This window comes from Melanostigma gelatinosum (assembly GCF_949748355.1).
Source record: "Melanostigma gelatinosum genome assembly, chromosome: 2".
Lineage (NCBI taxonomy): Eukaryota > Metazoa > Chordata > Actinopteri > Perciformes > Zoarcidae > Melanostigma > Melanostigma gelatinosum.
Window position 1 is genome coordinate 2,894,363 of NC_136635.1, and position 144,179 is coordinate 3,038,541.

Consider the following 144,179-nt stretch of genomic DNA (forward strand, 5'->3'; position numbering starts at 1 on the left):
CGCAGGCCGGAGTCCCGCCGCCACCCCGACGTGCATGCACCCCGACGTGCATATTGCGAGGGCCCGCCCATCGCTGCTCGCAGCTTTAATTCTTATTATTATTCTTATTTTTAGTGTTTCGTCGCAAAAAGGAGGTGCTTGGGATATTGGGAAGTCTGTGAAATTTGGCACGCAAGCCAGAATTTGCGAAAATTGCAGTCTGATTGGGGTGTCGAGCTACGGTATGAAATATTGGCTCGCTAGCGCCCCCTATTGAGTAGCCCCAACATCAGGTTTCACCCAGCTGTATGTAAGTTGGTAGGTATGTGGAACGTGATGAGACGCACCAAAAATCCTCTTGGAAGTTTTCTCTAAACCAAACAGGAAGTCGGCCATTTTTACTTTTATGACGTTTTTTGACCGTTTCAAGGCGTCATACTTTAACGAACTCCTCCCAGAGATTTGACCCGATTGACTTCAGATTCGGCGAGTCTGCTCTTGAGACCTTGGCAGTGAAAAGTTACTCAAAGATCAAAAAGTTATCGAACTATGTGGCCGTGGCGTGGCGTCAAAGAAACACCATTCGCCACGAAACAGGAAGTTGTTGTAACTCGGCCGTACATTGTCGAATCTGCTCCAAATCTCTCATATGTCATAACATCCTGACCCGGAACACATCTGTATGATAATTTAGAATGATAGTGATAGCGCCACCTAGTGGCAACCGGAAGTTGTACGCTGCGTACTTTGACATCCTGCTCCTCACAGATTAATCAGATCCCTCTCAAATGTTGTCAAACAAGCCTTAAGACCTTGATAATGCTTCATTGTGAAGATTGTAAGAAGTTACTGAAGGGCGGCGACGTGGCGGCTCGGCGAATTTCGATCCTTCGTCATGAACGAATAAACTGATGTATCTCGACTCCACATCATCAGATCCTTACCAGATTTCACATGCTTGATTAGACTCCAGGCCTGAAGACATCTGCAGGCCAATTTTGAATCATAGTCATAGCGCCACCTAATGGTAACAGGAAGTTAAAGTCTTGATACTTTGGCTTGTTTCTCTCAGTAGGTAAATCAAATCAATATAAAATTTGTTCCACACAAATACAAGAAGTTCATAATGCCAGATCATGAAGTTTTTGATGTTTCGTCGAACGCCGTTGCCGTGGCGATGCAGTCTTCGCCGTTAACAACGAAGGTCATTTTGAGAGGCTAAAAATGCTCGAAACATAAGCAAACTTGGCATACACATTTAAAGCCCAAAATGTAGTTGTATAATATGATTTTATTGGTTCAGAGTGGCAAATCGGCTCAATAGCGCCCCCTACAAAATTACAACGAAGCAGCCCTCGCAGTACGTTTCACCTAGATGTATGACATTTGGTAGGAACATGTATCACATATGGACTTAAATAAAAGTATATTGGGGCCATGCTCTGAACCTGCATGCAGTGTCTGACGGTCACGGAACTGAATGACAGCATCAACCAGAGTCCTCGCGCCGTCCGACAGTCGCGGACGTACTCGGCCGCGCAGGCCGGAGTCCCGCCGGCACCCCGACGTGCATGCACCCCGACGTGCATATTGCGAGGGCCCGCCCATCGCTGCTCGCAGCTTTAATTAGGGCCCGAGCACCGACGTAGTCGGAGCGGAGGACCTATTGAATTTCGAATGTTTATTATTCTTATTATTCTTATTTTTAGTGTTCCGTCGCAAAAAGGAGGTGCTTGGGATATTGGGAATGTTGTGAAATTTGGCACGCAAGCCAGAATTTGCGAAAATTGCAGTCTGATTGGGGTGTCCAGCTGCGGTATGAAATATTGGCTCGCTAGCGCCCCCTATTGAGTAGCCCCAACATCAGGATTCACCCAGCTGTATGAAATTTGGTCGGTATGTGGAACGTGATGAGACGCACAAAAAATCCTCTTGGCCGTTTTGTCTAAACCAAACGGGAAGTCGGCCATTTTTGCTTTTATGACGTTTTTTGACCGTTTCAAGGCGTCATACTTTAACGAACTCCTCCCAGAGATTTGACCCGATTGATTTCAGATTCGGCTAGTCTGCTCTTGAGACCTTGGCAGTGAAAAGTTACTCAAAGATCAAAAAGTTATCGAACTATGTGGCCGTGGCGTGGCGTCAAAGAAACACCATTCGCCACGAAACAGGAAGTTGTTGTAACTCGGCCGTACATTGTCGAATCTGCTCCAAATCTCTCATATGTCATAACATCCTGACCCGGAACACATCTATATGATCATTTTGAATCATAGTGATAGCGCCACCTAGTGGCAACCGGAAGTTGTACGCTGCGTACTTTGACATCCTGCTCCTCACAGATTAATCAGATCCCTCTCAAATGTTGTCAAACAAGCCTTAAGACCTTGATAATGCTTCGTTGTGAAGATTGTAAGAAGTTACTGAAGGGCGGCGACGTGGCGGCTCGGCGAATTTCGATCCTTCGCCATGAACGAATAAACTGATGTATCTCGACTCCACATCATCAGATCTTTACCAGATTTCACATGCTTGATTAGACTCCAGGCCTGAAGACATCTGAAGGCCAATTTTGAATCATAGTCATAGCGCCACCTACTGGTAACAGGAAGTTAAAGTCTTTATACTTTGGCTTGTTTCTCTTAGTAGGTAAATCAAATCAATATCAAATTTCTTCCACACAAATACAAGAAGTTCATAATGCCAGATCATGAAGCTTTTGATGTTTCGTCGAACGCCGTTGCCGTGGCGATGCAGTCTTCGCCGTTAACAACGAAGGTCATTTTGAGAGGCTAAAAATGCTCGAAACATAAGCAAACTTGGCAAGTAGATTACAAGGCCGAAATGTAGTTAGGGAATATGATTTTATTGGTTCAGAGTGGCAAATCGGCTCAATAGCGCCCCCTACAAAATTTCGACGAAGCAGCCCTCGCAGTACGTTTGACCTAGATGTATGAAATGTGGTAGGAACATGTATCGCATATGGACGTCAATAAAAGTCTCTTGGGGCTATGCTCTAAACCCAACCGGAAGTCAGCCATTTCGCATTTTTTATGAATTTCTCATGTCGTTTTTGTCATTTCCAGGCGCTGCACTTTAACGAACTCCTCCTAGGGAATTCATCAGATCAACTTCAAATTTGGTCGGTACAGTCTAAAGACCTTTGTGATGAAAAGTTACTCAAAGCTTGTTGTTTCGTGAAAAGCTGTTGCCGTGGCGACGGAATTTCGATCCTTCGCCATGAACGAATGAACTGATGTAACTCGACTCCACATCATCAGATCTTTACCAGATTTCACATGCTTGATTAGACTCCAGGCCTGAAGACATCTGCAGGCCCATTTTGAATCATAGTCATAGCGCCACCTACTGGTAACAGGAAGTTAAAGTCTTTATACTTTGGCTTGTTTCTCTTAGTAGGTAAATCAAATCAATATCAAATTTGTTCCACACAAATACAAGAAGTTCATAATGCCAGATCATGAAGCTTTTGATGTTTCGTCGAACGCCGTTGCCGTGGCGATGCAGTCTTCGCCGTTAACAACGAAGGTCATTTTGAGAGGCTAAAAATGCTCGAAACATAAGCAAACTTGGCAAGTAGATTACAAGGCCGAAATGTAGTTAGGGAATATGATTTTATTGGTTCAGAGTGGCAAATCGGCTCAATAGCGCCCCCTACAAAATTTCGACGAAGCAGCCCTCGCAGTACGTTTGACCTAGATGTATGAAATGTGGTAGGAACATGTATCACATATGGACTTCAATAAAAGTCTCTTGGGGCCATGCTCTAAACCCAACCGGAAGTCAGCCATTTTGCATTTCTTATGAATTTCTAGTGTCGTTTTTGTCATTTCCAGGCACTGCACTTTAACGAACTCCTCATTAGGGAATTAATCAGATCAACTTCAAATTTGGTCGGTACAGTCTAAAGACCTTTGTGATGAAAAGTTACTCAAAGCTTGTTGTTTCATTGAACGCCGTTGCCGTGGCGATGCAGTCTTCGCCGTTAACAACGAAGGTCATTTTGAGAGGCTACAAATGCTCGAAACATAAGCAAACTTGGCATGCAGATTACAAGCCCGAAATGTAGTTATAGAATATGATTTTATTGGTTCAGAGTGGCACATCGGCTCAATAGCGCCCCCTACAAAATTTCAACGCAGCAGCCCTCGCAGTACATTTCACCTAGATGTATGAAATTTGGTAGGAACATGTATCACATATGGACTTAAATAAAAGTATATTGGGGCCATGCTCTAAACCTGCATGCAGTGTCTGACGGTCACAGAACTGAATGACAGCATCGGCCAGAGTCCTCGCGGCCTCCGACGGTCGCGGACGTTCTCGGCCGTGCAGGCCGGAGTCCCGCCGGCACCCCGACGTGCATGCACCCCGACGTGCATATTGCGAGGGCCCGCTCATCGCTGCTCGCAGCTTTAATTCTTATTATTATTATTATTTTATGTGTTTCGTCGCAAAAAGGAGGTGCTTGGGATATTGGGAATGTTGTGAAATTTGGCACGCAAGCCAGAATTTGCGAAAATTGCAGTCTGATTGGGGTGTCCAGCTGCAGTATGAAATATTGGCTCGCTAGCGCCCCCTATTGAGTAGCCCCGACATCAGGATTCACCCAGCTGTATGAAAGTTGGTAGTTATGTGGAACGTGATGAGACGCACCAAAAATCCTCTTGGCCGTTTTCTCTAAACCAAACAGGAAGTCGGCCATTTTTGCTTTTATGACGTTTTTTGACCGTTTCAAGGCGTCATACTTTAACGAACTCCTCCCAGAGATTTGACCCGATTGACTTCAGATTCGGCGAGTCTGCTCTTGAGACCTTGACAGTGAAAAGTTACTCAAAGATCAAAAAGTTATCGAACTATGTGGCCGTGGCATGGCGTCAAAGAAACACCATTCGCCACGAAACAGGAAGTTGTTGTAACTCGGCCGTACATTGTCGAATCTGCTCAAAATCTCTCATATGTCATAACATCCTGACCCGGAACACATCTATATGATAATTTAGAATCATAGTGATAGCGCCACCTAGTGGCAACCGGAAGTTGTACGCTGCGTACTTTGACATCCTGCTCCTCACAGATTCATCAGATCCCTCTCAAATCTTGTCAAACAAGCCTTAAGACCTTGATAATGCTTCGTTGTGAAGATTGTAAGAAGTTACTGAAGGGCGGCGACGTGGCGGCTCGGCGAATTTCGATCCTTCGCCATGAACGAATAAACTGATGTATCTCGACTCCACATCATCAGATCTTTACCAGATTTCACATGCTTGATTAGACTCCAGGCCTGAAGACATCTGCAGGCCAATTTTGAATCATAGTCATAGCGCCACCTACTGGTAACAGGAAGTTAAAGTCTTTATACTTTGGCTTGTTTCTCTTAGTAGGTCAATCAAATCAATATCAAATTTGTCCAACACAAATACAAGAAGTTCAGAATGCCAGATCATGAAGCTTTTGATGTTTCATCGAACGCCGTTGCCGTGGCGATACAGTCTTCGCCGTTAACAACGAAGGTCATTTTGAGAGGCTACAAATGCTCGAAACATAAGCAAACTTGGCAAGCAGATTACAAGCCCGAAATGTAGTTATAGAATATGATTTTATTGGTTCAGAGTGGCAAATCGGCTCAATAGCGCCCCCTACAATATTTCAACGAAGCAGCCCTCGCAGTACGTTTGACCTAGATGTATGAAATGTGGTAGGAACATGTATCACATATGGACTTCAATAAAAGTCTCTTGGAGCTATGCTCTAAACCCAACCGGAAGTCAGCTACTTTGCATTTCTTCTGAATTTCTAGTGTCGTTTTTGTCATTTCCAGGCGCTGCACTTTAACGAACTCCTCCTAGGGAATTAATCAGATCAACTTCAAATTTGGTCGGTACAGTCTAAAGACCTTTGTGATGAAAAGTTACTCAAAGCTTGTTGTTTCGTGAAAAGCTGTTGCCGTGGCGACGGAATTTCGATCCTTCGCCATGAACAAAGAAACTGATGTAACTCGACTCCACATCATCAGATCTTTACCAGATTTCACGTGTTTGATTAGACTCCAGGCCTGAAGACATCTGCAGGCCAATTTTGAATAATAGTCATAGCGCCACCTACTGGTAACAGGAAGTTAAAGTCTTGATACTTTGGCTTGTTTCTCTTAGTAGGTCAATCAAATCAATATCAAATTTGTCCAACACAAATACAAGAAGTTCAGAATGCCAGATCATGAAGCTTTTGATGTTTCATCGAACGCCGTTGCCGTGGCGATACAGTCTTCGCCGTTAACAACGAAGGTCATTTTGAGAGGCTACAAATGCTCGAAACATAAGCAAACTTGGCAAGCAGATTACAAGCCCGAAATGTAGTTATAGAATATGATTTTATTGGTTCAGAGTGGCAAATCGGCTCAATAGCGCCCCCTACAATATTTCAACGAAGCAGCCCTCGCAGTACGTTTCACCTAGATGTATGAAATTTGGTAGGAACATGTATCACATATGGACTGAAATAAAAGTATATTGGGGCCATGATCTGAACCTGCATGCAGTGTCTGACGGTCACAGAACTGAATGGCAGCATCAACCAGAGTCCTCGCGCCGTCCGACGGTCGCGGACGTTCTCGGCCGCGCAGGCCGGAGTCCCGCCGGCACTCCGACGTGCATGCACCCCGACGTGCATATAGCGAGGGCCCGCTCATCGCTGCTCGCAGCTTTAATTATTATTATTATTCTTCTTCTTCCGCTTTCATGGCAAAAAGGAGGTGCTTGGCATATTGGGAATGTTGTGAAATTTGGCACGCAAGCCAGAATTTGCGAAAATTGCAGTCTGATTGGGGTGTCCAGCTGCGGTATTAAATATTGGCTCGCTAGCGCCCCCTATTGAGTAGCCCCAACATCAGGATTCACCCAGCTGTATGAAATTTGGTCGGTATGTGGAACTTGATGAGACGCACAAAAAATCCTCTTGGCCGTTTTGTCTAAACCAAACAGGAAGTCGGCCATTTTTGCTTTTATGACGTTTTTTGACCGTTTCAAGGCGTCATACTTTAACGAACTCCTCCCAGAGATTTGACCCGATTGACTTCAGATTCGGCTAGTCTGCTCTTGAGACCTTGGCAGTGAAAAGTTACTCAAAGATCAAAAAGTTATCGAACTATGTGGCCGTGGCGTGGCGTCAAAGAAACACCATTTGCCACGAAACAGGAAGTTGTTGTAACTCGGCCGTACATTGTCGAATCTGCTCAAAATCTCTCATATGTCATAACATCCTGACCCGGAACACATCTATATGATAATTTAGAATCATAGTGATAGCGCCACCTAGTGGCAACCGGAAGTTGTACGCTGCGTACTTTGACATCCTGCTCCTCACAGATTAATCAGATCCCTCTCAAATGTTGTCAAACAAGCCTTAAGACCTTGATAATGCTTCATTGTGAAGATTGTAAGAAGTTACTGAAGGACGGCGACGTGGCGGCTCGGCGAATTTCGATCCTTCGCCATGAACGAATAAACTGATGTAACTCGACTCCACATCATCAGATCTTTACCAGATTTCACGTGTTTGATTAGACTCCAGGCCTGAAGACATATGCAGGCCAATTTTGAATCATAGTCATAGCGCCACCTACTGCCATGAACGAATAAACTTATGTAACTCGACTCCACATCATCAGATCTTTACCAGATTTCACGTGTTTGATTAGACTCCAGGCCTGAAGACATATGCAGGCCAATTTTGAATAATAGTCATAGCGCCACCTACTGGTAACAGGAAGTTAAAGTCTTGATACTTTGGCTTGTTTCTCTTAGTAGGTAAATCAAATCAATATCAAATTTGTTCCACACAAATAGTTCATAATGCCAGATCATGAAGCTTTTGATGTTTCGTCGAACGCCGTTGCCGTGGCGATGCAGTCTTCGCCGTTAACAACGAAGGTCATTTTGAGATGCTAAAAATGCTCGAAACATAAGCAAACTTGGCATACACATTTAAAGCCCAAAATGTAGTTGTATAATATGATTTTATTGGTTCAGAGTGTCAAATCGGCTCAATAGCGCCCCCTACAAAATTTCAACGAAGCAGCCCTCGCAGTACGTTTCACCTAGATGTATGAAATTTGGTAGGAACATGTATCACATATGGACTTAAATAAAAGTATATTGGGGCCATGCTCTGAACCTGCATGCAGTGTCTGACGGTCACGGAACTGAATGACAGCATCAACCAGAGTCCTCGCGCCGTCCGACGGTCGCGGACGTTCTCGGCCGCGCAGGCCGGAGTCCCGCCGGCACCCCGACGTGCATGCACCCCGACGTGCATATTGCGAGGGCCCGCTCATCGCTGCTCGCAGCTTTAATTAGGGCCCGAGCACCGACGTAGTCGGAGCGGAGGACCTATTGAAACCGTAATTAGGGCCCGAGCACCGACGTAGTCGGAGCGGAGGACCTATTGAATTTCGAATGTTTATTATTAGGGCCCGAGCACCGACGTAGTCGGAGCGGAGGACCTATTGAATTTCGAATGTTTATTATTCTTCTTATTAGGGCCCGAGCACCGACGTAGTCGGAGCGGAGGACCTATTGAATTTCGAATGTTTATTATTATTATTCTTATTCTTATTTTTAGTGTTTCGTCGCAAAAAGGAGGTGCTTGGGATATTGGGAATGTTGTGAAATTTGGCACGCAAGCCAGAATTTGCGAAAATTGCAGTCTGATTGGGGTGTCCAGCTGCGGTATGAAATATTGGCTCGCTAGCGCCCCCTATTGAGTAGCCCCAACATCAGGATTCACCCAGCTGTATGAAATTTGGTCGGTATGTGGAACGTGATGAGACGCACAAAAAATCCTCTTGGCCGTTTTCTCTAAACCAAACAGGAAGTCGGCCATTTTTGCTTTTATGACGTTTTTTGACCGTTTCAAGGCGTCATACTTTAACGAACTCCTCCCAGAGATTTGACCCGATTGACTTCAGATTCGGCTAGTCTGCTCTTGAGACCTTGGCAGTGAAAAGTTACTCAAAGATCAAAAAGTTATCGAACTATGTGGCCGTGGCGTGGCGTCAAAGAAACACCATTCGCCACGAAACAGGAAGTTGTTGTAACTCAGCCGTACATTGTCGAATCTGCTCAAAGTCTCTTATATGTCATAACATCCTGACCCGGAACACATCTATATGATAATTTTGAATCAAACTGATAGCGCCACCTAGTGGCAACCGGAAGTTGTACGCTGCGTACTTTGACATCCTGCTCCTAACAGATTAATCAGATCCCTCTCAAATGTTGTCATACAAGCCTTAAGACCTTGATAATGCTTCATTGTGAAAATTGTAAGAAGTTACTGAAGGGCGGCGACGTGGCGGCTCGGCGAATTTCGATCCTTCGCCATGAACGAATAAACTGATGTATCTCGACTCCACATCATCAGATCTTTACCAGATTTCACATGCTTGATTAGACTCCAGGCCTGAAGACATCTGCAGGCCAATTTCGAATCATAGTCATAGCGCCACCTACTGGTAACAGGAAGTTAAAGTCTTTATACTTTGGCTTGTTTCTCTTAGTAGGTAAATCAAATCAATATCAAATTTGTTCCACACAAATACAAGAAGTTCATAATGCCAGATCATGAAGCTTTTGATGTTTCGTCGAACGCCGTTGCCGTGGCGATGCAGTCTTCGCCGTGAACAACGAAGGTCATTTTGAGAGGCTAAAAATGCTCGAAACATAAGCAAACTTGGCAAGTAGATTACAAGGCCGAAATGTAGTTACAGAATCTGATTTTATTGGTTCAGAGTGGCAAATCGGCTCAATAGCGCCCCCTACAAAATTTCGACGAAGCAGCCCTCGCAGTACGTTTGACCTAGATGTATGAAATGTGGTAGGAACATGTATCGCATATGGACTTCAATAAAAGTCTCTTGGGGCTATGCTCTAAACCCAACCGGAAGTCAGCCATTTAGCATTTCTTATGAATTTCTAGTGTCGTTTTTGTCATTTCCAGGCGCTGCACTTTAACGAACTCCTCCTAGGGAATTAATCAGATCAACTTCAAATTTGGTCGGTACAGTCTAAAGACCTTTGTGATGAAAAGTTACTCAAAGCTTGTTGTTTCGTGAAAAGCTGCTGCCGTGGCAACGGAATTTCGATCCTTCGCCATGAACGAATAAACTGATGTAACTCGACTCCACATCATCAGATCTTTACCAGATTTCACGTGTTTGATTAGACTCCAGGCCTGAAGACATCTGCAGGCCAATTTTGAATAATAGTCATAGCGCCACCTACTGGTAACAGGAAGTTAAAGTCTTGATACTTTGGCTTGTTTCTCTTAGTAGGTAAATCAAATCAATATCAAATTTGTTCCACACAAATACAAGAAGTTCATAATGCCAGATCATGAAGCTTTTGATTTTTCGTCGAACGCCGTTGCCGTGGCGATGCAGTCTTCGCCGTTAACAACGAAGGTCATTTTGAGAGGCTAAAAATGCTCGAAACATAAGCAAACTTGGCAAGTAGATTACAAGCCCGAAATGTAGTTATAGAATATGATTTTATTGGTTCAGAGTGGCAAATTGGCTCAATAGCGCCCCCTACAAAATTTCGACGAAGCAGCCCTCGCAGTACGTTTCACCTAGATGTATGCAATTTGGTAGGAACATGTATCACATATGGACTGAAATAAAAGTATATTGGGGCCATGCTCTGAACCTGCATGCAGTGTCTGACGGTCACAGAACTGAATAGCAGCATCAACCAGAGTCCTCGCGCCGTCCGACGGTCGCGGACGTTCTCGGCCGCGCAGGCCAGAGTCCCGCCGGCACCCCGACGTGCATATTGCGAGGGCCCGCTCATCGCTGCTCGCAGCTTTAATTATTATTATTTTTAGTGTTTCGTCGCAAAAAGGAGGTGCTTGGGATATTGGGACGTTTGTGAAATTTGGCACGCAAGCCAGAATTTGCGAAAATTGCAGTCTGATTGGGGTGTCCAGCTGCGGTATGAAATATTGGCTCGCTAGCGCCCCCTATTGAGTAGCCCCAACATCAGGTTTCACCCAGCTGTATGAAAGTTGGTAGTTATGTGGAACGTGATGAGACGCACCAAAAATCCTCTTGGACGTTTTCTCTAAACCAAACAGGAAGTCGGCCATCTTTACTTTTATGACGGTTTTTGACCGTTTCAAGGCGTCATACTTTAACGAACTCCTCCCAGAGATTTGACCCGATTGACTTCAGATTTGGCTAGTCTGCTCTTGAGACCTTGGCAGTGAAAAGTTACTCAAAGATCAAAAAGTTATCGAACTATGTGGCCGTGGCGTGGCGTCAAAGAAACACCATTCACCACGAAACAGGAAGTTGTTGTAACTCGGCCGTACATTGTCGAATCTGCTCTAAATCTCTCATATGTCATAACATCCTGACCCGGAACACATCTATATGATAATTTAGAATCATAGTGATAGCGCCACCTAGTGGCAACCGGAAGTTGTACGCTGCGTACTTTGACATCCTGCTCCTCACAGATTAATCAGATCCCTCTCAAATATTGTCAAACAAGCCTTAACATCTTGATAATGCTTCATTGTGAAGATTGTAAGAAGTTACTGAAGGGCGGCGACGTGGCGGCTCGGCGAATTTCGATCCTTCGCCATGAACGAATAAACTGATGTAACTCGACTCCACATCATCAGATCTTTACCAGATTTCACGTGTTTGATTAGACTCCAGGCCTGAAGACATCTGCAGGCCAATTTTGAATCATAGTCATAGCGCCACCTACTGGTAACAGGAAGTTAAAGTCTTGATACTTTGGCTTGTTTCTCTTAGTAGGTAAATCAAATCAATATCAAATTTGTTCCACACAAATACAAGAAGGTCATAATGCCAGATCATGAAGCTTTTGATGTTTCGTCGAACGCCGTTGCCGTGGCGATGCAGTCTTCGCCATTAACAACGAAGGTCATTTTGAGAGGCTAAAAATGCTCGAAACATAAGCAAACTTGGCAAGTAGATTACAAGGCCGAAATGTAGTTAGGGAATATGATTTTATTGGTTCTGAGTGGCAAATCGGCTCAATAGCGCCCCCTACAAAATTTCGACGAAGGAGCCCTCGCAGTACGTTTGACCTAGATGTATGAAATTTGGTGGGAACATGTATCACATATGGACTTAAATAAAAGTATATTGGGGCCATGCTCTAAACCTGCATGCAGTGTCTGACGGTCACAGAACTAAATGGCAGCATCAGCCAGAGTCCTCGCGCCGTCCGACGGTCGCGGACGTTCTCGGCCGCGCAGGCCGGAGTCCCGCCGGCACCCCGACGTGCATATTGCGAGGGCCCGCCCATCGCTGCTCGCAGCTTTAATTATTCTTATTCTTATTATTTTATGTGTTTCGTCGCAAAAAGGAGGTGCTTGGGATATTGGGAAGTCTGTGAAATTTGGCACGCAAGCCAGAATTTGCGAAAATTGCAGTCTGATTGGGGTGTCCAGCTGCGGTATGAAATATTGGCTCGCTAGCGCCCCCTATTGAGTAGCCCCGACATCAGGTTTCACCCAGCTGTATGAAAGTTGGTAGTTATGTGGAACGTGATGAGACGCACAAAAAATCCTCTTGGAAGTTTTCTCTAAACCAAACAGGAAGTCGGCCATTTTTGCTTTTATGACGTTTTTTTACCGTTTCAAGGCGTCATACTTTAACGAACTCCTCCCAGAGATTTGACCCGATTGACTTCAGATTCGGCTAGTCTGCTCTTGAGACCTTGGCAGTGAAAAGTTACTCAAAGATCAAAAAGTTATTGAACTATGTGGCCGTGGCGTGGCGTCAAAGAAACACCATTCGCCACGAAACAGGAAGTTGTTGTAACTCGGCCGTACATTGTCGAATCTGCTCCAAATCTCTCATATGTCATAACATCCTGACCCGGAACACATCTATATGATAATTTAGAATCATAGTGATAGCGCCACCTAGTGGCAACCGGAAGTTGTAGGCTGCGTACTTTGACATCCTGCTCCTCACAGATGAATCAGATCCCTCTCAAATGTTGTCAAACAAGCCTTAAGACCTTGATAATGCTTCATTGTGAAGATTGTAAGAAGTTACTGAAGGGCGGCGACGTGGCGGCTTGGCGAATTTCGATCCTTCGCCATGAACGAATAAACTGATGTATCTCGACTCCACATCATCAGATCTTTACCAGATTTCACATGCTTGATTAGACTCCAGGCCTGAAGACATCTGCAGGCCAATTTTGAATCATAGTCATAGCGCCACCTACTGGTAACAGGAAGTTAAAGTCTTTATACTTTGGCTTGTTTCTCTTAGTAGGTAAATCAACTCAATATCAAATTTGTTCCACACAAATACAAGAAGTTCATAATGCCAGATCATGAAGCTTTTGATGTTTCGTCGAACGCCGTTGCCGTGGCGATGCAGTCTTCGCCGTTAACAACGAAGGTCATTTTGAGAGGCTAAATATGCTCGAAACATAAGCAAACTTGGCAAGTAGATTACAAGGCCGAAATGTAGTTAGGGAATATGATTTTATTGGTTCAGAGTGGCAAATCGGCTCAATAGCGCCCCCTACAAAATTTCAACGAAGCAGCCCTCGCAGTACGTTTGACCTAGATGTATGAAATGTGGTAGGAACATGTATCACATATGGACTTCAATAAAAGTCTCTTGGGGCTATGCTCTAAACCCAACCGGAAGTCAATAACTTTGCATTTCTTCTGAATTTCTAGTGTCGTTTTTGTCATTTCCAGGCGCTGCACTTTAACGAACTCCTCCTAGGGAATTAATCAGATCAACTTCAAATTTGGTCAGTACAGTCTAAAGACCTTTGTGATGAAATGTTACTCAAAGCTTGTTGTTTCGTGAAAAACTGTTACCGTGGCGACGCATTCTTCGCCGTTAACAACGAAGGTCATTTTGAGAGGCTAAAAATGCTCGAAACATAAGCAAACTTGGCAAGTAGATTACAAGGCCGAAATGGAGTCATGGAATATGATTTTATTGGTTCAGAGTGGCAAATCGGCTCAATAGCGCCCCCTACAAAATTTCAACGAAGCAGCCCTCGCAGTACGTTTCACCTAGATGTATGAAATTTGGTAGGAACATGTATCGCATATGGACTGAAATAAAAGTATGTTGGGGCCATGCTCTGAACCTGCATGCAGTGTCTGACGGACACAGAACTAAATGGCAGCATCAACCAGAGTCCTCGTGCCGTCCGACGGTCGCGGACGTTCTCGGCCGCGCAGGCCGGAGTCCCGCCGGCACCCCGACGTGCATGCACCCCGACGTGCATATTGCGAGGGCCCGCTCATCGCTGCTCGCAGCTTTAATTATTATTATTATTTTATGTGTTTCGTCGCAAAAAGGAGGTGCTTGGGATATTGGGAATGTTGTGAAATTTGGCACGCAAGCCAGAATTTGCGAAAATTGCAGTCTGATTGGGGTGTCCAGCTGCAGTATGAAATATTGGCTCGCTAGCGCCCCCTATTGAGTAGCCCCAACATCAGGATTCACCCAGCTGTATGAAAGTTGGTAGTTATGTGGAACGTGATGAGACGCACCAAAAATCCTCTTGGCCGTTTTCTCTAAACCAAACAGGAAGTCGGCCATTTTTGCTTTTATGACGTTTTTTGACCGTTTCAAGGCGTCATACTTTAACGAACTCCTCCCAGAGATTTGACCCGATTGACTTCAGATTCGGCTAGTCTGCTCTTGAGACCTTGGCAGTGAAAAGTTACTCAAAGATCAAAAAGTTATCGAACTATGTGGCCGTGGCGTGGCGTCAAAGAAACACCATTCGCCACGAAACAGGAAGTTGTTGTAACTCGGCCGTACATTGTCGAATCTGCTCAAAATCTCTCATATGTCATAACATCCTGACCCGGAACACATCTATATGATAATTTAGAATCATAGTGATAGCGCCACCTAGTGGCAACCGGAAGTTGTACGCTGCGTACTTTGACATCCTGCTCCTCACAGATTAATCAGATCCCTCTCAAATGTTGTGAGAGAAGTCGTAAGACCTTGATAATGCTTCGTTGTGAAGATTGTAAGAAGTTACTGAAGGGCGGCGACGTGGCGGCTCGGCGAATTTCGATCCTTCGCCATGAACGAATAAACTGATGTATCTCGACTCCACATCATCAGATCTTTACCAGATTTCACATGCTTGATTAGACTCCAGGCCTGAAGACATCTGCAGGCCAATTTCGAATCATAGTCATAGCGCCACCTACTGGTAACAGGAAGTTAAAGTCTTTATACTTTGGCTTGTTTCTCTTAGTAGGTAAATCAAATCAATATCAAATTTGTTCCACACAAATATAAGAAGTTCATAATACCAGATCATGAAGCTTTTGATGTTTCGTCGAACGCCGTTGCCGTGGCGATGCAGTCTTCGCCGTGAACAACGAAGGTCATTTTGAGAGGCTAAAAATGCTCGAAACATAAGCAAACTTGGCAAGTAGATTACAAGGCCGAAATGTAGTTAGGGAATATGATTTTATTGGTTCAGAGTGGCAAATCGGCTCAATAGCGCCCCCTACAAAATTTCGACGAAGCAGCCCTCGCAGTACGTTTGACCTAGATGTATGAACTGTGGTAGGAACATGTATCGCATATGGACTTCAATAAAAGTCTCTTGGGGCTATGCTCTAAACCCAACCGGAAGTCAGCCATTTTGCATTTTTTATGAATTTCTCATGTCGTTTTTGTCATTTCCAGGCGCTGCACTTTAACGAACTCCTCCTAGGGAATTCATCAGATCAACTTCAAATTTGGTCGGTACAGTCTAAAGACCTTTGTGATGAAAAGTTACTCAAAGCTTGTTGTTTCGTGAAAAGCTGTTGCCGTGGCGACGCATCCTTCGCCGTTAACAACGAAGGTCATTTTGAGAGGCTAAAAATGCTCGAAACATAACCAAACTTGGCAAGTAGATTACAAGGCCGAAATGTAGTTATGGAATATGATTTTATTGGTTCAGAGTGGCAAATCGGCTCAATAGCGCCCCCTACAAAATTTCAACGAAGCAGCCCTCGCAGTACGTTTCACCTAGATGTATGAAATTTGGTAGGAACATGTATCACATATGGACTTAAATAAAAGTCTCTTGGGGCCATGCTCTGAACCTGCATGCAGTGTCTGACGGTCACGGAACTGAATGACAGCATCAACCAGAGTCCTCGCGCCGTCCGACGGTCGCTGACGTTCTCGGCCGCGCAGGCCGGAGTGCCGCCGGCACCCCGACGTGCATGCACCCCGACGTGCATATTGCGAGGGCCCGCCCATCGCTGCTCGCAGCTTTAATTATTCTTCTTCTTCTTATTTTTAGTGTTTCGGCGCAAAAAGGAGGTGCTTGGGATATTGGGAAGTCTGAGAAATTTGGCACGCAAGCCAGAATTTGCGAAAATTGCAGTCTGATTGGGGTATCCAGCTGCGGTATGAAATATTGGCTCGCTAGCGCCCCCTATTGAGTAGCCCCAACATCAGGATTCACCCAGCTGTATGAAAGTTGGTAGTTATGTGGAACGTGATGAGACGCACCAAACATCCTCTTGGAAGTTTTCTCTAAACCAAACAGGAAGTCGGCCATTTCTACTTTTATGACGTTTTTTGACCGTTTCAAGGCGTCATACTTTAACGAACTCCTCCCAGAGATTTAACCCGATTGACTTCAGATTCAGCTAGTCTGCTCTTGAGACCTTGGTAGTGAAAAGTTACTCAAAGATCAAAAAGTTATCGAACGATGTGGCCGTGGCGTGGCGTCAAAGAAACACCATTCGCCACGAAACAGGAAGTTGTTGTAACTCGGCCGTACATTGTCGAATCTGCTCAAAATTTCTCATATGTCATAACATCCTGACCCGGAACACATCTATATGATAATTGTGAATCAAACTGATAGCGCCACCTAGTGGCAACCGGAAGTTGTACGCTGCGTACTTTGACATCCTGCTCCTCACAGATTAATCAGATCCCTCTCAAATGTTGTCAAACAAGCCTTAAGACCTTGATAATGCTTCGTTGTGAAGATTGTAAGAAGTTACTGAAGGGCGGCGACGTTGCGGCTCGGCGAATTTCGATCCTTCGCCATGAACGAATAAACTGATGTAACTCGACTCCACATCATCAGATCTTTACCAGATTTCACGTGTTTGATTAGACTCCAGGCATGAAGACATCTGCAGGCCAATTTTGAATCATAGTCATAGCGCCACCTACTGGTAACAGGAAGTTAAAGTCTTTATACTTTGGCTTGTTTCTCTTAGTAGATAAATCAAATCAATATCAAATTTGTTCCACACCAATAGAAGAAGTTCATAATGCCAGATCATGAAGCTTTTGATGTTTCGTCGAACGCCGTTGCCGTGGCGATGCAGTCTTCGCCGTTAACAACGAAGGTCATTTTGAGAGGCTAAAAATGCTCGAAACATAAGCAAACTTGGCATACACATTTAAAGCCCAAAATGTAGTTGTATAATATGATTTTCTTGGTTCAGAGTGGCAAATCGGCTCAATAGCGCCCCCTACAAAATTTCGACGAAGCAGCCCTCGCAGTACGTTTGACCTAGATGTATGAAATGTGGTAGGAACATGTATCGCATATGGACTTCAATAAAAGTCTCTTGGGGCTATTCTCTAAACCCAACCGGAAGTCAGCTACTTTGCATTTCTTCTGTATTTCTAGTGTCGTTTTTGTCATTTCCAGGCGCTGCACTTTAACGTACTCCTCCTAGGGAATTAATCAGATCAACTTCAAATTTGGTCGGTACAGTCTAAAGACCTTTGTGATGAAAGTTACTCAAAGCTTGTTGTTTCGTGAAAAGCTGTTGCCGTGGCGACGCATTCTTCGCCGTTAACAACGAAGGTCATTTTGAGAGGCTAAAAATGCTCGAAACATAAGCAAACTTGGAAAGTAGATTACAAGGCCGAAATGTAGTTATGGAATATGATTTTATTGGTTCAGAGTGGCAAATCGGCTCAATAGCGCCCCCTACAAAATTTTGAAGAAGCAGCCCTCGCAGTATGTTTGACCTAGATGTATGACATTTGGTAGGAACATGTATCACATATGGACTTAAATAAAAGTCTCTTGGTGCCATGCGCTAAACCCAACCGGAAGTCAGCCATTTTGCATTTCTTATGAATTTCTAGTGTCGTTTTTGTCATTTCCAGGCGCTGCACTTTAACGAACTCCTCCTAGGGAATCAATCAGATCAACTTCAAATTTGGTCGGTACAGTCTAAAGACCTTTGTGATGAAAAGTTACTCAAAGCTTGTTATTTAGTGAAAAGCTGTTGCCGTGGCGACGGCATTTCGATCCTTCGCCATGAACGAATAAACTGATGTAACTCTACTCCACATCATCAGATCTTTACCAGATTTCACGTGTTTGATTAGACTCCAGGCCTGAAGACATATGCAGGCCAATTTTGACTCATAGTCATAGCGCCACCTACTGGTAACAGGAAGTTAAAGTCTTGATACTTTGGCTTGTTTCTCTTAGTAGGTAAATCAAATCAATATCAAATTTGTTCCACACAAATAGTTCATAATGCCAGATCATGAAGCTTTTGATGTTTCGTCGAACGCCGTTGCCGTGGCGATGCAGTCTTCGCCGTTAACAACGAAGGTCATTTTGAGAGGCTAAAAATGCTCGAAACATAAGCAAACTTGGCATACACATTTAAAGCCCAAAATGTAGTTGTATAATATGATTTTATTGGTTCAGAGTGGCAAATCGGCTCAATAGCGCACCCTACAAAATTTCAACGAAGCAGCCCTCGCAGTACGTTTCACCTAGATGTATGAAATTTGGTAGGAACATGTATCACATATGGACTTAAATAAAAGTATATTGGGGCCATGCTCTGAACCTGCATGCAGTGTCTGACGGTCACGGAACTGAATGGCAGCATCAGCCAGAGTCCTCGCGCCGTCCGACGGTCGCGGACGTTCTCGGCCGCGCAGGCCGGAGTCCCGCCGGCACCCCGACGTGCATATTGCGAGGGCCCGCTCATCGCTGCTCGCAGCTTTAATTATTCTTATTATTCTTATTTTTAGTGTTTCGTCGCAAAAAGGAGGTGCTTGGGATATTGGGAATGTTGTGAAATGTGGCACGCAAGCCAGAATTTGCGAAAATTGCAGTCTGATTGGGGTGTCCAGCTGCGGTATGAAATATTGGCTCGCTAGCGCCCCCTATTGAGTAGCCCCAACATCAGGATTCACCCAGCTGTATGAAATTTGGTAGGTATGTGGAACGTGATGAGACGCACAAAAAATCCTCTTGGCCGTTTTCTCTAAACCAAACAGGAAGTCGGCCATTTTTGCTTTTATGACGTTTTTTGACCGTTTCAAGGCGTCATACTTTAACGAACTCCTCCCAGAGATTTGACCCGATTGACTTCAGATTCGGCGAGTCTGCTCTTGAGACCTTGGCAGTGAAAAGGTACTCAAAGATCAAAAAGTTATCGAACTATGTGGCCGTGGCGTGGCGTCAAAGAAACACCATTCGCCACGAAACAGGAAGTTGTTGTAACTTGGCCGTACATTGTCGAATCTGCTCCAAATCTCTCATATGTCATAACATCCTGACCCGGAACACATCTATATGATAATTTAGAATCATAGTGATAGCGCCACCTAGTGGCAACCGGAAGTTGTAGGCTGCGTACTTTGACATCCTGCTCCTCACAGATTAATCAGATCCCTCTCAAATGTTGTCAAACAAGCCTTAAGACCTTGATAATGCTTCGTTGTGAAGATTGTAAGAAGTTACTGAAGGGCGGCGACGTGGCGGCTCGGCGAATTTCGATCCTTCGCCATGAACGAATAAACTGATGTATCTCGACTCCACATCATCAGATCTTTCCCAGATTTCACGTGTTTGATTAGACTCCAGGCCTGAAGACATCTGCAGGCCAATTTTGAATCATAGTCATAGCGCCACCTACTGGTAACAGGAAGTTAAAGTCTTTATACTTTGGCTTGTTTCTCTTAGTAGGTAAATCAAATCAATATCAAATTTGTTCCACACAAATAGAAGAAGTTCATAATGCCAGATCATGAAGCTTTTGATGTTTCGTCGAACGCCGTTGCCGTGGCGATGCAGTCTTCGCCTTTAACAACGAAGGTCATTTTGAGAGGCTAAAAATGCTCGAAACATAAGCAAACTTGGCAAGTAGATTACAAGGCCGAAATGTAGTTACGGAATATGATTTTATTGGTTCAGAGTGCCAAATCGGCTCAATAGCGCCCCCTACAAAATTTCGACGAAGCAGCCCTCGCAGTACGTTTGACCTAGATGTATGAAATTTGGTGGGAACATGTATCACATATGGACTTAAATAAAAGTATATTGGGGCCATGCTCTAAACCTGCATGCAGTGTCTGACGGTCACAGAACTAAATGGCAGCATCAGCCAGAGTCCTCGCGCCGTCCGACGGTCGCGGACGTTCTCGGCCGCGCAGGCCGGAGTCCCGCCGGCACCCCGACGTGCATATTGCGAGGGCCCGCCCATCGCTGCTCGCAGCTTTAATTATTCTTATTAGGGCCCGAGCACCGACGTAGTCGGAGCGGAGGACCTATTGAATTTCGAATGTTTATTATTATTCTTCTTATTCTAAGTGTTTCGTCGCAAAAAGGAGGTGCTTGGGATATTGGGAATGTTGTGAAATTTGGCACGCAAGCCAGAATTTGCGAAAATTGCAGTCTGATTGGGGTGTCCAGCTGCAGTATGAAATATTGGCTCGCTAGCGCCCCCTATTGAGTAGCCCCAACATCAGGATTCACCCAGCTGTATGAAAGTTGGTAGTTATGTGGAACGTGATGAGACGCACCAAAAATCCTCTTGGCCGTTTTCTCTAAACCAAACAGGAAGTCGGCCATTTTTGCTTTTATGACGTTTTTTGACCGTTTCAAGGCGTCATACTTTAACGAACTCCTCCCAGAGATTTGACCCGATTGACTTCAGATTCGGCGAGTCTGCTCTTGAGACCTTGGCAGTGAAAAGTTACTCAAAGATCAAAAAGTTATCGAACTATGTGGCCGTGGCGTGGCGTCAAAGAAACACCATTCGCCACGAAACAGGAAGTTGTTGTAACTTGGCCGTACATTGTCGAATCTGCTCCAAATCTCTCATATGTCATAACATCCTGACCCGGAACACATCTATATGATAATTTAGAATCATAGTGATAGCGCCACCTAGTGGCAACCGGAAGTTGTAGGCTGCGTACTTTGACATCCTGCTCCTCACAGATTAATCAGATCCCTCTCAAATGTTGTCAAACAAGCCTTAGGACCTTGATAATGCTTCGTTGTGAAGATTGTAAGAAGTTACTGAAGGGCGGCGACGTGGCGGCTCGGCGAATTTCGATCCTTCGCCATGAACGAATAAACTGATGTATCTCGACTCCACATCATCAGATCTTTCCCAGATTTCACGTGTTTGATTAGACTCCAGGCCTGAAGACATCTGCAGGCCAATTTTGAATCATAGTCATAGCGCCACCTACTGGTAACAGGAAGTTAAAGTCTTGATACTTTGGCTTGTTTCTCTCAGTAGGTAAATCAAATCAATATCAAATTTGTTCCACACAAATACAAGAAGTTCATAATGCCAGATCATGAAGTTTTTGATGTTTCGTCGAACGCCGTTGCCGTGGCGATGCAGTCTTCGCCGTTAACAACGAAGGTCATTTTGACAGGCTAAACATGCTCGAAACATAAGCAAACTTGGCAAGTAGATTACAAGGCCGAAATGTAGTTAGGGAATATGATTTTATTGGTTCAGAGTGGCAAATCGGCTCAATAGCGCCCCCTACAAAATTTCGACGAAGCAGCCCTCGCAGTACGTTTGACCTAGATGTATGAAATGTGGTAGGAACATGTATCGCATATGGACTTCAATAAAAGTCTCTTGGGGCAATGCTCTAAACCCAACCGGAAGTCAGCTACTTTGCATTTCTTCTGTATTTCTAGTGTTGTTTTTGTCATTTCCAGGCGCTGCACTTTAACGAACTCCTCCTAGGTAATTAATCAGATCAACTTCAAATTTGGTCGGTACAGTCTAAAGACCTTTGTGATGAAAAGTTACTCAAAGCTTGTTGTTTCGTGAAAAGCTGTTGCCGTGGCGACGCATTCTTCGCCGTTAACAACGAAGGTCATTTTGACAGGCTAAAAATGCTCGAAACATAAGCAAACTTGGCAAGTAGATTACAAGGCCGAAATGTAGTTAGGGAATATGATTTTATTGGTTCAGAGTGGCAAATCGGCTCAATAGCGCCCCCTACAAAATTTCGCCGAAGGACCCCTCGCAGTACGTTTGACCTAGATGTATGAAATTTGGTGGGAACATGTATCACGTATGGACTTAAATAAAAGTATATTGGGGCCATGCTCTAAACCTGCATGCAGTGTCTGACGGTCACAGAACTAAATGGCAGCATCAGCCAGAGTCCTCGCGCCGTCCGACGGTCGCGGACGTTCTCGGCCGCGCAGGCCGGAGTCCCGCCGGCACCCCGACGTGCATATTGCGAGGGCCCGCCCATCGCTGCTCGCAGCTTTAATTATTCTTATTATTCTTATTTTTAGTGTTTCGTCGCAAAAAGGAGGTGCTTGGGATATTGGGAATGTTGTGAAATTTGGCACGCAAGCCAGAATTTGCGAAAATTGCAGTCTGATTGGGGTGTCCAGCTGCGGTATGAAATATTGGCTCGCTAGCGCCCCCTATTGAGTAGCCCCAACATCAGGATTCACCCAGCTGTATGAAATTTGGTCGGTATGTGGAACGTGATGAGACGCACAAAAAATCCTCTTGGCCGTTTTGTCTAAACCAAACAGGAAGTCGGCCATTTTTGCTTTTATGACGTTTTTTGACCGTTTCAAGGCGTCATACTTTAACGAACTCCTCCCAGAGATTTGACCCGATTGACTTCAGATTCGGCTAGTCTGCTCTTGAGACCTTGGCAGTGAAAAGTTACTTAAAGATCAAAAAGTTATAGAACTATGTGGCCGTGGCGTGGCGTCAAAGAAACACCATTCGCCACGAAACAGGAAGTTGTTGTAACTCGGCTGTACATTGTCGAATCTGCTCAAAATCTCTCATATGTCATAACATCCTGACCCGGAACACATCTATATGATAATTTAGAATCATAGTGATAGCGCCACCTAGTGGCAACCGGAAGTTGTACGCTGCGTACTTTGACATCCTGCTCCTCACAGATTAATCAGATCCCTCTCAAATGTTGTCAAACAAGCCTTAAGACCTTGATAATGCTTCGTTGTGAAGATTGCAAGAAGTTACTGAAGGGCGGCGACGTGGCGGCTCGGCGAATTTCGATCCTTCGCCATGAACGAATAAACTGATGTATCTCGACTCCACATCATCAGATCTTTACCAGATTGCACATGCTTGATTAGACTCCAGGCCTGAAGACATCTGCAGGCCAATTTTGAATCATAGTCATAGCGCCACCTACTGGTAACAGGAAGTTAAAGTCTTTATACTTTGGCTTGTTTCTCTTAGTAGGTAAATCAAATCAATATCGAATTTCTTCCACACAAATACAAGAAGTTCATAATGCCAGATCATGAAGATTTTGATGTTTCGTCCAACGCCGTTGCCGTGGCGATGCAGTCTTCGCCGTGAACAACGAAGGTCATTTTGAGAGGCTAAAAATGCTCGAAACATAAGCAAACTTGGCATACACATTTAAAGCCCAAAATGTAGTTGTATAATATGATTTTATTGGTTCAGAGTGGCAAATCGGCTCAATAGCGCCCCCTACAAAATTTCGACGAAGCAGCCCTCGCAGTACGTTTGACCTAGATGTATGAAATGTTGTAGGAACATGTATCGCATATGGACTTCAATAAAAGTCTCTTGGGGCTATGCTCTAAACCCAACCGGAAGTCAGCCATTTTGCATTTTTTATGAATTTCTCATGTCGTTTTTGTCATTTCCAGGCGCTGCACTTTAACGAACTCCTCCTAGGGAATTCATCAGATCAACTTCAAATTTGGTCGGTACAGTCTAAAGACCTTTGTGATGAAAAGTTACTCAAAGCTTGTTGTTTCGTGAAAAGCTGTTGCCGTGGCGACGGAATTTCGATCCTTCGCCATAAATGAATAAACTGATGTAACTCGACTCCACATCATCAGATCTTTACCAGATTTCACGTGTTTGATTAGACTCCAGGCCTGAAGACATATGCAGGCCAATTTTGAATCATAGTCATAGCGCCACCTACTGGTAACAGGAAGTTAAAGTCTTGATACTTTGGCTTGTTTCTCTTAGTAGGTAAATCAAATCAATATCAAATTTGTTCCACACAAATAGTTCATAATGCCAGATCATGAAGCTTTTGATGTTTCGTCGAACGCCGTTGCCGTGGCGATGCAGTCTTCGCCGTTAACAACGAAGGTCATTTTGAGAGGCTAAAAATGCTCGAAACATAAGCAAACTTGGCATACACATTTAAAGCCCAAAATGTAGTTGTATAATATGATGTTATTGGTTCAGAGTGGCAAATCGGCTCAATAGCGCCCCCTACAAAATTTCAACGAAGCAGCCCTCGCAGTACGTTTCACCTAGATGTATGAAATTTGGTAGGAACATGTATCACATATGGACTTAAATAAAAGTATATTGGGGCCATGCTCTGAACCTGCATGCAGTGTCTGACGGTCACGGAACTGAATGACAGCATCAACCAGAGTCCTCGCGCCGTCCGACGGTCGCGGACGTTCTCGGCCGCGCAGGCCGGAGTCCCGCCGCCACCCGACGTGCATGCACCCCGACGTGCATATAGCGAGGGCCCGCCCATCGCTGCTCGCAGCTTTAATTATTATTATTCTTCTTCTTCCGCTTTCATGGCAAAAAGGAGGTGCTTGGGATATTGGGAATGTTGTGAAATTTGGCACGCAAGCCAGAATTTGCGAAAATTGCAGTCTGATTGGGGTGTCCAGCTGCAGTATGAAATATTGGCTCGCTAGCGCCCCCTATTGAGTAGCCCCAACATCAGGATTCACCCAGCTGTATGAAAGTTGGTAGTTATGTGGAACGTGATGAGACGCACCAAAAATCCTCTTGGCCGTTTTCTCTAAACCAAACAGGAAGTCGGCCATTTTTGCTTTTATGACGTTTTTTGACCGTTTCAAGGCGTCATACTTTAACGAACTCCTCCCAGAGATTTGACCCGATTGACTTCAGATTCGGCTAGTCTGCTCTTGAGACCTTGGCAGTGAAAAGTTACTCAAAGATCAAAAAGTTATCGAACTATGTGGCCGTGGCGTGGCGTCAAAGAAACACCATTCGCCACGAAACAGGAAGTTGTTGTAACTCGGCCGTACATTGTCGAATCTGCTCCAAATCTCTCATATGTCATAACATCCTGACCCGGAACACATCTATATGATAATTTAGAATCATAGTGATAGCGCCACCTAGTGGCAACCGGAAGTTGTAGGCTGCGTACTTTGACATCCTGCTCCTCACAGATTAATCAGATCCCTCTCAAATGTTGTCAAACAAGCCTTAGGACCTTGATAATGCTTCGTTGTGAAGATTGTAAGAAGTTACTGAAGGGCGGCGACGTGGCGGCTCAGCGAATTTCGATCCTTCGCCATGAACGAATAAACTGATGTAACTCGACTCCACATCATCAGATCTTTACCAGATTTCACGTGTTTGATTAGACTCCAGGCCTGAAGACATATGCAGGCCAATTTTGAATCATAGTCATAGCGCCACCTACTGGTAACAGGAAGTTAAAGTCGTGATACTTTGGCTTGTTTCTCTTAGTAGGTAAATCAAATCAATATCAAATTTCTTCCACACAAATAGTTCATAATGCCAGATCATGAAGCTTTTGATGTTTCGTCGAACGCCGTTGCCGTGGCGATGCAGTCTTCGCCGTTAACAACGAAGGTCATTTTGAGAGGCTAAAAATGCTCGAAACATAAGCAAACTTGGCATACACATTTAAAGCCCAAAATGTAGTTGTATAATATGATTTTATTGGTTCAGAGTGGCAAATCGGCTCAATAGCGCCCCCTACAAAATTTCAACGAAGCAGCCCTCGCAGTACGTTTCACCTAGATGTATGAAATTTGGTAGGAACATGTATCACATATGGACTTAAATAAAAGTATATTGGGGCCATGCTCTGAACCTGCATGCAGTGTCTGACGGTCACGGAACTGAATGACAGCATCAACCAGAGTCCTCGCGCCGTCCGACGGTCGCGGACGTTCTCGGCCGTGCAGGCCGGAGTCCCGCCGGCACCCCGACGTGCATGCACCCCGACGTGCATATTGCGAGGGCCCGCCCATCGCTGCTCGCAGCTTTAATTATTATTAGGGCCCGAGCACCGACGTAGTCGTGTTGAAGAAATTCAACATTATAACTGAACTGAACTGGATTTGAACTAAAAACAAGTTACGTAATGTGTTATTGTGAATTCGACGGAGATATCGGGAAATGGGCCTGCCTCTGGTAACTTACGGGAACTGCTTTCCTCTGGACAGATAAAGTGTGATTAATCTCTCAAAAGGACCAAAACAACACCATAAATAGAGTTGTTTTCTGTAAAAACGAAATGGAACCCTCCCAGATTAGAAGCCCAGATGTGTCCTGTTTGAATTGAACAGACAGGTTTGATTGATGAACCACAGCTGAAAAAGGCGTGTGTTAGGTTTATAAAAGAGTTGGTCAGACAGTTAGATTTGGAATCTGTCTCCATATGCCACCTCGCATGTTCGACTGTGCATTAAACGATTCCCGCTGGATTGCAAACTCCGATTCGTCCTGACTCCATCCTCATTTTACGCTTCCACATAATTGGCGCCTCAACGTGGTTCGGGTCGAGACCTTCGACATCTCCTCTACGCCAGCCAACCGACAATCACGCTTCAGGCGCCGACAGGTGAGATCTTCATATCTCACCATAGTATATTTCTGTACAGCGTGATTCTCGCTTGAGTGATAGAGAGGGAGTGTTTGGGGTCCCCTCGACAGGATCCGCGCTGTTTAGCGGGAGGAGGAGAGAGGCGGATTGGTGTGTGCTGGAAAAATGCAAAAAAGATGTTGATATGATTCAATTTGATCTCCAGCTGTAAAAAGAGAGCTCTCTCGTGTGCAGGCGTACGCAGCATTCTGTTGGCGTGACGCCTGGTTGTGGCCAAGATAAACTCAAATGCGGAGCGCTCCGTGATCTCTCAAGCTCAAGAGACTTTTTGTACGCTGATGACAAAGCGACTGGGTGCTATTGATAAAGCAATTTCTGCAAATAAGTGTAAGGAGCTCCATTGTGAGTTCCAGTGTGAGATACGCAGGTCTGGAAACATATCCTTTCTCGAGAAGGAAGAGACGAAAAGACTGGCTTAGATTTAAATAATAATCCTATAATGTGGGTCTGTCACGAGTGAGCGCTGTTTAAGGCAGGACACTGCGCTGACGAGACTCAGAAATTTTGTGCAGAAATCTAAATGAGCAGGAAAAGTAATATCTAACTAGACAATAAGATTAATAGTACGGTTTGAAAAGGTGTGCACACGACTGTAACTTATTGACATTACTGATAAAGTAATACTATAAAGGAGTGATTCATAGACGAATAAAGGGAAGAGACAATACTCCCTGTTAAACCCCCAAGAAGATAAAACAATATGAGCCTCTGGTGAAATAAAGAGGACATTTGTAAACTGTGAAACAGCCCAACAATAAGAATCTCTCCTTAACAAAGCCTTGAGTACAAGCAATACTGTTAAAAAACTCCCACATAGTCAAAGTCTGACATTAGAAAGAGAAATAAAAAATACCTGGACAAAAAACGGACTGACAGACTGTGACCGCTGACTTTTGATGTGATAAACACCTGGGTGGCTTTGCATGTATATGAAGTATTGGCTTTGTATGTTTTTTGGCATGCTCTCCCAGTGATAACGCTTTTGCAAATGTTCAATCGAGCCTCTGTGATACCCCTCATAAGAAATATACATCATTGTATAAGTGCGTATAGCAAATAAGTGAGTTGTGATTTTGGCAGTTTCTTTGTGAGTTTATTAATTTGTTCTAGTACAAAGAGAATCTTGGCAGTACACAAGCGTCTAAACATTGTAGTTAAATTTGTCACTTAAAGCGTATAAAGTTTATAGTATTAGTGTCATAGTGTTGTGTAGTTGTATAGATTAAGGCTATCCCTCTCTATTCTTCCTTTTTCTCTCTGTGTCGAAAATAGCCCTCCCTTTCTTGCTCCGTCTGCTGTGTCTTGGCAGAACGCCCAGAAATAGTTGAGTGAAAGGCTTGATCGGACGCCCAGAAATAGTTGAGTGACACAGGCTGCAAGAGGAGAAGTAACTGCATGATACAAACATTGATCAGAGTAGGTGTCTAAATAACCTAAAGTAAAGAATCTTAATATTCTACAGTATCGAACAATAATATTTCGAGTTAATAAAAGCAATCTTATTATTTGTCACAATATACATTACAAATGTAACCGGTATAAATGTATCAGTAGCATAATCATTTAAACCAGAACTAGTTTTGACTTCTTGATTTGAAATTTTGCGAGGTTGTGAGTTTAAATAAAATAAACTAAACATGAGTGTGACACCAGTAGCTCTCGTGGCGATCAAAAACTTAGAGCATGCAAAAGATGTCCAGAGACTTTCAGAGAAATGGGCAAAACGCACTAAAGGACTCGATCCATCTTGGCCTAAAGAGGGCACATTTGATGTGGGTTTGTGTGAGGATATGGAACTGAGAATCAAGGATTACAAACCAAAAGATAAAAGCAAGAAACGTTTGACGAAAAGAGAACTAGAACTAGAAACAATTAAATTGTTTAAAGTTGAAGGTCATCGCTACAGGAAAAATGTAAGAGACGGGTTCGTTGAACTGAAAGAAAGAAAAGCAAAAGCAGATCAAAAGGAACAGCTGCAGGACTTTTCGAAAACTGCAGGAATCTATCCATCAATTGCAGGAACTGTTAACATTAAAGGAGACTTCGAAGTTGAAAACAACAACAGATCTTTAATGACGCACCAAACTCCCCCACAGGATGACCCGAGCAGGTCAACCAGCCCCAGACTCGATGCGACCCCAGCATCACAAATAGGAGATAAACCCCCAAAATACTGCAGCACTGGCCGAAAACAAAGAGAAGCGAAAGGATCAGAAATACTAGATTGCTATGCAGAACGAAATGAGACCGTAGGGAGAGATAGAGGAGAGTCTTACTGGCTGGGTATGGAACAACATGTAAGAGGAAGAGAGAGAGACTCGAGAGGCGATGTAATTCGGACCGTAATTCAAGAAATGGAGGAGGACGCAGAGCACTGTCGCAAACAGGCACACGCCACGATTGGAGAACTAGAGAGAGAGATAGACAAAAGCCACAGGCTGATATGCGGGGAACAGGGGGAAGAAGAAGGAGTGGAAGGAGCGTTAAGAGGACAACCAGGGTTAAACAAAAGGGGAGGGGTAACAAAGGACAGACCTTATGATCTGAGATACAGACCTGGCATACACCCACCAGACAGGTATGGGCAATGGCCAATTTTGATAAGAGGAACTCAGGGGCATTATACACCTTGGCAAACACTCGACCTTGCAGGACTGATTTCCAGGCTGCCTGACATTCATGAGGGGGCTGGTAAGTGGATCAAGGCTTTTGAGGAGGAAACAGTCGGTAAAATGTTAGCCTTGGGAGACATTAAGGCAGTGTGGGCACAAAGTCTTGGAGTATCCACGATGGAGAATATTTTGCGCAATAGCGGAAATACTTGGATGGCCAATCCGATGGCAGATGGAACTGAGCTCAATGCATACAGAGCTGAGTTATGGATGGCCCTGAGGGGGGAATACCCTACCAAAATAGATCCCAAATCATTAAAGGGGGAACCTCTGGCAGAGACTGAGAATGCAGCTGGATATATTAACAAACAGCTGAAAAGATGGAAGCAGGAGACAGAGGAAGAGGCTGAGAGCAGCCCCGTCCTAATGACTTTGTTCAGGAATGCAGTTATTGAAGCCCTGCCAACTCCGGTGCAGAGCAGACTGGAGGATGTGGTGGGACTGACTTCAATGCCTCACAGACAATTCCGTGACCACGTGGTACACGCGATTGAAAAATACAGGAAGGATGAGGAGAAAACTAAAGAACAAGAGAGGAATTTGCAGCGAAAGTTAACACAGCTGCAACTCACTGACTTGCAAAATAAAAGTAAAATAAAGACGCAAGCTCCAATGGTAAATGACACTACTAACCATGCAATGCCAACTGCACCTGAGGCACAACCATCACCTGTGCAGCCACCCGCTGTTGTCAATGTTTATTCACAACAGCCAAATCCACAACAACGAAATGGAGCAATGAGACCTCCGTTCACTCGCCCTCGCTGGGAAGGTCAAAGAGGACCACCTTCTTTCCAGAATGGACAACGACGTCCGCCACAGAGGGAGTGCTGGGGGTGTGGAGACACAGGCCATTTCCGAGCCAACTGTCCGAGACCACAGCCAGGCACAGAGTGGAGAGAGGGGGGTCGCGGGTCTCAGTCCATGCAACGTGGAGGTAGAGGTCCTGTCAATCCATGGGCAGGTCCGAAATATGGTTACTAGGGGTGCCCAGAGAATCCTAACGGGGAGGGTCAGCATCCAATTATCACCATAGGAGCTGATAAAGAACCCATGCTACAGGTTCAATTAGAAGGCAAGCCAACACCGATGATGGTTGACACTGGAGCTACTTATACATGTGTAAGTCCAGAATATGCCACACACCTCCCCTTGTCAGGAAAATTTGTTAAAACAGTAGGATTCTCGGGAATGACACAAATGATTCCAATAACAGCTCCAGTGAGATTAACAACTGAAGGTGGTGAAACTAAAATTCCAATTTTAGTATCTGATCAAACTCCAATCAACTTGTTAGGAAGGGATGCACTGTGTAAATTACAAATAAAAGTCTGGTGTTCACCTGATGGAGTATTTGTTGATAGATCCGGATTGGATTTTCAAATGTACACACAATCTGAATGTGCAAAAGTTTATTGGCTAGGTGATGTTATGGAACCTATAACAAAGGTATTCAGCCAATGGGAAAAACTAATTCGAGCCCAAATCCCAGAAGCAAAGCAACCATTATCTGACTATCATTGCACAATGTTCTATGATGCATCATGCAGTTCGGTATTTGAGAAGAAATGGGATGAGAAAACGAAAAATGTGACTGTTGAGTTGGTAACACAGGATATTGTAGTAGGCCAACAGGGAGCAGCACTGAGCATGCAACCAAATTCATTCATTTCAGAGTGGTACGCTGTACCAGAGTCGGTTCCACATATCACCCTATTGGTGAATGAACCGTTTGAATCAAAAGACCTCGGTCCAATGATGCATGTTGCTACACAGATTGAGTGGCAAGAAACAGACAACCCACTCATTTTTTCATCACAAGATAAAAAGATGATCAAAATCCTTTGTGGAACATCAATGATGGCAAAACCGCAGGTAGTAACAATACCAACGCGAAAAATACTAAAAACAGCAACTAAAAGTGAAGAAAGCAGAAACACTTTTATGGAAGACATGTTGACGCACGTGCCAGATCAAGTGTGGTCAAAACATGACAGTGATGTAGGGTTGGTAAAGTCTGCCAATCCTGTAAAAATTGAATTAAAACCAAACGTGAAACTGCCGTATCGCCCACAATATCCTTTAAAGCCTGAAGCTGAAGAAGGTATAAGTAAGACAATTGAAGGTCTGATAAACGCAGGAGTGTTGGTTGAGACATACAGCAACTGCAACACTCCCATACTACCAGTGTCAAAAAATGACAAATCAAAATATCGACTTGTGCATGACTTGCGAGCAGTAAATGATGTGGTACAAGATTGGCCAGCAGAGGTGCCAAATCCACATACACTCCTCACGAATGTGCCACATAATGCTAAATTTTTTACAGTAATTGATTTGTGCTCAGCATTCTTCAGCATTCCATTGGCTGAAGACTCTCGACATCTGTTTGCCTTTACATACAGAGGACGAAAACTCAGTTACACACGTATTCCACAGGGCTTCAAGCATAGCCCTCACGTGTTTAATCAGATTTTGAGACAGGATCTTGAAAATATTGTTATTAATAGCACATTAATACAGTATGTTGATGATTTGTTGATCTGCTCATCTACAATCGATGATTGTCATCGAGACTCAATCAAAGTACTCCAGAGGTTAGCAGAAGGAGGACATAAAGCCTCTCAGACAAAACTACAGTACTGCCAACCGCAAGTGGAGTATCTGGGGAGAATGATCTCCCATGGAGCCATTGCAATGTCACCCTCCCAGCTAGAGGGAGTGAGTAAAGCGCCACGTCCTCGAACAGTTGGCCAGTTAATGACATTTCTAGGAATGACTGGATTTTGTTCCGAGTGGATTGAAAGCTATGCTGAAAAAACTGCTCCACTAAGGGAAATCATGAAGGAGGCAGGAACCCAGACGTTAAGAGCTCCGTTACAATGGACAGACAAGTCCTTGGTAGCATTTGAAACAATCAAACAAGAGATGCAGAGAGCTCCGGCTCTTGCAACACCTGATTATGACAAACCATTTCTGCTTTATGTATCTAATCGACAGGACATGTACGTTTCAGCAGTATTGATGCAGGAGACGTGTAGTGGTCGTCCAAAACAACCGATTGCATATTACAGTACAAAACTGGACAATGTAGCACAAGGGTGGCCTCCATGTTATCAAGGGCTGGCAGCAGTGCATTATGCATATGAGAAAGCAGCAACGGTAACGATGGGGTATCCTGTAGTCATACACACACATCACAAAATCACTGAGTTGATAAACCAAGGAAAGTTTGTGGTGACACAAGCAAGGTGTTTGCAGTACATGCCGCTCTTGACATATCCAGATGTGACAATAAAGAAATGTATAACTACAAATCCAGCAAATGTTATTCCATTTGAATTTGAAGGAGAGCCACATGAGTGTGTGGCAGAGACAATAAAGTATACCAAGTTGCGACCTGACCTAGAGTCTACTCCGTTAATAAACGCAGATGTGACGTACTTTGTGGATGGGTCCTGCTACAGGGACTACTTAGGTAATCATGCCGGATTTGCCGTGATTGAGCAAATAGGCAGTGACTTTGTGACAGTGAAAGCTGAAGGTTGTGATCAGCCATGTTCAGCACAGCTAGCTGAATTAAAAGCATTGACTGAGGCGTGCAGACTCGCTAAAGGCAGAGTCGCAAACATTTACACTGACAGCCAGTATGCACTAGGCGTCACACAACTCTTTGGAGCATTGTGGAAACAAAGAGGTTTCAGAAAAACAGACGGAAGTCCAATACAGCATGAAAAACAGATAATGGACCTGATATCAGCAATGATGGGCCCGACGAGGCTTGCGATCATTAAATGTCAGGCACACCGGAAAGGGAATGATGACATTATAACAGGAAATAATGCTGCAGATGAGGCTGCAAAAGCAGCTTCCAAGTGTAAAGTAGCTATTCTATCACCAGTGGTGTCACTAGAGCCTGTAGTCACGCCCGAAGACATTATCCAGATACAACAAAAAGCAGACCAAAGTGAACATAACATGTGGATGCAAAGGGGGGCAACAATTGATGATAAGGGGTTGTGGAGAACACATCAAGGATTGTTGGTAGCACCTGTTGCATTGTTGACCATTCTCATTTCAGAATCGCACAGTGATGATCACTGTTCGAGGGGGGAAGTCCTGAAAAGATTGAGGAGACAAGGATATTGGTCACCATTTATGCAAGCAATGGTGGATGAAGTGTTGAACCAATGTGAAATCTGTGCCCAAAATAATGTGCGCAAAAGCATAAAAACACCTGTGGGACACATCCCTGTCCCAGAAGGGCCATTTAAACACTTAGTCATAGACTATGTGGACATGATAAAATCAGCATATGGAAAGAGATATATGCTAGTGGTAATTGACCGATTCAGTCGCTGGGTGGAAGCAACTCCATCAAAGAACCTAGGAGCTGACACAGTTATTAAATTTCTGACTAAGGAAGTCATACCACGATTTGGCATACCATCAGAAATAAGCTCAGATAATGGTTCAGCATTTGTGCAGAAAGTAGCCAAGGGGATTTTACAACAGTTGAGAATCAAACAGAGATTGGGCGCCGTGTATCATCCACAAAGCCAAGGGTTAGTGGAACGGATTAACGGAACGCTAAAGGCAAAGTTGAATAAGATCTGTGCTAGTACTACGCTAAACTGGGTAGATGCATTGCCACTTGCGCTAATGAGCTATCGCATGCAAACTCACAGAAGCACGCACTTAACGCCGCATGAAATGCTAACAGGCAGACCTATGCCAGCACCTCAACTGAGGGGACCCTACAAGGGGCCCCCACTTGAGCAACTGCAAATAGAGTTAAAGGACTATATGAAGCAACTAACTGCCATACATAGATCCATCTATTTACAGGAGAAAGGAAAGGAGCCGGGGGCTGACCAGAAACCAGAGAAACCAGTGGTTCCAGGGGACCACGTGTACATTAAAGTCTTCAGACGAAAGTGGCACGAGCCAAGACGAGAAGGTCCCTACAGAGTGGTGCGAGCGACGCCAACAGCTGTCCAAGTCGAGGGAAGTACAACGTGGTATCACCTGAGTCATTGCACGAAAGTCCAAGACAAAAATAAGGACGGTGTAAAGTCAGAAGAAAATGACAAACAAGGTGAGCCTGGAACAAATGTTGAAACTAATCAGCTTTCTGATATGGATGCTGTCGGGAAGCATGGGACAGGAGGCGCTGACGATGGAGAAACCTGCGATGACGTCAAAGAGCATGCAGGACAGCGGCCAAATGATGACTCAGCCATCCTGGAAGAGAGCCAGATACCATGAATCAGTTGAGTACGATGCAACCACATATATTCCATCCCATGTTAGACCGAGACCTATGCCAGCATTGTCATTAAAGCTCAAACCAGCACATCAAGTGTTTAGACAGTTGCATGCTAAAATACGTAGAAAGAGACAACTTCACCCCATGTGGGGATGGGAAGAGGTGATAGAAGACCAAAATGTAACTGCCAAATTGATAAATAAGGAAACAAAAGGTACAACTCCATCTGCTAAAATAACCAAAACCAATCCAACAGTTATACCATTGATGAACCCTATCGACAATAATGATAACCATACAGTTACCCCCAAGCCAGTTAAGTCTGAGAGTGAGATAAAGGTAACAACCGTTATCACTACAACCTTAAGAGTTAATTTGAGCAGCGGTACAACCGCCGTTACAACTACTCCAAAACCATGGCCAATCAAAGTTCCAAGCACTCCTGTGCACGTGACAGTGCCAAGTGAGGTTAGCACAAAACCAAGCCATTCGTTAGTAACAACAACTAGAAAACAAGTAGACACGATGAACACGACAGTAATTCCTAATGTAGTGGTAACGAACTCGACTATCATTCCAACGGTAAAGAAAGCCGAAGGAGCTACAAAAATAGGTAAAAACATGAGTTATGATTATGATAATTATGACAGTCATGACCAAGAGGAGGGATGGAACAGAATGGTAGATGATGTAGAAGACTCAGGGAGAAAATTCAAGCCAATGCAGAGAAGTGTTAGAATAACAGAAGATGAAGACTGGGAGTATGCTAATCAGAATGGGTGGTATAGATGGGCATGGTACTCAGTAAAAGAGATGACCTCGATTGAATGCATAATGTGCTCAGAAGCTCCAACAACCTTGCCTGTAGTAGTCGCAGAAAAACATACTTTCAAAGAGTGCGCAAAGACACAACAGCATGAATGCAGAGACGGAAGATTCATCCCCAGAGAAGGGTTGGCGTCAATCTTCAGACTTCCTATGTGTGGTGTTCAATGTAGACTCTTGTATGGATCCCAAAAGAAGCACAACTATTTAGATCTGTATCCTGAATATCAACTACGAAATGCATGTGCAGAATTTATGATTTCCACAACGCAGAACGAGCCTCCCACTAATTATAAAGTAGATCAATTACAAGAATATGAATGTTTTGCCAGTGGTGGATTCGCGTCAGACAAAAGAAGGGTTGACTTAGGTAATACTACCGTGTACTGTAAAGTAACTTGGGTGGTGTCCTGGTTCCCACAGGCTAATATGACTTCTTTGTTCATCAGGAGACCAGTATGGTATGAGAACCCAATACCACTTGACCAAAACTGTGATAACATAACTATGACCATTCCCACTCTTCATTTGTTGAGTGAACAGACAACAGGAATAGCCGACAGCTATTGGATGTGTGGGGAAAATGTTTTACTAAATATTCTGCCGCCCAGATGGGTAGGGCTGTGCGCGTTAGTTCGAATGAGATTACCGGTAGTGGTAATATATAACGGGGCAGGGGAAACAATTAAAATGATGGAAGTGCCCGACGAGAAGCGTAGGTATAAGAGACAATCCACGCTGGACCAAAGTATCCAGTTAGACGCTATAGGACAGCCTAAAGGGATTCCAAAGGAATTTAAAGCACAAGATGAGATTAAGGCAGGATTTGAATCTATATTACCCTGGATCACTATCAACAAAAACGTTAACTGGATCAATTATATCTACTACAATCAGCAGAGGTACCTGAATTACAGTAATGAGGCCTTTAAGGGGTTGGGTGAGCAGTTACACCAGACCAGTACAATGGCATGGCAAAACAGACAAGCATTAGATTGGATTCTAGCTGAAAAAGGTGGGGTATGTCAAATGTTTGGGAAACAGTGTTGTACATTCATTCCCAATAACACTGCACCTGATGGGACATTTGCTGTTGCAATGGGGAAAATTCGGGGTTTGAGACAGGAAGTTAAGGACAACGCTGGCAAGGGGGGGTGGTCATGGGATTGGTTAGACCAAATTTTGGGACAATGGGGGTCTGTGTTGGTAAAAGCAGGAATTGGCGCACTAATAGTTTTAATTGTGGCTTTTCTATTGGCATGTTGCATCGTACCCATCCTGAGGAGACAGTGCCAGAGGAGCATGGACAAACAGATGGGTGTCATGGCAAATCTCCAACTGGCTCAGATGATGAACATGATGACGATGGAGCAAGGGACAAAGGCCCAGTTCGCTCAAATGGTGGTTGGACGACCGGACCTGTTTCCGGACCTGTTTCCCATTCCGGATTATCTGGAGGACTCAGAGGACATGGGGGAAACAGGACTTGGGGGCAACTCACCATAAGAACGAGAGCCCGAACTTTGTTGAAAGTACACACGTCCAAGAAACACCACGTCACATGTTTTATCATCTGTTCAAACTGTTTCACTATAAATTTGAATGTATTGTAATCAGATATTTCTATATTCACGTATATTCATAGTCATGATTTATATAATCAGTGCACAAGTATTATAGCATATAGGTTTATCACAGACGTTGCATCTAATGAATACTGATATATTGTTCAATAGTTAGCAGAAATTAAATGTGTGATGTATCTGTTAATACATGGTTGTAAGCAAGAACAGATTCACTTCATACCAAAAAGGTGGTCGCTTGGCGGGAAAGGACCATAAGGGAGTTTTTCCTGCATTGCAATCTGCTGGTTTTTTCGCCCTTATATGAAGGTGAATCTGAGCATTGAATGATGTTATTTGAATTATCTTACGAACTCAAATGTTCTGTATTGTATTGTTACTGTATTGGTATATAATCAATCACATATAATTTACAAAAATCACTTGTGTTGTTGCAATGAAGGCAGGGATCAAAATTTTAGGTTTCGCAAAATTGACAAAAGTTATAAAAAGTTAGGATGAGGGTTAAGAAACCCTCAGAGGAGGGATGTGTTGAAGAAATTCAACATTATAACTGAACTGAACTGGATTTGAACTAAAAACAAGTTACGTAATGTGTTATTGTGAATTCGACGGAGATATCGGGAAATGGGCCTGCCTCTGGTAACTTACGGGAACTGCTTTCCTCTGGACAGATAAAGTGTGATTAATCTCTCAAAAGGACCAAAACAACACCATAAATAGAGTTGTTTTCTGTAAAAACGAAATGGAACCCTCCCAGATTAGAAGCCCAGATGTGTCCTGTTTGAATTGAACAGACAGGTTTGATTGATGAACCACAGCTGAAAAAGGCGTGTGTTAGGTTTATAAAAGAGTTGGTCAGACAGTTAGATTTGGAATCTGTCTCCATATGCCACCTCGCATGTTCGACTGTGCATTAAACGATTCCCGCTGGATTGCAAACTCCGATTCGTCCTGACTCCATCCTCATTTTACGCTTCCACAGTCGGAGCGGAGGACCTATTGAATTTCGAATGTTTATTATTATTAGGGCCCGAGCACCGACGTAGTCGGAGCGGAGGACCTATTGAAACCGTAATGTTTATTATTAGGGCCCGAGCACCGACGTAGTCGGAGCGGAGGACCTATTGAAACTGTAATGTTTATTCTTCTTCTTATTATTAGGGCCCGAGCACCGACGTAGTCGGAGCGGAGGACCTATTGAATTTCGAATGTTTATTATTAGGGCCCGAGCACCGACGTAGTCGGAGCGGAGGACCTATTGAATGTCGAATGTTTATTATTCTTATTAGGGCCCGAGCACCGACGTAGTCGGAGCGGAGGACCTATTGAAACCGTAATGTTTATTCTTATTATTCTTATTAGGGCCCGAGCACCGACGTAGTCGGAGCGGAGGACCTATTGAATTTCGAATGTTTATTATTCTTATTCTTATTAGGGCCCGAGCACCGACGTAGTCGGAGCGGAGGACCTATTGAATTTCGAATGTTTATTATTATTATTATTATTATTATTCTTATTTTTAGTGTTTCGTCGCAAAAAGGAGGTGCTTGGGATATTGGGAATGTTGTGAAATTTGGCACGCAAGCCAGAATTTGCGAAAATTGCAGTCTGATTGGGGTGTCCAGCTGCAGTATGAAATATTGGCTCGCTAGCGCCCCCTATTGAGTAGCCCCGACATCAGGATTCACCCAGCTGTATGAAAGTTGGTAGTTATGTGGAACGTGATGAGACGCACCAAAAATCCTCTTGGCCGTTTTCTCTAAACCAAACAGGAAGTCGGCCATTTATGCTTTTATGACGTTTTTTGACCGTTTCAAGGCGTCATACTTTAACGAACTCCTCCCAGAGATTTGACCCGATTGACTTCAGATTCGGCTAGTCTGCTCTTGAGACCTTGGCAGTGAAAAGTTACTCAAAGATCAAAAAGTTATCGAACTATGTGGCCGTGGCGTGGCGTCAAAGAAACACCATTCGCCACGAAACAGGAAGTTGTTGTAACTTGGCCGTACATTGTCGAATCTGCTCCAAATCTCTCATATGTCATAAGATCCTGACCCGGAACACATCTATATGATAATTTAGAATCATAGTGATAGCGCCACCTAGTGGCAACCGGAAGTTGTACGCTGCGTACTTTGACATCCTGCTCCTAACAGATTAATCAGATCCCTCTCAAATGTTGTCATACAAGCCTTAAGACCTTGATAATGCTTCATTGTGAAAATTGTAAGAAGTTACTGAAGGGCGGCGACGTGGCGGCTCGGCGAATTTCGATCCTTCGCCATGAACGAATAAACTGATGTATCTCGACTCCACATCATCAGATCTTTACCAGATTTCACATGCTTGATTAGACTCCAGGCCTGAAGACATCTGCAGGCCAATTTCGAATCATAGTCATAGCGCCACCTACTGGTAACAGGAAGTTAAAGTCTTTATACTTTGGCTTGTTTCTCTTAGTAGGTAAATCAAATCAATATCAAATTTGTTCCACACAAATACAAGAAGTTCATAATGCCAGATCATGAAGCTTTTGATGTTTTGTCGAACGCCGTTGCCGTGGCGATGCAGTCTTCGCCGTGAACAACGAAGGTCATTTTGAGAGGCTAAAAATGCTCGAAACATAAGCAAACTTGGCAAGTAGATTCCAAGGCCGAAATGTAGTTATAGAATATGATTTTATTGGTTCAGAGTGGCAAATCGGCTCAATAGCGCCCCCTACAAAATTTCGACGAAGCAGCCCTCGCAGTACGTTTGACCTAGATGTATGAAATGTGGTAGGAACATGTATCGCATATGGACTTCAATAAAAGTCTCTTGGGGCTATGCTCTAAACCCAACCGGAAGTCAATAACTTTGCATTTCTTCTGAATTTCTAGTGTCGTTTTTGTCATTTCCAGGCGCTGCACTTTAACGAACTCCTCCTAGGGAATTAATCAGATCAACTTCAAATTTGGTCGGTACAGTCTAAAGACCTTTGTGATGCAAAGTTACTCAAAGCTTGTTGTTTCGTGAAAAGCTGTTGCCGTGGCGACGCATTCTTCGCCGTTAACAACGAAGGTCATTTTGAGAGGCTAAAAATGCTCGAAACATAAGCAAACTTGGCATACACATTTAAAGCCCAAAATGTAGTTGTATAATATGATTTTATTGGTTCAGAGTGGCAAATCGGCTCAATAGCGCCCCCTACAAAATTTCAACGAAGCAGCCCTCGCAGTACGTTTCACCTAGATGTATGAAATTTGGTAGGAACATGTATCACATATGGACTTAAATAAAAGTATATTGGGGCCATGCTCTGAACCTGCATGCAGTGTCTGACGGTCACAGAACTGAATGGCAGCATCAACCAGAGTCCTCGCGCCGTCCGACGGTCGCGGACGTTCTCGGCCGCGCAGGCCAGAGTCCCGCCGCCACCCCGACGTGCATGCACCCCGCCGTGCATATTGCGAGGGCCCGCCCATCGCTGCTCGCAGCTTTAATTATTCTTATTTTTAGTGTTTCGTCGCAAAAAGGAGGTGCTTGGGATATTGGGAAGTCTGTGAAATTTGGCACGCAAGCCAGAATTTGCGAAAATTGCAGTCTGATTGGGGTGTCCAGCTGCAGTATGAAATATTGGCTCGCTAGCGCCCCCTATTGAGTAGCCCCAACATCAGGTTTCACCCAGCTGTATGAAAGTTGGTAGGTATGTGGAACGTGATGAGACGCACCAAAAATCCTCTTGGAAGTTTTCTCTAAACCAAACAGGAAGTCGGCCATTTTTACTTTTATGACGTTTTTTGTCCGTTTCAAGGCGTCATACTTTAACGAACTCCTCCCAGAGATTTGACCCGATTGACTTCAGATTCGGCTAGTCTGCTCTTGAGACCTTGGCAGTGAAAAGTTACTCAAAGATCAAAAAGTTATCGAACGATGTGGCCGTGGCGTGGCGTCAAAGAAACACCATTCGCCACGAAACAGGAAGTTGTTGTAACTCGGCCGTACATTGTCGAATCTGTTCAAAATCTCTCATATGTCATAACATCCTGACCCGGAACACATCTATATGATAACTTAGAATCATAGTGATAGCGCCACCTAGTGGCAACCGGAAGTTGTACGCTGCATACTTTGACATCCTGCTCCTCACAGATTAATCAGATCCCTCTCAAATGTTGTCAAACAAGCCTTAAGACCTTGATAATGCTTCATTGTGAAGATTGTAAGAAGTTACTGAAGGGCGGCGACGTGGCGGCTGGGCGAATTTCGATCCTTCGCCATGAACGAATGAACTGATGTAACTCGACTCCACATCATCAGATCCTTACCAGATTTCACGTGTTTGATTAGACTCCAGGCCTGAAGACATCTGCAGGCCAATTTTGAATCATAGTCATAGCGCCACCTACTGGTAACAGGAAGTTAAAGTCTTTATACTTTGGCTTGTTTCTCTTAGTAGGTAAATCAAATCAATATCAAATTTGTTCCACACAAATACAAGAAGTTCCGAATGCCAGATCATGAAGCTTTTGATGTTTCGTCAAACACCGTTGCCGTGGCGATGCAGTCTTCGCCGTTAACAACGAAGGTCATTTTGAGAGGCTAAAAGTGCTCGAAACATAAGCAAACTTGACAAGTAGATTACAAGGCCGAAATGTAGTTACGGAATATGATTTTATTGGTTCAGAGTGGCAAATCGGCTCAATAGCGCCCCCTACAAAATTTCGACGAAGCAGCCCTCGCAGTACGTTTCACCTAGATGTATGAAATTTGGTAGGAACATGTATCACATATGGACTTCAATAAAAGTCTCTTGGGGCCATGCTCTAAACCTGCATGCAGTGTCTGACGGTCACAGAACTGAATGGCAGCATCAGCCAGAGTCCTCGCGCCGTCCGACGCTCGCGGCCGTTCTCGTCCGCGCAGGCCGGAGTCCCGCCGGCACCCCGACGTGCATATTGCGAGGGCCCGCCCATCGCTGCTCGCAGCTTTAATTATTCTTATTTTTAGTGTTTCGTCGCAAAAAGGAGGTGCTTGGGATATTGGGAATGTTGTGAAATTTGGCACGCAAGCCAGAATTTGCGAAAATTGCAGTCTGATTGGGGTGTCCAGCTGCAGTATGAAATATTGGCTCGCTAGCGCCCCCTATTGAGTAGCCCCAACATCAGGATTCACCCAGCTGTATGAAAGTTGGTAGTTATGTGGAACGTGATGAGACGCACCAAAAATCCTCTTGGCCGTTTTCTCTAAACCAAACAGGAAGTCGGCCATTTTTGCTTTTATGACGTTTTTTGACCGTTTCAAGGCGTCATACTTTAACGAACTCCTCCCAGAGATTTGACCCGATTGACTTCAGATTCGGCGAGTCTGCTCTTGAGACCTTGGCAGTGAAAAGTTACTCAAAGATCAAAAAGTTATCGAACTATGTGGCCGTGGCGTGGCGTCAAAGAAACACCATTCGCCACGAAACAGGAAGTTGTTGTAACTTGGCCGTACATTGTCGAATCTGCTCCAAATCTCTCATATGTCATAACATCCTGACCCGGAACACATCTATATGATAATTTAGAATCATAGTGATAGCGCCACCTAGTGGCAACCGGAAGTTGTAGGCTGCGTACTTTGACATCCTGCTCCTCACAGATTAATCAGATCCCTCTCAAATGTTGTCAAACAAGCCTTAGGACCTTGATAATGCTTCGTTGTGAAGATTGTAAGAAGTTACTGAAGGGCGGCGACGTGGCAGCTCGGCGAATTTCGATCCTTCGCCATGAACGAATAAACTGATGTATCTCGACTCCACATCATCAGATCTTTACCAGATTTCACATGCTTGATTAGACTCCAGGCCTGAAGACATATGCAGGCCAATTTTGAATCATAGTCATAGTGCCACCTACTGGTAACAGGAAGTTAAAGTCTTGATACTTTGGCTTGTTTCTCTGAGTAGGTAAATCAAATCAATATCAAATTTGTTCCACACAAATAGAAGAAGTTCATAATGCCAGATCATGAAGCTTTTGATGTTTCGTCGAACGCCGTTGCCGTGGCGATGCAGTCTTCGCCGTTAACAACGAAGGTCATTTTGAGAGGCTAAAAATGCTCGAAACATAAGCAAACTTGGCAAGTAGATTACAAGGCCGAAATGTAGTTACAGAATCTGATTTTATTGGTTCAGAGTGCCAAATCGGCTCAATAGCGCCCCCTACAAAATTTCGACGAAGCAGCCCTCGCAGTACGTTTGACCTAGATGTATGAAATGTGGTAGGAACATGTATCGCATATGGACTTCAATAAAAGTCTCTTGGGGCCATGCTCTAAACCTGCATGCAGTGTCTGACGGTCACAGAACTGAATGGCAGCATCAGCCAGAGTCCTCGCGCCGTCCGACGCTCGCGGACATTCTCGTCCGCGCAGGCCGGAGTCCCAACGGCACCCCGACGTGCACATTGCGAGGGCCCGCCCATCGCTGCTCGCAGCTTTAATTAGGGCCCGAGCACCGACGTAGTCGGAGCGGAGGACCTATTGAAACCGTAATGTTTATTATTATTATTATTCTTCTTCCGCTTTCATGGCAAAAAGGAGGTGCTTGGGATATTGGGAAGTCTGTGAAATTTGGCACGCAAGCCAGAATTTGCGAAAATTGCAGTCTGATTGGGGTGTCCAGCTGCGGTATGAAATATTGGCTCGCTAGCGCCCCCTATTGAGTAGCCCCAACATCAGGTTTCACCCAGCTGTATGAAATTTGGTCGGTATGTGGAACGTGATGAGACGCACAAAAAATCCTCTTGGCCGTTTTCTCTAAACCAAACAGGAAGTCGGCCATTTTTACTTTTATGACGTTTTTTGCCCGTTTCAAGGCGTCATACTTTAACGAACTCCTCCCAGAGATTTCACCCGATTGACTTCAGATTCGGCTAGTCTGCTCTTGAGACCTTGACAGTGAAAAGTTACTCAAAGATCAAAAAGTTATCGAACTATGTGGCCGTGGCGTGGCGTCAAAGAAACACCATTCGCCACGAAACAGGAAGTTGTTGTAACTCGGCCGTACATTGTCGAATCTGCTCAAAATCTCTCATATGTCATAACATCCTGACCCGGAACACATCTATATGATAATTTAGAATCATAGTGATAGCGCCACCTAGTGGCAACCGGAAGTTGTACGCTGCATACTTTGACATCCTGCTCCTCACAGATTAATCAGATCCCTCTCAAATGTTGTGAGAGAAGTCTTAAGACCTTGATAATGCTTCGTTGTGAAGATTGTAAGAAGTTACTGAAGGGCGGCGACGTGGCGGCTCGGCGAATTTCGATCCTTCGCCATGAACGAATAAACTGATGTATCTCGACTCCACATCATCAGATCTTTACCAGATTTCACATGCTTGATTAGACTCCAGGCCTGAAGACATCTGCAGGCCAATTTCGAATCATAGTCATAGCGCCACCTACTGGTAACAGGAAGTTAAAGTCTTTATACTTTGGCTTGTTTCTCTTAGTAGGTAAATCAAATCAATATCAAATTTGTTCCACACAAATATAAGAAGTTCATAATACCAGATCATGAAGCTTTTGATGTTTCGTCGAACGCTGTTGCCGTGGCGATGCAGTCTTCGCCGTGAACAACGAAGGTCATTTTGAGAGGCTAAAAATGCTCGAAACATAAGCAAACTTGGCAAGTAGATTAGAAGGCCGAAATGTAGTTATAGAATATGATTTTATTGGTTCAGAGTGGCAAATCGGCTCAATAGCGCCCCCTACAAAATTTCAACGAAGCAGCCCTCGCAGTACGTTTGACCTAGATGTATGAAATGTGGTAGGAACATGTATCGCATATGGACTTCAATAAAAGTCTCTTGGGGCTATGCTCTAAACCCAACCGGAAGTCAGCCATTTTGCATTTTTTATGAATTTCTCATGTCGTTTTTGTCATTTCCAGGCGCTGCACTTTAACGAACTCCTCCTAGGGAATTCATCAGATCAACTTCAAATTTGGTCGGTACAGTCTAAAGACCTTTGTGATGAAAAGTTACTCAAAGCTTGTTGTTTCGTGAAAAGCTGTTGCCGTGGCGACGGAATTTCGATCCTTCGCCATGAACGAATAAACTGATGTAACTCGACTCCACATCATCAGATCTTTACCAGATTTCACGTGTTTGATTAGACTCCAGGCCTGAAGACATATGCAGGCCAATTTTGAATCATAGTCATAGCGCCACCTACTGGTAACAGGAAGTTAAAGTCTTGATACTTTGGCTTGTTTCTCTTAGTAGGTAAATCAAATCAATATCAAATTTGTTCCACACAAATAGTTCATAATGCCAGATCATGAAGCTTTGATGTTTCGTCGAACGCCGTTGCCGTGGCGATGCAGTCTTCGCCGTTAACAACGAAGGTCATTTTGGGAGGCTAAAAATGCTCGAAACATAAGCAAACTTGGCATACACATTTAAAGGCCAAAATGTAGTTGTATAATATGATTTTATTGGTTCAGAGTGGCAAATCGGCTCAATAGCGCCCCCTACAAAATTTCACCGAAGCAGCCCTCGCAGTACGTTTCACCTAGATGTATGAAATTTGGTAGGAACATGTATCACATATGGACTTAAATAAAAGTATATTTGGGCCATGCTCTGAACCTGCATGCCGTGTCTGACGGTCACGGAACTGAATGGCAGCATCAACCAGAGTCCTCGCGCCGTCCGACGGTCGCGGACGTTCTCGGCCGCGCAGGCCGGAGTCCCGCCGCCACCCCGACGTGCATGCACCCCGACGTGCATATTGCGAGGGCCCGCCCATCGCTGCTCGCAGCTTTAATTCTTATTATTATTATTATTTTATGTGTTTCGTCGCAAAAAGGAGGTGCTTGGGATATTGGGAATGTTGTGAAATTTGGCACGCAAGCCAGAATTTGCGAAAATTGCAGTCTGATTGGGGTGTCCAGCTGCAGTATGAAATATTGGCTCGCTAGCGCCCCCTATTGAGTAGCCCCGACATCAGGATTCACCCAGCTGTATGAAAGTTGGTAGTTATGTGGAACGTGATGAGACGCACCAAAAATCCTCTTGGCCGTTTTCTCTAAACCAAACAGGAAGTCGGCCATTTTTGCTTTTATGACGTTTTTTGACCGTTTCAAGGCGTCATACTTTAACGAACTCCTCCCAGAGATTTGACCCGATTGACTTCAGATTCGGCGAGTCTGCTCTTGAGACCTTGACAGTGAAAAGTTACTCAAAGATCAAAAAGTTATCGAACTATGTGGCCGTGGCGTGGCGTCAAAGAAACACCATTCGCCACGAAACAGGAAGTTGTTGTAACTCGGCCGTACATTGTCGAATCTGCTCAAAATCTCTCATATGTCATAACATCCTGACCCGGAACACATCTATATGATAATTTAGAATCATAGTGATAGCGCCACCTAGTGGCAACCGGAAGTTGTACGCTGCGTACTTTGACATCCTGCTCCTCACAGATTAATCAGATCCCTCTCAAATGTTGTCAAACAAGCCTTAAGACCTTGATAATGCTTCGTTGTGAAGATTGTAAGAAGTTACTGAAGGGCGGCGACGTGGCGGCTCGGCGAATTTCGATCCTTCGCCATGAACGAATAAACTGATGTAACTCGACTCCACATCATCAGATCTTTGCCAGATTTCACGTGTTTGATTAGACTCCAGGCCTGAAGACATATCCAGGCCAATTTTGAATCATAGTCATAGCGCCACCTACTGGTAACAGGAAGTTAAAGTCTTTATACTTTGGCTTGTTTCTCTTAGTAGGTAAATCAAATCAATATCAAATTTCTTCCACACAAATACAAGAAGTTCATAATGCCAGATCATGAAGCTTTTGATGTTTCGTCGAACGCCGTTGCCGTGGCGATGCAGTCTTCGCCGTTAACAACGAAGGTCATTTTGAGAGGCTAAAAATGCTCGAAACATAAGCAAACTTGGCAAGTAGATTACAAGGCCGAAATGTAGTTACAGAATCTGATTTTATTGGTTCAGAGTGCCAAATCGGCTCAATAGCGCCCCCTACAAAATTTCGACGAAGCAGCCCTCGCAGTATGTTTGACCTAGATGTATGAACTGTGGTAGGAACATGTATCGCATATGGACTTCAATAAAAGTCTCTTGGGGCTATGCTCTAAACCCAACCGGAAGTCAGCCATTTTGCATTTTTTATGAATTTCTCATGTCGTTTTTGTCATTTCCAGGCGCTGCACTTTAACGAACTCCTCCTAGGGAATTCATCAGATCAACTTCAAATTTGGTCGGTACAGTCTAAAGACCTTTGTGATGAAAAGTTACTCAAAGCTTGTTGTTTCGTGAAAAGCTGTTGCCGTGGCGACGGAATTTCGATCCTTCGCCATGAACGAATAAACTGATGTATCTCGACTCCACATCATCAGATCTTTACCAGATTTCACATGCTTGATTAGACTCCAGGCCTGAAGACATCTGCAGGCCAATTTTGAATCATAGTCATAGCGCCACCTACTGGTAACAGGAAGTTAAAGTCTTGATACTTTGGCTTGTTTCTCTTAGTAGGTAAATCAAATCAATATCAAATTTGTTCCACACAAATACAAGAAGTTCATAATGCCAGATCATGAAGCTTTTGATGTTTCCTCGAATGCCGTTGCCGTGGCGATGCAGTCTTCGCCGTTAACAACGAAGGTCATTTTGAGAGGCTAGAAATGCTCGAAACATAAGCAAACTTGGCAAGTAGATTACAAGGCCAAAATGTAGTTAGGGAATATGATTTGATTGGTTCAGAGTGGCAAATCGGCTCAATAGCGCCCCCTGCAAAATTCCGACGAAGCAGCCCTCGCAGTACGTTTGACCTAGATGTATGAAATGTGGTAGGAACATGTATCACATATGGACGTAAATAAAAGTCTCTTGGCGCCATGCTCTAAACCCAACCGGAAGTCAGCCATTTTTTATTTTTTATGAATTTCTAGTGTCGTTTCTGTCATTTCCAGGTGCTGCACTTTAACGAACTCCTCCTTGGGAATTAAACAGATCAACTTAGAATTTGGTCAGAACAATCTAAACACCTTAGCGATTAAAAGTTACTAACAGCTTTAGGTTTCATCAAACGACGTGGATATGGTGTGATGGCCATTTTACATGGCTCGCCATCATCCATCAAGCTGTTGTAACTCGACTGTACTTTGTCAAAACTGTCCCAAACTTGACATACTTGTTGACTGTCATGGCTTTAGGACTTCTGCATGCCAATATTAACTCAGTCATAGCGCCACCTACTGATAAGCACGGACGTAAGCAGGATTCTATAATTACAGCGGCCCAAACACTGAACTTATTGAAAGGGTTTGTGGGCACACCATGAGAAAAATACTTTTCTGATCTGAATGTGCAAACTAAGATGCTTGGAGAGCAGAAATTAGATGAAAGTGGTTGTCAAGCCACTGTCAGTGGGCATTAGTATAAATGATCTGTCCAGAGCTTCTTCGTGAGAATCAGGTTGAACGTTATAATGAATGAGTCACACTACAATCTAAAGTTACAGATGAGCTTAAAATGAAAACAGTTTTAAATTAAAGTGTTCAAGTAAAAGTATATGGCACTACTGTTTTGTTAACTTTCATGTCAGTCCAAATACAATCAGCAGGACACTGCAGGGAGTTGAACCCCATCCCAGTAAACTGAGAGTACCACTTACCAGTGCCTTTTGCTTTTTTGGTCTAGACAGAAGGTCAAGCAAAACCTACATTAACAACAGCATATGAGTGGCAATATTTAATATTACAGAATTCTTGTCAATCACTTGGATTTTAAATGCTCATAAGTAATCGCATTTTTGATTAAGTGCTTAAAGAGCAAAGCACATGTTAATGTGTTATATTTTAAATGCTATGCAGCATAGATTCGGTTTTATAAATGAGCGTAATGTTTAACATGTTTAATTTAACTCAGTTATAGTCATGGTTTAAATGTTCAAGAACATACTGTATCCGTTTCAAAATGCTGTTTTAATGCAGGAAAAGAAACCAGAGATTATATATGAATGAATTTTATATATAGTGCTTTTCACAGACAATAATATCACAAAGCGCTTAACAGAGCAGACATTTAAAAGCATAAAAAAAACAATGTCAATAAAGTATATACACAGAAAAGTAAAAACTAAAAAATGAAAGAAATAAAAATGTAAAACATATTTTAAGAGCAGGTCTAGGACATGGGTTTACTTTGTACACAAACGCCAGCCTAAACAGGTGGGTTTTGAGCTGGTTTTTAAATGTAGTCACAGTATCTGCGAGGCAGATACAGACAGAATGAACATCATAACAGAGTTATAACGCATTCAATGTATATGACAGAACCATGGCAGGTCCAGGGTCCAGATATAACCACGATCCTTTGAAACCTGTGAGGCGAGAAAGCACAAAGACTCCGGGGAAGAAGCAAAGTCAGTAATGTGCGTTCATGGTATCGGTAATAGAGTGAATAATAAAAATGATATCAGCAGTGGGAGTCAACAGGGCCATGGTGGGAGGAAGGACCAGGGTCCACATAAAACTACGATCCATGGAACCTGTGAGGCGAAAAAGCACAAAGACTCCGGGGAAGAAGCAAAGTCAGTAATGTGCATGAATGAGACATGAATTCATACAGAATGCGAGAGAGAAGAGAAGCTCAGTGTATCCTAGGAAGTCCCCCAGTAGTCTAAGCCTATAGCAGATTATTTAGGGGCTGGTCCAAGGCAAACCTGAGCCAGCCCAAACTATAAGCACTATCACAAAGGAACGCCTTAAGGCTACTCTTAAATATGGTGAGTGTGTCTGCCCCCCCAGACTGAAACAGTTAGAATGTCTTCATTTTTTCTTAGTGAGCAGCTTTATGTGAAAAAGAGCATACAATTGCATCGTGATCACTGAAATATGCTGGCAGTACTATAGTTTGTGTATCATACTGTGTTGTTTTAATGTACACATGGTCAATTAATGTGCCTTTCCCAGTAGTGGGCTGAGAGACAACTTGAATGTACCCTTTATCCGTCATAAAATCATAAATGATTGAGGATTTCAAAATGTTGTCATTGAAATCTCCCATTACAGCAATTGTATCACTAAGTGGATCCAAGGACTCAAGTAGATTGTTTAAATGTGCTTTAAACAATGGCATGGGATATGATGGCGGGCGATAGATGACTGCTATCAATATGTTGTAAGTAACACAGTTGTATACCAGACATTCTAAATTGACATGTGGTAGATTAATAATGTTGTATGTCAACTTGTCTGCACTATACATGCCAACACCGCCATGATGCTGGTTTTGCAAGGCAATCAATGACGGATTGTCACTAGTATATGATGCACTTCGAGGACAGCTATCAAAATGAAAACCATCAATGGTGATTGCCTGTGTAGAGGGAGCAGCAGGTAGCCATGTTTCTGTAACAGCAATACAGTGAAGGTTCAAACGTTGTGTAAATACTTTTAAATCTGCCACATGGCGAGGCAAGCTTTGCACGTTCATCAAAAACACATTAAAAGCACGATCAGGTAATTTCTGCTGTGTCATATTGTCAGTTAAATATGGTTCCATGCGTTGAAGTGCATGTTGAATATTTTCCTTACAATAAATAGCTTTCTCCTCGAAATCTTGAATAACTAACCCTGACAGATTTCTCACACGACTCAGTGCCACATATGCTTGTCCAGCGGCAAAGATTTTCTTCAGGGAAACCACAGCTTTATCAACTGTAATACCCTGTACCTTATGCACTGTACACGCCCAAGCCAGTTTTAGTGGAAATTGTCGTCGCAATCCTCCATTACTACTGACCTTATCTTCTTCAGGTTTGATACCTGTGGAAGTCGTGGATTGTGTTGAGAATGATGCACTTTGTTTTCTGCACTGTGCGCCAACTAGTTTATCATCAAATTCAACATAGATCATTTGAGGAAAAGTGCTGTTACTTGAAGTTATTATATCAGTTATGGTGCCACATACACCGTTAACAAGACCATCCATAACATCAACATTCTTTGTAAGCATTACTCGAGCATTTTTCCCCAAAAGCAGTTTTTCAGTTAAACATGTATGATATACTTTAGCATGATGTTCTCTTTTCAACTGTCGTTTGCCGGTTTTTTTATTATTTTCATAATCCTGGGCATTTATTTCAATATAATCTGGACAGAATTTGAATAACTGTTTCACATTGTGCTCATTCACTTGCATATTTGTCGGGAAAATGTGTAAATCTTGGGAATCCTCACCTGTTTCACATTGTTTTAGGACCGTAAGGTCCCCTGGTGACATTGGGCTGTCTTTTGATCGTGTTCTTAAGCGGTTTAATAGCTGTGCAAAAGCTTGATCTTTTTGCCTCACAATTGTTTTTAACTCCACAATTTTGAAATTGTTGGACCATAAGTTATCAGATGCAAAATCAATACAAAGTGGTTTCCCTTTCACAGGCGGCAGTTGGAAGAAATCACCAACAGCTATTACACAAACTTTTCCAAATGTGGAGAAGTCTCCAGTTTGTTTGATTTGACGCAGTCGACCATGAACGTATGTGAGTAGTTTGTTGTCAACCATGGAAATCTCATCTATAATTACTATCTGCAGAGAACGATATTTTACTCGTAATGTGTTCAGTTTCTCCTCCCCTAAAGGTGTGTATGGTAACTGAATATTAGTTCCAATGCTAAATGTACTGTGAATGGTTGCTGCATGTAAATTGTATGCAGCAATCCCAGTTGGAGCAGTTAACAATACACAAACGTCATCAGGATGTTCACAGGTTGGTGACAGTAAGCGTGTTGCTTCGTATTGGATAGCCTTGATTACATGACTTTTGCCTGTTCCTGCGCCCCCTGTAATGAAAACGGTAAGCGGTGGTGGATTCTCTCCCTTGACTTTCTTTAAACACCAGTTCCTTACATCATTAAATATTGCCATTTGTAGTTCATTCAATGATCGAATCAATGCTAAACCTTCTTCTCTACTCAGTGTGTTGTTTTTTTCTAGACGTGCACCTGCTTGTTGACTCATTGATAGATCTGGAATATGTTCTGGTTCTTCTTCGGCTACCTGTTCCTGCGCTTTCATTTCTTCCTCACATTCTAAGCGCTCAAGCTCTTGTTCGGGGCACATCTGACACCAGGCATCCTCTAAGATACCTTCATTTTCAATCGTGGCTTGGACTCTATCTAACACATCAGCATCAATTTCAAAGGCACTGCTATTCCTCTCAACAATTGTTTTCACAGAAAGTTTGGAGCCATCAGTATATTTGATGTTACCAGTCATATAAAACTGTTCAAATGTTTCAAATGTTGTGGGTTTTAGCTGGGCGTCAACTCGATGTGGTACAAATAACTGAAGTCTACTCTGATAAAACTGTTCTGGAGACTTTGTTTCAGAAAAATGCGCAAAATGTATAACTGCAGCTGGTGATCGTGTTCTTTTGGTTATGTATCCTAAGTTGTTGCTCAAACCAATTTTTGTTTGAGAGTTTTCGTTTTTAGACAACGGTCTATATTCTGATGCAAATGTTGCCAAACACATGTTATTAAAGGTGTCATCTTTTGGCCGATTCTTATATCGGTCACCTATACCAGGCATCCACATATCTTCTGATGTCAGCTCTTGGTGTTGCGCCTTTTCCTTCAACACATTTAATGGCAAACTCATTTTAACCACATTATCACCTGTTGGGACAAACACAACTTTTCTGGAACATTCTTTAAGATGCAAATTCATAACTCTATAGGCTGCCTCTTGAGCACAAACATCTCTATTATACAAGTATACACGGCCTAATTTAGTCAATGCTTCTTTAGCATCAACATTCCCTTGTGTGGAGGCTTCTTTTTGCGCATTTCCCAACAATAGTCCAACTTCTCGTTCAGATTTAGAAATGTATGAAATAATATACACAAGGCATGCGTATGGATCACAAACATATTGTAAGTCCAAATTTGCATTCCAACATTTTAAGAGCGACTTATTATATTGATTGATCCATATCTCATCAACTGCCCTCTTCAGCACAACATGTGTATTTTTCCCCATACATTTGTAGGCAGCTTCAAAAGTATCCTGATTCAAACCTAGACTGTCAAACAATTTATTCACATCATCATGTTTCACTGACTCATCTGAGAGAGCAGTTTTTAATTTTGACATCAACTCTTTCGCATCAACCCTTTTGACACACTGACACTGTGTCAAGTCATTTGCATTCATTTCATCACAGTTGCATGCTGTTGAGCCATCATCTTTAGGTGAAATGCGAGATATGAACGTGCGATTAGAAGGTGGTCTTGGAAAAGCAAATCGACAAGCAGTATTCTTTTTTCGACACGTTTTGGAATGTCTTTTGGAATGCTGCTGCACAGATGTTACAATGTCTAACAAGACGTCATCATCTGATGGTAATCCACATGTGATATACTTGTCAATAAACTGAATCACCTCTTCATCTGTGTTTTTATCTATTTGAGGCGCATTCTCGATCCAGAATAAACAATGCACATGTGGTGAACCACGTTGTTGAAATTCAACACGATAAAAATAGTCTGTCATCTTTCCTATTGGATGTAATGGAGACCTAAGTACTTCCTTCAAATAGATATGCCAGCGATAATCAAACATCCGTGCTGCAGTAACAGGATTACAACGCAAGAGCTCACACTTGTCGGCCCACTGTAAATCTTCTGCAGTTTGCGTTCTACCCTGTTGTTTCAATAAACTAGAAATGAGATTTGGCCATCGCATATCTGCGGATGAAAATGAACCAAACCACGTTGGGAGACCTATTTGTCGAACACATGCCACCAAATCTTTTTGAGCTCCCTGCCAAAATGCTGGAGTACCACGAATAGGTCTAAGGAATCGATACCCTTCATCAAACTGCAATAGTTTTCTCAAAGAGTCCTGATCTTTAAACACATCATTCGATACTTTTTGTGAATTACAACCCCCTTTGCCCTTGCGTAAAGCTATGGATACACTTGATAAAACCTGATAGACTTCTGATACATACTGAGCATAAAAGATGTACTCACAACTTCGGGCAAACCTACCATCTGCATGTAATATTCTTGCGTTAAAATACTTAGCCAATGTCAATTTCGTTATCCTATCTTTATGATATGTATTATTTCCTTGTGGAAACAACACTGGGAAGCATTTTGCTTCATTTGAGGGATCTGTAAGCAATTTTACAGGATTATTGCCTTCAGCTGGAGCAATATTTAAGATATTATCCAAATATTGATCTAGCATTTCTTGACCAATATCAATTGGCATAAGACAAGTGTCGGAATGAATACCATACCGTTGTCCATCATAGAGCTCATCGTCATTACCATCTGCAGTGTCACCAGTTTCTGTATTTGAAGCACTCTCTTTAGCTTCTACATCAGCATTTTCTTCCTTGCAAAATGCATTCAGCCACTCCTCGTTAAATTTAACATCTTTATAATGAATGTTACTTTTTATCAAAAAACGCAAGGCTTGTCTTACATGCATGGTATCAACAAATTTATACTCATAATGTCCTTTATATGTTAGCTTACGTTTCAATTTGACACGTAACAGCGATCCATCATCTGAGTGAGGAAGCAAGTTAGTGGTTTGAACTACGTTGGCTGGAACACATGTTACTGGTCCATGTACACCATTTTGTCCACCTTTGGGTAATGCCAAGACTTTCATAAATGGAATCTGAAGTGCTATTAGATGTTGTTCTAAATTGTTTAGACAAGCTAATTCTGTGGGAATTGGATCTATTGTCAAATTGTTAACATTACATTGAGCTGGTACTTCACCTTTTTTAAGTTTAGAATGGCAAGTGAAGCATATCCACGGGTGTCCCATAGCGATCTCCAAAAGTTGGCAAGGTGGTGCACAGTGATCATTACATTTGTGAACAAAATCATAGCTGATGCATTTGTCTGCATTAAGCAATATTTTTTTGTTCTTTCTATAAGCATCTCTCTTACAATGCAAAACCTGACGTTCAAACAGTAATCTATGGCAAACACTACACACAAAATCTGGGCCATTTCTAACATGGGATGTAAACTGCTCCATCACAAAGTCAAAGTCCTTCGACTTCTCTTTTTTCTTTTGCCTCTTCAATGCAATACCTTTAATGACACTTTCCTTGAATTTAGGATTGTGATGGTATTTCTCTTTACTGCTCGTTTTAACCGTATCACGGTGCAAATCATCTACTTTGTATTTAGTCTTACTCAATAGTTTCTTTTTATCTTTATGCAAATCATCTACTTTGTACTTAGTCTTACTCAATAGTTTCATTTTCTCTTTATGCAAATCATCTACTTTGTATTTAGTCATACTCAATCAGTGTAGCTGTCATGTTACATCCTTGCTTCATCCTACTGTCAATAATAATGACAACATGTTTAATATTCTCGATAGTGTCAGAGGCCCCCCTGATTTCTCCTGAGACGTCTGCAGAGCCCGCTCAACTGTCACCAGCACAGAGAGATCAAAGTTAGTATTAGAAGGTTTTTCATGTCAAAAGATTAAATCAAGACGCAACCAGAATCGTACTAATTTGCTCCGTTTATTCTTGTCTGACTAGGTGAGCCATCACCCAGGCCTTTAGCTGTCCCCACCCGTCCTCCTCCACAGCTCCCTGGCTACGAGCATGAAGTCAGCCAGTGGACCTGTTCACAGCAGCAGAGGATCTGGATGAAGACAGAGCTGGAATCCACGGGTCTCTGGCCAGGCTCCTTTCCTGTGCGCAACCTTATGAAGATGGTGTCATTGTGGCGTCTCCCTCCCCAGCCAGAATGAATCGACAGCATCTCTGATCTTCCTCCTCCAAAGTACTTTCTGCGGACATTCTCGGCCACGCTGGCCGGAGTCCCGCCGGCACCCCGACGTGCGTGCACCCCGACGTGCATATTGCGAGGGCCCGCTCATCGCTGCTCGCAGCTTTAATTAGGGCCCGAGCACCGACGTAGTCGGAGCGGAGGACCTATTGAATTTCGAATGTTTATTATTATTATTATTATTATTATTCTTATTTTTAGTGTTTCGTCGCAAAAAGGAGGTGCTTGGGATATTGGGAATGTTGTGAAATTTGGCACGCAAGCCAGAATTTGCGAAAATTGCAGTCTGATTGGGGTGTCCAGCTGCAGTATGAAATATTGGCTCGCTAGCGCCCCCTATTGAGTAGCCCCGACATCAGGATTCACCCAGCTGTATGAAAGTTGGTAGTTATGTGGAACGTGATGAGACGCACCAAAAATCCTCTTGGCCGTTTTCTCTAAACCAAACAGGAAGTCGGCCATTTATGCTTTTATGACGTTTTTTGACCGTTTCAAGGCGTCATACTTTAACGAACTCCTCCCAGAGATTTGACCCGATTGACTTCAGATTCGGCTAGTCTGCTCTTGAGACCTTGGCAGTGAAAAGTTACTCAAAGATCAAAAAGTTATCGAACTATGTGGCCGTGGCGTGGCGTCAAAGAAACACCATTCGCCACGAAACAGGAAGTTGTTGTAACTTGGCCGTACATTGTCGAATCTGCTCCAAATCTCTCATATGTCATAAGATCCTGACCCGGAACACATCTATATGATAATTTAGAATCATAGTGATAGCGCCACCTAGTGGCAACCGGAAGTTGTACGCTGCGTACTTTGACATCCTGCTCCTAACAGATTAATCAGATCCCTCTCAAATGTTGTCATACAAGCCTTAAGACCTTGATAATGCTTCATTGTGAAAATTGTAAGAAGTTACTGAAGGGCGGCGACGTGGCGGCTCGGCGAATTTCGATCCTTCGCCATGAACGAATAAACTGATGTATCTCGACTCCACATCATCAGATCTTTACCAGATTTCACATGCTTGATTAGACTCCAGGCCTGAAGACATCTGCAGGCCAATTTCGAATCATAGTCATAGCGCCACCTACTGGTAACAGGAAGTTAAAGTCTTTATACTTTGGCTTGTTTCTCTTAGTAGGTAAATCAAATCAATATCAAATTTGTTCCACACAAATACAAGAAGTTCATAATGCCAGATCATGAAGCTTTTGATGTTTTGTCGAACGCCGTTGCCGTGGCGATGCAGTCTTCGCCGTGAACAACGAAGGTCATTTTGAGAGGCTAAAAATGCTCGAAACATAAGCAAACTTGGCAAGTAGATTCCAAGGCCGAAATGTAGTTATAGAATATGATTTTATTGGTTCAGAGTGGCAAATCGGCTCAATAGCGCCCCCTACAAAATTTCGACGAAGCAGCCCTCGCAGTACGTTTGACCTAGATGTATGAAATGTGGTAGGAACATGTATCGCATATGGACTTCAATAAAAGTCTCTTGGGGCTATGCTCTAAACCCAACCGGAAGTCAATAACTTTGCATTTCTTCTGAATTTCTAGTGTCGTTTTTGTCATTTCCAGGCGCTGCACTTTAACGAACTCCTCCTAGGGAATTAATCAGATCAACTTCAAATTTGGTCGGTACAGTCTAAAGACCTTTGTGATGCAAAGTTACTCAAAGCTTGTTGTTTCGTGAAAAGCTGTTGCCGTGGCGACGCATTCTTCGCCGTTAACAACGAAGGTCATTTTGAGAGGCTAAAAATGCTCGAAACATAAGCAAACTTGGCATACACATTTAAAGCCCAAAATGTAGTTGTATAATATGATTTTATTGGTTCAGAGTGGCAAATCGGCTCAATAGCGCCCCCTACAAAATTTCAACGAAGCAGCCCTCGCAGTACGTTTCACCTAGATGTATGAAATTTGGTAGGAACATGTATCACATATGGACTTAAATAAAAGTATATTGGGGCCATGCTCTGAACCTGCATGCAGTGTCTGACGGTCACAGAACTGAATGGCAGCATCAACCAGAGTCCTCGCGCCGTCCGACGGTCGCGGACGTTCTCGGCCGCGCAGGCCAGAGTCCCGCCGCCACCCCGACGTGCATGCACCCCGCCGTGCATATTGCGAGGGCCCGCCCATCGCTGCTCGCAGCTTTAATTATTATTATTATTCTTCTTCTTCCGCTTTCATGGCAAAAAGGAGGTGCTTGGGATATTGGGAATGTTGTGAAATTTGGCACGCAAGCCAGAATTTGCGAAAATTGCAGTCTGATTGGGGTGTCCAGCTGCGGTATGAAATATTGGCTCGCTAGCGCCCCCTATTGAGTAGCCCCAACATCAGGATTCACCCAGCTGTATGAAAGTTGGTAGTTATGTGGAACGTGATGAGACGCACCAAAAATCCTCTTGGAAGTTTTCTCTAAACCAAACAGGAAGTCGGCCATTTTTACTTTTATGACGTTTTTTGACCGTTTCAAGGCGTCATACTTTAACGAACTCCTCCCAGAGATTTGACCCGATTGACTTCAGATTCGGCTAGTCTGCTCTTGAGACCTTGGCAGTGAAAAGTTACTCAAAGATCAAAAAGTTATCGAACGATGTGGCCGTGGCGTGGCGTCAAAGAAACACCATTCGCCACGAAACAGGAAGTTGTTGTAACTCGGCCGTACATTGTCGAACTGCTCCAAATCTCTCATATGTCATAACATCCTGACCCGGAACACATCTATATGATAATTTTGAATCATAGTGATAGCGCCACCTAGTGGCAACCGGAAGTTGTACGCTGCGTACTTTCACATCCTGCTCCTCACAGATTAATCCGATGCAGTCAAATCTTGTCAAACAAGCCTTAAGACCTTGATAATGCTTCGTTGTGAAGATTGTAAGAAGTTACTGAAGGGCGGCGACGTGGCGGCTCGGCGAATTTCGATCCTTCGCCATGAACGAATAAACTGATGTATCTCGACTCCACATCATCAGATCTTTACCAGATTTCACATGCTTGATTAGACTCCAGGCCTGAAGACATCTGCAGGCCAATTTTGAATCATAGTCATAGCGCCACCTACTGGTAACAGGAAGTTAAAGTCTTTATACTTTGGCTTGTTTCTCTTAGTAGGTAAATCAAATCAATATCAAATTTGTTCCACACAAATACAAGAAGTTCATAATGCCAGATCATGAAGCTTTGGATGTTTCGTCGAACGCCGTTGCCGTGGCGATGCAGTCTTCGCCGTTAACAACGAAGGTCATTTTGAGAGGCTAAAAATGCTCGAAACATAAGCAAACTTGGCAAGTAGATTACAAGGCCGAAATGCAGTTAGGGAATATGATTTTATTGGTTCAGAGTGGCAAATCGGCTCAATAGCGCCCCCTACAAAATTTCAACGAAGCAGCCCTCGCAGTACGTTTCACCTAGATGTATGAAATTTGGTAGGAACATGTATCACATATGGACTTAAATAAAAGTATATTGGGGCCATGCTCTGAACCTGCATGCCGTGTCTGACGGTCACGGAACTGAATGACAGCATCAACCAGAGTCCTCGCGCCGTCCGACGGTCGCGGACGTTCTCGGCCGCGCAGGCCGGAGTCCCGCCGGCACCCCGACGTGCATGCACCCCGACGTGCATATTGCGAGGGCCCGCTCATCGCTGCTCGCAGCTTTAATTAGGGCCCGAGCACCGACGTAGTCGGAGCGGAGGACCTAATGTTTATTATTAGGGCCCGAGCACCGACGTAGTCGGAGCGGAGGACCTATTGAATTTCGAATGTTTATTATTATTCTTATTCTTATTATTTTATGTGTTTCGTCGCAAAAAGGAGGTGCTTGGGATATTGGGAAGTTTGTGAAATTTGGCAAGCAAGCCAGAATTTGCGAAAATTGCAGTCTGATTGGGGTGCCCAGCTGCGGTATGAAATATTGGCTCGCTAGCGCCCCCTATTGAGTAGCCCCAACATCAGGTTTCACCCAGCTGTATGAAAGTTGGTAGGTATGTGGAACGTGATGAGACGCACAAAAAATCCTCTTGGCCGTTTTCTCTAAACCAAACAGGAAGTCGGCCATTTTTGCTTTTATGACGTTTTTTGACCGTTTCAAGGCGTCATACTTTAACGAACTCCTCCCAGAGATTTGACCCGATTGACTTCAGATTCGGCGAGTCTGCTCTTGAGACCTTGCCAGTGAAAAGTCACTCAAAGATCAAAAAGTTATCGAACTATGTGGCCGTGGCGTGGCGTCAAAGAAACACCATTCGCCACGAAACAGGAAGTTGTTGTAACTCGGCCGTACATTGTCGAATCTGCTCAAAATCTCTCATATGTCATAACATCCTGACCCGGAACACATCTGTATGATAATTTTGAATCAAACTGATAGCGCCACCTAGTGGCAACCGGAAGTTGTACGCTTCGTACTTTGACATCCTGCTCCTCACAGATTCATCAGATCCCTCTCAAATCTTGTCAAACAAGCCTTAAGACCTTGATAATGCTTCATTGTGAAGATTGTAAGAAGTTACTGAAGGGCGGCGACGTGGCGGCTCGGCGAATTTCGATCCTTCGCCATGAACGAATAAACTGATGTAACTCGACTCCACATCATCAGATCTTTACCAGATGTCATGTGTTTGATTAGACTCCAGGCCTGAAGACATATGCATGCCAATTTTGAATCATAGTCATAGCGCCACCTACTGGTAACAGGAAGTTAAAGTCTTTATACTTTGGCTTGTTTCTCTTAGTAGGTAAATCAAATCAATATCAAATTAGTTCCACACAAATACAAGAAGTTCATAATGCCAGATCATGACGCTTTTGATGTTTCGTCAAACGCCGTTGCCGTGGCGATGCAGTCTTCGCCGTTAACAACGAAGGTCATTTTGAGAGGCTAAAAATGCTCGAAACATAAGCAAACTTGGCAAGTAGATTACAAGGCCGAAATGTAGTTACGGAATATGATTTTATTGGTTCAGAGTGGCAAATCGGCTCAATAGCGCCCCCTACGAAATTCCGACGAAGCAGCCCTCGCAGTACGTTTGACCTAGATGTATGAAATGTGGTAGGAATATGTATCACATATGGACTTCAATAAAAGTCTCTTGGGGCCATGCTCTAAACCCAACCGGAAGTCAGCCATTTTGCATTTCTTATGAATTTCTAGTGTCGTTTTTGTCATTTCCAGGCGCTGCACTTTAACGAACTCCTCCTAGGGAATTAATCAGATCAACTTCAAATTTGGTCGGTACAGTCTAAAGACCTTTGTGATGAAAACTTACTCAAAGCTTGTTGTTTCGTGAAAAGCTGTTGCCGTGGCGACGGAATTTCGATCCTTCGCCATGAACGAATAAACTGATGTAACTCGACTCCACATCATCAGATCTTTACCAGATTTCACATGTTTGATTAGACTCCAGGCCTGAAGACATATGCAGGCCAATTTTGAATCATAGTCATAGCGCCACCTACTGGTAACAGGAAGTTAAAGTCTTGATACTTTGGCTTGTTTCTCTTAGTAGGTAAATCAAATCAATATCAAATTTGTTCCACACAAATACAAGAAGTTCATAATGCCAGATCATGAAGCTTTTGATGTTTCGTCGAACGCCGTTGCCGTGGCGATGCAGTCTTCGCCGTTAACAACGAAGGTCATTTTGAGAGGCTAAAAATGCTCGAAACATAAGCAAACTTGGCATACACATTTAAAGCCCAAAATGTAGTTGTATAATATGATTTTATTGGTTCAGAGTGGCAAATCGGCTCAATAGCGCCCCCTACAAAATTACAACGAATCAGCCCTCGCAGTACGTTTCACCTAGATGTATGAAATTTGGTAGGAACATGTATCACATATGGACTTAAATAAAAGTATATTGGGGCCATGCTCTGAACCTGCATGCAGTGTCTGACGGTCACGGAACTGAATGACAGCATCAACCAGAGTCCTCGCGCCGTCCGACGGTCGCGGACGTACTCGGCCGAGCAGGCCGGAGTCCCGCCGGCACCCCGACGTGCATGCACCCCGACGTGCATATTGCGAGGGCCCGCCCATCGCTGCTCGCAGCTTTAATTCTTATTCTTATTCTTATTTTTAGTGTTTCGTCGCAAAAAGGAGGTGCTTGGGATATTGGGAAGTCTGTGAAATTTGGCACGCAAGCCAGAATTTGCGAAAATTGCAGTCTGATTGGGGTGTCCAGCTGCAGTATGAAATATTGGCTCGCTAGCGCCCCCTATTGAGTAGCCCCAACATCAGGTTTCACCCAGCTGTATGAAATTTGGTCGGTATGTGGAACGTGATGTGCCGCACCAAAAATCCTCTTGGAAGTTTTCTCTAAACCAAACAGGAAGTCGGCCATTTTTACTTTTATGACGTTTTTTGACCGTTTCAAGGCGTCATACTTTAACGAACTCCTCCCAGAGATTTGACCCGATTGACTTCAGATTCGGCTAGTCTGCTCTTGAGACCTTGGCAGTGAAAAGTTACTCAAAGATCAAAAAGTTATCGAACTATGTGGCCGTGGCGTGGCGTCAAAGAAACACCATTCGCCACGAAACAGGAAGTTGTTGTAACTCGGCCGTACATTGTCGAATCTGCTCAAAATCTCTCATATGTCATAACATCCTGACCCGGAACACATCTATATGATAATTTAGAATCATAGTGATAGCGCCACCTAGTGGCAACCGGAAGTTGTACGCTGCGTACTTTGACATCCTGCTCCTCACAGATTAATCAGATCCCTCTCAAATGTTGTCAAACAAGCCTTAAGACCTTGATAATGCTTCATTGTGAAGATTGTAAGAAGTTACTGAAGGACGGCGACGTGGCAGCTCGGCGAATTTCGATCCTTCGCCATGAACGAATAAACTGATGTAACTCGACTCCACATCATCAGATCTTTACCAGATTTCACGTGTTTGATTAGACTCCAGGCCTGAAGACATATGCAGGCCAATTTTGAATCATAGTCATAGCGCCACCTACTGGTAACAGGAAGTTAAAGTCTTGATACTTTGGCTTGTTTCTCTTAGTAGGTAAATCAAATCAATATCAAATTTGTTCCACACAAATACAAGAAGTTCATAATGCCAGATCATGAAGCTTTTGATGTTTCCTCGAACGCCGTTGCCGTGGCGATGCAGTCTTCGCCGTTAACAACGAAGGTCATTTTGAGAGGGTAGAAATGCTCGAAACATAAGCAAACTTGGCAAGTAGATTACAAGGCCGAAATGTAGTTAGGGAATATGATTTGATTGGTTCAGAGTGGCAAATCGGCTCAATAGCGCCCCCTGCAAAATTCCGACGAAGCAGCCCTCGCAGTACGTTTGACCTAGATGTATGAAATTTGGTGGGAACATGTATCACATATGGACTTAAATAAAAGTATATTGGGGCCATGCTCTAAACCTGCATGCAGTGTCTGACGGTCACAGAACTAAATGGCAGCATCAGCCAGAGTCCTCGCGCCGTCCGACGGTCGCGGATGTTCTCGGCCGCGCAGGCCGGAGTCCCGCCGGCACCCCGACGTGCATCTTGCGAGGGCCCGCCCATCGCTGCTCGCAGCTTTAATTAGGGCCCGAGCACCGACGTAGTCGGAGCGGAGGACCTATTGAATTTCGAATGTTTATTCTTATTAGGGCCCGAGCACCGACGTAGTCGGAGCGGAGGACCTATTGAATTTCGAATGTTTATTCTTCTTCTTATTATTATTATTAGGGCCCGAGCACCGACGTAGTCGGAGCGGAGGACCTATTGAATTTCGAATGTTTATTATTATTCTTATTTTTAGTGTTTCGTCGCAAAAAGGAGGTGCTTGGGATATTGGGAATGTTGTGAAATTTGGCACGCAAGCCAGAATTTGCGAAAATTGCAGTCTGATTGGGGTGTCCAGCTGCGGTATGAAATATTGGCTCGCTAGCGCCCCCTATTGAGTAGCCCCAACATCAGGTTTCACCCAGCTGTATGAAATTTGGTCGGTATGTGGAACGTGATGAGACACACAAAAAATCCTCTTGGAAGTTTTCTCTAAACCAAACAGGAAGTCGGCCATTTTTACTTTTATGACGTTTTTTGACCGTTTCAAGGCGTCATACTTTAACGAACTCCTCCCAGAGATTTGACCCGATTGACTTCAGATTCGGCTAGTCTGCTCTTGAGACCTTGGCAGTGAAAAGTTACTCAAAGATCAAAAAGTTATCGAACTATGTGGCCGTGGCGTGGCGTCAAAGAAACACCATTCGCCACGAAACAGGAAGTTGTTGTAACTCGGCCGTACATTGTCGAATCTGCTCAAAATCTCTCATATGTCATAACATCCTGACCCGGAACACATCTGTATGATAATTTTGAATCAAACTGATAGCGCCACCTAGTGGCAACCGGAAGTTGTACGCTGCGTACTTTGACATCCTGCTCCTCACAGATTAATCAGATCCCTCTCAAATGTTGTCAAACAAGCCTTAAGACCTTGATAATGCTTCATTGTGAAGATTGTAAGAAGTTACTGAAGGGCGGCGACGTGGCGGCTCGGCGAATTTCGATCCTTCGCCATGAACGAATAAACTGATGTAACTTGACTCCACATCATCAGATCTTTACCAGATTTCACATGTTTGATTAGACTCCAGGCATGAAGACATCTGCAGGCCAATTTTGAATCATAGTCATAGCGCCACCTACTGGTAACAGGAAGTTAAAGTCTTTATACTTTGGCTTGTTTCTCTTAGTAGGTAAATCAAATCAATATCAAATTTGTTCCACACAAATAGAAGAAGTTCATAATGCCAGATCATGAAGCTTTTGATGTTTCGTCGAACGCCGTTGCCGTGGCGATGCAGTCTTCGCCGTGAACAACGAAGGTCATTTTGAGAGGCTAAAAATGCTCGAAACATAAGCAAACTTGGCAGGTAGATTACAAGGCCGAAATGTAGTTATAGAATATGATTTTATTGGTTCAGAGTGGCAAATCGGCTCAATAGCGCCCCCTACAAAATTTCGACGAAGCAGCCCTCGCAGTACGTTTGACCTAGATGTATGAAATGTGGTAAGAACATGTATCGCATATGGACTTCAATAAAAGTCTCTTGGGGCTATGCTCTAAACCCAACCGGAAGTCAGCCATTTTGCATTTTTTATGAATTTCTCATGTCGTTTTTGTCATTTCCAGGCACTGCACTTTAACGAACTCCTCCTAGGGAATTCATCAGATCAACTTCAAATTTGGTCGGTACAGTCTAAAGACCTTTGTGATGAAAAGTTACTCAAAGCTTGTTGTTTCGTGAAAATCTGTTGCCGTGGCGACGCATCCTTCGCCGTTAACAACGAAGGTCATTTTGAGAGGCTAAAAATGCTCGAAACATAACCAAACTTGGCAAGTAGATTACAAGGCCGAAATGTAGTTATGGAATATGATTTTATTGGTTCAGAGTGGCAAATCGGCTCAATAGCGCCCCCTACAAAATTTCAACGAAGCAGCCCTCGCAGTACGTTTCACCTAGATGTATGAAATTTGGTAGGAACATGTATCACATATGGACTTAAATAAAAGTCTCTTGGTGCCATGCTCTGAACCTGCATGCAGTGTCTGATGGTCACGGAACTGAATGACAGCATCAACCAGAGTCCTCGCGCCGTCCGACGGTCGCTGACGTTCTCGGCCGCGCAGGCCGGAGTCCCGCCGGCACCCCGACGTGCATGCACCCCGACGTGCATATTGCGAGGGCCCGCCCATCGCTGCTCGCAGCTTTAATTAGGGCCCGAGCACCGACGTAGTCGGAGCGGAGGACCTATTGAATTTCGAATGTTTATTATTATTCTTCTTATTCTAAGTGTTTCGTCGCAAAAAGGAGGTGCTTGGGATATTGGGAATGTTGTGAAATTTGGCACGCAAGCCAGAATTTGCGAAAATTGCAGTCTGATTGGGGTGTCCAGCTGCGGTATGAAATATTGGCTCGCTAGCGCCCCCTATTGAGTAGCCCCAACATCAGGATTCACCCAGCTGTATGAAATTTGGTCGGTATGTGGAACGTGATGAGACGCACAAAAAATCCTCTTGGCCGTTTTGTCTAAACCAAACAGGAAGTCGGCCATTTTTGCTTTTATGACGTTTTTTGACCGTTTCAAGGCGTCATACTTTAACGAACTCCTCCCAGAGATTTGACCCGATTGACTTCAGATTCGGCTAGTCTGCTCTTGAGACCTTGGCAGTGAAAAGTTACTCAAAGATCAAAAAGTTATCGAACTATGTGGCCGTGGCGTGGCGTCAAAGAAACACCATTCGCCACGAAACAGGAAGTTGTTGTAACTCGGCCGTACATTGTCGAATCTACTCCAAATCTCTCATATGTCATAACATCCTGACCCGGAACACATCTGTATGATAATTTAGAATCATAGTGATAGCGCCACCTAGTGGCAACCGGAAGTTGTACGCTGCGTACTTTGACATCCTGCTCCTCACAGATTAATCAGATCCCTCTCAAATGTTGTCAAACAAGCCTTAAGACCTTGATAATGCTTCATTGTGAAGATTATAAGAAGTTACTGAAGGGCGGCGACGTGGCGGCTCGGCGAATTTCGATCCTTCGCCATGAACGAATAAACTGATGTAACTCGACTCCACATCATCAGATCTTTACCAGATTTCACGTGTTTGATTAGACTCCAGGCCTGAAGACATCTGCAGGCCAATTTTGAATCATAGTCATAGCGCCACCTACTGGTAACAGGAAGTTAAAGTCTTTATACTTTGGCTTGTTTCTCTTAGTAGGTAAATCAAATCAATATCAAATTTGTTCCACACAAATAGAAGAAGTTCATAATGCCAGATCATGAAGCTTTTGATGTTTCGTCGAACGCCGTTGCCGTGGCGATGCAGTCTTCGCCGTTAACAACGAAGGTCATTTTGAGAGGCTAAAAATGCTCGAAACATAAGCAAACTTGGCAAGTAGATTACAAGGCCGAAATGTAGTTACAGAATCTGATTTTATTGGTTCAGAGTGCCAAATCGGCTCAATAGCGCCCCCTACAAAATTTCGACGAAGCAGCCCTCGCAGTACGTTTGACCTAGATGTATGAAATGTGGTAGGAACATGTATCGCATATGGACTTCAATAAAAGTCTCTTGGGGCTATGCTCTAAACCCAACCGGAAGTCAGCCATTTTGCATTTTTTATGAATTTCTCATGTCGTTTTTGTCATTTCCAGGCGCTGCACTTTAACGAACTCCTCCTAGGGAATTCATCAGATCAACTTCAAATTTGGTCGGTACAGTCTAAAGACCTTTGTGATGAAAAGTTACTCAAAGCTTGTTGTTTCGTGAAAAGCTGTTGCCGTGGCGACGCATTCTTCGCCGTTAACAACGAAGGTCATTTTGAGAGGCTAAAAATGCTCGAAACATAACCTAACTTGGCAAGTAGATTACAAGGCCGAAATGTAGTTAAGGAATATGATTTTATTGGTTCAGAGTGGCAAATCGGCTCAATAGCGCCCCCTACAAAATTTCAACGAAGCAGCCCTCGCAGTACGTTTCACCTAGATGTATGAAATTTGGTAGGAACATGTATCACATATGGACTTCAATAAAAGTCTCTTGGGGCCATGCTCTAAACCTGCATGCAGTGTCTGACGGTCACAGAACTGAATGGCAGCATCAGCCAGAGTCCTCGCGCCGTCCGACGGTCGCAGACGTTCTCGGCCGCGCAGGCCGGAGTCCCGCCGGCACCCCGACGTGCATATTGCGAGGGCCCGCCCATCGCTGCTCGCAGCTTTAATTATTATTATTATTCTTAGTCTTTCGTCGCAAAAAGGAGGTGCTTGGGATATTGGGAATGTTGTGAAATTTGGCACGCAAGCCAGAATTTGCGAAAATTGCAGTCTGATTGGGGTGTCCCGCTACGGTATGAAATATTGGCTCGCTAGCGCCCCCTATTGAGTAGCCCCAACATCAGGTTTCACCCAGCTGTATGTAAGTTGGTAGGTATGTGGAACGTGATGAGACGCACCAAAAATCCTCTTGGAAGTTTTCTCTAAACCAAACAGGAAGTCGGCCATTTTTGCTTTTATGACGTTTTTTGACCGTTTCAAGGCGTCATACTTTAACGAACTCCTCCCAGAGATTTGACCCGATTGACTTCAGATTCGGCTAGTCTGCTCTTGAGACCTTGGCAGTAAAAAGTTACTCAAAGATCAAAAAGTTATCGAACTATGTGGCCGTGGCGTGGCGTCAAAGAAACACTATTCGCCACGAAACAGGAAGTTGTTGTAACTCGGCCGTACATTGTCGAATCTGCTCCAAATCTCTCATATGTCATAACATCCTGACCCGGAACACATCTGTATGATAATTTAGAATCATAGTGATAGCGCCACCTAGTGGCAACCGGAAGTTGTAGGCTGCGTACTTTGACATCCTGCTCCTCACAGATTAATCAGATCCCTCTCAAATGTTGTCAAACAAGCCTTAAGACCTTGATAATGCTTCGTTGTGAAGATTGTAAGAAGTTACTGAAGGGCGGCGACGTGGCGGCTCGGCGAATTTCGATCCTTCGCCATGAACGAATAAACTGATGTATCTCGACTCCACATCATCAGATCTTTCCCAGATTTCACGTGTTTGATTAGACTCCAGGCCTGAAGACATCTGCAGGCCAATTTTGAATCATAGTCATAGCGCCACCTACTGGTAACAGGAAGTTAAAGTCTTGATACTTTGGCTTGTTTCTCTCAGTAGGTAAATCAAATCAATATCAAATTTGTTCCACACAAATACAAGAAGTTCATAATGCCAGATCATGAAGTTTTTGATGTTTCGTCGAACGCCGTTGCCGTGGCGATGCAGTCTTCGCCGTTAACAACGAAGGTAATTTTGACAGGCTAAAAATGCTCGAAACATAAGCAAACTTGGCAAGTAGATTACAAGGCCGAAATGTAGTTAGGGAATATGATTTTATTGGTTCAGAGTGGCAAATCGGCTCAATAGCGCCCCCTACAAAATTTCGACGAAGCAGCTCTCGCAGTACGTTTGACCTAGATGTATGAAATGTGGTAGGAACATGTATCGCATATGGACTTCAATAAAAGTCTCTTGGGGCTATGCTCTAAACCCAACCGGAAGTCAGCCATTTTGCATTTTTTATGAATTTCTCATGTCGTTTTTGTCATTTCCAGGCGCTGCACTTTAACGAACTCCTCCTAGGGAATTCATCAGATCAACTTCAAATTTGGTCGGTACAGTCTAAAGACCTTTGTGATGAAAAGTTACTCAAAACTTGTTGTTTCGTGAAAAGCTGTTGCCGTGGCGACGGAATTTCGATCCTTCGCCATGAACGAATAAACTGATGTAACTCGACTCCACATCATCAGATCTTTACCAGATTTCACGTGTTTGATTAGACTCCAGGCCTGAAGACATATGCAGGCCAATTTTGAATCATAGTCATAGCGCCACCTACTGGTAACAGGAAGTTAAAGTCTTGATACTTTGGCTTGTTTCTCTTAGTAGGTAAATCAAATCAATATCAAATTTGTTCCACACAAATAGTTCATAATGCCAGATGATGAAGCTTTTGATGTGTCGTCGAACGCCGTTGCCGTGGCGATGCAGTCTTCGCCGTTAACAACGAAGGTCATTTTGAGAGGCTAAAAATGCTCGAAACATAAGCAAACTTGGCATACACATTTAAAGCCCAAAATGTAGTTGTATAATATGATTTTATTGGTTCAGAGTGGCAAATCGGCTCAATAGCGCCCCCTACAAAATTTCAACGAAGCAGCCCTCGCAGTACGTTTCACCTAGATGTATGAAATTTGGTAGGAACATGTATCACATATGGACTTAAATAAAAGTATATTGGGGCCATGCTCTGAACCTGCATGCAGTGTCTGACGGTCACAGAACTGAATGGCAGCATCAACCAGAGTCCTCGCGCCGTCCGACGGTCGCGGACGTTCTCGGCCGCGCAGGCCGGAGTCCCGCCGGCACTCCGACGTGCATGCACCCCGACGTGCATATAGCGAGGGCCCGCTCATCGCTGCTCGCAGCTTTAATTAGGGCCCGAGCACCGACGTAGTCGGAGCGGAGGACCTATTGAAACCGTAATGTTTATTAGGGCCCGAGCACCGACGTAGTCGGAGCGGAGGACCTATTGAATTTCGAATGTTTATTATTATTAGGGCCCGAGCACCGACGTAGTCGGAGCGGAGGACCTATTGAAACCGTAATGTTTATTATTCTTATTCTTAGTCTTTCGTCGCAAAAAGGAGGTGCTTGGGATATTGGGAATGTTGTGAAATTTGGCACGCAAGCCAGAATTTGCGAAAATTGCAGTCTGATTGGGGTGTCCAGCTGCGTTATGAAATATTGGCTCGCTAGCGCCCCCTATTGAGTAGCCCCAACATCAGGTTTCACCCAGCTGTATGAAAGTTGGTAGGTATGTGGAACGTGATGAGACGCACCAAAAATCCTCTTGGAAGTTTTCTCTAAACCAAACAGGAAGTCGGCCATTTTTGCATTTATGACGTTTTTTGACCGTTTCAAGGCGCCATACTTTAACGAACTCCTCCCAGAGATTTGACCCGATTGACTTCAGATTCGGCTAGTCTGCTCTTGAGACCTTGGCAGTGAAAAGTTACTCAAAGATCAAAAAGTTATCGAACTATGTGGCCGTGGCGTGGCGTCAAAGAAACACTATTCGCCACGAAACAGGAAGTTGTTGTAACTCGGCCGTACATTGTCGAATCTGCTCAAAATCTCTCATATGTCATAACATCCTGACCCGGAACACATCTATATGATAATTTTGAATCAAACTGATAGCGCCACCTAGTGGCAACCGGAAGTTGTACGCTGCGTACTTTGACATCCTGCTCCTCACAGATTAATCAGATCCCTCTCAAATGTTGTCAAACAAGCCTTAAGACCTTGATAATGCTTCGTTGTGAAGATTGTAAGAAGTTACTGAAGGGCGGCGACGTGGCGGCTCGGCGAATTTCGATCCTTCGCCATGAACGAATAAACTGATGTATCTCGACTCCACATCATCAGATCTTTACCAGATTTCACATGCTTGATTAGACTCCAGGCCTGAAGACATCTGCAGGCCAATTTTGAATCATAGTCATAGCGCCATCTACTGGTAACAGGAAGTTAAAGTCTTGATACTTTGGCTTGTTTCTCTCAGTAGGTAAATCAAATCAATATCAAATTTGTTCCACACAAATACAATAAGTTCATAATGCCAGATCATGAAGCTTTTGATGTTTCGTCGAACGCCGTTGCCGTGGCGATGCAGTCTTCGCCGTGAACAACGAAGGTCATTTTGAGAGGCTAAAAATGCTCGAAACATAAGCAAACTTGGCAAGTAGATTCCAAGGCCGAAATGTAGTTATAGAATATGATTTTATTGGTTCAGAGTGGCAAATCGGCTCAATAGCGCCCCCTACAAAATTTCGACGAAGCAGCCCTCGCAGTATGTTTGACCTAGATGTATGAAATGTGGTAGGAACATGTATCGCATATGGACTTCAATAAAAGTCTCTTGGGGCTATGCTCTAAACCCAACCGGAAGTTAGCCATTTTGCATTTTTTATGAATTTCTCATGTCGTTTTTGTCATTTCCAGGCGCTGCACTTTAACGAACTCCTCCTAGGGAATTCATCAGATCAACTTCAAATTTGGTCGGTACAGTCTAAAGACCTTTGTGATGAAAAGTTACTCAAAGCTTGATGTTTCGTGAAAAGCCGTTGCCGTGGCGACGCATTCATCGCCGTTAACAACGAAGGTCATTTTGAGAGGCTAAAAATGCTCGAAACATAGCCAAACTTGGCAAGTAGATTACAAGGCCGAAATGTAGTTATGGAATATGATTTTATTGGTTCAGAGTGGCAAATCGGCTCAATAGCGCCCCCTACAAAATTTCAACGAAGCAGCCCTCGCAGTACGTTTCACCTAGATGTATGAAATTTGGTGGGAACATGTATCACATATGGACTTAAATAAAAGTATATTGGGGCCATGCTCTAAACCTGCATGCAGTGTCTGACGGTCACAGAACTAAATGGCAGCATCAGCCAGAGTCCTCGCGCCGTCCGACGGTCGCGGACGTTCTCGGCCGCGCAGGCCGGAGTCCCGCCGGCACCCCGACGTGCATATTGCGAGGGCCCGCCCATCGCTGCTCGCAGCTTTAATTCTTATTATTAGGGCCCGAGCACCGACGTAGTCGGAGCGGAGGACCTATTGAAACCGTAATGTTTATTAGGGCCCGAGCACCGACGTAGTCGGAGCGGAGGACCTATTGAATTTCGAATGTTTATTAGGGCCCGAGCACCGACGTAGTCGGAGCGGAGGACCTATTGAATTTCGAATGTTTATTATTATTCTTATTCTTATTCTTCTTATTTTTAGTGTTTCGTCGCAAAAAGGAGGTGCTTGGGATATTGGGAATGTTGTGAAATTTGGCACGCAAGCCAGAATTTGCGAAAATTGCAGTCTGATTGGGGTGTCCAGCTGCAGTATGAAATATTGGCTCGCTAGCGCCCCCTATTGAGTAGCCCCGACATCAGGATTCACCCAGCTGTATGAAAGTTGGTAGTTATGTGGAACGTGATGAGACGCACCAAAAATCCTCTTGGCCGTTTTCTCTAAACCAAACAGGAAGTCGGCCATTTTTGCTTTTATGACGTTTTTTGACCGTTTCAAGGCGTCATACTTTAACGAACTCCTCCCAGAGATTTGACCCGATTGACTTCAGATTCGGCGAGTCTGCTCTTGAGACCTTGACAGTGAAAAGTTACTCAAAGATCAAAAAGTTATCGAACTATGTGGCCGTGGCGTGGCGTCAAAGAAACACCATTCGCCACGAAACAGGAAGTTGTTGTAACTTGGCCGTACATTGTCGAATCTGCTCCAAATCTCTCATATGTCATAAGATCCTGACCCGGAACACATCTATATGATAATTTAGAATCATAGTGATAGCGCCACCTAGTGGCAACCGGAAGTTGTACGCTGCGTACTTTGACATCCTGCTCCTCACAGATTAATCAGATCCCTCTCAAATGTTGTCAAACAAGCCTTAAGACCTTGATAATGCTTCATTGTGAAGATTGTAAGAAGTTACTGAAGGGCGGCGACGTGGCGGCTCGGCGAATTTCGATCCTTCGCCATGAACGAATAAACTGATGTAACTCGACTCCACATCATCAGATCTTTACCAGATTTCACGTGTTTGATTAGACTCCAGGCCTGAAGACATCTGCAGGCCAATTTTGAATCATAGTCATAGCGCCACCTACTGCTAACAGGAAGTTAAAGTCTTTATACTTTGGCTTGTTTCTCTTAGTAGGTAAATCAAATCAATATCAAATTTGTTCCACACAAATACAAGAAGTTCATAATACCAGATCATGAAGCTTTTGATGTTTCGTCGAACGCCGTTGCCGTGGCGATGCAGTCTTCGCCGTGAACAACGAAGGTCATTTTGAGAGGCTAAAAATGCTCGAAACATAAGCAAACTTGGCAAGTAGATTACAAGGCCGAAATGTAGTTATAGAATATGATTTTATTGGTTCAGAGTGGCAAATCGGCTTAATAGCGCCCCCTACAAAATTTCAACGAAGCAGCCCTCGCAGTACGTTTGACCTAGATGTATGAAATGTGGTAGGAACATGTATCGCATATGGACTTCAATAAAAGTCTCTTGGGGCTATGCTCTAAACCCAACCGGAAGTCAGCCATTTTGTATTTTTATGAATTTCTCATGTCGTTTTTGTCATTTCCAGGCGCTGCACTTTAACGAACTCCTCCTAGGGAATTCATCAGATCAACGTCAAATTTGGTCGGTGCAGTCTAAAGACCTTTGTGATGAAAAGTTACTCAAAGCTTGTTGTTTCGTGAAAAGCTGTTGCCGTGGCGACGGAATTTCGATCCTTCGCCATGAACGAATAAACTGATGTAACTCGACTCCACATCATCAGATCTTTACCAGATTTCACGTGTTTGATTAGACTCCAGGCCTGAAGACATATGCAGGCCAATTTTGAATCATAGTCATAGCGCCACCTACTGGTAACAGGAAGTTAAAGTCTTGATACTTTGGCTTGTTTCTCTTAGTAGGTAAATCAAATCAATATCAAATTTGTTCCACACAAATAGTTCATAATGCCAGATCATGAAGCTTTTGATGTTTCGTCGAACGCCGTTGCCGTGGCGATGCAGTCTTCGCCGTTAACAACGAAGGTCATTTTGAGAGGCTAAAAATGCTCGAAACATAAGCAAACTTGGCATACACATTTAAAGCCCAAAATGTAGTTGTATAATATGATTTTATTGGTTCAGAGTGGCAAATCGGCTCAATAGCGCCCCCTACAAAATTTCAACGAAGCAGCCCTCGCAGTACGTTTCACCTAGATGTATGAAATTTAGTAGGAACATGTATCACATATGGACTTAAATAAAAGTATATTGGGGCCATGCTCTGAACCTGCATGCAGTGTCTGATGGTCACGGAACTGAATGACAGCATCAACCAGAGTCCTCGCGCCGTCCGACGGTCGCGTACGTTCTCGGCCGCGCAGGCCGGAGTCCCGCCGGCACCCCGACGTGCATGCACCCCGACGTGCATATTGCGAGGGCCCGCTCATCGCTGCTCGCAGCTTTAATTCTTATTATTAGGGCCCGAGCACCGACGTAGTCGGAGCGGAGGACCTATTGAAACCGTAATGTTTATTATTATTATTATTCTTATTATTATTATTTTTAGTGTTTCGTCGCAAAAAGGAGGTGCTTGGGATATTGGGAATGTTGTGAAATTTGGCACGCAAGCCAGAATTTGCGAAAATTGCAGTCTGATTGGGGTGTCCAGCTGCAGTATGAAATATTGGCTCGCTAGCGCCCCCTATTGAGTAGCCCCGACATCAGGATTCACCCAGCTGTATGAAAGTTGGTAGTTATGTGGAACGTGATGAGACGCACCAAAAATCCTCTTGGCCGTTTTCTCTAAACCAAACAGGAAGTCGGCCATTTTTGCTTTTATGACGTTTTTTGACCGTTTCAAGGCGTCATACTTTAACGAACTCCTCCCAGAGATTTGACCCGATTGACTTCAGATTCGGCGAGTCTGCTCTTGAGACCTTGACAGTGAAAAGTTACTCAAAGATCAAAAAGTTATCGAACTATGTGGCCGTGGCGTGGCGTCAAAGAAACACCATTCGCCACGAAACAGGAAGTTGTTGTAACTCGGCCGTACATTGTCGAATCTGCTCAAAATCTCTCATATGTCATAACATCCTGACCCGGAACACATCTATATGATAATTTAGAATCATAGTGATAGCGCCACCTAGTGGCAACCGGAAGTTGTACGCTGCGTACTTTGACATCCTGCTCCTCACAGATTAATCAGATCCCTCTCAAATGTTGTCAAACAAGCCTTAAGACCTTGATAATGCTTCGTTGTGAAGATTGTAAGAAGTTACTGAAGGGCGGCGACGTGGCGGCTCGGCGAATTTCGATCCTTCGCCATGAACGAATAAACTGATGTAACTCGACTCCACATCATCAGATCTTTGCCAGATTTCACGTGTTTGATTAGACTCCAGGCCTGAAGACATATCCAGGCCAATTTTGAATCATAGTCATAGCGCCACCTACTGGTAACAGGAAGTTAAAGTCTTTATACTTTGGCTTGTTTCTCTTAGTAGGTAAATCAAATCAATATCAAATTTCTTCCACACAAATACAAGAAGTTCATAATGCCAGATCATGAAGCTTTTGATGTTTCGTCGAACGCCGTTGCCGTGGCGATGCAGTCTTCGCCGTTAACAACGAAGGTCATTTTGAGAGGCTAAAAATGCTCGAAACATAAGCAAACTTGGCAAGTAGATTACAAGGCCGAAATGTAGTTACAGAATCTGATTTTATTGGTTCAGAGTGCCAAATCGGCTCAATAGCGCCCCCTACAAAATTTCGACGAAGCAGCCCTCGCAGTATGTTTGACCTAGATGTATGAACTGTGGTAGGAACATGTATCGCATATGGACTTCAATAAAAGTCTCTTGGGGCTATGCTCTAAACCCAACCGGAAGTCAGCCATTTTGTATTTTTTATGAATTTCTCATGTCGTTTTTGTCATTTCCAGGCCCTGCACTTTAACGAACTCCTCCTAGGGAATTCATCAGATCAACTTCAAATTTGGTCGGTACAGTCTAAAGACCTTTGTGATGAAAAGTTACTCAAAGCTTGTTGTTTCGTGAAAAGCTGTTGCCGTGGCGACGGAATTTCGATCCTTCGCCATGAACGAATAAACTGATGTAACTCGACTCCACATCATCAGATCTTTACCAGATTTCACGTGTTTGATTAGACTCCAGGCCTGAAGACATATGCAGGCCAATTTTGAATCATAGTCATAGCGCCACCTACTGGTAACAGGAAGTTAAAGTCTTGATACTTTGGCTTGTTTCTCTTAGTAGGTAAATCAAATCAATATCAAATTTGTTCCACACAAATAGTTCATAATGCCAGATCATGAAGCTTTGATGTTTCGTCGAACGCCGTTGCCGTGGCGATGCAGTCTTCGCCGTTAACAACGAAGGTCATTTTGGGAGGCTAAAAATGCTCGAAACATAAGCAAACTTGGCATACACATTTAAAGGCCAAAATGTAGTTGTATAATATGATTTTATTGGTTCAGAGTGGCAAATCGACTCAATAGCGCCCCCTACAAAATTTCAACGAAGCAGCCCTCGCAGTACGTTTCACCTAGATGTATGAAATTTGGTAGGAACATGTATCACATATGGACTTAAATAAAAGTATATTGGGGCCATGCTCTGAACCTGCATGCAGTGTCTGACGGTCACGGAACTGAATGGCAGCATCAACCAGAGTCCTCGCGCCGTCCGACGGTCGCGGACGTTCTCGGCCGCGCAGGCCGGAGTCCCGCCGCCACCCCGACGTGCATGCACCCCGACGTGCATATTGCGAGGGCCCGCCCATCGCTGCTCGCAGCTTTAATTATTATTATTCTTAGTCTTTCGTCGCAAAAAGGAGGTGCTTGGGATATTGGGAATGTTGTGAAATTTGGCACGCAAGCCAGAATTTGCGAAAATTGCAGTCTGATTGGGGTGTCCAGCTGCGGTATGAAATATTGGCTCGCTAGCGCCCCCTATTGAGTAGCCCCAACATCAGGTTTCACCCAGCTGTATGAAAGTTGGTAGGTATGTGGAACGTGATGAGACGCACCAAAAATCCTCTTGGCCGTTTTCTCTAAACCAAACAGGAAGTCGGCCATTTTTGCTTTTATGACGTTTTTTGACCGTTTCAAGGCGTCATACTTTAACGAACTCCTCCCAGAGATTTGACCCGATTGACTTCAGATTCGGCTAGTCTGCTCTTGAGACCTTGGCAGTGAAAAGTTACTCAAAGATCAAAAAGTTATCGAACTATGTGGCCGTGGCGTGGCGTCAAAGAAACACCATTCGCCACGAAACAGGAAGTTGTTGTAACTCGGCCGTACATTGTCGAATCTGCTCCAAATCTCTCATATGTCATAACATCCTGACCCGGAACACATCTGTATGATAATTTAGAATCATAGTGATAGCGCCACCTAGTGGCAACCGGAAGTTGTACGCTGCGTACTTTGACATCCTGCTCCTCACAGATTAATCAGATCCCTCTCAAATGTTGTCAAACAAGCCTTAAGACCTTGATAATGCTTCATTGTGAAGATTGTAAGAAGTTACTGAAGGGCGGCGACGTGGCGGCTCGGCGAATTTCGATCCTTCGCCATGAACGAATAAACTGATGTAACTCGACTCCACATCATCAGATCTTTACCAGATTTCACGTGTTTGATTAGACTCCAGGCCTGAAGACATCTGCAGGCCAATTTTGAATCATAGTCATAGCGCCACCTACTGGTAACAGGAAGTTAAAGTCGTTATACTTTGGCTTGTTTCTCTTAGTAGGTAAATCAAATCAATATCAAATTTGTTCCACACAAATACAAGAAGTTCATAATGCCAGATCATGAAGCTTTTGATGTTTCGTCCAACGCCGTTGCCGTGGCGATGCAGTCTTCGCCGTTAACAACGAAGGTCATTTTGAGAGGCTAAAAATGCTCGAAACATAAGCAAACTTGGCAAGTAGATTACAAGGCCGAAATGTAGTTACAGAATATGATTTTATTGGTTCAGAGTGGCAAATCGGCTCAATAGCGCCCCCTACAAAATTTCGACGAAGCAGCCCTCGCAGTACGTTTGACCTAGATGTATGAAATGTGGTAGGAACATGTATCGCATATGGACTTCAATAAAAGTCTCTTGGGGCTATGCTCTAAACCCAACCGGAAGTCAGCCATTTTGTATTTTTTATGAATTTCTCATGTCGTTTTTGTCATTTCCAGGCCCTGCACTTTAACGAACTCCTCCTAGGGAATTCATCAGATCAACTTCAAATTTGGTCGGTACAGTCTAAAGACCTTTGTGATGAAAAGTTACTCAAAGCTTGTTGTTTCGTGAAAAGCTGTTGCCGTGGCGACGGAATTTCGATCCTTCGCCATGAACGAATAAACTGATGTAACTCGACTCCACATCATCAGATCTTTACCAGATTTCACGTGTTTGATTAGACTCCAGGCCTGAAGACATATGCAGGCCAATTTTGAATCATAGTCATAGCGCCACCTACTGGTAACAGGAAGTTAAAGTTTCTCTTAGTAGGTAAATCAAATCAATATCAAATTTGTTCCACACAAATAGTTCATAATGCCAGATCATGAAGCTTTGATGTTTCGTCGAACGCCGTTGCCGTGGCGATGCAGTCTTCGCCGTTAACAACGAAGGTCATTTTGGGAGGCTAAAAATGCTCGAAACATAAGCAAACTTGGCATACACATTTAAAGGCCAAAATGTAGTTGTATAATATGATTTTATTGGTTCAGAGTGGCAAATCGGCTCAATAGCGCCCCCTACAAAATTTCAACGAAGCAGCCCTCGCAGTACGTTTCACCTAGATGTATGAAATTTGGTAGGAACATGTATCACATATGGACTTAAATAAAAGTATATTGGGGCCATGCTCTGAACCTGCATGCAGTGTCTGACGGTCACGGAACTGAATGACAGCATCAACCAGAGTCCTCGCGCCGTCCGACGGTCGCGGACGTTCTCGGCCGCGCAGGCCGGAGTCCCGCCGGCACCCCGACGTGCATGCACCCCGACGTGCATATTGCGAGGGCCCGCCCATCGCTGCTCGCAGCTTTAATTAGGGCCCGAGCACCGACGTAGTCGGAGCGGAGGACCTATTGAAACCGCTATGTTTATTAGGGCCCGAGCACCGACGTAGTCGGAGCGGAGGACCTATTGAAACCGTAATGTTTATTCTTCTTATTATTATTAGGGCCCGAGCACCGACGTAGTCGGAGCGGAGGACCTATTGAATTTCGAATGTTTATTATTCTTCTTATTATTATTATTATTATTTTTAGTGTTTCGTCGCAAAAAGGAGGTGCTTGGGATATTGGGAATGTTGTGAAATTTGGCACGCAAGCCAGAATTTGCGAAAATTGCAGTCTGATTGGGGTGTCCAGCTGCGGTATGAAATATTGGCTCGCTAGCGCCCCCTATTGAGTAGCCCCAACATCAGGATTCACCCAGCTGTATGAAATTTGGTCGGTATGTGGAACGTGATGAGACGCACAAAAAATCCTCTTGGCCGTTTTCTCTAAACCAAACAGGAAGTCGGCCATTTTTGCTTTTATGACGTTTTTTGACCGTTTCAAGGCGTCATACTTTAACGAACTCCTCCCAGAGATTTGACCCGATTGACTTCAGATTCGGCTAGTCTGCTCTTGAGACCTTGGCAGTGAAAAGTTACTCAAAGATCAAAAAGTTATCGAACTATGTGGCCGTGGCGTGGCGTCAAAGAAACACCATTCGCCACGAAACAGGAAGTTGTTGTAACTCGGCCGTACATTGTCGAATCTGCTCAAAGTCTCTCATATGTCATAACATCCTGACCCGGAACACATCTATATGATAATTTTGAATCAAACTGATAGCGCCACCTAGTGGCAACCGGAAGTTGTACGCTGCGTACTTTGACATCCTGCTCCTAACAGATTAATCAGATCCCTCTCAAATGTTGTCATACAAGCCTTAAGACCTTGATAATGCTTCATTGTGAAAATTGTAAGAAGTTACTGAAGGGCAGCGACGTGGCGGCTCGGCGAATTTCGATCCTTCGCCATGAACGAATAAACTGATGTATCTCGACTCCACATCATCAGATCTTTACCAGATTTCACATGCTTGATTAGACTCCAGGCCTGAAGACATCTGCAGGCCAATTTCGAATCATAGTCATAGCGCCACCTACTGGTAACAGGAAGTTAAAGTCTTTATACTTTGGCTTGTTTCTCTTAGTAGGTAAATCAAATCAATATCAAATTTGTTCCACACAAATACAAGAAGTTCATAATGCCAGATCATGAAGCTTTTGATGTTTCGTCGAACGCCGTTGCCGTGGCGATGCAGTCTTCGCCGTTAACAAAGAAGGTCATTTTGAGAGGCTACAAATGCTCGAAACATCAGCAAACTTGGCATACACATTTAAAGCCCAAAATGTAGTTGTATAATATGATTTTATTGCTTCAGAGTGGCAAATCGGCTCAATAGCGCCCCCTACAAAATTTCAACGAAGCAGCCCTCGCAGTACGTTTGACCTAGATGTATGAAATGTGGTAGGAACATGTATCGCATATGGACTTCAATAAAAGTCTCTTGGGGCTATGCTCTAAACCCAACCGGAAGTCAGCCATTTTGCATTTTTTATGAATTTCTCATGTCGTTTTTGTCATTTCCAGGCGCTACACTTTAACGAACTCCTCCTAGGGAATTCATCAGATCAACTTCAAATTTGGTCGGTACAGTCTAAAGACCTTTGTGATGAAAAGATACTCAAAGCTTGTTGTTTCGTGAAAAGCTGTTGCCGTGGCGACGCATTCTTCGCCGTTAACAACGAAGGTAATTTTGAGAGGCTAAAAATGCTCGAAACATAAGCAAACTTGGCAAGTAGATTACAAGGCCGAAATGTAGTTAGGGAATATGATTGTATTGGTTCAGAATGGCAAATCGGCTCAATAGCGCCCCCTACAAAATTTCAACGAAGCAGCCCTCGCAGTATGTTTGACCTAGATGTATGAAATGTGGTAGGAACATGTATCACATATGGACTGAAATAAAAGTATGTTGGGGCCATGCTCTGAACCTGCATGCAGTGTCTGACGGTCACAGAACTGAATGGCAGCATCAACCAGAGTCCTCGCGACGTCCGACGGTCGCGGACGTTCTCGGCCGCGCAGGCCGGAGTCCCGCCGGCACCCCGACGTGCATGCACCCCGACGTGCATATTGCGAGGGCCCGCCCATCGCTGCTCGCAGCTTTAATTATTCTTATTTTTAGTGTTTCGTCGCAAAAAGGAGGTGCTTGGGATATTGGGAATGTTGTGAAATTTGGCACGCAAGCCAGAATTTGCGAAAATTGCAGTCTGATTGGGGTGTCCAGCTGCAGTATGAAATATTGGCTCGCTAGCGCCCCCTATTGAGTAGCCCCAACATCAGGATTCACCCAGCTGTATGAAAGTTGGTAGTTATGTGGAACGTGATGAGACGCACCAAAAATCCTCTTGGCCGTTTTCTCTAAACCAAACAGGAAGTCGGCCATTTTTGCTTTTATGACGTTTTTTGACCGTTTCAAGGCGTCATACTTTAACGAACTCCTCCCAGAGATTTGACCCGATTGACTTCCGATTCGGCGAGTCTGCTCTTGAGACCTTGGCAGTGAAAAGTTACTCAAAGATCAAAAAGTTATCGAACTATGTGGCCGTGGCGTGGCGTCAAAGAAACACCATTCGCCACGAAACAGGAAGTTGTTGTAACTTGGCCGTACATTGTCGAATCTGCTCCAAATCTCTCATATGTCATAACATCCTGACCCGGAACACATCTGTATGATAATTTTGATTCAAACTGATAGCGCCACCTAGTGGCAACCGGAAGTTGTACGCTGCGTACTTTGACATCCTGCTCCTCACAGATTCATCAGATCCCTCTCAAATCTTGTCAAACAAGCCTTAAGACCTTGATAATGCTTCATCGTGAAGATTGTAAGAAGTTACTGAAGGACGGCGACGTGGCGGCTCGGCGAATTTCGATCCTTCGCCATGAACGAATAAACTGATGTAACTCGACTCCACATCATCAGATCTTTACCACATTTCACGTGTTTGATTAGACTCCAGGCCTGAAGACATCTGCAGGCCAATTTTGAATCATAGTCATAGCGCCACCTACTGGTAACAGGAAGTTAAAGTCTTTATACTTTGGCTTGTTTCTCTTAGTAGGTAAATCAAATCCATATCAAATTAGTTCCACACAAATACAAGAAGTTCATAATGCCAGATCATGAAGCTTTTGATGTTTCGTCGAACGCCGTTGCCGTGGCGATGCAGTCGTCGCCGTTAACAACGAAGGTCATTTTGAGAGGCTAAAAATGCTCGAAACATAACCAAACTTGGCAAGTAGATTACAAGGCCGAAATGTAGTTATGGAATATGATTTTATTGGTTCAGAGTGGCAAATCGGCTCAATAGCGCCCCCTACAAAATTTCAACGAAGCAGCCCTCGCAGTACGTTTCACCTAGATGTATGAAATTTGGTAGGAACATGTATCACATATGGACTTAAATAAAAGTCTCTTGGGGCCATGCTCTGAACCTGCATGCAGTGTCTGACGGTCACGGAACTGAATGACAGCATCAACCAGAGTCCTCGCGCCGTCCGACGGTCGCTGACGTTCTCGGCCGCGCAGGCCGGAGTCCCCCCGGCACCCCGACGTGCATGCACCCCGACGTGCATATTGCGAGGGCCCGCTCATCGCTGCTCGCAGCTTTAATTATTATTATTTTATGTGTTTCGTCGCAAAAAGGAGGTGCTTGGGATATTGGGAATTTTGTGAAATTTGGCACGCAAGCCAGAATTTGCGAAAATTGCAGTCTGATTGGGGTGCCCAGCTGCGGTATGAAATATTGGCTCGCTAGCGCCCCCTATTGAGTAGCCCCAACATCAGGATTCACCCAGCTGTATGAAATTTGGTCGGTATGTGGAACGTGATGAGACGCACAAAAAATCCTCTTGGCCGTTTTCTCTAAACCAAACAGGAAGTCGGCCATTTTTGCATTTATGACGTTTTTTGACCGTTTCAAGGCGTCATACTTTAACGAACTCCTCCCAGAGATTTGACCCGATTGACTTCAGATTCGGCAAGTCTGCTCTTGAGACCTTGACAGTGAAAAGTTACTCAAAGATCAAAAAGTTATCGAACTATGTGGCCGTGGCGTGGCGTCAAAGAAACACCATTCGCCACGAAACAGGAAGTTGTTGTAACTCGGCCGTACATTGTCCAATCTGCTCCAAATCTCTCATATGTCATAACATCCTGACCCGGAACACATCTATATGATAATTTAGAATCATAGTGATAGCGCCACCTAGTGGCAACCGGAAGTTGTACGCTGCGTACTTTGACATCCTGCTCCTCACAGATTAATCAGATCCCTCTCAAATGTTGTCATACAAGCCTTAAGACCTTGATAATGCTTCGTTGTGAAGATTGTAAGAAGTTACTGAAGGGCGGCGACGTGGCGGCTCGGCGAATTTCGATCCCTCGCCATGAACGAATAAACTGATGTAACTCGACTCCACATCATCAGATCTTTACCAGATGTCACGTGTTTGATTAGACTCCAGGCCTGAAGAGATCTGCAGGCCAATTTTGAATCATAGTCATAGCGCCACCTACTGGTAACAGGAAGTTAAAGTCTTTATACTTTGGCTTGTTTCTCTTAGTAGGTTAATCAAATCAATATCAAATTTGTTCCACACAAATACAAGAAGTTCATAATGCCAGATCATGAAGCTTTTGATGTTTCGTCGAACGCCGTTGCCGTGGCGATGCAGTCTTCGCCGTTAACAACGAAGGTCATTTTGAGAGGCTAAAAATGCTCGAAACATAAGCAAACTTGGCAAGTAGATTACAAGGCCGAAATGTAGTTACAGAATCTGATTTTATTGGTTCAGAGTGCCAAATCGGCTCAATAGCGCCCCCTACAAAATTTCGACGAAGCAGCCCTCGCAGTACGTTTGACCTAGATGTATGAAATGTGGTAGGAACATGTATCGCATATGGACTTCAATAAAAGTCTCTTGGGGCTATGCTCTAAACCCAACCGGAAGTCAGCCATTTTGCATTTTTTATGAATTTCTCATGTCGTTTTTGTCATTTCCAGCCGCTGCACTTTAACGAACTCCTCCTTGGGAATTCATCAGATCAACTTCAAATTTGGTCGGTAAAGTCTAAAGACCTTTGTGATGAAAAGTTACTCAAAGCTTGTTGTTTCGTGAAAAGCTGTTGCCGTGGCGACGGAATTTCGATCCTTCGCCATAAACGAATGAACTGATGTAACTCGACTCCACATCATCAGATCTTTACCAGATTTCACGTGTTTGATTAGACTCCAGGCCTGAAGACATATGCAGGCCAATTTTGAATCATAGTCATAGCGCCACCTACTGGTAACAGGAAGTTAAAGTCTTGATACTTTGGCTTGTTTCTCTTAGTAGGTAAATCAAATCAATATCAAATTTGTTCCACACAAATAGTTCATAATGCCAGATCATGAAGCTTTTGATGTTTCGTCGAACGCCGTTGCCGTGGCGATGTAGTCTTCGCCGTTAACAACGAAGGTAATTTTGAGAGGCTAAAAATGCTCGAAACATAAGCAAACTTGGCATACACATTTAAAGCCCAAAATGTAGTTGTATAATATGATTTTATTGGTTCAGAGTGGCAAATCGGCTCAATAGCGCCCCCTACAAAATTTCAACGAAGCAGCCCTCGCAGTACGTTTCACCTAGATGTATAAAATTTGGTAGGAACATGTATCACATATGGACTTAAATAAAAGTATATTGGGGCCATGATCTGAACCTGCATGCAGTTTCTGACGGTCACAGAACTGAATGGCAGCATCAACCAGAGTCCTCGCGCCGTCCGACGGTCGCGGACGTTCTCGGCCGCGCAGGCCGGAGTCCCGCCGGCACTCCGACGTGCATGCACCCCGACGTGCATATAGCGAGGGCCCGCTCATCGCTGCTCGCAGCTTTAATTATTATTATTATTCTTATTCTTAGTCTTTCGTCGCAAAAAGGAGGTGCTTGGGATATTGGGAATGTTGTGAAATTTGGCACGCAAGCCAGAATTTGCGAAAATTGCAGTCTGATTGGGGTGTCCAGCTGCGGTATGAAATATTGGCTCGCTAGCGCCCCCTATTGAGTAGCCCCGACATCAGGTTTCACCCAGCTGTATGAAAGTTGGTAGGTATGTGGAACGTGATGAGACGCACAAAAAATCCTCTTGGCCGTTTTCTCTAAACCAAACAGGAAGTCGGCCATTTTTGCTTTTATGACGTTTTTTGACCGTTTCAAGGCGTCATACTTTAACGAACTCCTCCCAGAGATTTGACCCGATTGACTTCAGATTCGGCGAGTCTGCTCTTGAGACCTTGGCAGTGAAAAGTTACTCAAAGATCAAAAAGTTATCGAACTATGTGGCCGTGGCGTGGCGTCAAAGAAACACCATTCGCCACGAAACAGGAAGTTGTTGTAACTTGGCCGTACATTGTCGAATCTGCTCCAAATCTCTCATATGTCATAACATCCTGACCCGGAACACATCTATATGATAATTTAGAATCATAGTGATAGCGCCACCTAGTGGCAACCGGAAGTTGTAGGCTGCGTACTTTGACATCCTGCTCCTCACAGATTAATCAGATCCCTCTCAAATGTTGTCAAACAAGCCTTAAGACCTGGATAATGCTTCGTTGTGAAGATTGTAAGAAGTTACTGAAGGGCGGCGACGTGGCGGCTCGGCGAATTTCGATCCTTCGCCATGAACGAATAAACTGATGTATCTCGACTCCACATCATCAGATCTTTCCCAGATTTCACGTGTTTGATTAGACTCCAGGCCTGAAGACATCTGCAGGCCAATTTTGAAACATTGTCATAGCGCCACCTACTGGTAACAGGAAGTTAAAGTCTTTATACTTTGGCTTGTTTCTCTTAGTAGGTAAATCAAATCAATATCAAATTTGTTCCACACAAATAGAAGAAGTTCATAATGCCAGATCATGAAGCTTTTGATGTTTCGTCGAACGCCGTTGCCGTGGCGATGCAGTCTTCGCCGTTAACAACGAAGGTCATTTTGAGAGGCTAAAAATGCTCGAAACATAAGGAAACTTGGCAAGTAGATTACAAGGCCGAAATGTAGTTACAGAATATGATTTTATTGGTTCAGAGTGGCAAATAGGCTCAATAGCGCCCCCTACAAAATTTCGACGAAGCAGCCCTCGCAGTACGTTTGACCTAGATGTATGAAATGTGGTAGGAACATGTATCACATATGGACTTCAATAAAAGTCTCTTGGGGCTATGCTCTAAACCCAACCGGAAGTCAGCCATTTTGCATTTCTTATGAATTTCTAGTGTCGTTTTTGTCATTTCCAGGCACTGCACTTTAACGAACTCCTCCTAGGGGATTAATCAGATCAACTTCAAATTTGGTCGGTACAGTCTAAAGACCTTTATGATGAAAAGTTACTCAAAGCTTGTTGTTTCGTGAAAAGCTGTTGCCGTGGCGACGCATTCTTCGCCGTTAACAACGAAGGTCATTTTGAGAGGCTAAAAATGCTCGAAACATAAGCAAACTTGGCAAGTAGATTACAAGGCCGAAATGTAGTTATGGAATATGATTTTATTGGTTCAGAGTGGCAAATCGGCTCAATAGCGCCCCCTACAAAATTTCAACGAAGCAGCCCTCGCAGTGCGTTTCACCTAGATGTATGAAATTTAGCAGGAACATGTATCACATATGGACTGAAATAAAAGTATATTGGGGCCATGCTCTGAACCTGCATGCAGTGTCCGACGGTCACAGAACTGAATGGCAGCATCAACCAGAGTCCTCGCGCCGTCCGACGGTCGCGGACGTTCTCGACCGCGCAGGCCGGAGTCCCGCCGGCACCCCGACGTGCATGCACCCCGACGTGCATATTGCGAGGGCCCGCTCATCGCTGCTCGCAGCTTTAATTATTATTATTTTATGTGTTTCGTCGCAAAAAGGAGGTGCTTGGGATATTGGGAAGTTTGTGAAATTTGGCAAGCAAGCCAGAATTTGCGAAAATTGCAGTCTGATTGGGGTGCCCAGCTGCGGTATGAAATATTGGCTCGCTAGCGCCCCCTATTGAGTAGCCCCAACATCAGGTTTCACCCAGCTGTATGAAAGTTGGTAGGTATGTGGAACGTGATGAGACGCACAAAAAATCCTCTTGGCCGTTTTCTCTAAACCAAACAGGAAGTCGGCCATTTTTGCTTTTATGACGTTTTTTGACCGTTTCAAGGCGTCATACTTTAACGAACTCCTCCCAGAGATTTGACCCGATTGACTTCAGATTCGGCTAGTCTGCTCTTGAGACCTTGGCAGTGAAAAGTTACTCAAAGATCAAAAAGTTATCAAACTATGTGGCCGTGGCGTGGCGTCAAAGAAACACCATTCGCCACGAAACAGGAAGTTGTTGTAACTCGGCCGTACATTGTCGAATCTGCTCCAAATCTCTCATATGTCATAACATCCTGACCCGGAACACATCTGTATGATAATTTAGAATCATAGTGATAGCGCCACCTAGTGGCAACCGGAAGTTGTACGCTGCGTACTTTGACATCCTGCTCCTCACAGATTAATCAGATCCCTCTCAAATGTTGTCAAACAAGCCTTAAGACCTTGATAATGCTTCATTGTGAAGATTGTAAGAAGTTACTGAAGGGCGGCGACGTGGCGGCTCGGCGAATTTCGATCCTTCGCCATGAACGAATAAACTGATGTAACTCGACTCCACATCATCAGATCTTTACCAGATTTCACGTGTTTGATTAGACTCCAGGCCTGAAGACATCTGCAGGCCAATTTTGAATCATAGTCATAGCGCCACTTACTGGTAACAGGAAGTTAAAGTCGTTATACTTTGGCTTGTTTCTCTTAGTAGGTAAATCAAATCAATATCAAATTTGTTCCACACAAATACAAGAAGTTCATAATGCCAGATCATGAAGCTTTTGATGTTTCGTCGAACGCCGTTGCCGTGGCGATGCAGTCTTCGCCGTTAACAACGAAGGTCATTTTGAGAGGCTAAAAATGCTCGAAACATAAGCAAACTTGGCAAGTAGATTACAAGGCCGAAATGTAGTTACAGAATATGATTTTATTGGTTCAGAGTGGCAAATCGGCTCAATAGCGCCCCCTACAAAATTTCGACGAAGCAGCCCTCGCAGTACGTTTGACCTAGATGTATGAAATGTGGTAGGAACATGTATCGCATATGGACTTCAATAAAAGTCTCTTGGGGCTATGCTCTAAACCCAACCGGAAGTCAGCCATTTTGTATTTGTTATGAATTTCTCATGTCGTTTTTGTCATTTCCAGGCGCTGCACTTTAACGAACTCCTCCTAGGGAATTCATCAGATCAACTTCAAATTTGGTCGGTACAGTCTAAAGACCTTTGTGATGAAAAGTTACTCAAAGCTTGTTGTTTCGTGAAAAGCTGTTGCCGTGGCGACGGAATTTCGATCCTTCGCCATGAACGAATGAACTGATGTAACTCGACTCCACATCATCAGATCTTTACCAGATTTCACGTGTTTGATTAGACTCCAGGCCTGAAGACATATGCAGGCCAATTTTGAATCATAGTCATAGCGCCACCTACTGGTAACAGGAAGTTAAAGTCTTGATACTTTGGCTTGTTTCTCTTAGTAGGTAAATCAAATCAATATCAAATTTGTTCCACACAAATAGTTCATAATGCCAGATCATGAAGCTTTTGATGTTTCGTCGAACGCCGTTGCCGTGGCGATGCAGTCTTCGCCGTTAACAACGAAGGTCATTTTGAGAGGCTAAAAATGCTCGAAACATAAGCAAACTTGGCAAGTAGATTACAAGGCCGAAATGTAGTTAGGGAATATGATTTTATTGGTTCAGAGTGGCAAATCGGCTCAATAGCGCCCCCTACAAAATTTCGACGAAGGAGCCCTCGCAGTACGTTTGACCTAGATGTATGAAATTTGGTGGGAACATGTATCACATATGGACTTAAATAAAAGTATATTGGGGCCATGCTCTAAACCTGCATGCAGTGTCTGACGGTCACAGAACTAAATGGCAGCATCAGCCAGAGTCCTCGCGCCGTCCGACGGTCGCGGACGTTCTCGGCCGCGCAGGCCGGAGTCCCGCCGGCACCCCGACGTGCATATTGCGAGGGCCCGCCCATCGCTGCTCGCAGCTTTAATTATTCTTATTCTTATTATTTTATGTGTTTCGTCGCAAAAAGGAGGTGCTTGGGATATTGGGAAGTTTGTGAAATTTGGCAAGCAAGCCAGAATTTGCGAAAATTGCAGTCTGATTGGGGTGCCCAGCTGCGGTATGAAATATTGGCTCGCTAGCGCCCCCTATTGAGTAGCCCCAACATCAGGTTTCACCCAGCTGTATGAAAGTTGGTAGGTATGTGGAACGTGATGAGACGCACAAAAAATCCTCTTGGCCGTTTTCTCTAAACCAAACAGGAAGTCGGCCATTTTTGCTTTTATGACGTTTTTTGACCGTTTCAAGGCGTCATACTTTAACGAACTCCTCCCAGAGATTTGACCCGATTGACTTCAGATTCGGCGAGTCTGCTCTTGAGACCTTGCCAGTGAAAAGTCACTCAAAGATCAAAAAGTTATCGAACTATGTGGCCGTGGCGTGGCGTCAAAGAAACACCATTCGCCACGAAACAGGAAGTTGTTGTAACTCGGCCGTACATTGTCGAATCTGCTCAAAATCTCTCATATGTCATAACATCCTGACCCGGAACACATCTGTATGATAATTTTGAATCAAACTGATAGCGCCACCTAGTGGCAACCGGAAGTTGTACGCTTCGTACTTTGACATCCTGCTCCTCACAGATTCATCAGATCCCTCTCAAATCTTGTCAAACAAGCCTTAAGACCTTGATAATGCTTCATTGTGAAGATTGTAAGAAGTTACTGAAGGGCGGCGACGTGGCGGCTCGGCGAATTTCGATCCTTCGCCATGAACGAATAAACTGATGTAACTCGACTCCACATCATCAGATCTTTACCAGATGTCATGTGTTTGATTAGACTCCAGGCCTGAAGACATATGCATGCCAATTTTGAATCATAGTCATAGCGCCACCTACTGGTAACAGGAAGTTAAAGTCTTTATACTTTGGCTTGTTTCTCTTAGTAGGTAAATCAAATCAATATCAAATTAGTTCCACACAAATACAAGAAGTTCATAATGCCAGATCATGACGCTTTTGATGTTTCGTCAAACGCCGTTGCCGTGGCGATGCAGTCTTCGCCGTTAACAACGAAGGTCATTTTGAGAGGCTAAAAATGCTCGAAACATAAGCAAACTTGGCAAGTAGATTACAAGGCCGAAATGTAGTTACGGAATATGATTTTATTGGTTCAGAGTGGCAAATCGGCTCAATAGCGCCCCCTACGAAATTCCGACGAAGCAGCCCTCGCAGTACGTTTGACCTAGATGTATGAAATGTGGTAGGAATATGTATCACATATGGACTTCAATAAAAGTCTCTTGGGGCCATGCTCTAAACCCAACCGGAAGTCAGCCATTTTGCATTTCTTATGAATTTCTAGTGTCGTTTTTGTCATTTCCAGGCGCTGCACTTTAACGAACTCCTCCTAGGGAATTAATCAGATCAACTTCAAATTTGGTCGGTACAGTCTAAAGACCTTTGTGATGAAAAGTTACTCAAAGCTTGTTGTTTCGTGAAAAGCTGTTGCCGTGGCGACGGAATTTCGATCCTTCGCCATGAACGAATAAACTGATGTAACTCGACTCCACATCATCAGATCTTTACCAGATTTCACGTGTTTGATTAGACTCCAGGCCTGAAGACATATGCAGGCCAATTTTGAATCATAGTCATAGCGCCACCTACTGGTAACAGGAAGTTAAAGTCTTGATACTTTGGCTTGTTTCTCTTAGTAGGTAAATCAAATCAATATCAAATTTGTTCCACACAAATACAAGAAGTTCATAATGCCAGATCATGAAGCTTTTGATGTTTCGTCGAACGCCGTTGCCGTGGCGATGCAGTCTTCGCCGTTAACAACGAAGGTCATTTTGAGAGGCTAAAAATGCTCGAAACATAAGCAAACTTGGCATACACATTTAAAGCCCAAAATGTAGTTGTATAATATGATTTTATTGGTTCAGAGTGGCAAATCGGCTCAATAGCGCCCCCTACAAAATTACAACGAATCAGCCCTCGCAGTACGTTTCACCTAGATGTATGAAATTTGGTAGGAACATGTATCACATATGGACTTAAATAAAAGTATATTGGGGCCATGCTCTGAACCTGCATGCAGTGTCTGACGGTCACGGAACTGAATGACAGCATCAACCAGAGTCCTCGCGCCGTCCGACGGTCGCGGACGTACTCGGCCGCGCAGGCCGGAGTCCCGCCGGCACCCCGACGTGCATGCACCCCGACGTGCATATTGCGAGGGCCCGCCCATCGCTGCTCGCAGCTTTAATTAGGGCCCGAGCACCGACGTAGTCGGAGCGGAGGACCTATTGAATTTCGAATGTTTATTAGGGCCCGAGCACCGACGTAGTCGGAGCGGAGGACCTATTGAAACCGTAATGTTTATTATTCTTATTAGGGCCCGAGCACCGACGTAGTCGGAGCGGAGGACCTATTGAATTTCGAATGTTTATTATTCTTCTTATTCTAAGTGTTTCGTCGCAAAAAGGAGGTGCTTGGGATATTGGGAATGTTGTGAAATTTGGCACGCAAGCCAGAATTTGCGAAAATTGCAGTCTGATTGGGGTGCTCAGCTGCGGTATGAAATATTGGCTCGCTAGCGCCCCCTATTGAGTAGCCCCGACATCAGGATTCACCCAGCTGTATGAAATTTGGTCGGTATGTGGAACGTGATGAGACGCACAAAAACTCCTCTTGGAAGTTTTCTCTAAACCAAACAGGAAGTCGGCCATTTTTGCATTTATGACGTTTTTTGACCGTTTCAAGGCGTCATACTTTAACGAACTCCTCCCAGAGATTTGACCCGATTGACTTCAGATTCGGCTAGTCTGCTCTTGAGACCTTGGCAGTGAAAAGTTACTCAAAGATCAAAAAGTTATCGAACTATGTGGCCGTGGCGTGGCGTCAAAGAAACACCATTCGCCACGAAACAGGAAGTTGTTGTAACTCGGCCGTACATTGTCGAATCTGCTCAAAATCTCTCAGATGTCATACCATCCTGACCCGGAACACATCTATATGATAATTTTGAATCAAAGTGATAGCGCCACCTAGTGGCAACCGGAAGTTGTACGCTGCGTACTTTGACATCCTGCTCCTCACAGATTAATCAGATCCCTCTCAAATGTTGTCATACAAGCCTTAAGACCTTGATAATGCTTCATTGTGATGATTGTAAGAAGTTACTGAAGGGCGGCGACGTGGCGGCTCGGCGAATTTCGATCCTTCGCCATGAACGAATAAACTGATGTATCTCGACTCCACATCATCAGATCTTTACCAGATTTCACATGCTTGATTAGACTCCAGGCCTGAAGACATCTGCAGGCAAATTTCGAATCATAGTCATAGCGCCACCTACTGGTAACAGGAAGTTAAAGTCTTTATACTTTGGCTTGTTTCTCTTAGTAGGTAAATCAAATCAATATCAAATTTCTTCCACACAAATACAAGAAGTTCATAATGCCAGATCATGAAGCTTTTTATGTTTCGTTGAACGCCGTTGCCGTGGCGATGCAGTCTTCGCCGTTAACAACGAAGGTCATTTTGAGAGGCTAAAAATGCTCGAAACATAAGCAAACTTGGCAAGTAGATTACAAGGCCGAAATGTAGTTACAGAATCTGATTTTATTGGTTCAGAGTGGCAAATCGGCTCAATAGCGCCCCCTACAAAATTTCGACGAAGCAGCCCTCGCAGTACGTTTGACCTAGATGTATGAAATGTGGTAGGAACATGTATCGCATATGGACTTCAATAAAAGTCTCTTGGGGCTATGCTCTAAACCCAACCGGAAGTCAGCCATTTTGCATTTGTTATGAATTTCTCATGTCGTTTTTGTCATTTCCAGGCGCTGCACTTTAACGAACTCCTCCTAGGGAATTCATCAGATCAACTTCAAATTTGGTCGGTACAGTCTAAAGACCTTTGTGATGAAAAGTTACTCAAAGCTTGTTGTTTCGTGAAAAGCTGTTGCCGTGGCGACGGAATTTCGATCCTTCGCCATGAACGAATAAACTGATGTAACTCGACTCCACATCATCAGATCTTTACCAGATTTCACGTGTTTGATTAGACTCCAGGCCTGAAGACATATGCAGGCCAATTTTGAATCATAGTCATAGCGCCACCTACTGGTAACAGGAAGTTAAAGTCTTGATACTTTGGCTTGTTTCTCTTAGTAGGTAAATCAAATCAATATCAAATTTGTTCCACACAAATAGTTCATAATGCCAGATCATGAAGCTTTGATGTTTCGTCGAACGCCGTTGCCGTGGCGATGCAGTCTTCGCCGTTAACAACGAAGGTCATTTTGGGAGGCTAAAAATGCTCGAAACATAAGCAAACTTGGCATACACATTTAAAGGCCAAAATGTAGTTGTATAATATGATTTTATTGGTTCAGAGTGGCAAATCGGCTCAATAGCGCCCCCTACAAAATTTCAACGAAGCAGCCCTCGCAGTACGTTTCACCTAGATGTATGAAATTTGGTAGGAACATGTATCACATATGGACTTAAATAAAAGTATATTGGGGCCATGCTCTGAACCTGCATGCAGTGTCTGACGGTCACGGAACTGAATGGCAGCATCAACCAGAGTCCTCGTGCCGTCCGACGGTCGCGGACGTTCTCGGCCGCGCAGGCCGGAGTCCCGCCGCCACCCCGACGTGCATGCACCCCGACGTGCATATTGCGAGGGCCCGCCCATCGCTGCTCGCAGCTTTAATTCTTATTCTTATTCTTATTCTAAGTGTTTCGTCGCAAAAAGGAGGTGCTTGGGATATTGGGAAGTCTGCGAAATTTGGCACGCAAGCCAGAATTTGCGAAAATTGCAGTCTGATTGGGGTGTCCAGCTGCGGTATGAAATATTGGCTCGCTAGCGCCCCCTATTGAGTAGCCCCAACATCAGGATTCACCCAGCTGTATGAAAGTTGGTAGTTATGTGGAACGTGATGACACGCACCAAAAATCCTCTTGGAAGTTTTCTCTAAACCAAACAGGAAGTCGGCCATTTTTACTTTTATGACGTTTTTTGACCGTTTCAAGGCGTCATACTTTAACGAACTCCTCCCAGAGATTTGACCCGATTGACTTCAGATTCGGCTAGTCTGCTCTTGAGACCTTGGCAGTGAAAAGTTACTCAAAGATCAAAAAGTTATCGAACGATGTGGCCGTGGCGTGGCGTCAAAGAAACACCATTCGCCACGAAACAGGAAGTTGTTGTAACTCGGCCGTACATTGTCGAATCTGCTCCATATCTCTCATATGTCATAACATCCTGACCCGGAACACATCTATATGATAATTTTGAATCATAGTGATAGCGCCACCTAGTGGCAACCGGAAGTTGTACGCTGCGTACTTTCACATCCTGCTCCTCACAGATTAATCAGATCCCTCTCAAATCTTGTCAAACAAGCCTTAAGACCTTGATAATGCTTCATTGTGAAGATTGTAAGAAGTTACTGAAGGGCGGCGACGTGGCGGCTCGGCGAATTTCGATCCTTCGCCATGAACGAATAAACTGATGTAACTCGACTCCACATCATCAGATCTTTACCAGATTTCACGTGTTTGATTAGACTCCAGGCATGAAGACATCTGCAGGCCAATTTTGAATCATAGTCATAGCGCCACCTACTGGTAACAGGAAGTTAAAGTCTTTATACTTTGGCTTGTTTCTCTTAGTAGGTAAATCAAATCAATATCAAATTTGTTCCACACAAATAGAAGAAGTTCATAATGCCAGATCATGAAGCTTTTGATGTTTCGTCGAACGCCGTTGCCGTGGCGATGCAGTCTTCGCCGTTAACAACGAAGGTCATTTTGAGAGGCTAAAAATGCTCGAAACATAAGCGAACTTGGCAAGTAGATTACAAGGCCGAAATGTAGTTAGGGAATATGATTTTATTGGTTCAGAGTGGCAAATCGGCTCAATAGCGCCCCCTACAAAATTTCGACGAAGCAGCCCTCGCAGTACGTTTGACCTAGATGTATGAAATGTGGTAGGAACATGTATCACATATGGACTTCAATAAAAGTCTCTTGGCGCCATGCTCTAAACCCAACCGGAAGTCAGCTACTTTGCATTTCTTCTGTATTTCTAGTGTCGCTTTTGTCATTTCCAGGCGCTGCACTTTAACGAACTCCTCCTAGGGAATTAATCAGATCAACTTCAAATTTGGTCGGTACAGTCTAAAGACCTTTGTGATGAAAAGTTACTCAAAGCTTGTTGTTTCGTGAAAAGCTGTTGCCGTGGCGACGCATTCTTCGCCGTTAACAACGAAGGTCATTTTGAGAGGCTAAAAATGCTCGAAACATAAGCAAACTTGGCAAGTAGATTACAAGGCCGAAATGTAGTTATGGAATATGATTTTATTGGTTCAGAGTGGCACATCGGCTCAATAGCGCCCCCTACAAAATTTCAACGAAGCAGCCCTCGCAGTACATTTCACCTAGATGTATGAAATTTGGTAGGAACATGTATCACATATGGAGTTAAATAAAAGTATATTGGGGCCATGCTCTAAACCTGCATGCAGTGTCTGACGGTCACAGAACTGAATGGCAGCATCGGCCAGAGTCCTCGCGGCGTCCGACGGTGGCGGACGTTCTCGGCCGCGCAGGCCGGAGTCCCGCCGGCACCTCGACGTGCATATTGCGAGGGCCCGCCCATCGCTGCTCGCAGCTTTAATTATTATTCTTATTCTTATTTTTAGTGTTTCGTCGCAAAAAGGAGGTGCTTGGGATATTGGGAAGTCTGTGAAATTTGGCACGCAAGCCAGAATTTGTGAAAATTGCAGTCTGATTGGGGTGTCCAGCTGCGGTATGAAATATTGGCTCGCTAGCGCCCCCTATTGAGTAGCCCCAACATCAGGATTCACCCAGCTGTATGAAAGTTGGTATGTATGTGGAACGTGATGAGACGCACAAAAAATCCTCTTGGACGTTTTCTCTAAACCAAACAGGAAGTCGGCCATTTTTACTTTTATCACGTTTTTTGACCGTTTCAAGGCGTCATACTTTAACGAACTCCTCCCAGAGATTTGACCCGATTGACTTCAGATTCGGCTAGTCTGCTCTTGAGACCTTGGCAGTGAAAAGTTACTCAAAGATCAAAAAGTTATCGAACTATGTGGCCGTGGCGTGGCGTCAAAGAAACACCATTCGCCACAAAACAGGAAGTTGTTGTAACTCGGCCGTACATTGTCGAATCTGCTCCAAATCTCTCATATGTCATAACATCCTGACCCGGAACACATCTATATGATAATTTAGAATCATAGTGATAGCGCCACCTAGTGGCAACCGGAAGTTGTACGCTGCATACTTTGACATCCTGCTCCTCACAGATTAATCAGATCCCTCTCAAATGTTGTCAAACAAGCCTTAAGACCTTGATAATGCTTCGTTGTGAAGATTGTAAGAAGTTACTGAAGGGCGGCGACGTGGCGGCTCGGCGAATTTCGATCCTTCGCCATGAACGAATAAACTGATGTAACTCGACTCCACATCATCAGATCTTTGCCAGATTTCACGTGTTTGATTAGACTCCAGGCCTGAAGACATATCCAGGCCAATTTTGAATCATAGTCATAGCGCCACCTACTGGTAACAGGAAGTTAAAGTCTTTATACTTTGGCTTGTTTCTCTTAGTAGGTAAATCAAATCAATATCAAATTTCTTCCACACAAATACAAGAAGTTCATAATGCCAGATCATGAAGCTTTTGATGTTTCGTCGAACGCCGTTGCCGTGGCGATGCAGTCTTCGCCGTTAACAACGAAGGTCATTTTGAGAGGCTAAAAATGCTCGAAACATAAGCAAACTTGGCAAGTAGATTACAAGGCCGAAATGTAGTTAAAGAATCTGATTTTATTGGTTCAGAGTGCCAAATCGGCTCAATAGCGCCCCCTACAAAATTTCAACGAAGCAGCCCTCGCAGTACGTTTGACCTAGATGTATGAAATGTGGTAGGAACATGTATCACATATGGACTTCAATAAAAGTCTCTTGGGGCTATGCTCTAAACCCAACCGGAAGTCAGCCATTTTGCATTTTTTATGAATTTCTCATGTCATTTTTGTCATTTCCAGGCGCTGCACTTTAACGAACTCCTCCTAGGGAATTAATCAGATCAACTTCAAATTTGGTCGGTACAGTCTAAAGACCTTTGTGATGAAAAGTTACTCAAAGCTTGTTGTTTCGTGAAAAGCTGTTGCCGTGGCAACGGAATTTCGATCCTTCGCCATGAACGAATAAACTGATGTAACTCGACTCCACATCATCAGATCTTTACCAGATTTCACGTGTTTGATTAGACTCCAGGCCTGAAGACATATGCAGGCCAATTTTGAATCATAGTCATAGCGCCACCTACTGGTAACAGGAAGTTAAAGTCTTGATACTTTGGCTTGTTTCTCTTAGTAGGTAAATCAAATCAATATCAAATTTGTTCCACACAAATAGTTCATAATGCCAGATCATGAAGCTTTTGATGTTTCGTCGAACGCCGTTGCCGTGGCGATGCAGTCTTCGCCGTTAACAACGAAGGTCATTTTGAGAGGCTAAAAATGCTCGAAACATAAGCAAATTTGGCAAGTAGATTAAAAGGCCGAAATGTAGTTATAAAATATGATTTTATTGGTTCAGAGTGGCAAATCAGCTCAATAGCGCCCCCTACAAAATTCCGACGAAGCAGCCCTCGCAGTACGTTTGACCTAGATGTATGAAATGTGGTAGGAACATGTATCGCATATGGACTTCAATAAAAGTCTCTTGGGGCTATGCTCTAAACCCAACCGGAAGTCAGCCATTTTGCATTTTTTATGAATTTCTCATGTCGTTTTTGTCATTTCCAGGCGCTGCACTTTAACGAACTCCTCCTAGGGAATTCATCAGATCAACTTCAAATTTGGTCGGTACAGTCTAAAGACCTTTGTGATGAAAAGTTACTCAAAGCTTGTTGTTTCGTGAAAAACTGTTACCGTGGCGACGCATTCTTCGCCGTTAACAACGAAGGTCATTTTGAGAGGCTACAAATGCTCGAAACATAAGCAAACTTGGCATACACATTTAAAGCCCAAAATGTAGTTGTATAATATGATTTTATTGGTTCAGAGTGGCAAATCGGCTCAATAGCGCCCCCTACAAAATTTCAACGAAGCAGCCCTCGCAGTACGTTTCACCTAGATGTATGAAATTTGGTAGGAACATGTATCACATATGGACTTAAATAAAAGTATATTGGGGCCATGCTCTGAACCTGCATGCAGTGTCTGACGGTCACAGAACTGAATGGCAGCATCAACCAGAGTCCTCGCGCCGTCCGACGGTCGCGGACGTTCTCGGCCGCGCAGGCCGGAGTCTCGCCGCCACCCCGACGTGCATGCACCCCGACGTGCATATTGCGAGGGCCCGCCCATCGCTGCTCGCAGCTTTAATTATTCTTATTTTTAGTGTTTCGTCGCAAAAAGGAGGTGCTTGGGATATTGGGAAGTCTGTGAAATTTTTCACGCAAGCCAGAATTTGCGAAAATTGCAGTCTGATTGGGGTGTCCAGCTGCGGTATGAAATATTGGCTCGCTAGCGCCCCCTATTGAGTAGCCCCGACATCAGGTTTCACCCAGCTGTATGAAAGTTGGTAGGTATGTGGAACGTGATGAGACGCACAAAAAATCCTCTTGGACGTTTTCTCTAAACCAAACAGGAAGTCGGCCATTTTTACTTTTATGACGTTTTTTGACCGTTTCAAGGCGTCATACTTTAACGAACTCCTCCCAGAGATTTGACCCGATTGACTTCAGATTCGGCTAGTCTGCTCTTGAGACCTTGGCAGTGAAAAGTTACTCAAAGATCAAAAAGTTATCGAACTATGTGGCCGTGGCGTGGCGTCAAAGAAACACCATTCGCCACGAAACAGGAAGTTGTTGTAACTCGGCCGTACATTGTCGAATCTGCTCAAAATCTCTCATATGTCATAACATCCTGACCCGGAACACATCTATATGATCATTTAGAATCATAGTGATAGCGCCACCTAGTGGCAACCGGAAGTTGTACGCTGCGTACTTTGACATCCTGCTCCTAACAGATTAATCAGATCCCTCTCAAATGTTGTCATACAAGCCTTAAGACCTTGATAATGCTTCATTGTGAAAATTGTAAGAAGTTACTGAAGGGCGGCGACGTGGCGGCTCGGCGAATTTCGATCCTTCGCCATGAACGAATAAACTGATGTATCTCGACTCCACATCATCAGATCTTTACCAGATTTCACATGCTTGATTAGACTCCAGGCCTGAAGACATCTGCAGGCCAATTTCGAATCATAGTCATAGCGCCACCTACTGGTAACAGGAAGTTATAGTCTTTATACTTTGGCTTGTTTCTCTTAGTAGGTAAATCAAATCAATATCAAATTTGTTCCACACAAATACAAGAAGTTCATAATGCCAGATCATGAAGCTTTTGATGTTTCGTCGAATGCCGTTGCCGTGGCGATGCAGTCTTCGCCGTTAACAACGAAGGTCATTTTGAGAGGCTAAAAATGCTCGAAACATAAGCAAACTTGGCAAGTAGATTAAAAGGCCGAAATGTAGTTACAGAATCTGATTTTATTGGTTCAGAGTGCCAAATCGGCTCAATAGCGCCCCCTACAAAATTTCGACGAAGCAGCCCTCGCAGTACGTTTGACCTAGATGTATGAAATGTGGTAGGAACATGTATCGCATATGGACTTCAATAAAAGTCTCTTGGGGCTATGCTCTAAACCCAACCGGAAGTCAGCCATTTTGCATTTTTTATGAATTTCTCATGTCGTTTTTGTCATTTCCAGGCGCTGCACTTTAACGAACTCCTCCTAGGGAATTCATCAGATCAACTTCAAATTTGGTCGGTACAGTCTAAAGACCTTTGTGATGAAAAGTTACTCAAAGTTTGTTGTTTCGTGAAAAGCTGTTGCCGTGGCGACGGAATTTCGATCCTTCGCCATGAACGAATAAACTGATGTAACTCGACTACACATCATCAGATCTTTACCAGATTTCACGTCTTTGATTAGACTCCAGGCCTGAAGACATATGCAGGCCAATTTTGAATCATAGTCATAGCGCCACCTACTGGTAACAGGAAGTTAAAGTCTTGATACTTTGGCTTGTTTCTCTTAGTAGGTAAATCAAATCAATATCAAATTTGTTCCACACAAATAGTTCATAATGCCAGATCATGAAGCTTTTGATGTTTCGTCGAACGCCGTTGCCGTGGCGATGCAGTCTTCGCCGTTAACAACGAAGGTCATTTTGAGAGGCTAAAAATGCTCGAAACATAAGCAAACTTGGCAAGTAGATTACAAGGCCGAAATGTAGTTATGGAATATGATTTTATTGGTTCAGAGTGGCAAATCGGCTCAATAGCGCCCCCTACAAAATTTCAACGAAGCAGCCCTCGCAGTACGTTTCACCTAGATGTATGAAATGTGGTAGGAACATGTATCACATATGGACTTCAATAAAAGTCTCTTGGGGCCATGCTCTAAACCTGCATGCAGTGTCTGACGGTCACAGAACTGAATGGCAGCATCAGCCAGAGTCCTCGCGCCGTCCGACGCTCGCGGACGTTCTCGTCCGCACAGGCCGGAGTCCCGCCGGCACCCCGACGTGCATATTGCGAGGGCCCGCTCATCGCTGCTCGCAGCTTTAATTAGGGCCCGAGCACCGACGTAGTCGGAGCGGAGGACCTATTGAAACCGTAATGTTTATTATTATTCTTAGTCTTTCGTCGCAAAAAGGAGGTGCTTGGGATATTGGGAAGTCTGTGAAATTTGGCACGCAAGCCAGAATTTGCGAAAATTGCAGTCTGATTGGGGTGTACAGCTGCGGTATGAAATATTGGCTCGCTAGCGCCCCCTATTGAGTAGCCCCAACATCAGGTTTCACGCAGCTGTATGAAAGTTGGTAGTTATGTGGAACGTGATGAGACGCACCAAAAATCCTCTTGAAAGTTTTCTCTAAACCAAACAGGAAGTCGGCCATTTTTACTTTTATGACGGTTTTTGACCGTTTCAAGGCGTCATACTTTAATGAACTCCTCCCAGAGATTTGACCCGATTGACTTCAGATTCGGCTAGTCTGCTCTTGAGACCTTGGCAGTGAAAAGTTACTCAAAGATCAAAAAGTTATCGAACTATGTGGCCGTGGCGTGGCGTCAAAGAAACACCATTCGCCACGAAACAGGAAGTTGTTGTAACTCGGCCGTACATTGTCGAATCTGCTCCAAATCTCTCATATGTCATAACATCCTGACCCGGAACACATCTGTATGATAATTTAGAATCATAGTGATAGCGCCACCTAGTGGCAACCGGAAGTTGTACGCTGCATACTTTGACATCCTGCTCCTCACAGATTAATCAGATCCCTCTCAAATGTTGTCAAACAAGCCTTAAGACCTTGATAATGCTTCATTGTGAAGACTGTAAGAAGTTACTGAAGGGCGGCGATGTGGCGGCTCGGCGAATTTCGATCCTTCGCCATGAACGAATAAACTGATGTATCTCGACTCCACATAATCAGATCTTTACCAGATTTCACGTGTTTGATTAGACTCCAGGCCTGAAGACATCTGCAGGCCAATTTTGAATCATAGTCATAGCGCCACCTACTGGTATCAGGAAGTTAAAGTCTTTATACTTTGGCTTGTTTCTCTTAGTAGGTAAATCAAATCAATATCAAATTTGTTCCACACAAATACAAGAAGTTCATAATGCCAGATCATGAAGCTTTTGATGTTTCGTCGAACGCCGTTGCCGTGGCGATGCTGTCTTCGCCGTTAACAACGAAGGTCATTTTGAGAGGCTAAAAATGCTCGAAACATAAGCAATCTTGGCAAGTAGATTACAAGGCCGAAATGTAGTTAGGGAATATGATTTTATTGGTTCAGAGTGGAAAATTGGCTCAATAGCGCCCCCTACAAAATTTCGACGAAGCAGCCCTCGCAGTACGTTTGACCTAGATGTATGAAATGTGGTAGGAACATGTATCACATATGGACTTAAATAAAAGTATATTGGGGCCATGCTCTAAACCTGCATGCAGTGTCTGACGGTCACAGAACTGAATGGCAGCATCAGCCAGAGTCCTCGCGCCGTAGGACGGTCGCGGACATTCTCGGCCGCGCAGGCCGGAGTCCCGCCGGCACCCCGACGTGCATATTGCGAGGGCCCGCTCATCGCTGCTCGCAGCTTTAATTAGGGCCCGAGCACCGACGTAGTCGGAGCGGAGGACCTATTGAAACCGCAATGTTTATTATTATTAGGGCCCGAGCACCGACGTAGTCGGAGCGGAGGACCTATTGAAACCGTAATGTTTATTCTTATTATTATTCTTCTTCTTCCGCTTTCATGGCAAAAAGGAGGTGCTTGGCATATTGGGAATGTTGTGAAATTTGGCACGCAAGCCAGAATTTGCGAAAATTGCAGTCTGATTGGGGTGTCCAGCTGCGGTATGAAATATTGGCTCGCTAGCGCCCCCTATTGAGTAGCCCCAACATCAGGATTCACCCAGCTGTATGAAATTTGGTCGGTATGTGGAACTTGATGAGACGCACAAAAAATCCTCTTGGCCGTTTTGTCTAAACCAAACAGGAAGTCGGCCATTTTTGCTTTTATGACGTTTTTTGACCGTTTCAAGGCGTCATACTTTAACGAACTCCTCCCAGAGATTTGACCCGATTGACTTCAGATTCGGCTAGTCTGCTCTTGAGACCTTGGCAGTGAAAGTTACTCAAAGATCAAAAAGTTATCGAACTATGTGGCCGTGGCGTGGCGTCAAAGAAACACCATTCGCCACGAAACAGGAAGTTGTTGTAACTCGGCCGTACATTGTCGAATCTGCTCCAAATCTCTCATATGTCATAACATCCTGACCCGGAACACATCTGTATGATAATTTAGAATCATAGTGATAGCGCCACCTAGTGCCAACCGGAAGTTGTACGCTGCGTACTTTGACATCCTGCTCCTCACAGATTCATCAGATCCCTCTCAAATCTTGTCAAACAAGCCTTAAGACCTTGATAATGCTTCATTGTGAAGATTGTAAGAAGTTACTGAAGGGCGGCGACGTGGCGGCTCGGCGAATTTCGATCCTTCGCCATGAACGAATAAACTGATGTAACTCGACTCCACATCATTAGATCTTTACCAGATTTCACGTGTTTGATTAGACTCCAGGCCTGAAGACATCTGCAGGCCAATTTTGAATCATAGTCATAGCGCCACCTACTGGTAACAGGAAGTTAAAGTCTTTATACTTTGGCTTGTTTCTCTTAGTAGGTAAATCAAATCAATATCAAATTTGTTCCACACAAATAGAAGAAGTTCATAATGCCAGATCATGAAGCTTTTGATGTTTCGTCGAACGCCGTTGCCGTGGCGATGAAGTCTTTGCCGTTAACAATGAAGGTCATTTTGAGAGGCTAAAAATGCTCGAAACATAAGCAAACTTGGCAAGTAGATTACAAGGCCGAAATGTAGTTACAGAATATGATTTTATTGGTTCAGAGTGGCAAATCGGCTCAATAGCGCCCCCTACAAAATTTCGACGAAGCAGCCCTCGCAGTACGTTTGACCTAGATGTATTAAAATGTGGTAGGAACATGTATCACATATGGACTTCAATAAAAGTCTCTTGGAGTTATGCTCTAAACCCAACCGGAAGTCAGCCATTTTGCATTTCTTATGAATTTCTAGTGTCGTTTTTGTCATTTCCAGGCGCTGCACTTTAACGAACTCCTCCTAGGGAATTAATCAGATCAACTTCAAATTTGGTCGGTACAGTCTAAAGACCTTTGTGATGAAAAGTTACTCAAAGCTTGTTGTTTCGTGAAAAGCTGTTGCCGTGGCGACCCATTCTTCGCCGTTAACAACGAAGGTCATTTTGAGAGGCTAAAAATGCTCGAAACATAAGCAAACTTGGCAAGTAGATTACAAGGCTGAAATGGAGTCATGGAATATGATTTTATTGGTTCAGAGTGGCAAATCGGCTCAATAGCGCCCCCTACAAAATTTCAACGAAGCAGCCCTCGCAGTACGTTTCACCTAGATGTATGAAATTTGGTAGGAACATGTATCACATATGGACTGAAATAAAAGTATGTTGGGGCCATGCTCTGAACCTGCATGCAGTGTCTGACGGTCACAGAACTAAATGGCAGCATCAACCAGAGTCCTCGCGCCGTCCGACGGTCGCGGACGTTCTCGGCCGCGCAGGCCGGAGTCCCGCCGCCACCCCGACGTGCATGCACCCCGACGTGCATATTGCGAGGGCCCGCCCATCGCTGCTCGCAGCTTTAATTATTATTATTATTATTAGGGCCCGAGCACCGACGTAGTCGGAGCGGAGGACCTATTGAAACCGTAATGTTTATTATTAGGGCCCGAGCACCGACGTAGTCGGAGCGGAGGACCTATTGAAACCGTAATGTTTATTATTCTTCTTATTCTTATTCTTATTTTTAGTGTTTCGTCGCAAAAAGGAGGTGCTTGGGATATTGGGAAGTCTGTGAAATTTGGCACGCAAGCCAGAATTTGCGAAAATTGCAGTCTGATTGGGGTGTCCAGCTGCGGTATGAAATATTGGCTCGCTAGCGCCCCCTATTGAGTAGCCCCGACATCAGGTTTCACCCAGCTGTATGAAAGTTGGTAGGTATGTGGAACGTGATGAGACGCACAAAAAATCCTCTTGGAAGTTTTCTCTAAACCAAACAGGAAGTCGGCCATTTTTGCATTTATGACGTTTTTTGACCGTTTCAAGGCGTCATACTTTAACGAACTCCTCCCAGAGATTTGACCCGATTGACTTCAGATTCGGCTAGTCTGCTCTTGAGACCTTGGCAGTGAAAAGTTACTCAAAGATCAAAAAGTTATCGAACTATGTGGCCGTGGCGTGGCGTCAAAGAAACACCATTCGCCACAAAACAGGAAGTTGTTGTAACTCGGCCGTACATTGTCGAATCTGCTCGAAATCTCTCATATGTCATAACATCCTGACCCGGAACACATCTATATGATAATTTAGAATCATAGTGATAGCGCCACCTAGTGGCAACCGGAAGTTGTACGCTGCGTACTTTGACATCCTGCTCCTCACAGATGAATCAGATCCCTCTCAAATGTTGTCATACAAGCCTTAAGACCTTGATAATGCTTCATTGTGAAGATTGTAAGAAGTTACTGAAGGGCGGCGACGTGGCGGCTCGGCGAATTTCGATCCTTCGCCATGAACGAATAAACTGATGTATCTCGACTCCACATCATCAGATCTTTACCAGATTTCACGTGTTTGATTAGACTCCAGGCCTGAAGACATATGCAGGCCAATTTTGAATCATAGTCATAGCGCCACCTACTGGTAACAGGAAGTTAAAGTCTTGATACTTTGGCTTGTTTCTCTTAGTAGGTAAATCAAATCAATATCAAATTTGTTCCACACAAATAGTTCATAATGCCAGATCATGAAGCTTTTGATGTTTCGTCGAACGCCGTTGCCGTGGCGATGCAGTCTTCGCCGTTAACAACGAAGGTCATTTTGAGAGGCTAAAAATGCTCGAAACATAAGCAAACTTGGCAAGTAGATTACAAGGCCGAAATGTAGTTATGGAATATGATTTTATTGGTTCAGAGTGGCAAATCGGCTCAATAGCGCCCCCTACAAAATTTCAACGAAGCAGCCCTCGCAGTACGTTTCACCTAGATGTATGAAATGTGGTAGGAACATGTATCACATATGGACTTCAATAAAAGTCTCTTGGGGCCATGCTCTAAACCTGCATGCAGTGTCTGACGGTCACAGAACTGAATGGCAGCATCAGCCAGAGTCCTCGCGCCGTCCGACGCTCGCGGACGTTCTCGTCCGCACAGGCCGGAGTCCCGCCGGCACCCCGACGTGCATATTGCGAGGGCCCGCTCATCGCTGCTCGCAGCTTTAATTAGGACCCGAGCACCGACGTAGTCGGAGCGGAGGACCTATTGAAACCGTAATGTTTATTATTAGGGCCCGAGCACCGACGTAGTCGGAGCGGAGGACCTATTGAATTTCGAATGTTTATTATTCTTCTTATTCTAAATTGAATTTCGAATGTTTATTATTCTTCTTATTCTAAGTGTTTCGTCGCAAAAAGGAGGTGCTTGGGATATTGGGAATGTTGTGAAATTTGGCACGCAAGCCAGAATTTGCGAAAATTGCAGTCTGATTGGGGTGCTCAGCTGCGGTATGAAATATTGGCTCGCTAGCGCCCCCTATTGAGTAGCCCCGACATCAGGATTCACCCAGCTGTATGAAATTTGGTCGGTATGTGGAACGTGATGAGACGCACAAAAACTCCTCTTGGAAGTTTTCTCTAAACCAAACAGGAAGTCGGCCATTTTTGCATTTATGACGTTTTTTGACCGTTTCAAGGCGTCATACTTTAACGAACTCCTCCCAGAGATTTGACCCGATTGACTTCAGATTCGGCTAGTCTGCTCTTGAGACCTTGGCAGTGAAAAGTTACTCAAAGATCAAAAAGTAATCTAACTATGTGGCCGTGGCGTGGCGTCAAAGAAACACCATTCGCCACGAAACAGGAAGTTGTTGTAACTCGGCCGTACATTGTCGAATCTGCTCAAAATCTCTCAGATGTCATACCATCCTGACCCGGAACACATCTATATGATAATTTTGAATCAAAGTGATAGCGCCACCTAGTGGCAACCGGAAGTTGTACGCTGCGTACTTTGACATCCTGCTCCTCACAGATTAATCAGATCCCTCTCAAATGTTGTCATACAAGCCTTAAGACCTTGATAATGCTTCATTGTGATGATTGTAAGAAGTTACTGAAGGGCGGCGACGTGGCGGCTCGGCGAATTTCGATCCTTCGCCATGAACGAATAAACTGATGTATCTCGACTCCACATCATCAAATCTTTACCAGATTTCACGTGCTTGATTAGACTCCAGGCCTGAAGACATCTGCAGGCCAATTTTGAATCATAGTCATAGCGCCACCTACTGGTAACAGGAAGTTAAAGTCTTTATACTTTGGCTTGTTTCTCTTAGTAGGTAAATCAAATCAATATCAAATTTGTTCCACACAAATAGAAGAAGTTCATAATGCCAGATCATGAAGCTTTTGATGTTTCGTCGAACGCCGTTGCCGTGGCGATGCAGTCTTCGCCGTTAACAACGAAGGTCATTTTGAGAGGCTAAAAATGCTCGAAACATAAGCAAACTTGGAAAGTAGATTACAAGGCCGAAATGTAGTTATGGAATATGATTTTATTGGTTCAGAGTGGCAAATCGGCTCAATAGCGCCCCCTACAAAATTTCGACGAAGCAGCCCTCGCAGTACGTTTGACCTAGATGTATGAAATGTGGTAGGAACATGTATCGCATATGGACTTCAATAAAAGTCTCTTGGGGCTATGCTCTAAACCCAACCGGAAGTCAGCCATTTTGCATTTTTTATGAATTTCTCATGTCGTTTTTGTCATTTCCAGGCGCTGCACTTTAACGAACTCCTCCTAGGGAATTCATCAGATCAACTTCAAATTTGGTCGGTACAGTCTAAAGACCTTTGTGATGAAAAGTTACTCAAAGCTTGTTGTTTCGTGAAAAGCTGTTGCCGTGGCGACGGAATTTCGATCCTTCGCCATGAACGAATAAACTGATGTAACTCGACTCCACATCATCAGATCTTTACCAGATTTCACGTGTTTGATTAGACTCCAGGCCTGAAGACATCTGCAGGCCAATTTTGAATCATAGTCATAGCGCCACCTACTGGTAACAGGAAGTTAAAGTCTTTATACTTTGGCTTGTTTCTCTTAGTAGGTAAATCAAATCAATATCAAATTTGTTCCACACAAATAGAAGAAGTTCATAATGCCAGATCATGAAGCTTTTGATGTTTCGTCGAACGCCGTTGCCGTGGCGATGCAGTCTTCGCCGTTAACAACGAAGGTCATTTTGAGAGGCTAAAAATGCTCGAAACATAAGCAAACTTGGAAAGTAGATTACAAGGCCGAAATGTAGTTATGGAATATGATTTTATTGGTTCAGAGTGGCAAATCGGCTCAATAGCGCCCCCTACAAAATTTCAACGAAGCAGCCCTCGCAGTACGTTTGACCTAGATGTATGAAATGTGGTAGTAACATGTATCGCATATGGACTTCAATAAAAGTCTCTTGGGGCTATGCTCTAAACCCAACCGGAAGTCAGCCATTTTGCATTTTTTATGAATTTCTCATGTCGTTTTTGTCATTTCCAGGCGCTGCACTTTAACGAACTCCTCCTAGGGAATTCATCAGATCAACTTCAAATTTGGTCGGTACAGTCTAAAGACCTTTGTGATGAAAAGTTACTCAAAGCTTGTTGTTTCGTGAAAAGCCGTTGCCGTGGCGACGCATTCATCGCCGTTAACAACGAAGGTCATTTTGAGAGGCTAAAAATGCTCGAAACATAGCCAAACTTGGCAAGTAGATTACAAGGCCGAAATGTAGTTATGGAATATGATTTTATTGGTTCAGAGTGGCAAATCGGCTCAATAGCGCCCCCTACTAAATTTCAACGAAGCAGCCCTCGCAGTACGTTTCACCTAGATGTATGACATTTGGTAGGAACATGTATCACATATGGACTTAAATAAAAGTATATTGGGGCCATGCTCTAAACCTGCATGCAGTGTCTGACGGTCACAGAACTGAATGGCAGCATCGGCCAGAGTCCTCGCGGCGTCCGACGGTTGCGGACGTTCTCGGCCGCGCAGGCCGGAGTCCCGCCGGCACCCCGACGTGCATATTGCGAGGGCCCGCTCATCGCTGCTCGCAGCTTTAATTATTCTTAGTCTTTCGTCGCAAAAAGGAGGTGCTTGGGATATTGGGAAGTCTGTGAAATTTGGCACGCAAGCCAGAATTTGCGAAAATTGCAGTCTGATTGGGGTGTACAGCTGCGGTATGAAATATTGGCTCGCTAGCGCCCCCTATTGAGTAGCCCCAACATCAGGTTTCACGCAGCTGTATGAAAGTTGGTAGTTATGTGGAACGTGATGAGACGCACCAAAAATCCTCTTGAAAGTTTTCTCTAAACCAAACAGGAAGTCGGCCATTTTTACTTTTATGACGGTTTTTGACCGTTTCAAGGCGTCATACTTTAATGAACTCCTCCCAGAGATTTGACCCGATTGACTTCAGATTCGGCTAGTCTGCTCTTGAGACCTTGGCAGTGAAAAGTTACTCAAAGATCAAAAAGTTATCGAACTATGTGGCCGTGGCGTGGCGTCAAAGAAACACCATTCGCCACGAAACAGGAAGTTGTTGTAACTCGGCCGTACATTGTCGAATCTGCTCCAAATCTCTCATATGTCATAACATCCTGACCCGGAACACATCTGTATGATAATTTAGAATCATAGTGATAGCGCCACCTAGTGGCAACCGGAAGTTGTACGCTGCATACTTTGACATCCTGCTCCTCACAGATTAATCAGATCCCTCTCAAATGTTGTCAAACAAGCCTTAAGACCTTGATAATGCTTCATTGTGAAGACTGTAAGAAGTTACTGAAGGGCGGCGATGTGGCGGCTCGGCGAATTTCGATCCTTCGCCATGAACGAATAAACTGATGTATCTCGACTCCACATAATCAGATCTTTACCAGATTTCACGTGTTTGATTAGACTCCAGGCCTGAAGACATCTGCAGGCCAATTTTGAATCATAGTCATAGCGCCACCTACTGGTATCAGGAAGTTAAAGTCTTTATACTTTGGCTTGTTTCTCTTAGTAGGTAAATCAAATCAATATCAAATTTGTTCCACACAAATACAAGAAGTTCATAATGCCAGATCATGAAGCTTTTGATGTTTCGTCGAACGCCGTTGCCGTGGTGATGCTGTCTTCGCCGTTAACAACGAAGGTCATTTTGAGAGGCTAAAAATGCTCGAAACATAAGCAATCTTGGCAAGTAGATTACAAGGCCGAAATGTAGTTAGGGAATATGATTTTATTGGTTCAGAGTGGAAAATTGGCTCAATAGCGCCCCCTACAAAATTTCGACGAAGCAGCCCTCGCAGTACGTTTGACCTAGATGTATGAAATGTGGTAGGAACATGTATCACATATGGACTTAAATAAAAGTATATTGGGGCCATGCTCTAAACCTGCATGCAGTGTCTGACGGTCACAGAACTGAATGGCAGCATCAGCCAGAGTCCTCGCGCCGTCCGACGGTCGCGGACATTCTCGGCCGCGCAGGCCGGAGTCCCGCCGGCACCCCGACGTGCATATTGCGAGGGCCCGCTCATCGCTGCTCGCAGCTTTAATTAGGGCCCGAGCACCGACGTAGTCGGAGCGGAGGACCTATTGAAACCGCAATGTTTATTATTATTATTATTATTATTATTAGGGCCCGAGCACCGACGTAGTCGGAGCGGAGGACCTATTGAAACCGTAATGTTTATTATTAGGGCCCGAGCACCGACGTAGTCGGAGCGGAGGACCTATTGAAACCGTAATGTTTATTAGGGCCCGAGCACCGACGTAGTCGGAGCGGAGGACCTATTGAATTTCGAATGTTTATTCTTATTCTTATTATTCTTATTTTTAGTGTTTCGTCGCAAAAAGGAGGTGCTTGGGATATTGGGAAGTCTGTGAAATTTGGCACGCAAGCCAGAATTTGCGAAAATTGCAGTCTGATTGGGGTGTCCAGCTGCGGTATGAAATATTGGCTCGCTAGCGCCCCCTATTGAGTAGCCCCAACATCAGGTTTCACCCAGCTGTATGAAAGTTGGTAGGTATGTGGAACGTGATGAGACGCACCAAAAATCCTCTTGGAAGTTTTCTCTAAACCAAACAGGAAGTCGGCCATTTTTGCTTTTATGACGTTTTTTGACCGTTTCAAGGCGTCATACTTTAACGAACTCCTCCCAGAGATTTGACCCGATTGACTTCAGATTCGGCTAGTCTGCTCTTGAGACCTTGGCAGTGAAAGTTACTCAAAGATCAAAAAGTTATCGAACTATGTGGCCGTGGCGTGGCGTCAAAGAAACACCATTCGCCACGAAACAGGAAGTTGTTGTAACTCGGCCGTACATTGTCGAATCTGCTCCAAATCTCTCATATGTCATAACATCCTGACCCGGAACACATCTGTATGATAATTTAGAATCATAGTGATAGCGCCACCTAGTGGCAACCGGAAGTTGTACGCTGCGTACTTTGACATCCTGCTCCTCACAGATTAATCAGATCCCTCTCAAATGTTGTCAAACAAGCCTTAAGACCTTGATAATGCTTCATTGTGAAGATTGTAAGAAGTTACTGAAGGGCGGCGACGTGGCGGCTCGGCGAATTTCGATCCTTCGCCATGAACGAATAAACTGATGTAACTCGACTCCACATCATCAGATCTTTACCAGATTTCACGTGTTTGATTAGACTCCAGGCCTGAAGACATCTGCAGGCCAATTTTGAATCATAGTCATAGCGCCACCTACTGGTAACAGGAAGTTAAAGTCGTTATACTTTGGCTTGTTTCTCTTAGTAGGTAAATCAAATCAATATCAAATTTGTTCCACACAAATACAAGAAGTTCATAATGCCAGATCATGAAGCTTTTGATGTTTCGTCGAACGCCGTTGCCGTGGCGATGCAGTCTTCGCCGTTAACAACGAAGGTCATTTTGAGAGGCTAAAAATGCTCGAAACATAAGCAAACTTGGCAAGTAGATTACAAGGCCGAAATGTAGTTACAGAATATGATTTTATTGGTTCAGAGTGGCAAATCGGCTCAATAGCGCCCCCTACAAAATTTCGACGAAGCAGCCCTCGCAGTACGTTTGACCTAGATGTATGAAATGTGGTAGGAACATGTATCGCATATGGACTTCAATAAAAGTCTCTTGGGGCTATGCTCTAAACCCAACCGGAAGTCAGCCATTTTGTATTTTTTATGAATTTCTCATGTCGTTTTTGTCATTTCCAGGCCCTGCACTTTAACGAACTCCTCCTAGGGAATTCATCAGATCAACTTCAAATTTGGTCGGTACAGTCTAAAGACCTTTGTGATGAAAAGTTACTCAAAGCTTGTTGTTTCGTGAAAAGCTGTTGCCGTGGCGACGGAATTTCGATCCTTCGCCATGAACGAATAAACTGATGTAACTCGACTCCACATCATCAGATCTTTACCAGATTTCACGTGTTTGATTAGACTCCAGGCCTGAAGACATATGCAGGCCAATTTTGAATCATAGTCATAGCGCCACCTACTGGTAACAGGAAGTTAAAGTCTTGATACTTTGGCTTGTTTCTCTTAGTAGGTAAATCAAATCAATATCAAATTTGTTCCACACAAATAGTTCATAATGCCAGATCATGAAGCTTTGATGTTTCGTCGAACGCCGTTGCCGTGGCGATGCAGTCTTCGCCGTTAACAACGAAGGTCATTTTGGGAGGCTAAAAATGCTCGAAACATAAGCAAACTTGGCATACACATTTAAAGGCCAAAATGTAGTTGTATAATATGATTTTATTGGTTCAGAGTGGCAAATCGGCTCAATAGCGCCCCCTACAAAATTTCAACGAAGCAGCCCTCGCAGTACGTTTCACCTAGATGTATGAAATTTGGTAGGAACATGTATCACATATGGACTTAAATAAAAGTATATTGGGGCCATGCTCTGAACCTGCATGCAGTGTCTGACGGTCACGGAACTGAATGGCAGCATCAACCAGAGTCCTCGCGCCGTCCGACGGTCGCGGACGTTCTCGGCCGTGCAGGCCGGAGTCCCGCCGCCACCCCGACGTGCATGCACCCCGACGTGCATATTGCGAGGGCCCGCCCATCGCTGCTCGCAGCTTTAATTATTCTTCTTATTCTTATTCTTATTTTTAGTGTTTCGTCGCAAAAAGGAGGTGCTTGGGATATTGGGAAGTCTGTGAAATTTGGCACGCAAGCCAGAATTTGCGAAAATTGCAGTCTGATTGGGGTGTCCAGCTGCGGTATGAAATATTGGCTCGCTAGCGCCCCCTATTGAGTAGCCCCGACATCAGGTTTCACCCAGCTGTATGAAAGTTGGTAGGTATGTGGAACGTGATGAGACGCACAAAAAATCCTCTTGGAAGTTTTCTCTAAACCAAACAGGAAGTCGGCCATTTTTGCATTTATGACGTTTTTTGACCGTTTCAAGGCGTCATACTTTAACGAACTCCTCCCAGAGATTTGACCCGATTGACTTCAGATTCGGCTAGTCTGCTCTTGAGACCTTGGCAGTGAAAGTTACTCAAAGATCAAAAAGTTATCGAACTATGTGGCCGTGGCGTGGCGTCAAAGAAACACCATTCGCCACAAAACAGGAAGTTGTTGTAACTCGGCCGTACATTGTCGAATCTGCTCGAAATCTCTCATATGTCATAACATCCTGACCCGGAACACATCTATATGATAATTTAGAATCATAGTGATAGCGCCACCTAGTGGCAACCGGAAGTTGTACGCTGCGTACTTTGACATCCTGCTCCTCACAGATGAATCAGATCCCTCTCAAATGTTGTCATACAAGCCTTAAGACCTTGATAATGCTTCATTGTGAAGATTGTAAGAAGTTACTGAAGGGCGGCGACGTGGCGGCTCGGCGAATTTCGATCCTTCGCCATGAACGAATAAACTGATGTATCTCGACTCCACATCATCAGATCTTTACCAGATTTCACATGCTTGATTAGACTCCAGGCCTGAAGACAACTGCAGGCCAATGTTGAATCATAGTCATAGCGCCACCTACTGGTAACAGGAAGTTAAAGTCTTTATACTTTGGCTTGTTTCTCTTAGTAGGTAAATCAAATCAATATCAAATTTGTTCCACACAAATACAAGAAGTTCATAATGCCAGATCATGAAGCTTTTGATGTTTCGTCGAACGCCGTTGCCGTCGCGATGCAGTCTTCGCCGTTAACAACGAAGGTCATTTTGACAGGCTAAAAATGCTCGAAACATAAGCAAACTTGGCAAGTAGATTACAAGGCCGAAATGTAGTTAGGGAATATGATTTTATTGGTTCAGAGTGGCAAATCGGCTCAATAGCGCCCCCTACAAAATTTCGACGAAGGAGCCCTCGCAGTACGTTTGACCTAGATGTATGAAATTTGGTGGGAACATGTATCACATATGGACTTAAATAAAAGTATATTGGGGCCATGCTCTAAACCTGCATGCAGCGTCTGACGGTCACAGAACTAAATGGCAGCATCAGCCAGAGTCCTCGCGCCGTCCGACGGTCGTGGACGTTCTCGGCCGCGCAGGCCGGAGTCCCGCCGGCACCCCGACGTGCATATTGCGAGGGCCCGCCCATCGCTGCTCGCAGCTTTAATTATTCTTAGTCTTTCGTCGCAAAAAGGAGGTGCTTGGGATATTGGGAAGTCTGTGAAATTTGGCACGCAAGCCAGAATTTGCGAAAATTGCAGTCTGATTGGGGTGTACAGCTGCGGTATGAAATATTGGCTCGCTAGCGCCCCCTATTGAGTAGCCCCAACATCAGGTTTCACCCAGCTGTATGAAAGTTGGTAGTTATGTGGAACGTGATGAGACGCACCAAAAATCCTCTTGAAAGTTTTCTCTAAACCAAACAGGAAGTCGGCCATTTTTACTTTTATGACGGTTTTTGACCGTTTCAAGGCGTCATACTTTAACGAACTCCTCCCAGAGATTTGACCCGATTGACTTCAGATTCGGCTAGTCTGCTCTTGAGACCTTGGCAGTGAAAAGTTACTCAAAGATCAAAAAGTTATCGAACTATGTGGCCGTGGCGTGGCGTCAAAGAAACACCATTCGCCACGAAACAGGAAGTTGTTGTAACTCGGCCGTACATTGTCGAATCTGCTCCAAATCTCTCATATGTCATAACATCCTGACCCGGAACACATCTGTATGATAATTTAGAATCATAGTGATAGCGCCACCTAGTGGCAACCGGAAGTTGTATGCTGCATACTTTGACATCCTGCTCCTCACAGATTAATCAGATCCCTCTCAAATGTTGTCAAACAAGCCTTAAGATCTTGATAATGCTTCAATGTGAAGACTGTAAGAAGTTACTGAAGGGCGGCGACGTGGCGGCTCGGCGAATTTCGATCCTTCGCCATGAACGAATAAACTGATGTATCTCGACTCCACATAATCAGATCTTTAACAGATTTCACGTGTTTGATTAGACTCCAGGCCTGAAGACATCTGCAGGCCAATTTTGAATCATAGTCATAGCGCCACCTACTGGTATCAGGAAGTTAAAGTCTTTATACTTTGGCTTGTTTCTCTTAGTAGGTAAATCAAATCAATATCAAATTAGTTCCACACAAATACAAGAAGTTCATAATGCCAGATCATGAAGCTTTTGATGTTTCGTCGAACGCCGTTGCCGTGGCGATGCTGTCTTCGCCGTTAACAACGAAGGTCATTTTGAGAGGCTAAAAATGCTCGAAACATAAGCAATCTTGGCAAGTAGATTACAAGGCCGAAATGTAGTTAGGGAATATGATTTTATTGGTTCAGAGTGGAAAATTGGCTCAATAGCGCCCCCTACAAAATTTCGACGAAGCAGCCCTCGCAGTACGTTTGACCTAGATGTATGAAATGTGGTAGGAACATGTATCACATATGGACTTAAATAAAAGTATATTGGGGCCATGCTCTAAACCTGCATGCAGTGTCTGACGGTCACAGAACTGAATGGCAGCATCAGCCAGAGTCCTCGCGCCGTCCGACGGTCGCGGACATTCTCGGCCGCGCAGGCCGGAATCCCGCCGGCACCCCGACGTGCATATTGCGAGGGCCCGCTCATCGCTGCTCGCAGCTTTAATTAGGGCCCGAGCACCGACGTAGTCGGAGCGGAGGACCTATTGAAACCGCTATGTTTATTAGGGCCCGAGCACCGACGTAGTCGGAGCGGAGGACCTATTGAATTTCGAATGTTTATTATTATTCTTATTCTTATTTTTAGTGTTTCGTCGCAAAAAGGAGGTGCTTGGGATATTGGGAAGTCTGTGAAATTTGGCACGCAAGCCAGAATTTGTGAAAATTGCAGTCTGATTGGGGTGTCCAGCTGCGGTATGAAATATTGGCTCGCTAGCGCCCCCTATTGAGTAGCCCCAACATCAGGATTCACCCAGCTGTATGAAAGTTGGTATGTATGTGGAACGTGATGAGACGCACAAAAAATCCTCTTGGACGTTTTCTCTAAACCAAACAGGAAGTCGGCCATTTTTACTTTTATCACGTTTTTTGACCGTTTCAAGGCGTCATACTTTAACGAACTCCTCCCAGAGATTTGACCCGATTGACTTCAGATTCGGCTAGTCTGCTCTTGAGACCTTGGCAGTGAAAAGTTACTCAAAGATCAAAAAGTTATCGAACTATGTGGCCGTGGCGTGGCGTCAAAGAAACACCATTCGCCACGAAACAGGAAGTTGTTGTAACTCGGCCGTACATTGTCGAATCTGCTCAAAATCTCTCATATGTCATAACATCCTGACCCGGAACACATCTGTATGATAATTTAGAATCATAGTGATAGCGCCACCTAGTGGCAACCGGAAGTTGTATGCTGCATACTTTGACATCCTGCTCCTCACAGATTAATCAGATCCCTCTCAAATGTTGTCAAACAAGCCTTAAGATCTTGATAATGCTTCAATGTGAAGACTGTAAGAAGTTACTGAAGGGCGGCGACGTGGCGGCTCGGCGAATTTCGATCCTTCGCCATGAACGAATAAACTGATGTAACTCGACTCCACATCATCAGATCTTTAACAGATTTCACGTGTTTGATTAGACTCCAGGCCTGAAGACATATGCAGGCCAATTTTGAATCATAGTCATAGCGCCACCTACTGGTAACAGGAAGTTAAAGTCTTGATACTTTGGCTTGTTTCTCTTAGTAGGTAAATCAAATCAATATCAAATTTGTTCCACACAAATAGTTCATAATGCCAGATCATGAAGCTTTTGATGTTTCGTCGAACGCCGTTGCCGTGGCGATGCAGTCTTCGCCGTTAACAACGAAGGTCATTTTGAGAGGCTAAAAATGCTCGAAACATAAGCAAACTTGGCAAGTAGATTACAAGGCCGAAATGTAGTTAGGGAATATGATTTTATTGGTTCAGAGTGGCAAATCGGCTCAATAGCGCCCCCTACAAAATTTCGACGAAGCAGCCCTCGCAGTACGTTTGACCTAGATGTATGAAATTTGGTGGGAACATGTATCACATATGGACTTAAATAAAAGTATATTGGGGCCATGCTCTAAACCTGCATGCAGTGTCTGATGGTCACAGAACTAAATGGCAGCATCAGCCAGAGTCCTCGCGCCGTCCGACGGTCGCGGACATTCTCGGCCGCGCAGGCCGGAGTCCCGCCGGCAACCCGACGTGCATGCACCCCGACTTGCATATTGCGAGGGCCCGCTCATCGCTGCTCGCAGCTTTAATTATTCTTATTTTTAGTGTTTCGTCGCAAAAAGGAGGTGCTTGGGATATTGGGAAGTCTGTGAAATTTGGCACGCAAGCCAGAATTTGCGAAAATTGCAGTCTGATTGGGGTGTCCAGCTGCAGTATGAAATATTGGCTCGCTAGCGCCCCCTATTGAGTAGCCCCGACATCAGGATTCACCCAGCTGTATGAAAGTTGGTAGTTATGTGGAACGTGATGAGACGCACCAAAAATCCTCTTGGCCGTTTTCTCTAAACCAAACAGGAAGTCCGCCATTTTTGCTTTTATGACGTTTTTTGACCGTTTCAAGGCATCATACTTTAACGAACTCCTCCCAGAGATTTGACCCGATTGACTTCAGATTCGGCGAGTCTGCTCTTGAGACCTTGACAGTGAAAAGTTACTCAAAGATCAAAAAGTTATCGAACTATGTGGCCGTGGCGTGGCGTCAAAGAAACACCATTCGCCACGAAACAGGAAGTTGTTGTAACTTGGCCGTACATTGTCGAATCTGCTCCAAATCTCTCATATGTCATAAGATCCTGACCCGGAACACATCTATATGATAATTTAGAATCATAGTGATAGCGCCACCTAGTGGCAACCGGAAGTTGTACGCTGCGTACTTTGACATCCTGCTCCTCACAGATTAATCAGATCCCTCTCAAATGTTGTCAAACAAGCCTTAAGACCTTGATAATGCTTCCTTGTGAAGATTGTAAGAAGTTACTGAAGGGCGGCGACGTGGCGGCTCGGCGAATTTCGATCCTTCGCCATGAACGAATAAACTGATGTATCTCGACTCCACATCATCAGATCTTTACCAGATTTCACATGCTTGATTAGACTCCAGGCCTGAAGACATCTGCAGGCCAATTTTGAATCATAGTCATAGCGCCACCTACTGGTAACAGGAAGTTAAAGTCTTTATACTTTGGCTTGTTTCTCTTAGTAGGTAAATCAAATCAATATCAAATTTGTTCCACACAAATACAAGAAGTTTATAATGCCAGATCATGAAGCTTTTGATGTTTCGTCGAACGCCGTTGCCGTGGCGATGCATTCTTCGCCGTTAACAACGAAGGTCATTTTGAGAGGCTAAAAATGCTCGAAACATAACCAAACTTGGCAAGTAGATTACAAGGCCGAAATGTAGTTATGGAATATGATTTTATTGGTTCAGAGTGGCAAATCGGCTCAATAGCGCCCCCTACAAAATTTCAACGAAGCAGCCCTCGCAGTACGTTTCACCTAGATGTATGAAATTTGGTAGGAACATGTATCACATATGGACTTCAATAAAAGTCTCTTGGGGCCATGCTCTAAACCTGCATGCAGTGTCTGACGGTCACAGAACTGAATGGCAACATCAGCCAGAGTCCTCGCGCCGTCCGACGCTCGCGGACGTTCTCGTCCGTACAGGCCGGAGTCCCGCCGGCACCCCGACGTGCATATTGCGAGGGCCCGCCCATCGCTGCTCGCAGCTTTAATTATTCTTATTATTATTATTTTACCAGTTTGATGGCAAAAAGGAGGTGCTTGGGATATTGGGAAGTCTGTGAAATTTGGCACGCAAGCCAGAATTTGCGAAAATTGCAGTCTGATTGGGGTGTCCAGCTGCGGTATGAAATATTGGCTCGCTAGCGCCCCCTATTGAGTAGCCCCAACATCAGGTTTCACCCAGCTGTATGAAATTTGGTCGGTATGTGGAACGTGATGAGACGCACAAAAAATCCTCTTGGCCGTTTTCTCTAAACCAAACAGGAAGTCGGCAATTTTTACTTTTATGACGTTTTTTGACCGTTTCAAGGCGTCATACTTTAACGAACTCCTCCCAGAGATTTGACCCGATTGACTTCAGATTCGGCTAGTCTGCTCTTGAGACCTTGACAGTGAAAAGTTACTCAAAGATCAAAAAGTTATCGAACTATGTGGCCGTGGCGTGGCGTCAAAGAAACACCATTCGCCACGAAACAGGAAGTTGTTGTAACTCGGCCGTACATTGTCGAATCTGCTCCAAATCTCTCATATGTCATAACATCCTGACCCGGAACACATCTATATCATAATTTTGAATCATAGTGATAGCGCCACCTAGTGGCAACCGGAAGTTGTACGCTGCGTACTTTGACATCCTGCTCCTCACAGATTAATCAGATCCCTCTCAAATGTTGTGAGAGAAGTCTTAAGACCTTGATAATGCTTCGTTGTGAAGATTGTAAGAAGTTACTGAAGGGCGGCGACGTGGCGGCTCGGCGAATTTCGATCCTTCGCCATGAACGAATAAACTGATGTATCTCGACTCCACATCATCAGATCTTTACCAGATTTCACATGCTTGATTAGACTCCAGGCCTGAAGACATCTGCAGGCCAATTTCGAATCATAGTCATAGCGCCACCTACTGGTAACAGGAAGTTAAAGTCTTTATACTTTGGCTTGTTTCTCTTAGTAGGTAAATCAAATCAATATCAAATTTGTTCCACACAAATATAAGAAGTTCATAATACCAGATCATGAAGCTTTTGATGTTTCGTCGAACGCCGTTGCCGTGGCGATGCAGTCTTCGCCGTGAACAACGAAGGTCATTTTGAGAGGCTAAAAATGCTCGAAACATAAGCAAACTTGGCAAGTAGATTACAAGGCCGAAATGTAGTTATAGAATATGATTTTATTGGTTCAGAGTGGCAAATCGGCTCAATAGCGCCCCCTACAAAATTTCAACGAAGCAGCCCTCGCAGTACGTTTGGCCTAGATGTATGAAATGTGGTAGGAACATGTATCGCATATGGACTTCAATAAAAGTCTCTTGGGGCTATGCTCTAAACCCAACCGGAAGTCAGCCATTTTGCATTTTTTATGAATTTCTCATGTCGTTTTTGTCATTTCCAGGCGCTGCACTTTAACGAACTCCTCCTAGGGAATTCATCAGATCAACTTCAAATTTGGTCGGTACAGTCTAAAGACCTTTGTGATGAAAAGTTACTCAAAGCTTGTTGTTTCGTGAAAAGCTGTTGCCGTGGCGACGGAATTTCGATCCTTCGCCATAAATGAATAAACTGATGTAACTCGACTCCACATCATCAGATCTTTACCAGATTTCACGTGTTTGATTAGACTCCAGGCCTGAAGACATATGCAGGCCAATTTTGAATCATAGTCATAGCGCCACCTACTGGTAACAGGAAGTTAAAGTCTTGATACTTTGGCTTGTTTCTCTTAGTAGGTAAATCAAATCAATATCAAATTTGTTCCACACAAATAGTTCATAATGCCAGATCATGAAGCTTTTGATGTTTCGTCGAACGCCGTTGCCGTGGCGATGCAGTCTTCGCCGTTAACAACGAAGGTCATTTTGAGAGGCTAAAAATGCTCGAAACATAAGCAAACTTGGCATACACATTTAAAGCCCAAAATGTAGTTGTATAATATGATGTTATTGGTTCAGAGTGGCAAATCGGCTCAATAGCGCCCCCTACAAAATTTCAACGAAGCAGCCCTCGCAGTACGTTTCACCTAGATGTATGAAATTTGGTAGGAACATGTATCACATATGGACTTAAATAAAAGTATATTGGGGCCATGCTCTGAACCTGCATGCAGTGTCTGACGGTCACGGAACTGAATGACAGCATCAACCAGAGTCCTCGCGCCGTCCGACGGTCGCGGACGTTCTCGGCCGCGCAGGCCGGAGTCCCGCCGCCACCCCGACGTGCATGCACCCCGACGTGCATATTGCGAGGGCCCGCTCATCGCTGCTCGCAGCTTTAATTAGGGCCCGAGCACCGACGTAGTCGGAGCGGAGGACCTATTGAAACCGTAATGTTTATTATTCTTCTTATTTTTAGTGTTTCGGCGCAAAAAGGAGGTGCTTGGGATATTGGGAAGTCTGAGAAATTTGGCACGCAAGCCAGAATTTGCGAAAATTGCAGTCTGATTGGGGTATCCAGCTGCGGTATGAAATATTGGCTCGCTAGCGCCCCCTATTGAGTAGCCCCAACATCAGGATTCACCCAGCTGTATGAAAGTTGGTAGTTATGTGGAACGTGATGAGACGCACCAAACATCCTCTTGGAAGTTTTCCCTAAACCAAACAGGAAGTCGGCCATTTCTACTTTTATGACGTTTTTTGACCGTTTCAAGGCGTCATACTTTAACGAACTCCTCCCAGAGATTTAACCCGATTGACTTCAGATTCAGCTAGTCTGCTCTTGAGACGTTGGTAGTGAAAAGTTACTCAAAGATCAAAAAGTTATCGAACGATGTGGCCGTGGCGTGGCGTCAAAGAAACACCATTCGCCACGAAACAGGAAGTTGTTGTAACTCGGCCGTACATTGTCGAATCTGCTCAAAATCTCTCATATGTCATAACATCCTGACCCGGAACACATCTATATGATAATTGTGAATCAAACTGATAGCGCCACCTAGTGGCAACCGGAAGTTGTACGCTGCGTACTTTGACATCCTGCTCCTCACAGATTAATCAGATCCCTCTCAAATGTTGTCAAACACGCCTTAAGACCTTGATAATGCTTCGTTGTGAAGATTGTAAGAAGTTACTGAAGGGCGGCGACGTGGCGGCTCGGCGAATTTCTATCCTTCGCCATGAACGAATAAACTGATGTAACTCGACTCCACATCATCAGATCTTTACCAGATTTCACGTGTTTGATTAGACTCCAGGCATGAAGACATCTGCAGGCCAATTTTGAATCATAGTCATAGCGCCACCTACTGGTAACAGGAAGTTAAAGTCTTTATACTTTGGCTTGTTTCTCTTAGTAGGTAAATCAAATCAATATCAAATTTGTTCCACACAAATAGAAGAAGTTCATAATGCCAGATCATGAAGCTTTTGATGTTTCGTCGAACGCCGTTGCCGTGGCGATGCAGTCTTCGCCGTTAACAACGAAGGTCATTTTGAGAGGCTAAAAATGCTCGAAACATAAGCAAACTTGGCATACACATTTAAAGCCCAAAATGTAGTTGTATAATATGATTTTATTGGTTCAGAGTGGCAAATCGGCTCAATAGCGCCCCCTACAAAATTTCGACGAAGCAGCCCTCGCAGTACGTTTGACCTAGATGTATGAAATGTTGTAGGAACATGTATCGCATATGGACTTCAATAAAAGTCTCTTGGGGCTATGCTCTAAACCCAACCGGAAGTCAGCCATTTTGCATTTTTTATGAATTTCTCATGTCGTTTTTGTCATTTCCAGGCGCTGCACTTTAACGAACTCCTCCTAGGGAATTCATCAGATCAACTTCAAATTTGGTCGGTACAGTCTAAAGACCTTTGTGATGAAAAGTTACTCAAAGCTTGTTGTTTCGTGAAAAGCTGTTGCCGTGGCGACGGAATTTCGATCCTTCGCCATGAACGAATAAACTGATGTAACTCGACTCCACATCATGAGATCTTTACCAGATTTCACATGTTTGATTAGACTCCAGGCCTGAAGACATATGCAGGCCAATTTTGAATCATAGTCATAGCGCCACCTACTGGTAACAGGAAGTTAAAGTCTTGATACTTTGGCTTGTTTCTCTTAGTAGGTAAATCAAATCAATATCAAATTTGTTCCACACAAATAGTTCATAATGCCAGATCATGAAGCTTTTGATGTTTCGTCGAACGCCGTTGCCGTGGCGATGCAGTCTTCGCCGTTAAAAACGAAGGTCATTTTGAGAGGCTAAAAATGCTCGAAACATAAGCAAACTTGGCATACACATTTAAAGCCCAAAATGTAGTTGTATAATATGATTTTATTGGTTCAGAGTGGCAAATCGGCTCAATAGCGCCCCCTACAAAATTTCAACGAAGCAGCCCTCGCAGTACGTTTCACCTAGAGGTATGAAATTTGGTAGGAACATGTATCACATATGGACTTAAATAAAAGTATATTGGGGCCATGCTCTGAACCTGCATGCAGTGTCTGACGGTCACGGAACTGAATGACAGCATCAACCAGAGTCCTCGCGCCGTCCGACGGTCGCGGACGTTCTCGGCCGCGCAGGCCGGAGTCCCGCCGGCACCCCGACGTGCATGCACCCCGACGTGCATATTGCGAGGGCCCGCTCATCGCTGCTCGCAGCTTTAATTAGGGCCCGAGCACCGACGTAGTCGGAGCGGAGGACCTATTGAAACCGTAATGTTTATTATTATTCTTATTCTTATTATTAGGGCCCGAGCACCGACGTAGTCGGAGCGGAGGACCTATTGAATTTCGAATGTTTATTATTCTTATTATTATTATTATTATTATTATTTTATGTGTTTCGTCGCAAAAAGGAGGTGCTTGGGATATTGGGAATGTTGTGAAATTTGGCACGCAAGCCAGAATTTGCGAAAATTGCAGTCTGCTTGGGGTGTCCAGCTGCAGTATGAAATATTGGCTCGCTAGCGCCCCCTATTGAGTAGCCCCAACATCAGGATTCACCCAGCTGTATGAAAGTTGGTAGTTATGTGGAACGTGATGAGACGCACCAAAAATCCTCTTGGCCGTTTTCTCTAAACCAAACAGGAAGTCGGCCATTTTTGCTTTTATGACGTTTTTTGACCGTTTCAAGGCGTCATACTTTAACGAACTCCTCCCAGAGATTTGACCCGATTGACTTCAGATTCGGCTAGTCTGCTCTTGAGACCTTGGCAGTGAGAAGTTACTCAAAGATCAAAAAGTTATCGAACTATGTGGCCGTGGCGTGGCGTCAAAGAAACACCATTCGCCACGAAACAGGAAGTTGTTGTAACTCGGCCGTACATTGTCGAATCTGCTCCAAATCTCTCATATGTCATAACATCCTGACCCGGAACACATCTATATGATAATTTAGAATCATAGTGATAGCGCCACCTAGTGGCAACCGGAAGTTGTAGGCTGCGTACTTTGACATCCTGCTCCTCACAGATTAATCAGATCCCTCTCAAATGTTGTCAAACAAGCCTTAAGACCTTGATAATGCTTCGTTGTGAAGATTGTAAGAAGTTACTGAAGGGCGGCGACGTGGCGGCTCGGCGAATTTCGATCCTTCGCCATGAACGAATAAACTGATGTATCTCGACTCCACATCATCAGATCTTTCCCAGATTTCACGTGTTTGATTAGACTCCAGGCCTGAAGACATCTGCAGGCCAATTTTGAATCATAGTCATAGCGCCACCTACTGGTAACAGGAAGTTAAAGTCTTGATACTTTGGCTTGTTTCTCTCAGTAGGTAAATCAAATCAATATCAAATTTGTTCCACACAAATACAAGAAGTTCATAATGCCAGATCATGAAGTTTTTGATGTTTCGTCGAACGCCGTTGCCGTGGCGATGCAGTCTTCGCCGTTAACAACAAAGGTCATTTTGACAGGCTAAAAATGCTCGAAACATAAGCAAACTTGGCAAGTAGATTACAAGGCCGAAATGTAGTTAGGGAATATGATTTTATTGGTTCAGAGTGGCAAATCGGCTCAATAGCGCCCCCTACAAAATTTCGACGAAGCAGCCCTCGCAGTACGTTTGACCTAGATGTATGAAATTTGGTGGGAACATGTATCACATATGGACTTAAATAAAAGTATATTGGGGCCATGCTCTAAACCTGCATGCAGTGTCTGACGGTCACAGAACTAAATGGCAGCATCAGCCAGAGTCCTCGCGCCGTCCGACGGTCGCGGACGTTCTCGGCCGCGCAGGCCGGAGTCCCGCCGGCACCCCGACGTGCATATTGCGAGGGCCCGCCCATCGCTGCTCGCAGCTTTAATTAGGGCCCGAGCACCGACGTAGTCGGAGCGGAGGACCTATTGAATTTCGAATGTTTATTATTAATTTCGAATGTTTATTATTATTATTATTATTATTATTCTTATTATTATTTTATGTGTTTCGTCGCAAAAAGGAGGTGCTTGGGATATTGGGAATGTTGTGAAATTTGGCACGCAAGCCAGAATTTGCGAAAATTGCAGTCTGATTGGGGTGTCCAGCTGCGGTATGAAATATTGGCTCGCTAGCGCCCCCTATTGAGTAGCCCCAATGTCAGGATTCACCCAGCTGTATGAAAGTTGGTAGGTATGTGGAACGTGATGAGACGCACAAAAAATCCTCTTGGCCGTTTTCTCTAAACCAAACAGGAAGTCGGCCATTTTTACTTTTATGACGTTTTTTGGCCGTTTCAAGGCGTCATACTTTAACGAACTCCTCCCAGAGATTTGACCCGATTGACTTCAGATTCGGCTAGTCTGCTCTTGAGACCTTGGCAGTGAAAAGTTACTCAAAGATCAAAAAGTTATCGAACTATGTGGCCGTGGCGTGGCGTCAAAGAAACACTATTCGCCACCAAACAGGAAGTTGTTGTAACTCGGCCGTACATTGTCGAATCTGCTCCAAATCTCTCATATGTCATAACATCCTGACCCGGAACACATCTGTATGATAATTTAGAATCATAGTGATAGCGCCACCTAGTGGCAACCGGAAGTTGTACGCTGCGTACTTTGACATCCTGCTCCTCACAGATTCATCAGATCCCTCTCAAATCTTGTCAAACAAGCCTTAAGACCTTGATAATGCTTCATTGTGAAGATTGTAAGAAGTTACTGAAGGGCGGCGACGTGGCGGCTCGGCGAATTTCGATCCTTCGCCATGAACGAATAAACTGATGTATCTTGACTCCACATCATCAGATCTTTACCAGATTTCACGTGTTTGATTAGACTCCAGGCCTGAAGACATCTGCAGGCCAATTTTGAATCATAGTCATAGCGCCACCTACTGGTAACAGGAAGTTAAAGTCTTGATACTTTGGCTTGTTTCTCTCAGTAGGTAAATCAAATCAATATCAAATTTGTTCCACACAAATACAAGAAGTTCATAATGCCAGATCATGAAGTTTTTGATGTTTCGTCGAACGCCGTTGCCGTGGCGATGCAGTCTTCGCCGTTAACAACGAAGGTCATTTTGAGAGGCTAAAAATGCTCGAAACATAAGCAAACTTGGCATACACATTTAAAGCCCAAAATGTAGTTGTATAATATGATTTTATTGGTTCAGAGTGGCAAATCGGCTCAATAGCGCCCCCTACAAAATTTCAACGAAGCAGCCCTCGCAGTACGTTTCACCTAGATGTATGAAATTTGGTAGGAACATGTATCACATATGGACTTAAATAAAAGTATATTGGGGCCATGCTCTGAACCTGCATGCAGTGTCTGACGGTCACGGAACTGAATGGCAGCATCAACCAGAGTCCTCGCGCCGTCCGACGGTCGCGGACGGTCGCGGACGTTCTCGGCCGCGCAGGCCGGAGTCCCGCCGGCACTCCGACGTGCATGCACCCCGACGTGCATATTGCGAGGGCCCGCCCATCGCTGCTCGCAGCTTTAATTATTATTATTATTTTATGTGTTTCGTCGCAAAAAGGAGGTGCTTGGGATATTGGGAAGTTTGTGAAATTTGGCAAGCAAGCCAGCATTTGCGAAAATTGCAGTCTGATTGGGGTGCCCAGCTGCGGTATGAAATATTGGCTCGCTAGCGCCCCCTATTGAGTAGCCCCAACATCAGGTTTCACCCAGCTGTATGAAAGTTGGTAGGTATGTGGAACGTGATGAGACGCACAAAAAATCCTCTTGGCCGTTTTCTCTAAACCAAACAGGAAGTCGGCCATTTTTGCTTTTATGACGTTTTTTGACCGTTTCAAGGCGTCATACTTTAACGAACTCCTCCCAGAGATTTGACCCGATTGACTTCAGATTCGGCTAGTCTGCTCTTGAGACCTTGGCAGTGAAAAGTTACTCAAAGATCAAAAAGTTATCAAACTATGTGGCCGTGGCGTGGCGTCAAAGAAACACCATTCGCCACGAAACAGGAAGTTGTTGTAACTCGGCCGTACATTGTCGAATCTGCTCCAAATCTCTCATATGTCATAACATCCTGACCCGGAACACATCTGTATGATAATTTAGAATCATAGTGATAGCGCCACCTAGTGGCAACCGGAAGTTGTACGCTGCGTACTTTGACATCCTGCTCCTCACAGATTAATCAGATCCCTCTCAAATGTTGTCAAACAAGCCTTAAGACCTTGATAATGCTTCATTGTGAAGATTGTAAGAAGTTACTGAAGGGCGGCGACGTGGCGGCTCGGCGAATTTCGATCCTTCGCCATGAACGAATAAACTGATGTAACTCGACTCCACATCATCAGATCTTTACCAGATTTCACGTGTTTGATTAGACTCCAGGCCTGAAGACATCTGCAGGCCAATTTTGAATCATAGTCATAGCGCCACTTACTGGTAACAGGAAGTTAAAGTCGTTATACTTTGGCTTGTTTCTCTTAGTAGGTAAATCAAATCAATATCAAATTTGTTCCACACAAATACAAGAAGTTCATAATGCCAGATCATGAAGCTTTTGATGTTTCGTCGAACGCCGTTGCCGTGGCGATGCAGTCTTCGCCGTTAACAACGAAGGTCATTTTGAGAGGCTAAAAATGCTCGAAACATAAGCAAACTTGGCAAGTAGATTACAAGGCCGAAATGTAGTTACAGAATATGATTTTATTGGTTCAGAGTGGCAAATCGGCTCAATAGCGCCCCCTACAAAATTTCGACGAAGCAGCCCTCGCAGTACGTTTGACCTAGATGTATGAAATGTGGTAGGAACATGTATCGCATATGGACTTCAATAAAAGTCTCTTGGGGCTATGCTCTAAACCCAACCGGAAGTCAGCCATTTTGTATTTTTTATGAATTTCTCATGTCGTTTTTGTCATTTCCAGGCGCTGCACTTTAACGAACTCCTCCTAGGGAATTCATCAGATCAACTTCAAATTTGGTCGGTACAGTATAAAGACCTTTGTGATGAAAAGTTACTCAAAGCTTGTTGTTTCGTGAAAAGCTGTTGCCGTGGCGACGGAATTTCGATCCTTCGCCATGAACGAATGAACTGATGTAACTCGACTCCACATCATCAGATCTTTACCAGATTTCACGTGTTTGATTAGACTCCAGGCCTGAAGACATATGCAGGCCAATTTTGAATCATAGTCATAGCGCCACCTACTGGTAACAGGAAGTTAAAGTCTTGATACTTTGGCTTGTTTCTCTTAGTAGGTAAATCAAATCAATATCAAATTTGTTCCACACAAATAGTTCATAATGCCAGATCATGAAGCTTTTGATGTTTCGTCGAACGCCGTTGCCGTGGCGATGCAGTCTTCGCCGTTAACAACGAAGGTCATTTTGAGAGGCTAAAAATGCTCGAAACATAAGCAAACTTGGCAAGTAGATTACAAGGCCGAAATGTAGTTAGGGAATATGATTTTATTGGTTCAGAGTGGCAAATCGGCTCAATAGCGCCCCCTACAAAATTTCGACGAAGGAGCCCTCGCAGTACGTTTGACCTAGATGTATGAAATTTGGTGGGAACATGTATCACATATGGACTTAAATAAAAGTATATTGGGGCCATGCTCTAAACCTGCATGCAGTGTCTGACGGTCACAGAACTAAATGGCAGCATCAGCCAGAGTCCTCGCGCCGTCCGACGGTCGCGGACGTTCTCGGCCGCGCAGGCCGGAGTCCCGCCGGCACCCCGACGTGCATATTGCGAGGGCCCGCCCATCGCTGCTCGCAGCTTTAATTAGGGCCCGAGCACCGACGTAGTCGGAGCGGAGGACCTATTGAATTTCGAATGTTTATTCTTATTAGGGCCCGAGCACCGACGTAGTCGGAGCGGAGGACCTATTGAAACCGTAATGTTTATTAGGGCCCGAGCACCGACGTAGTCGGAGCGGAGGACCTATTGAAACCGCTATGTTTATTATTATTATTTTATGTGTTTCGTCGCAAAAAGGAGGTGCTTGGGATATTGGGAAGTTTGTGAAATTTGGCAAGCAAGCCAGAATTTGCGAAAATTGCAGTCTGATTGGGGTGCCCAGCTGCGGTATGAAATATTGGCTCGCTAGCGCCCCCTATTGAGTAGCCCCAACATCAGGTTTCACCCAGCTGTATGAAAGTTGGTAGGTATGTGGAACGTGATGAGACGCACAAAAAATCCTCTTGGCCGTTTTCTCTAAACCAAACAGGAAGTCGGCCATTTTTGCTTTTATGACGTTTTTTTACCGTTTCAAGGCGTCATACTTTAACGAACTCCTCCCAGAGATTTGACCCGATTGACTTCAGATTCGGCTAGTCTGCTCTTGAGACCTTGGCAGTGAAAAGTTACTCAAAGATCAAAAAGTTATCGAACTATGTGGCCGTGGCGTGGCGTCAAAGAAACACCATTCGCCACGAAACAGGAAGTTGTTGTAACTCGGCCGTACATTGTCGAATCTGCTCCAAATCTCTCATATGTCATAACATCCTGACCCGGAACACATCTGTATGATAATTTAGAATCATAGTGATAGCGCCACCTAGTGGCAACCGGAAGTTGTACGCTGCGTACTTTGACATCCTGCTCCTCACAGATTAATCAGATCCCTCTCAAATGTTGTCAAACAAGCCTTAAGACCTTGATAATGCTTCATTGTGAAGATTGTAAGAAGTTACTGAAGGGCGGCGACGTGGCGGCTCGGCGAATTTCGATCCTTCGCCATGAACGAATAAACTGATGTAACTCGACTCCACATCATCAGATCTTTACCAGATGTCATGTGTTTGATTAGACTCCAGGCCTGAAGACATCTGCAGGCCAATTTTGAATCATAGTCATAGCGCCACCTACTGGTAACAGGAAGTTAAAGTCTTTATACTTTGGCTTGTTTCTCTTAGTAGGTAAATCAAATCAATATCAAATTTGTTCCACACAAATACAAGAAGTTCATAATGCCAGATCATGAAGCTTTTGATGTTTCGTCGAACGCCGTTGCCGTGGCGATGCAGTCTTCGCCGTTAACAACGAAGGTCATTTTGAGAGGCTAAAAATGCTCAAAACATAAGCAAACTTGGCAAGTAGATTACAAGGCCGAAATGTAGTTACAGAATATGATTTTATTGGTTCAGAGTGGCAAATCGGCTCAATAGCGCCCCCTACAAAATTTCGACGAAGCAGCCCTCGCAGTACGTTTGACCTAGATGTATGAAATGTGGTAGGAACATGTATCGCATATGGACTTCAATAAAAGTCTCTTGGGGCTATGCTCTAAACCCAACCGGAAGTCAGCCATTTTGTATTTTTTATGAATTTCTCATGTCGTTTTTGTCATTTCCAGGCCCTGCACTTTAACGAACTCCTCCTAGGGAATTCATCAGATCAACTTCAAATTTGGTCGGTACAGTCTAAAGACCTTTGTGATGAAAAGTTACTCAAAGCTTGTTGTTTCGTGAAAAGCTGTTGGCGTGGCGACGGAATTTCGATCCTTCGCCATGAACGAATAAACTGATGTAACTCGACTCCACATCATCAGATCTTTACCAGATTTCACGTGTTTGATTAGACTCCAGGCCTGAAGACATATGCAGGCCAATTTTGAATCATAGTCATAGCGCCACCTACTGGTAACAGGAAGTTAAAGTCTTGATACTTTGGCTTGTTTCTCTTAGTAGGTAAATCAAATCAATATCAAATTTGTTCCACACAAATAGTTCATAATGCCAGATCATGAAGCTTTGATGTTTCGTCGAACGCCGTTGCCGTGGCGATGCAGTCTTCGCCGTTAACAACGAAGGTCATTTTGGGAGGCTAAAAATGCTCGAAACATAAGCAAACTTGGCATACACATTTAAAGGCCAAAATGTAGTTGTATAATATGATTTTATTGGTTCAGAGTGGCAAATCGGCTCAATAGCGCCCCCTACAAAATTTCAACGAAGCAGCCCTCGCAGTACGTTTCACCTAGATGTATGAAATTTGGTAGGAACATGTATCACATATGGACTTAAATAAAAGTATATTGGGGCCATGCTCTGAACCTGCATGCAGTGTCTGACGGTCACGGAACTGAATGGCAGCATCAACCAGAGTCCTCGCGCCGTCCGACGGTCGCGGACGTTCTCGGCCGCGCAGGCCGGAGTCCCGCCGGCACCCCGACGTGCATATTGCGAGGGCCCGCCCATCGCTGCTCGCAGCTTTAATTCTTCTTATTATTATTCTTAGTCTTTCGTCGCAAAAAGGAGGTGCTTGGGATATTGGGAATGTTGTGAAATTTGGCACGCAAGCCAGAATTTGCGAAAATTGCAGTCTGATTGGGGTGTCCAGCTGCAGTATGAAATATTGGCTCGCTAGCGCCCCCTATTGAGTAGCCCCGACATCAGGATTCACCCAGCTGTATGAAAGTTGGTAGTTATGTGGAACCTGATGAGACGCACCAAAAATCCTCTTGGCCGTTTTCTCTAAACCAAACAGGAAGTCGGCCATTTTTGCTTTTATGACGTTTTTTGACCGTTTCAAGGCGTCATACTTTAACGAACTCCTCCCAGAGATTTGACCCGATTGACCTCAGATTCGGCGAGTCTGCTCTTGAGACCTTGACAGTGAAAAGTTACTCAAAGATCAAAAAGTTATCGAACTATGTGGCCGTGGCGTGGCGTCAAAGAAACACCATTCGCCACGAAACAGGAAGTTGTTGTAACTCGGCCGTACATTGTCGAATCTGCTCCAAATCTCTCATATGTCATAACATCCTGACCCGGAACACATCTGTATGATAATTTAGAATCATAGTGATAGCGCCACCTAGTGGCAACCGGAAGTTGTACGCTGCGTACTTTGACATCCTGCTCCTCACAGATTCATCAGATCCCTCTCAAATCTTGTCAAACAAGCCTTAAGACCTTGATAATGCTTCATTGTGAAGATTGTAAGAAGTTACTGAAGGGCGGCGACGTGGCGGCTCGGCGAATTTCGATCCTTCGCCATGAACGAATAAACTGATGTATCTCGACTCCACATCATCAGATCTTTACCAGATTTCACATGCTTGATTAGACTCCAGGCCTGAAGACATCTGCAGGCCAATTTTGAATCATAGTCATAGCGCCACCTACTGGTAACAGGAAGTTAAAGTCTTGATACTTTGGCTTGTTTCTCTCAGTAGGTAAATCAAATCAATATCAAATTTGTTCCACACAAATACAAGAAGTTCATAATGCCAGATCATGAAGTTTTTGATGTTTCGTCGAACGCCGTTGCCGTGGCGATGCAGTCTTCGCCGTTAACAACGAAGGTCATTTTGACAGGCTAAAAATGCTCGAAACATAAGCAACCTTGGCAAGTAGATTACAAGGCCGAAATGTAGTTAGGGAATATGATTTTATTGGTTCAGAGTGGCAAATCGGCTCAATAGCGCCCCCTACAAAATTTCGACGAAGGAGCCCTCGCAGTACGTTTGACCTAGATGTATGAAATTTGGTGGGAACATGTATCACATATGGACTTAAATAAAAGTATATTGGGGCCATGCTCTAAACCTGCATGCAGTGTCTGACGGTCACAGAACTAAATGGCAGCATCAGCCAGAGTCCTCGCGCCGTCCGACGGTCGCGGACGTTCTCGGCCGCGCAGGCCGGAGTCCCGCCGGCACCCCGACGTGCATATTGCGAGGGCCCGCCCATCGCTGCTCGCAGCTTTAATTATTATTATTATTCTTAGTCTTTCGTCGCAAAAAGGAGGTGCTTGGGATATTGGGAATGTTGTGAAATTTGGCACGCAAGCCAGAATTTGCGAAAATTGCAGTCTGATTGGGGTGTCCAGCTGCGGTATGAAATATTGGCTCGCTAGCGCCCCCTATTGAGTAGCCCCAACATCAGGTTTCACCCAGCTGTATGAAAGTTGGTAGGTATGTGGAACGTGATGAGACGCACCAAAAATCCTCTTGGCCGTTTTCTCTAAACCAAACAGGAAGTCGGCCATTTTTGCTTTTATGACGTTTTTTGACCGTTTCAAGGCGTCATACTTTAACGAACTCCTCCCAGAGATTTGACCCGATTGACTTCAGATTCGGCTAGTCTGCTCTTGAGACCTTGGCAGTGAAAAGTTACTCAAAGATCAAAAAGTTATCGAACTATGTGGCCGTGGCGTGGCGTCAAAGAAACACCATTCGCCACGAAACAGGAAGTTGTTGTAACTCGGCCGTACATTGTCGAATCTGCTCAAAATCTCTCATATGTCATAACATCCTGACCCGGAACACATCTGTATGATAATTTTGAATCAAACTGATAGCGCCACCTAGTGGCAACCGGAAGTTGCACGCTTCGTACTTTGACATCCTGCTCCTCACAGATTCATCAGATCCCTCTCAAATGTTGTGAGAGAAGTCTTAAGACCTTGATAATGCTTCGTTGTGAAGATTGTAAGAAGTTACTGAAGGGCGGCGACGTGGCGGCTCGGCGAATTTCGATCCTTCGCCATGAACGAATAAACTGATGTATCTCGACTCCACATCATCAGATCTTTACCAGATTTCACATGCTTGATTAGACTCCAGGCCTGAAGACATCTGCAGGCCAATTTCGAATCATAGTCATAGCGCCACCTACTGGTAACAGGAAGTTAAAGTCTTTATACTTTGGCTTGTTTCTCTTAGTAGGTAAATCAAATCAATATCAAATTTGTTCCACACAAATATAAGAAGTTCATAATACCAGATCATGAAGCTTTTGATGTTTCGTCGAACGCCGTTGCCGTGGCGATGCAGTCTTCGCCGTGAACAACGAAGGTCATTTTGAGAGGCTAAAAATGCTCGAAACATAAGCAAACTTGGCAAGTAGATTACAAGGCCGAAATGTAGTTATAGAATATGATTTTATTGGTTCAGAGTGGCAAATCGGCTCAATAGCGCCCCCTACAAAATTTCAACGAAGCAGCCCTCGCAGTACGTTTGACCTAGATGTATGAAATGTGGTAGGAACATGTATCGCATATGGACTTCAATAAAAGTCTCTTGGGGCTATGCTCTAAACCCAACCGGAAGTCAGCCATTTTGCATTTTTTATGAATTTCTCATGTCGTTTTTGTCATTTCCAGGCGCTGCACTTTAACGAACTCCTCCTAGGGAATTCATCAGATCAACTTCAAATTTGGTCGGTACAGTCTAAAGACCTTTGTGATGAAAAGTTACTCAAAGCTTGTTGTTTCGTGAAAAGCTGTTGCCGTGGCGACGGAATTTCGATCCTTCGCCATAAATGAATAAACTGATGTAACTCGACTCCACATCATCAGATCTTTACCAGATTTCACGTGTTTGATTAGACTCCAGGCCTGAAGACATATGCAGGCCAATTTTGAATCATAGTCATAGCGCCACCTACTGGTAACAGGAAGTTAAAGTCTTGATACTTTGGCTTGTTTCTCTTAGTAGGTAAATCAAATCAATATCAAATTTGTTCCACACAAATAGTTCATAATGCCAGATCATGAAGCTTTTGATGTTTCGTCGAACGCCGTTGCCGTGGCGATGCAGTCTTCGCCGTTAACAACGAAGGTCATTTTGAGAGGCTAAAAATGCTCGAAACATAAGCAAACTTGGCATACACATTTAAAGCCCAAAATGTAGTTGTATAATATGATGTTATTGGTTCAGAGTGGCAAATCGGCTCAATAGCGCCCCCTACAAAATTTCAACGAAGCAGCCCTCGCAGTACGTTTCACCTAGATGTATGAAATTTGGTAGGAACATGTATCACATATGGACTTAAATAAAAGTATATTGGGGCCATGCTCTGAACCTGCATGCAGTGTCTGACGGTCACGGAACTGAATGACAGCATCAACCAGAGTCCTCGCGCCGTCCGACGGTCGCGGACGTACTCGGCCGCGCAGGCCGGAGTCCCGCCGGCACCCCGACGTGCATGCACCCCGACGTGCATATTGCGAGGGCCCGCCCATCGCTGCTCGCAGCTTTAATTAGGGCCCGAGCACCGACGTAGTCGGAGCGGAGGACCTATTGAAACCGCTATGTTTATTATTATTATTTTATGTGTTTCGTCGCAAAAAGGAGGTGCTTGGGATATTGGGAAGTTTGTGAAATTTGGCACGCAAGCCAGAATTTGCGAAAATTGCAGTCTGATTGGGGTGTCCAGCTGCGGTATGAAATATTGGCTCGCTAGCGCCCCCTATTGAGTAGCCCCGACATCAGGTTTCACCCAGCTGTATGAAAGTTGGTAGGTATGTGGAACGTGATGAGACGCACAAAAAATCCTCTTGGACGGTTTCTCTAAACCAAACAGGAAGTCGGCCATTTTTGCTTTTATGACGTTTTTTGACCGTTTCAAGGCGTCATACTTTAACGAACTCCTCCCAGAGATTTGACCCGATTGACTTCAGATTCGGCTAGTCTGCTCTTGAGACCTTGGCAGTGAAAAGTTACTCAAAGATCAAAAAGTTATCGAACTATGTGGCCGTGGCGTGGCGTCAAAGAAACACCATTCGCCACGAAACAGGAAGTTGTTGTAACTCGGCCGTACATTGTCGAATCTGCTCCAAATCTCTCATATGTCATAACATCCTGACCCGGAACACATCTGTATGATAATTTTGAATCATAGTGATAGCGCCACCTAGTGGCAACCGGAAGTTGTACGCTGCATACTTTGACATCCTGCTCCTCACAGATTCATCAGATCCCTCTCAAATCTTGTCAAACAAGCCTTAAGACCTTGATAATGCTTCATTGTGAAGATTGTAAGAAGTTACTGAAGGGCGGCGACGTGGCGGCTCGGCGAATTTCGATCCTTCGCCATGAACGAATAAACTGATGTATCTCGACTCCACATCATCAGATCTTTACCAGATTTCACATGCTTGATTAGACTCCAGGCCTGAAGACATCTGCAGGCCAATTTTGAATCATAGTCATAGCGCCACCTACTGGTAACAGGAAGTTAAAGTCTTTATACTTTGGCTTGTTTCTCTTAGTAGGTAAATCAAATCAATATCAAATTTGTTCCACACAAATATAAGAAGTTCATAATACCAGATCATGAAGCTTTTGATGTTTCGTCGAACGCCGTTGCCGTGGCGATGCAGTCTTCGCCGTGAACAACGAAGGTCATTTTGAGAGGCTAAAAATGCTCGAAACATAAGCAAACTTGGCAAGTAGATTACAAGGCCGAAATGTAGTTATAGAATATGATTTTATTGGTTCAGAGTGGCAAATCGGCTCAATAGCGCCCCCTACAAAATTTCAACGAAGCAGCCCTCGCAGTACGTTTGACCTAGATGTATGAAATGTGGTAGGAACATGTATCGCATATGGACTTCAATAAAAGTCTCTTGGGGCTATGCTCTAAACCCAACCGGAAGTCAGCCATTTTGCATTTTTTATGAATTTCTCATGTCGTTTTTGTCATTTCCAGGCGCTGCACTTTAACGAACTCCTCCTAGGGAATTCATCAGATCAACTTCAAATTTGGTCGGTACAGTCTAAAGACCTTTGTGATGAAAAGTTACTCAAAGCTTGTTGTTTCGTGAAAAGCTGTTGCCGTGGCGACGGAATTTCGATCCTTCGCCATAAATGAATAAACTGATGTAACTCGACTCCACATCATCAGATCTTTACCAGATTTCACGTGTTTGATTAGACTCCAGGCCTGAAGACATATGCAGGCCAATTTTGAATCATAGTCATAGCGCCACCTACTGGTAACAGGAAGTTAAAGTCTTGATACTTTGGCTTGTTTCTCTTAGTAGGTAAATCAAATCAATATCAAATTTGTTCCACACAAATAGTTCATAATGCCAGATCATGAAGCTTTTGATGTTTCGTCGAACGCCGTTGCCGTGGCGATGCAGTCTTCGCCGTTAACAACGAAGGTCATTTTGAGAGGCTAAAAATGCTCGAAACATAAGCAAACTTGGCATACACATTTAAAGCCCAAAATGTAGTTGTATAATATGATGTTATTGGTTCAGAGTGGCAAATCGGCTCAATAGCGCCCCCTACAAAATTTCAACGAAGCAGCCCTCGCAGTACGTTTCACCTAGATGTATGAAATTTGGTAGGAACATGTATCACATATGGACTTAAATAAAAGTATATTGGGGCCATGCTCTGAACCTGCATGCAGTGTCTGACGGTCACGGAACTGAATGACAGCATCAACCAGAGTCCTCGCGCCGTCCGACGGTCGCGGACGTACTCGGCCGCGCAGGCCGGAGTCCCGCCGGCACCCCGACGTGCATGCACCCCGACGTGCATATTGCGAGGGCCCGCCCATCGCTGCTCGCAGCTTTAATTAGGGCCCGAGCACCGACGTAGTCGGAGCGGAGGACCTATTGAAACCGCTATGTTTATTATTATTATTTTATGTGTTTCGTCGCAAAAAGGAGGTGCTTGGGATATTGGGAAGTTTGTGAAATTTGGCACGCAAGCCAGAATTTGCGAAAATTGCAGTCTGATTGGGGTGTCCAGCTGCGGTATGAAATATTGGCTCGCTAGCGCCCCCTATTGAGTAGCCCCGACATCAGGTTTCACCCAGCTGTATGAAAGTTGGTAGGTATGTGGAACGTGATGAGACGCACAAAAAATCCTCTTGGACGGTTTCTCTAAACCAAACAGGAAGTCGGCCATTTTTGCTTTTATGACGTTTTTTGACCGTTTCAAGGCGTCATACTTTAACGAACTCCTCCCAGAGATTTGACCCGATTGACTTCAGATTCGGCTAGTCTGCTCTTGAGACCTTGGCAGTGAAAAGTTACTCAAAGATCAAAAAGTTATCGAACTATGTGGCCGTGGCGTGGCGTCAAAGAAACACCATTCGCCACGAAACAGGAAGTTGTTGTAACTCGGCCGTACATTGTCGAATCTGCTCCAAATCTCTCATATGTCATAACATCCTGACCCGGAACACATCTGTATGATAATTTTGAATCATAGTGATAGCGCCACCTAGTGGCAACCGGAAGTTGTACGCTGCATACTTTGACATCCTGCTCCTCACAGATTCATCAGATCCCTCTCAAATCTTGTCAAACAAGCCTTAAGACCTTGATAATGCTTCATTGTGAAGATTGTAAGAAGTTACTGAAGGGCGGCGACGTGGCGGCTCGGCGAATTTCGATCCTTCGCCATGAACGAATAAACTGATGTATCTCGACTCCACATCATCAGATCTTTACCAGATTTCACATGCTTGATTAGACTCCAGGCCTGAAGACATCTGCAGGCCAATTTTGAATCATAGTCATAGCGCCACCTACTGGTAACAGGAAGTTAAAGTCTTTATACTTTGGCTTGTTTCTCTTAGTAGGTAAATCAAATCAATATCAAATTTGTTCCACACAAATACAAGAAGTTCATAATGCCAGATCATGAAGCTTTTGATGTTTCATCGAACGCCGTTGCCGTGGCGATGCAGTCTTCGCCGTTAACAACGAAGGTCATTTTGAGAGGCTAAAAATGCTCGAAACATAAGCAAACTTGGCAAGTAGATTACAAGGCCGAAATGTAGTTAGGGAATATGATTTTATTGGTTCAGAGTGGCAAATCGGCTCAATAGCGCCCCCTACATAATTTCGACGAAGCAGCCCTCGCAGTACGTTTGACCTAGATGTATGAAATGTGGTAGGAACATGTATCACATATGGACTTCAATAAAAGTCTCTTGGGGCCATGCTCTAAACCCAACCGGAAGTCAGCTACTTTGCATTTCATATGAATTTCCAGTGTCGTTTTTGTCATTTCCAGGCGCTGCACTTTAACGAACTCCTCCTAGGGAATTAATCAGATCAACTTCAAATTTGGTCGGTACAGTCTAAAGACCTTTGTGATGAAAAGTTACTCAAAGCTTGTTGTTTCGTGAAAAGCTGTTGCCGTGGCGACACATTCTTCGCCGTTAACAACGAAGGTCATTTTGAGAGGCTAAAAATGCTCGAAACATAAGCAAACTTGGCAAGTAGATTACAAGGCCGAAATGCAGTTAGGGAATATGATTGTATTGGTTCAGAGTGGCAAATCGGCTCAATAGCGCCCCCTACAAAATTTCAACGAAGCAGCCCTCGCAGTATGTTTGACCTAGATGTATGAAATGTGGTAGGAACATGTATCACATATGGACTGAAATAAAAGTATGTTGGGGCCATGCTCTGAACCTGCATGCAGTGTCTGACGGTCACAGAACTGAATGGCAGCATCAACCAGAGTCCTCGCGACGTCCGACGGTCGCGGACGTTCTCGGCCGCGCAGGCCGGAGTCCCGCCGGCACCCCGACGTGCATGCACCCCGACGTGCATATTGCGAGGGCCCGCCCATCGCTGCTCGCAGCTTTAATTAGGGCCCGAGCACCGACGTAGTCGGAGCGGAGGACCTATTGAAACCGTAATGTTTATTCTTCTTATTATTCTTATTTTTAGTGTTTCGTCGCAAAAAGGAGGTGCTTGGGATATTGGGAAGTCTGTGAAATTTGGCACGCAAGCCAGAATTTGCGAAAATTGCAGTCTGATTGGGGTGTCCAGCTGCGGTATGAAATATTGGCTCGCTAGCGCCCCCTATTGAGTAGCCCCAACATCAGGTTTCACCCAGCTGTATGAAATTTGGTCGGTATGTGGAACGTGATGAGACGCACAAAAAATCCTCTTGGCCGTTTTCTCTAAACCAAACAGGAAGTCGGCCATTTTTACTTTTATGACGTTTTTTGACCGTTTCAAGGCGTCATACTTTAACGAACTCCTCCCAGAGATTTGACCCGATTGACTTCAGATTCGGCTAGTCTGCTCTTGAGACCTTGACAGTGAAAAGTTACTCAAAGATCAAAAAGTTATCGAACTATGTGGCCGTGGCGTGGCGTCAAAGAAACACCATTCGCCACGAAACAGGAAGTTGTTGTAACTCGGCCGTACATTGTCGAATCTGCTCCAAATCTCTCATATGTCATAACATCCTGACCCGGAACACATCTATATGATAATTTTGAATCATAGTGATAGCGCCACCTAGTGGCAACCGGAAGTTGTACGCTGCGTACTTTGACATCCTGCTCCTCACAGATTTATCAGATCCCTCTCAAATGTTGTCAAACAAGCCTTAAGACCTTGATAATGCTTCATTGTGAAGATTGTAAGAAGTTACTGAAGGGCGGCGACATCGCGGCTCGGCGAATTTCGATCCTTCGCCATGAACGAATAAACTGATGTATCTCGACTCCACATCATCAGATCTTTACCAGATTTCACATGCTTGATTAGACTCCAGGCCTGAAGACATCTGCAGGCCAATTTTGAATCATAGTCATAGCGCCACCTACTGGTAACAGGAAGTTAAAGTCTTTATACTTTGGCTTGTTTCTCTTAGTAGGTAAATCAAATCAATATCAAATTTGTTCCACACAAATACAAGAAGTTCATAATGCCAGATCATGAAGCTTTTGATGTTTCGTCGAACGCCGTTGCCGTGGCGATGCAGTCTTCGCCGTTAACAACGAAGGTCATTTTGAGAGGCTAAAAATGCTCGAAACATAAGCAAACTTGGCAAGTAGATTACAAGGCCGAAATGTAGTTACAGAATATGATTTTATTGGTTCAGAGTGGCAAATCGGCTCAATAGCGCCCCCTACAAAATTTCGACGAAGCAGCCCTCGCAGTACGTTTGACCTAGATGTATGAAATGTGGTAGGAACATGTATCGCATATGGACTTCAATAAAAGTCTCTTGGGGCTATGCTCTAAACCCAACCGGAAGTCAGCCATTTTGCATTTTTTCATGAATTTCTCATGTCGTTTTTGTCATTTCCAGGCGCTGCACTTTAACGAACTCCTCCTAGGGAATTCATCAGATCAACTTCAAATTTGGTCGGTACAGTCTAAAGACCTTTGTGATGAAAAGTTACTCAAAGCTTGTTGTTTCGTGAAAAGCTGTTGCCGCGGCGACGCATCCTTCGCCGTTAACAACGAAGGTCATTTTGAGAGGCTAAAAATGCTCGAAGCATAACCAAACTTGGCAAGTAGATTATAAGGCCGAACTGTAGTTATGGAATATGATTTTATTGGTTCAGAGTGGCAAATCGGCTCAATAGCGCCCCCTACAAAATTTCAACGAAGCAGCCCTCGCAGTACGTTTCACCTAGATGTATGAAATTTGGTAGGAACATGTATCACATATGGACTTAAATAAAAGTCTCTTGGGGCCATGCTCTGAACCTGCATGCAGTGTCTGACGGTCACGGAACTGAATGACAGCATCAACCAGAGTCCTCGCGCCGTCCGACGGTCGCTGACGTTCTCGGCCGCGCAGGCCGGAGTCCCGCCGGCACCCCGACGTGCATGCACCCCGTCGTGCATATTGCGAGGGCCCGCTCATCGCTGCTCGCAGCTTTAATTATTCTTATTCTTAGTCTTTCGTCGCAAAAAGGAGGTGCTTGGGATATTGGGAAGTCTGTGAAATTTGGCACGCAAGCCAGAATTTGCGAAAATTGCAGTCTGATTGGGGTGTCCAGCTGCGGTATGAAATATTGGCTCGCTAGCGCCCCCTATTGAGTAGCCCCAACATCAGGATTCACCCAGCTGTATGAAAGTTGGTAGGTATGTGGAACGTGATGAGACGCACCAAAAATCCTCTTGGCCGTTTTCTCTAAACCAAACAGGAAGTCGGCCATTTTTGCTTTTATGACGTTTTTTGACCGTTTCAAGGCGTCATACTTTAACGAACTCCTCCCAGAGATTTGACCCGATTGACTTCAGATTCGGCTAGTCTGCTCTTGAGACCTTGGCAGTGAAAAGTTACTCAAAGATCAAAAAGTTATCGAACTATGTGGCCGTGGCGTGGCGTCAAAGAAACACCACTCGCCACGAAACAGGAAGTTGTTGTAACTCGGCCGTACATTGTCGAATCTGCTCAAAATCTCTCATATGTCATAACATCCTGACCCGGAACACATCTATATGATAATTTAGAATCATAGTGATAGCGCCACCTAGTGGCAACCGGAAGTTGTACGCTGCGTACTTTGACATCCTGCTCCTCACAGATTAATCAGATCCCTCTCAAATGTTGTCAAACAAGCCTTAAGACCTTGATAATGCTTCGTTGTGAAGATTGTAAGAAGTTACTGAAGGGCGGCGACGTGGCGGCTCGGCGAATTTCGATCCTTCGCCATGAACGAATAAACTGATGTATCTCGACTCCACATCATCAGATCTTTACCAGATTTCACATGCTTGATTAGACTCCAGGCCTGAAGACATCTGCAGGCCAATTTTGAATCATAGTCATAGCGCCACCTACTGGTAACAGGAAGTTAAAGTCTTGATACTTTGGCTTGTTTCTCTCAGTAGGTAAATCAAATCAATATCAAATTTGTTCCACACAAATACAAGAAGTTCATAATGCCAGATCATGAAGTTTTTGATGTTTCGTCGAACGCCGTTGCCGTGGCGATGCAGTCTTCGCCGTTAACAACGAAGGTCATTTTGACAGGCTAAACATGCTCGAAACATAAGCAAACTTGGCAAGTAGATTACAAGGCCGAAATGTAGTTAGGGAATATGATTTTATTGGTTCAGAGTGGCAAATCGGCTCAATAGCGCCCCCTACAAAATTTCGACGAAGCAGCCCTCGCAGTACGTTTGACCTAGATGTATGAAATGTGGTAGGAACATGTATCACATATGGACTTAAATAAAAGTATATTGGGGCCATGCTCTAAACCTGCATGCAGTGTCTGACGGTCACAGAACTAAATGGCAGCATCAGCCAGAGTCCTCGCGCCGTCCGACGGTCGCGGACATTCTCGGCCGCGCAGGCCGGAGTCCCGCCCGCACCCCGACGTGCATATTGCGAGGGCCCGCCCATCGCTGCTCGCAGCTTTAATTAGGGCCCGAGCACCGACGTAGTCGGAGCGGAGGACCTATTGAATTTCGAATGTTTATTATTCTTATTCTTATTAGGGCCCGAGCACCGACGTAGTCGGAGCGGAGGACCTATTGAATTTCGAATGTTTATTATTATTATTCTTATTTTATGTGTTTCGTCGCAAAAAGGAGGTGCTTGGGATATTGGGAATTTTGTGAAATTTGGCACGCAAGCCAGAATTTGCGAAAATTGCAGTCTGCTTGGGGTGCCCAGCTGCGGTA